General features: G+C 38.3%; 1 protein-coding gene across 2 annotated transcripts; it reads left to right on the top strand.

Moving 5' to 3' along the window:
* The first annotated feature begins 33,664 nt into the window (after nucleotides 1–33,664).
* On the top strand, nucleotides 33,665–100,609 carry si:dkey-229b18.3 (uncharacterized). 2 transcript variants are annotated; one of them, XM_028800686.2, is made up of 7 exons: nucleotides 33,665–35,074; nucleotides 54,040–54,110; nucleotides 55,261–55,489; nucleotides 65,140–67,376; nucleotides 92,419–92,640; nucleotides 95,866–95,981; nucleotides 99,903–100,609. In XM_028800686.2, the coding sequence occupies exons 1-6, from the start codon at nucleotides 34,747–34,749 to the stop codon at nucleotides 95,959–95,961; spliced, it is 3,183 nt and encodes a 1,060-aa protein (XP_028656519.1). In that variant the 5' UTR covers nucleotides 33,665–34,746; the 3' UTR covers nucleotides 95,962–95,981; nucleotides 99,903–100,609. The 2 variants fall into 2 exon arrangements, with proteins under 2 accessions (XP_028656519.1, XP_028656520.1); XM_028800687.2 differs by lacking the exon at nucleotides 55,261–55,489 and having other exon boundaries at nucleotides 34,926–35,074.
* The last annotated feature ends 43,570 nt before the right edge of the window (nucleotides 100,610–144,179 follow it).

Raw genomic sequence — 144,179 nt, 5'->3', positions numbered from 1 at the left:
TAAGGGAGTAAGTATGCTAAATACCATAAATTTTGCACAAATGTTACAAAGTCTTTCTTCACCAAAATAACCATAGTTATATTGAATCAGTTATCAGGTAACATAGTTTATAAGTCATGCTTATCTTATTAGAACTTGTCAGACTATCAAATTAAGTGGACCATATTTGCTCTCTTTCCCCATAATCCCTAATATCATTGTCTGTCTTTCACCCATTTGTTCCATTGGCAAACTGTTACTTATCTGGGTATCAATATCTACACCTTAAAATATGATAATCTCAAATTTTTAAAAGTGTAAAATTTGGTAGGTGCAGTGCTCCCTCTTTTCTTTACTATTAAGTATTGGTCTGAAGTCAGATCAGTTTAATCCTGATTTATCTGGAACAATAAAAGATCTTCCAGTACATCTCCACCCTGATTGTGAAGAAGTTGGATGTGGAAGTATCCCTACCCAACCTGGAAAAATACTCCTGGGCATTTATACTTAGGACAGCCTGGAGTTGGTTGAAATCCTCATGTCATCCTGCCATCCTGGTTCCTCACTTGACACCAACTTGGTGTGCCCCATATTTCTTTCATATTTTCATTTACCTTTGGGAAATAAAAGCTACACCCCAAACCCTGGATCTATTGATTTCATATACCAAATAGCACGGGGCCAAAAAAATGTGAGATGTTACGCAGAGTTGTACTCCCTAACACCTACTTTACATAATACTGGGCTCCATGTTGGAGGCAACTGTGTTTGCTTCCCTGCTTGGGCACACTCAGTGACATTTTTGATGATTTAAGGTTTTGGAAAGTTCCAATCACTGAAATCGTAAAATGTATTTCGTTATTTTTTCCACCCTCTTTATATTTTTACTGTTCCCTGTCAACAAGTTTGAATCTGGCATTATTATGAGAAGCCTCACACCTTCAACATGGAATGGGGATCTCACCTTCCCATCCTCAACCCCCACACCTTTTCTGGGTTAATGTATTTAAAAATACTTTCTTCAGTTCTAAAAATACTATTTATCTGCATACCTAATGTATTTAATTTGCCAAGCAGCTGACTGTCACATCTGTTCTCTTTATTCTTTGCGTACTTTTCTATGAATGTTCTGGGTTTGTCCCCAGGTTTCAGCCATTTGGCCTACCACGTCAGCTGTTCTGTCATCATGCCTCTCTATCGATGCCCAGCTGTCTCTCTTCTCATATTTTTTTTCTGCTTAACTTCTTTTCTCTTCCTGTTTCCTCCTTTCAAATGAGGCAATTCTCATTAGGTACAATTGCTGCAAAGTTAATTATGATTTTCTCATGGAAATCCCCAGATTTCTGTCTTTCTGAAATTCCTCTTTCTTTAACTTAGCCCTGCTGAAACTTTCAGTGATGTAGCTCAATGGATCCTCCCGCCCCTGGTGGTCTACAGTATGAATGTTTCAGAGACAGTTGGTGGGCACTGTGCACCAGGCCATCTAATTGTGTGATCTTTCTTTTTCTATTTGTGTTACTTTCCTTTTCTCTTCTCGGCTATCTGCTTGCCTCGCTCTCTTCTAGTGTCCTGTGATCTCCTCTCATAGTGCAGTGGCTGGGAATGCGGGTTGAGTGTCAGGGAATTTTTGTCTTATATATAAAAAAAATGTCTGAGATATCTCTTTTATTTGTTCTTGTTTGTTTTAATTACAATTTGATCACAAAACAATGTAGGTTAAGATTACATAACCAAAGAATGAAGCAAAAATTAGAAATATGTGGCATTCCAGGCACCATTGTACTAGATTTTAGAGAATTTTAAGAATATTCTGCCAATGTCAATATATTACTCTAATTATCTTAAAGGATGATACATGGCACTATAAACAGAAAAAGAAAAAAACATCCAAACCCCTGTCTTTTAGTTTGATCATTTTTCCCTGGATAATATTCTGAAATTACATTTACTCTTACCCATGCTCCAATAAACAATGCTTTCCAAAAGTGAGGTACAAACTGAGGACTCATATTAACATTTTTGGTGCGGTGATCTTCACAATTCAATCATTTTTGGTTCCCACTACTGTTTTCCCTTCTACAGCAGAGGCACAGACTGCAGACATAAAGTTTATGACCATGTTTATGGCCCCTAAGTCCTATTACCTTCCAGCTGTGTACAAATTAGACAGATGAAACTAAATCAATAAAACCAGTATGAAATATGTATTAAATAAACAACTGTTAACATAACTCAACTGAGAACATGAATACTACACTACAAAAATCCCATACGTGGCAATGGCACATTAAGTTCATGCTCTTTACAAACACATAAAATTCAAAATGCTCATTATTTATGTGAACATGGAAAACACAATACTCAAAGCCAGCCCGAGTGTCTTGTAAAAATGTGAAAGTGAAAAAGTGTCTGACTGTTTACAAAAAAAACTGGTTTGATGAGCATGAAGAAAACCTTAAACAAATGCGACAGACAATCCTCAGGATTGCGTGTCACAGACTTGTTTCACAGGTTGCCTGGTCAGCAATGTTCTACCATGATGAACAGGGCAGAGAAGACTTTTGAAAGAAGAAGGACCATTAGGTGGAAGAGGCAAAAAGTAAAGTCAAAAATTAGAGAATGGTTAAAATGATGGAAAGGCAACCTAAAGAGCTCCTAATTCTAAAGTTGAAGTCAGAAGTTTACATACACTTAAGGTGAATTCTTTAAAACTCAAATGGTTCTTCCAAATGGACAATGACCCCAAGCAAACTTCCACAGTTGCAGCAAAATGGCTTAAGGACAACTAGGTCAAGGCATTGGAGTGGCCATCACAAAGTCCTGACATCAATCAATGGACAGAACTGAAAAAGTGTGTATGAACAAGGAGGCCTACGGACATGTCCCAGTTACACCAGTTCTGTCTGGAGGAATGGGCCAAAAGTCAAGTAACTTATTGTAAAAAGCTTGTGGAAGGCCACCCAAAATATTTGGCTTGAGTTAAACAATTTAAGGGTGGCACGGTGGCGCAGTGGGTAGCGCTGCTGCCTCACAGTTGGGAGATCTTGGGACCTGGGTTCGCTTCCCGGGTCCTCCCTGCGTGGAGTTTGCTAAGTGTATGAGAACTTCTGACTTCAACTGTAAATATTAATCCAAAGTCAGAAGTCAAAAATAATGAAATAGAATTCACATAATCTGGAACGAGCTCAATACTAACCTTTATACTGTGCCAATAATGACATCCCATGTCACACACTTGCTTTAGCCACATGAGCGCAACTATGCTAGCATCCATAAACAAGAATTTCATGTACTGTAAAAACAAAATAGCATCCTGTAATATAGTAAATATAATGATATTTATAATGAACTAAAAAAAAATGAAAACTACAAAATAATAATAAATCTTTATGTTCAAATACCACAAAGATAAAAAAAAATCTGCAGTGTTCAAACACTTGCAAAAAATGAATAAAGATACTGCAATTCATAACAAGCAGCTGTTTTGACACAAATTGAAATTTTCAGGTAGCAGGGCAAAAGAGAAGGAGATGAAACCAAAGCAAAAACGGAGGTTTTAAGCAGAAAGACAAAACGATTGTGCATCAGAGCCTACCAGGTTACCCAAAAATTAACACCTCAAGAACTAGCGAGAAGTCTGAAAAAATGTTGTCTCTCAAGAATAACTTACTAGAATCTTTGTTAAGAGTATCCTTGACCTTGGACATGGATTACTTGCAATGGCAGCTTACTGTAAGTAGTGCTGTGCCAATATCACACGGTGTAAATTCCAAGGCTGTGAGGTGACGACGAGCAGCTGCATCACAGGAACATAAAACTGTCCAGGTTAGAGAAAAGTTTTAGAAAGTACAATAGTAATGAATTTATGTATCAATATTCAAACTCAAGTTTAAACACTATCGTTGGAGTCAGTTAGCTATCTGACCCATTATTTCTCTTAAGTCAGGATTGGTCTTTAATATGTCAATGTGTTTATGCCTTCTAAAATGGGATCAGGCAACATTTCTTTTTGGTTAATGGTTTAAATTTTTGACATTCCTAGCACCAGCTCTACCACTGAATGAACTAAGCAGTTGCTTAGCACGACAAAATTTCTGGTGGGGGGGGCAGCATTTTTTTAAACAATAGAGGCCTACAAACATTAGGACTCAACACGACTCTCCAGTTATATTGTGTTGTATTATTTTTGTATACTAGCAATGTTTGGTTTTAAAGTCTGACAATCCAACAAGAACAAAAATAATAATAATAATCCTCAAACTGCTGCATAGAAGACACAGACATGGCAAAATAAAATCAAACTATTAAAAAGTCAACAGAACTGCAGCTCTTGATTGTATTGCTAAAGTTTGATTTAATTCAAAATCTAATCATCTCCGAAATGGGCTTACATTAAAACTTTGACAAATATAATCTTCTGTTGTTTATCTTCATCTGTGAGTCTTGCTCTTAGTGTGCTAAAGCAGTTCTCCTGTAGTCCACTTGAAAAACTCTGCAAAGTCGTGCATTGATTAGATCGTGAGATTATTTGCGTACACAAGGATACAAAATGAGAGTCATGGGCAAAGATTCCTATTTAAAGAAAATCATTATACTTCATATTACTTGAAGTCTGGGATTACACTAAGTTTGTTAATTTATTTTATTAATTTAAATAACACATATACATTACAGAGGGGCGGCACAGTGGCGCAGTGGTAGCGCTGCTGCCTCGTAGTAAGGAGACCTGGGTTCACTTCCCGGGTCCTCCCAGCATGGAGTTTGCATGTTCTCCCTGTGTCTGCATGGGTTTCCTCTAGGTGCTCCGGTTTCGTCCCACAGTCCAAAGACATGCAGGTTAGGTGCATTGGTGATCCTATATTGTCCCTAGTGTGTGCTTGGGGTGTGGGTGTGTGTGCCCTGAAGTGGGCTGGCGCCCTGCCCGGGGTTTGTTCCTGCCTTGTGCCCTGTGCTGGCTGGGATTGGCTCCAGCAGACCCCCGTGACCCTGTGTTAGGATATAGCGGGTTGGACAATGACTGACTGACTGACTGACTGATGTTACATAGCTGCCCTAGTAAGATTTAAATTAGAACTACCATCTATTGTAATGGGAGATGTTCGAATGCTGCCAAATAAGATGGATGAACTTTCTGTGCTTATAGGCGACCATGAAACATACAAGTAAAGTGGCATTTTGTGTTTTACGGGGAGCTGGTTTAAACTCAATATTTACCTGCCACTGTTTTAATGCTGGGAGGCTTTCATTTTTTTTGAGCACAAAGAGACCTAGTGTGGTGTTTAATAAAGACAGAAAGGTGACTGGTCATCTACATGAATGAGGAATTTTGTAAAAGGGAGCTTATAACAGTTAGTTTGTAATTCAGACATTGAAATTCTGGCCGTCGGAATTTGTCCACATTATGTGCCCAGGGACATAAATGACATCATCCTTATTAATTTTCAAATTTCTTCCACTGCAAATGTGGACTCAACAATGGAAATATTTCATTCTGTCACCGACACTTTTATGATGTCTGACTCTGTTTCTGCAGTTATAATATGTGGTGACTTCGACCATGTGACTCTGGAACAAATGATGACAAATTTCTATCAATATGTGACTTGTTCCACTCAAGGAAATAACAAGCTGGACCTGCTCAAATGTTGAAGATGCCTTTAAGTGTAATCTGCTCTAAATCTGACCACAACCTGAACATCTTATTCCCAGTTGCAAACCTATTATTAGACGGCCACCAGTTACCTCCAGGATAGTGAGGAAGTGGAGCCTGGAGGGTGAAATGACGTTGAATGACGGCTTCTAAATGACAGATTGGGAAATGATGTGTCAGTCACATGGGGACAATATCAAGAAACTCTTTCACTGCATCACAGACTATATTAACTTTTGTGTCGACACAGTGCTACTCAAAAACAACAAGTCCTGGATTACTATGGAACTAAAAGGTCTCCTGAGTGAGAAAAAGAGGGCGTTCAAATCCGAAGACAAAGAAGCTCTGAAGGACATTTAGCGTGTGCTAAAGCTGAGTGAAGTAAAGGAAGTTTACAAATTGAAAATAGAAAGCAAACTCACTCAGAATAACATGAAGGGTATCTGGCATGGACTGGGCATAACTAGTGGACTCAGGCAATCCAGGGTTCAGGTGCTAGAAGGGGATATGGACAGAGCTAATTCCCTGAACTAATCTTTTTAATAGACTTTCCATTCTACTGCCACCTTCTTCCAATGTCTAGTCTCCCTACACCATCCATACCACATCAACAACTCCTACCACGTCAACTAGAATGGCGAGAGACAAGTACATCTCTGACCATCAGTGTGGACTGTCTATAGCTGAAGACCAAGAAAGGAGACAACTGAGGAAGGTACACACATGAAAAGCTGAAAGACTAGATGGAGTTAGTTCTCGAGTTCCTAAGGCGTGTGCTGACCAACTTAGTGGTGTTCTCTGTCACCTGCTAACTGTCTCTAAGGCTTTAGAAAGTGCCACTTCTGTGGAAAACATCCTGCATTATTCCATTTCCAAAGAAGACAGGTGCCACTTCACTTAATGACTGCAGACCGGTAGCACTTACAGTGTGTCTCATATCATGAAGACCTTTGAGAGACTGGTCTTGGACTATATGAGTCCTCTTGTGGCAGACCAAACGGACCCACTGCAGTTTGCCTTTTGGACAAAGATTCGAGTGGAGGATCCAATTATCTATCTCCACAAGGCATATTCTCACCTGGACAAAGCTGGCAGCACTGTGAGGATTATGTTTTTTGATTTCTCCTGTGCCTTCAATACCATCCAGCCATCCCTGTTAAGGAGTAAACTCTGAAATATGCTGGTTGATGAGCCTATGGTGTCCTGGATAATGGACTTATCTGTCAGGTGGACCACAGTTTGTGAGTCTTAAGGACTGCGTCTCTGATATGGATGTGAGTAACACTGGAGCACCACAAGGAATAGTCCTATTTCTATTTCACATCACTCTGTACATCTCACACTATAAATATAATGCCAGGCCATGTCACTTGCAGAAATTCTCAGAAGATTCTGCACTTGTGAGGTGTATTGATAAAGGAAATGAGACAGAATATTGGAGTCAGGTGTTGAACTTTGTTTCTTGGTACAGAGAATTGTCTGCATCTTAACATCAGCCAAACCAAGAAACTGATTATTGACTTTTGCTGCATCAAAGAAACTCTATGTCCACATAGAGAATTAGAGTGGAATTAGAGGTGGTCCACTCCTACAAGTACTTGGTCTCCACATCAATGACAGGTTGGACTGGCCTGCAAACTCAGAGGAACTATAAAAGACCGTGTTCCTTTAATGTGGGAAGTGACATCCTTCATATCCTCTATACCTCTGTGATGACCAGTGTAATTTTCTGTGTTGTGGTGTGCTGGGCTGGTAGCATCACTTCAAGAGAGGCCCACCAAATCAACAAACTATTAAAAGGGCAACTTTAGTTATGGGACACACTCTGGAAGTCCTGGAGTTTCCAGCGAAGGAGAGAACTAAAACAAAACTGAGTGCCATTATGAAGAATTCTGCACATCCTCTCTCTGACACACTAACATTATGGACTTTCGGCCAAAAAATTATTCAGTGTGTCAAGAAATGCTACTGGGGCTCCTTTATACCAACAGCAATACATCTGCACAATGCCTCACTGTGACTGTGACTACCAACTGTGAACTTTTCTAGGTTTTGAATACTCTTGCTTTATAGTAATTCCAGTGTGTGTTCAGACCAAAGTCAAGTCAAGTTGGGGACCATGCACTGGTACAGTGCGTTGCCGCATTCACCACACGACAAAACAACTTGGGATCCTGATTAGCAACCCCCCAGGTAGACACATGGTCCAGTCCCACCCTCTGGAAATGACCCTCTATCTGCCACAGCCAGGTGTTACGTGGTCAACCCCTTGTCCTGGTGCAGCCACTCGGGTCCTCAACAATGAGGATCCTATGAGCTGGCTCACCCTCGGGGAAACGCGCAACATGGCTGTAGTGCCGTAACTGACGCTCCCTCACAATGCAGGCAATGTGCCTCATTCGGGACTTCGTGAGAAACTGCTCATTCGACACAAAGTCAAACCAATGGTACCCAAGGATTTTCCAGAGAGACACAGTACTAAAGGAGTCCAGTCTTCGTCTCAGGTCACTGGATAGCATCCATGTCTCGCAACCATATAGCAAGACTGGAAGCATCAGGACTCTAAAGACTTGGACCTTCGTCCTTTTGCACAGATATCGGGAGCGCCACACATGCCTTTCCAGCGACCTCATGACCCCCAATGCTCTCCCAATCCGTCTACTGACTTCATAGGAAGAGTCACCAGAGACATGAATGTCACTGCCAAGGTAAGTAAACCTCTCGACAAGGTCAACACTCTCTCCGCAAGCAGACACACTGCTGAAGGCTGTGCCCAAGAGGTCATTAAAGTCCTGGATCTTCATTTTTATCCAGGACACGCGGAAGCCCAGACACTCAGACTCCTCGCACAGTCTCTCGAGCGCCCCAATCAGAGCCTCCACTGACTCCTTGAAGATCACAGCATCGTCAGCAAAGTCAAGATACTCTCTCATGTTTCCAGATTTCTACTGTATGTATAGATTTGTCAGTGATGGTTCCACTCAATGCAAATGAGGTGGCAGGGTGCCATTTACAGCTTTGCCTAGGGCAGCTAAAATGCTAGAGCCGGCCCTGGACGCCCTAACTAATTATATTTAATGGACATTTGGTATTTTTATATGCAGAAGTTAAATTTCCTGGTGGGGTATGTTTTGAACAGGGACATGCACAAAGAATTGTCTACAGTGGCAAGCAACATATCTTGCTAAAACTACTGTAGGTAGCATACTCTTCATTATTCCTTATGCAAATAAAGTATTATCTGTCATGATTATGGGTATTGATTCTATAGAAAATATATGATACATATTTAATTCTGGTCATATTGGTTTGTATGATATTATCACATGAAAGGCAGCTGTAATGTTTACTCACAAGCCACACACATTTATTTTGCTTATAATGGCAACTTTTCCAGTTGGTGTGATGCGTTTGCCATCCATTTTGAAAATATTTCTGCCTAGCACATTGCAACCAAGCAAAGCATTGTAAAACCATGGGCTTCTGTGAGAATGTCATCCATGTCTACTCGCTATGAAAAGTAAACAGAGAGGCCAGTTTTGGCAGTACCATTCAAGATCAGTTGGGTTGGGTCCACTGAGTGAGCTCAGGGTATTTAAATCTGCATATATTTGCCCAACCAATAGTGGCCAAGCAATGCTGGGTTTATTGAAAGAGTCTGATGCTACTTTATTGGATAAATTGCTGAAAATGATTGCTACATTGCCTGTATCAATATATTTTTACAAACGATAAAATACAAAATCAAAAATTTATTTTGAGAAGAATGACTCTCTGATCTTCTGCTTCTATTGAGAAAGATATCCATCAATCCATCCATCCATTTTCCAACCCGCTGAATCTGAACACAGGGTCACGGGGGTCTGCTGGAGCCAATCCCAGCCAACACAGGGCACAAGGCAGGAACCAATCCCGGGCAGGGTGCCAACCCACCGCAGTGAGAAAGATATCACTATTAAAAAAGTTGAAGTCATTCTAATCTGTCAAAACATGGAATCCAGATTGAACATTTAGCTGTAAAACTCAAAAGTTGACAACTGCTAGAAAGCAAAATGGTATTATCATTTTTGTTTTTGTTACTTAGCGGTCTTGTTACATACCATATACATAAAATAATCTTACAATGTACTGCAGAGTTTTAGATCACAATAAATTTCCTTTTTCCTTTTTGAAAGTCTAATGCACAATAAAATAATGATGATCTGTGGTAAAGAGGGTCACTTCTAAGGGCTTCCTGAATATTTGACCTACAGTAGGCACTTTATGGAGGAATCAATCTTCAATTGATGTGCTCTAGGTGAATTTATGCTTTTAAGGTCCATTTGGTAATTTGTGTAACTAGATGGGAATTATTTTATTTGGTCTTTTGTCTTATTAGTATTAGGAAAACAGTACATTTGACGAGTTGTAGTATCCTTCTTGATAATCAGCAATCATGGATAAGTATTTTTGCTATTTTTTGAATATTATAATGCTCCTTAGGTTATTTTCAAGTATCCTATGAAATTTAAAACACTGAAATAATAATGTGTGCTAATTTGAGTCCAGGTTTACAATATAACAAATCCTGTCCTGTATCATGTCCTTTCTCCACTTTGGAGCCACTGCCATCAAAATGTCTGTGCTGTGTGTGTCACTGTTTTGAGAATGTTGTCCCTTTGATACTATTAATATGTATGATGTCATTCTGCTCAGGTCTAGTGTTACATTTCTTGAGAAAGGGAAAAAAGAAACAACAAGAGCACAAATACGAGAAGGGAAAAGAAAACTAAACAAAATTAATTTAGTAGAGGCTCCTGACACCCTCCCGCCCCATGCCTTTCACCACACCAACTCATCCCATTTATTGTAAATGAAACAAAAATTATACAAATGATAGTCTTTCACTGTATTGTTTTGAATATACTGTGTAGTAATTAACAATGCTCGTCTATAGTGTGGCCACAGTTTTCGGAAACCATTCTTTCCTTTGCACGAGCTATTTGCAAAATAGCTGTAAGCTCTGGAGCATATGTACTTGTGCTTTCTTTCTTGCAGCAACTTATCAGAAAGTAAATTCCGTGTACATTTGTCCACCTGCCAATTGGTCTAAAGCCTTACTTTTAATGCTCCAGATTTGTAAGATTTAGAAAGTTCTTTTAAATTATTGAACAACAAACCATGTTTCTTCTTGAGATTAAACTCACTATCTAAATATATTTATTAATTTGTTTCATTCTGCTCTAAGGTTTGAAAAGTTAGTTGGGCTTTATCGTCATATCATCCATACATAAGTGTACATTGTCCCAGAAATTTGGTACAAAATAAAGAAGATGTTACATCTGTGAATACACACACGGGGTTAAACAAGACAGTAAACATTAAGGGATTGACTTCAGGCTACACGATGTGCAATTAAACATGGCAGTGCAACAACAATACTAATGCAAGGAGACATTTTAGTGCTGTCAGACACATGAGCACAGGGAGCCTTTGAAGGACTTAGGTTAATACGAGGAACTAATTGAGTGTGACACCACAACTAACTTTTGTTTCGTCTGTTTCCCTAGAGCAGAGGAAGGGAAACAGCCAGATGACTTCTGAGGTCACTTCCAGTGGCCACAAAAACTCTTGTCCTTCTGGTCAACATTGTATTTAGACAACATCTCCACTGGAAGTCGGCATTCATGATCAGACCATACCCCTGAAACTCATTTGCTTTGAACAACAGCATTACGCTGAACCATGTTAATCACATTTGTACTGGCTTTATTTTATCCTTCAGGAAAATTAAATCAGGCATCCTCTGGGACTCCAAAAATCCTTATTTTGTCATTTGATTACTTCCACAGTGCAAACTAAACAATTTAGTGTTGAATATTCCAGCAGAACTAGTATGGGTGCTTTTGTGCCTTCTACTAGGCAGAAGGTGGGTGAAGAGTTCATGACAGGGGTGGAAGAGGTTCCATTTAATGTTGGAAGCCCTATGGATGTAGTGTTTTTAGCAAGTTGTCCTGAATAAAGGAGTGAGAGAGGTTCACATGATTTTGATACATTATCCGACGCAGTCTTTTGGGCTGAGACATTGTAATACCCATACCAGACAGTAATAAATCTTGTCAGGATATTTTCTGTTATGCTTCTGTTGAACATAGTGATGTTGCTATGACTTTTTCCCTAAGAAAGTGGTGTTGAGAGCCCAAGTGAGGTCATCCTCCAGGTGGTCACCAAGGAATTTAGTGCCCCTGACCAATTCCAGCAGAGAACCCTTGATGTGCAGTGGGGAGTGGGCAGCATAGACCTTCGTAAAGACAACATTGCCTCTTTTATGTTTTTTGTATTTGGAGATAGATTGTTGCTGTTGCTCCAGTTTACTAGCTGCTCCACTTCCAGTGTACATGCAGTCTCATCATTATTTCTGATGACACCCACCACTGTTGTGTCATCAGCAAACTTGAGGATGACTTTTGAGCTGTTCCTTGCAGTACAGTGATTAGTCAAAAATGAGAAAACATATACTCTACAGTTTTTGCCAATTGTTTTTATAATGGGGGGTTCTATAATGAGATGGATAGTGGTATATTATGTTTTTAGCCTTTATAGCTGTTTTCATCACTTTATTATTATTGTTTCTCATATAGACGCTTATTGGGATCTAGTAATGTTATCTGGACAGAACATCTGTGTTTGGGGTTGTCATAGACTGGTTTTAATATAGTTCAGAGTGTGATGTTAGGACATTTATTGGTATAAATGACATTAAATGTCTTAAAATCATATAACATGGGTAATTTTATCAAGTAGCTTAATGAAGCAGGGAGTACAATATACAGTATTTACCTATTTGACTGGTGCCTTTATCCAAGGCAACTTACAACATTGATAGTACAATTGATTACATTTCTTTTGGTTTTCCAGTTCGAGCACAGGCAGGTCAAGTGTGGTCACACGGTGTCAGTAGTAAGATTTGAACCCACAACCTCAGGGTTTAAGGTCCGGATCCTTAACCATTATGCTACATTACCAGCACCCAAGCCCCCATTCTTATAGGCAGTTTAGTACTGAAAATACAATGAGGATATCAGTGATGAATTAATCTATATAGAATAGTGTCAATAAGGTGGTCACAGTATTTATTGTTTTTAAATGATGTTTGTCTACCTGGTCCTGAAGAAGGAAACCAAATTTGGAAATGTGTCAGCCAAAAAAAGACTTGATCGGATGTTAATGATTGGATAACTTTTTCAGATTCAGCTCCCTGTTAATATCTAGCTTCAAACATTTAAATTAATATATTTGAAACAATACTGTGTACTGTTATGACCGCAAAGTACAATGAGAAGCCAGAAGGCTCAATATTAGAAACTGTACAGCTAAAATGCATTGTTTATAGGTCTTGTGAAAAATGTGTTTCAGTTACTTTTTTTAAATATACCCTTCTGTTTTTGGTAATTGTAGTCAAAAGAGGGAACAAAGGGGGTCTCGGGGGTGCTGGTGCTCAGTGTGGTGGTGCTGGAGATGTTAGTCCTGATTTTGATCACCTGTAGTCTTTCAATCAGGAAGTCCAGCATCCTGCAGCAAGCAGAAGTTAATAATGCTCAGCTTCTCTATTAGCTTCTGAGGCGTGATATTGTTGAATTCTGAACCGAAATCAGTGAAACGCGTAAGTATCCTTTTTAATCAATGGTGGCACAGGGCTGGGCAAAAAGCATATGATATGGCATCGGCAGTAGATAGGCTGGAGTCAGAGAGGTAAGGATTGAAGTACAGTTTTAATGTTCTTCATACTTTGTCTCTATAAGCTCTTCATGATGAAAGGTTTTACTCCTACAAGATGACAGTCATTCAGGCCAGAGACACAAGAATTATGGTGGTAGCCTTAAGGAACTTGAGCACAACCATCTGGCTTAGAGAAAAGTTAAAGATGTCTGTAAAAATGTCTGTATTTTCCTTGAGCACATGACCAAATGTGTTGTCCAGTTCAGTGCTTTGCCTGGATTTACACTGGATAGAGTTATCCTTAAGTTGGCTGTGGACAGAGAGAATCTCATCACAGACCTCCAATACAATGCCAAAATATAGCTTTTCTAACAAAACCTGGGACATTTATAGTTAAAATGTCAATTTTTCAAAAACTGTATCACTATGTACTTTCTTTATTAAGTTTATAGCTTTAATAGAAAAGGAGGATATACAGTAACTGAGCCTGAGCAAAATGTCTGAGCATTGTTACATTTTCTCATTCTTCACTCATTGTTTTATCAGTACTGTATCTCTGGCTCAGCTAACAGGAACAAAGGTAAGAGTTGTTCTGCTTTTCTGGATTTGTTATAAGCTCTCTTCTTGCAATTTGTTGTGCAAATGCTTTTTCGTGTTTTGTTTTTTGCAGTTTTTCTGCAGTTTCTTGTTGCCAAATATTGTATAATCTTTTAATCTCATATTTATTTTATAAATCATTTGGCTCTTTTTGTTCTTTTTCTTTTATCTCATTTTTTTCAATGTTCTATTTTAATCTTCATCACCATAAATGTCCTATCTTTTCTAATGCCCTTAATTCTTATCACCATATTTTTTTAAACTGTGTAATAAAAAGGTCATAAGTTTTTTTTTTTACTTCCTTCACAAACAACATCTACTGAGTTCTCTATTCCTATTTACTCTACTTTATAATCATCTTTTTAGTTTTTCTCTTTGTTTCTGTCTCTGTCTTGTCTATTTTCTCCTGATCTTTTCTCTTCTGCTCTGTTTTGGTCTTTTCTTCTATATACAGTATGCTCTCTGTACTGCTATTAGTTCATTCTCATTGTTCTTTTGTCTTTTTACTTTAATAATATTTTTAACTATATCTAATTGGCAACAAAATACGAAATTGAGTATGTAAAAAAGTACATAACCTCTACTATATAATGAAAATACTATGGTCTGTGTGTGTGTCCATGCCTTGTGAGCAATCTGATTGGTCAGTTTGACTTTGGTGACTTGAAAAAGGAAGCATAAGTGCTAGACGATGAGTAAAGGCGTTAGGGGGCACACTGAGAAGACGGGAAGAATAAAAGCAGAAGGAAGGTAACCAAGGTGTCTTGAAATGACACAGTCTGAGAAGCAGGCTTTATGGGAACATGACAGAGAGGGGGTGCCAAACAACAGAGGTTCTGACATATAAGGATACCAAGGAAAGGCACTGAGGTTAAACACGGGGCAAGATATAGCAAAGATTTTAACATGTATTCTATTACCTGACAGGTAACATGGCTGCCATTTATATTTACTGCAAAACAAAATAATCCAAAAAGAAGTGTTTTCATAAAAAATGATACTATGCTTGAATGATGCTGAGAAAATGCCACAAGGTTGAAATGATTCCAAGGAAAAAGAGAGTTAAGCTGAAATGAAAGTTTGGACAGAAAGATGCTGGGTCCTATAATTGTGGGTAGGGTTGCTGGTAGGGTTTGACAAAATATCTAAACCGAACTCAAGCTGAGAATCAGATAAGCAAAAATCTGAAGACTTGCCACTTTAGTCACATTATTTTTATTAGGATTTCTGAGTAGACTTCTTATATTGTAACAATCTCTGTTAATGATTTTTTCAAAAACCGAACAATCCATTATTTTTTAGGAATGAGACATCGTAATGCTGAGACCCTTAGAGTTCAAAAGTTATTTAATCACAGTCAGAAAATGAATCTCAAATGAAAAAATCTTATAACAATAGTCAATCTTTTCAGGAGAGGGTTGCTGACAAAAATTACTCCAAGTGCGTAGTGTAAAATTATGCCAGAAATCACAAAGGATCCTAAAACCATCAATAGAACTTGACTCAGCAAATGTCAGTGTTCAAATTGGCATCATTGAAGAGCTACAAGGTAAAACCTTACTTAACAACATAAATGCTCATCTATTTTGTCAGGAAGCATCTGGATGACCACCTTTTGGGCAAAAGTGGATGACCATTCCGTAGTAATAACATCACACCAACAATCAAACAAGGTAGTGGAAGTGTGATGCCAAAGAACTTTTAAGCCTCAGGACACAGATAACTATCCAAAATTGAAAGCACCACAACATATGCACTCTGCCAGAATATTCTTAAGGGAAGCATCCAGTCATCTGTCTGGGAACTGAAGCTAAAGTGTGATTTGGTCATCCAACAAAACAATGTGTTAAAATAAAAAAAGTAAATCCACCTTAAAATGGCTGAAAAGAAGCAACATTAAAGTGTTTGACTGGCTTAGATAAATTCCGGACCTAAACCTAATAGAGATGGGTGTGGCAAGACCTGACACAAGAGTTCTACAATTAAGCAGTTGACTGTGTCATACACATTCGCTTGGGAATCAGTTTATGGGCCCAAAAACTCCAACAGATCAGGAGTTGGCGCTGTCCTCTAACTCTTTCCCCTCTTTCCCTGCAGACCAGCTGACAAACCCTCAGCCTAAAGCCACTTCTGGTCCTCAGAAGGCCGCCAATGTCACTTCCTCTTCCGGTCCCTAAGATCCTTTTAGTTCTGTTTGGAGCTCACGTCTATAAAGGCCTACCAAAAGTATGCGGGGTGAAACCTCAAACCTTTCACTTTGTCTTGTGCCTTTATTTACAACTGTCATTTTCCTATAGTAATATGAAATATTGATATTAAATTATGCGTTCAAGTTTTTTGACTGCAATAATTTTAACTAAAGATGACAGAACATGTTATTAAATGTAAGGAGTCAATTACTTTTTCACTTAATACCTACTGATGGTGGATAACACTGTTCATTCAGTAAATTGTGTAAGTAAAAAACAAAAAGTGCATTATATGGTCAGTAATATGCTTTTATCTAACATTAGAGTTTATTGCCACAACAATCTCTTCAGTTTCACAATGCCTGCTGTTGAGTTTTCCCAACAACATCAGAAATACAATGAGAGAAGGCAACTGAAAATGCAACGCAGAAAAGCATTTAGTACTGGTTGGGAATGTTAGGATCTTATTTAATACAGGGAATAAAATTATAAATGCATTTGCAACAAATATTCAAAAATCAAATTAAAAGTAAAAACTACCAGTGCCACCTTACGAGTATTTGATTGACACAACCTGCCTTTGGCTTGGTAGAGTGTGACCCTACAGCGTTGTGTTGATCAGGATGAAGTTCTATATGACGTAATCTGCGGCCTTGTTTCACATTCGATTTATATACATATTGAGATTCGCATTGGAATTTTCAAAGACATCGGTACAAGTAGGATGGATATAAAAAGAGTATTTATTAAGTTGTTTAAACATGTTATTTATTAAGTTATGCTTTGAACTTAATAATATTAATGCAATTCAAATTCTGATCATTTTTGACACAATTTCAGATAATAAGGTTTTCACAACATAGTATATTGAATTTTTGCTTGAATGTAAATAGGCAAATTCAGCATTGATATTACAGTATACCTATAAGGATTTTAGTATATAGATTACATTTTGATTTAAAATGTGAAATTATTCATTGTCAAATACTGGCAAAAATAGTGGAAATCAAGATGGGGCAAAGACTTTTTTGTATCATTATAAATTGCCAAACCTGCAGTTTAGTTTTAAATGCATTCTTAGTCAGCAGCTGATTCAACTTTAAAGATGTACAGTACTTTTCAAACAGTTACCCTGTTTCTGTTTTTTTGAATAATGAGAGCATTTTTAAAGAGTAATACTTTGCTTTATGTGATTGGCAGGGGATGATTGCTGGCAAATGTTTTGGCTTGTATGCAGCCATTCTTTTCTTTTTGAACATTTCTTGTCCATGCTATTGCTCAAGAATTCCCACTGATCTCAACTCATTGTAATTCAAGCTATTTTGGAGGCAGCTTCAAATCATATTTAAACCATTTCACCCCACTTCCTTCCTCTTTCAGGCAGCTTATCATTTTTATTTCAAAATTCAAATGGCTGTTTTCACAAGGAGTATGTCAGGTTGCAATCTTATGTGACATTTTGTTAATATTGGTGACAAGCAATGAAAAGAAACAGGAGCACATTATTTCTGTGTACAGATCTTAGCAGAATGGGCTTTTGAAGGACCACAAAAATGGTAGTGAGGTATGTATTTTCAGTGCCAATGAATGCAATAAAAAAACTCAGACAGGTACAAGAAGTCAATTGGGCAAAATGAATTTTAGCATTTGATTACCCTAACTTTGGCATTAATTAAGGGGGTAGTCTGAAGGAAAGAACTTCAAACCACTTGGCAGAATTAACACAAAAAGGTGAAACAACTAAAAATGAGAAGAGAACATTAAAATCAATTTTAAATCAATAGGGGTTTGGCTGTACCAGGAAAATCTGATAAATTTGAATGTAATCCTTTTTAAATTTATAGTAAAAGTAGCCATAAAAACTTAAAGGCAAAGTAGATGAATGTTGCTGGCCTCAATGAAGTAAACTCTGAAAAGGATTTAGGGGACTACATTGGCACATCACTGTTATCCTGAATTTAGTGCACTGAAACAATTTAAAGGGCAAGCAATATTAATTTGTAATGTAAATTGTAAATGTTCTAATTTAACTAATAAATGTTATGTTCAGACTAACTGTGTTACCTGGCTTTGTCCAGCAAATGTTATAAGACAATGGTCCTCTGTTATAGCGTCATCGGTTAATTGGGCGCGTCAAAAGTGCTTTTTTGTACATAATATTTGTAGTTTTTTTTTTCTTTTACCGAGGGCTAATATTATTGGCAGGCAGTGTGTTATAGGTGTTACGTTTTTGGGCCTTCAAATCCTGAAACTGACACTGTGTGACAATGAGCACTTCAGCTCACCTGCCGGTGCTCCAACTAGAAAAACAAAAGAAATGTAAGCAGTTGTATCTCAAGTGTTGTAAGACAACTTGGGTAAAAGCATCAGTTAAATAATGAGAAATAATAATAATATTATTAGGTCACTGGAGCAGCTTACAATTGTCCATGAGTAAAACATTCCTGAATTAGATCAATTTCTGCCTTTCTTTGTGACTTTGCTTTTGTTGATGGTCATTGTAAAACACAATTATACAGAAAAGTTCATTCTTTTGAAGTGAAACAAGTAATCACAAGGAGTTCCTCAGGGGATGGTCCTCGGCCCTCTGCTCTTCTGTATTTATATGCTTCTCCTTGGCCATATTATTCGTAGCTTTGGACTGAGTTATCATTTTTACGCAGATGATACTCAACTCTATTTCAATGTTAAAAGTGAAACTTCATCAGAACTTTCTCAGCTCACAACTTGCCTCAGTGAAATTAAATCCTGGATGGTGCATAACTTTTTAAAATTAAACTGCAACAAAACTGAACACCTGCAAATTGTCCCTAAAGTGCAACTTAAGGAAATTGGCTCCTTTTCAATCACTCTTGATGATAATCTTATTAGACCTTCTTCTAATGCAAGTACAGTAATTGTGATGTCATTTTTGATTCCTCCCTTTCTTATTCCATTCACATAAATCACATTAAGAAGCTTTCTTACTTCCACCTCAGTAACATATCCCGTGTTTGATCATTCTTCTCCTTTTCTAATGCTGAGAAACTTGTCCATGGTTTTATCACATCCCGCATCGGTTATTGTAACCCCCTACTGGCAGGTGCCCCTTCTAATCTTATATCACAGCTCCAGTTGATTCCAAACTCTGCTTCAAGATTCCTTACATGAACCAGCAACAGCAAGCACATAACACCCATCCTGCTTCACCTTCACTGACTCCCTGTGTCTTACAGGATTGAATTTAAAATTCTTTTAATAACTTACAAAACTTTTAATGGCCTCGCACCAGACTACATCAGTGACCTTCTATATCACTACACTCCTGTTCACCCAGTAAGGTCCTCTGATTCTGGCAGACTTGTTGTGCCTCACACTAACCTGCACTCTATGGGTGTATGGGTGACAGGGCCTATAGCTGTATAGCACTCACCCTTTGGAATGACCTCCTGAAATTAATTAAATCAGCCGACTCAGTTCATTCTTTTAAAAAACAACTTAAAAATTGTCTGTTCAGGAAGGCAATTAACTTGACCTGACATTCTGCTCCTTCTTTCAGTTTATCTCTCTGTCCAGATACTCAGGATAATTTGTGTGTGTGTGTTATATCACATATTATGTTATTTGTTCAGGCTTTCTTTTAGTATTGAATTTAGTATTTTACTCTGGTTTATTGTCTTTTATTTTGTTTAATGCTTTGTATATCCTGTATTAATCTATTTTAGTATTCTACATAGATATTATTTATATCCAATGTTATATACACCCTGCTGTTTTTTTGAGACTCTGTGAAGTGCCTGGAGCATGGGAAATTTGCTATACAAATAAAATGCATTATTATTTTATTATTATTATGTTCCCTCTAAGCTGTGCTATGTTCCCTTTTGAACTGCCTTGCAGCTTAATCACTTCCCTACCTGCAGCAGTTTGGAAGAGCTGTGCAGCTGTTAAAGCGCCTGTCACTCAAAGAGTGGCAAATAAAAAACATGTGGTGGATAAATGTCTTTTTTCTATAATATCATAAAATCTCAATCAAACCTGTCAGGCATTTTTTAAGATTTGGGGTATTTAGTGTGGGGGGCTAATGGGGTTACCCCAAAATATTGATAAATCGAAATGTCCTTTTTCAACAGATACCTAGTTACCTTGATGTACCATTCTGCCAAATTAAAGCTTTTAATTAATGGGACATAGTATTTTTGTTGATCAGTAAGTGAGTCAGTCAACTTTGCGTTATATATATGCTGTATGGTGTAAGTGCTATAGAGGAAGGACAGGCCTTAATGGAGGATAAATTCATGCCTGGATGGGAGGCCACAGTGGAAGGACAGGCAAGAATGATGGCTGGACAAGGAAACAGCTTCTTGTCCAGCCAGAGTCACATAAATGATGGACTAGCAGAAGCCGGACGCCAGGAGCAGTTTCATCTCCCATATACAGGTGGCAGGGGTCCTCTTGTGGTGTTCCAGTTTGGACACCTGCAAGGATACGTGGGAACTGGAACCTGGTAGTGTAACCCTGACGGTATACCTGGGTGCCGTTAGAGGATGCAATGTATGTTATCACGACAGAGAAGTCATCATGTTGTGTTCTTTCATCTCAGTTTACTTGAAAAATTTGCTATAAATGATGAGGATTTATGGTGCTCCAAGGCTGTCAGATAAGTGGTTTAAAATTATAGTCAAGTAGGGTTTAAATAGAGAATATAGCCAAAACATGTGATGAGGGAGTGAATAAAAACATTTCTCACTAGTAAGATCTAGCTTCGTGTGAATGTTTGAGTTTAAGTCTTGAGAAATGTATGTACTGTACAGTTTTAAGCTGAATTAAATAGTGTCTGAAAAAGACTGAGAAAAATATATTTTATCTATGGTTAACTTTAATTCATTGTTAGAAAACCTAACTGTAAGGTCCTCTTCATAGTGCTGATTTAGATTATCAAGAGTTGTATTATAGATTACAATAGGCTTTAGAAAGTTATTTTATCAGTGGACTACTATGTCGTAAAGCCGCCATAGGTGATGCAGGGGGCAGATGAGGAAACTCAGGAAAGTTCTTTTAAACGAAGTCAATAAAGTAAAACAAAAAACAATGTTTCAGTGCAAAATTATATTTGTAACAATGCTGTCAAAAGGAAACAATATCTTACTGATATTAAAGTTTCTAAAGGACCCAATGCAAAAAAGCTCTAATATATTGAATACAGTGAATTGTATAAAGAGAACAAAAGTATACTTAGTTTGTAAATGTACAATTGATAGTAACATTTCTGCATTCAGGCATTGCCTGCTCTGATAGCAAGATCCTCAGTGAGTGTTGAATCACTGAAATATAACTATGTTTTTAGATGCTGGCACAAAGAGTAGATTATACAAAGAAGATGCAGTACATGATCTTCTTTAGATAAGCATCCATGCAGGTGTGAGTTCTGGACTCCTTGCTTAAGTCTTAAACTGTAGACATCCACCTCATAGTAGTAAAACTGAAATGAGGTAGAGCTTTGGTTACCTTATGCTTTTTTTCTCTGAAGGAATACTTTTTAACTAGGAACTTTTCAATTCGTTATAAAGAAAGTTATTGGCTTAAATTAATACTTTTTTAATAAAGTTAAAACATTTTGAAAGATATTAATTATAATGATGTTAATTTTTCTGGCTAATGATAAATATGAGTCCAGCTAATAAGATTACTTTGGTCAGGCCAGGTACATTTTTGCTTGCTTCCTGCTACTGGTAACATTAACACAGTACAACCTGTCACATGATTGGAGAGGTAGCAACTAAATCAACTCCCCGAAGAAATCCACTGGTGAGGCAGGTAGCTAAATGCCATGGGGAATTAAAAACAAGAACCATCAAATGTTGGTGCTTATGTGGAACATCACTGACCATTCAGTGATAAGAGTTGGTGTCTCAAGAAAAAGACCCTTAGGAGGGCAACAGGAAACCCTAGTCAAGTCAAAGAAATGGAAACCTCAAATGCCCAGGAATAACATTAACAACACCAATACGGTGTATAATGCTGTGTCTGTCAGAAGAGGTAGTAAGGCCTTCCATGTTGTTATCATGCAAAACTCCTAAAATAAAAAAATAAGATCAGTACATGGGATGATAGAAGTTTATTACATACTAAAAATGTGGACAATATTTAAAAGAAAATAGAGAGAAATAGGATGAAAATCACATGAATGATCAAAGTTAGTTCATTTTCATTTTATGTGATGATTACAAAATTATCTACTTAGGATGACAGGAATCCCAGAAGGAAGTGACTTTGATACTAGACAAGACTGCTAAAAAGTGTGTCATAAAATGTGACAGAGAGACAATTCTTTGACTACAGGAACACTCAAAAGACATGGTGGTAATAGAAGTCTATGTGACAACAACAGACCACAACAAGGAAGAAGAGGAGACTAATTATGAACAAGTTGAGAAAGTAAAAGGAAAAGAAAAAGACTAAATGAATGTAATAATAAACTTTAAGGCAGTCTTTGCCAAAAAAGAGACTCTAGTGAAGTGGTACAGTTTTGTAAGAGAAATCAGCTCTGTCTCTAGAACACATACTTTTACCAAGAAAACAGGAAGGACACTCCTGGTGATGTCAGAAGATTTCAAATTGGTTACGTAATGGTGTGACAAAGGCATCGAAACTAAGTGAAGAAAGACAGCTCATTTTCTGGTGCAGTTGTCAATACACACCATAACCTAGTTTTAAATGACAGTAACATTGAAACTGAAGCTGAAGAAGATACATTGAAAGACTGAAAAATGCAGAGTGCAGAGAGTTTATTGAAGGAGTAAGAGAAGGGCTTCTAAGAAATAGATGACTTATAGACAATGTGAAATATAAATGGTTGAACTGGAAGCAATCAGAACTGGAAAATGTGCAAGAAAACAACAGAACAGAGGATAAAAAAGCAAAGAAACTCCGAGTCACAAAGTCAATGTTAGGAAAAATGGATGATTATAGAAAGTGAAAATTAAATGTGAGGACAGAGACGGGGTGAAGAGAAGACAATTGTAAAATACCTGAACAGTTAAATAGATCTGGAAGAATTGATGTTTTTCACCAAAAGGTCAGCAAAGGACAAACTAAACAAAGACTAGAAACGAAAACTCATAAAGGGGAATTACTGACAGAGATTGGAGATTGAGAGAAAGGATAAAAAAGCCCCCAAGAAATCAACTTGGAAAATAAAGAAGTGGTTGATAGAGATAAGTTAGAACCAGAATTGTTACAACAAGTTGTGACTGAAGGTATGAAACACCTGGAAGAAAGTAAGCTAGAAAGAGTGTGTGGAATTTCACCTGAAACGCTGGAAATGCTAGGAATAAATAGAGACGAAAAAGAAATGTAATATCTGAATTGAGAATCATCAATGAGTGTAATATTGGTCATGAGCAATGTGTCATTTTCTGTTTCGTTGGTTATGACAAAGTAAATTGGATCAAACTGATGAATGTATTTAGGACTAGACTGGAAAGATCGAAGACCGATATCAGCACTGTAAATGGACAGACCTCATTGGAGAGACATGGTGAAGAAACAACAGACCCTTGTGTCATTGTGAGAGGAGTCATATAAAGCAATCTTACAGTACCACAGCTTTTCAATGTTTCTTAGAAAGTAATTGTGAGAGAGAAGCACTAAAAATTATAAATTCAGGAATAAATGTTTGTAGACAAATTATGAAAAATATCAAATTCATAGATGACCAAGCAATAATGCTGTAGTAAGCACAAGAAAAGGGCTACAAACCATATTGGACTCTCAATGTCACAATGGAGAACTATGGTGTGAAAATCAGTGTAAAAAAGACAAAAGTTATGAGAACACTAGACAGAACAGATATTATGGACTGCAAGTCAGAGTTAACAGAAATAGAACATAAACACAGAGGGCGGCTATTCTGAAAAAGAAGTTAAATCAATAATTGCAAAGGCCAAAGACACATTCAACAAAAGAAAAGACCTGCTCACCAGTTGATTGGATAAATAACGGAATAAGCAAATAGCAAAATTCCTAATGTGAACTGTTTTACTTAATGGAGGACAGATTTTTATACTAAAGACATCAGATACTAAGACAGAAAGACTGAGTAATGAAGATGTGCTAGGAAGAATATGAGAGGAAAGGACAATGATAGAAACAACTTGACACAGATGATATGGCTAGGAAATGTCTTTAAGCCACAACTTCTTAAAAATACACAAAAAAGTTAGTGACTGCAATAAGAAATGAGACAAATTGGTGGCCCAAAAATGTAAACAAAATAATGATTAAAACTAATCACATCATCAAAATGCAAAAGAAAGAATCAAATGTCTGTATAATTTGAAATCTGCACCTTCTAAAACCTTAAAATCATGGTGGTACCAGAGTGAAAAGGAAGGCTTAAGACAGGAAGAATTGGAGTTGGTATTCCATGACAAGGATCAGCCTACAGGCAGAAAAGTATTGAATTGAGATTAGTCTTTCCATTAAGTATAGATTTTTAAGCCAATATGTCATTACAACCCTAGATATGTGAAGTATAGCAAAACAGTTAAAGGTAAATGTTCACAGTAGGACTTGTGTGCTGGAATATTAATTGGAAATAATAAACTGTGGCTCAGTCTGCTCAAACTAACACATAAATATTATAGTTTATAGTTTTATATATATATACAGTATATATATATATATATATATATATATATATATATATATATATATATATATATATATATATATATATATATACTGTATATACAGTTAGGTCCATAAATATTTGGACAGCGACAACTTTTTTCTAATTTTGGTTATGTACATTACCACAATGAATTTTAAATGAAACAACTCAGATGCAGTTGAAGTGCAGACTTTCAGCTTTAATTCAGTGGGGTGAACAAAACGATTGCATAAAAATGTGAGGAAACTAAAGCATTTTTTTAACACAATCCCTTCATTTCAGGGGCTCAAAAGTAATTGGACAATTGACTCAAAGGCTATTTCATGGGCAGGTATTGGCAAGCCCGTCGCTATGTCATTATCAATGAAGCAGATAAAAGGCCTGGAGTTGATTTGAGGTGTAGTGCTTGCATGTGGAAGATTTTGCTGTGTACAGACAACATGCGGTCAAAGGAGCTCTCCATGCAGGTGAAAGAAGCCATCCTTAGGCTGCGAAAACAGAAAAAACCCATTCGAGAAATTGCTACAATATTACGAGTGGCAAAATCTACAGTTTGATACATGCTGAGAAAGAAAGCAAGCACTGGTGAACTCAGCAATGCAGAAAGACCTGGACGTCCACAGAAGACAACAGTGGTGGATGATCGCAGAATCATTTCCATGGTGAAGAAAAACCCCTTCACAACAGCCAACCAAGTTAACAACATTCTTCAGGGGGTAGGCATATCGATATCCAAGTCTACCATAAAGAGAAGACTGCATGAAAGTAAATACAGAGGGTGCACTGCAAGGTGCAAGCCACTCATAAGCCTCAAGAATAGAAAGGCTAGATTGGACTTTGCTAAAGAACATCTAAAAAAGCCAGCACAGTTCTGGAAAAACATTCTTTGGACAGATGAAACCAAGATCAACCTCTACCAGAATGATAGCAAGAAAAAAGTATGGAGAAGGCGTGGAACAGCTCATTATCCAAAGCATACCACATCATCTGTAAAACACGGTGGAGGCAGTGTGATGGCTTGGGCGTGCTTGGCTGCCAGTGGCACTGGGACACTAGTATTTATTGATGATGTGACACAGGACAGAAGCAGCCGAATGAATTCTGAGGTGTTCAGAGACATACTGTCTGCTCAAATCCAGCTAAATGCAGTCAAATTGATTGGGCGGCATTTCATGATACAGATGGACAATGACCCAAAACATACAGCCAAAGCAACCCAGGAGTTTATTAAAGCAAAGAAGTGGAAAATTCTTGAATGGCCAAGTCAGTCACCTGATATTAACCCAATTGAGCATGCATTTCACTTGTTGAATACTAAACTTCAGACAGAAAGGCCCACAAACAAACAGCAACTGAAAGCCGCTGCAGTAAAGGCCTGGCAGAGCATTAAAAACGAGGAAACCCAGCATCTGGTGATGTCCATGAGTTCAAGACTTCAGACTGTCATTGCCAGCAAAGGGTTTTCAACCAAGTATTAGAAATGAACATTTTATTTCCAGTTATTTAATTTGTCCAATTACTTTTGAGCCCCTGAAATGAAGGGATTGTGTTAAAAAAATGCTTTAGTTGCCTCACATTTTTATGCAATCGTTTTGTTCACCCCACTGAATTAAAGCTGAAAGTCTGCACTTCAACGGCATCTGAGTTGTTTCAGTTAAAATTCATTGTGGTAATGTACAGAACCAAAATTAGAAAAAAGTTGTCTCTGTCCAAATATTTATGGACCTAACTGTATATAAACTGCTCAAAAAAATTAAAGGATCACTTTGAAAACATATCAGGTCTCAATGGGAAAAAAAATCCTGCTGGATATCTTTTTTTTTTTTTAATTGTAATAAATTGTAAAAGATTTATTATATATTAATTAATTCCATAGTACAACATGAATGATATACAATTTGACAACTATAAAGAAAACCATGTTTTACACTTGTCCGAGTGGACATTTGTGGTGTGACAAAAACTAAAAGTTTTTATTTATTTATTTATTAATTTTTATTGTAATCATTCCATACAAATAGATCAATTTATAACCAAACAAAATTGAAGACAAATCAAACCCCACCCCTGAGAAGGAGAGCTTAGCCAAAGGAGAATTGCTTAGGGCTTTTTAATAATGCAACAATAAACAAAAGAAAGTGAGAAATAAATATATAGGTAAATAAGAAATGGAGAAGGGAATTAAATGTGGTAATAGTTATTTCTCTTATTCTAAAATAATATTGATTAGATCCTGCCAGGTTTTGAAAATGTTCTGTACAGATCCTCTAACTGAGAATCTGATTTTTTCCAATTTCAAATAATATAAAATATCGGTTTCCCACTGACTTATCAGAGGAGAGTTAGGATTTTTCCAATTTAACAAAATAAGTCTGCGTGCCAAAAGTGTAGTGAATGCAATCACCGTTTGCTTGTCCTTCTCCAATTCAAGTCCATCTGGAAGAACACCGAACACAGCTGTTAATGGGTTAGGAGGAATTGTGATACCAAGGCTATCTGAAAGGCTCTTAAAAATTTTGGTCCAAAATGATGTTAGCTTGGTGCAGGCCCAGAACATGTGACCCAGTGAGGCAGGAGCTTGGTTGCAGCGTTCGCAGGTTGGATCTTGCCCTGGAAACATTTTGGTCAGTTTTAAGCAAGACAGATGAGCTTGATATATAATTTTTAGTTGAATAATTCTATGCTTTGCACATATGGAGCTCGAGTGAATTCTCTGCTTTGCTACCTTCCACTCCTTTTCTGATATATTGATTAAGAGATCTTCTTCCCAATGTCCTCTTGGATCTTTGAAAGGTAGGGACTCTAATAGGATTTTATATAATGTGGAAATGGTGTTTAATTCCTCGAAATCGAGCAGTATTTTTTCCAGCATTGTGGAGGGTGCGAGGTGGGGAAAATCAGGCAATTTCTGTTTAACAAAATTTCTAATTTGAAGATAGTGAAAGAAATGTGTAGCTGGGAGGTTGAATTTTGAACTTAATTGTTCAAAAGATGCAAATATGTAGTCTATATAAAGATCTCTGGGCATTTTAATCCCAAAACTTTTCCAGTTATTAAAAACTGGATATGTTTGCGAGGGTTGAAAGAGGTGGTTCTCTTGCAGAGGTGCCACAAATAAAAGATTTTCCATCTTAAAATGCTTTCTAAGTTGGTTCCATATTCTGAGTGAGTAAAGCACAATTGGGTTATTAGTATATTTGCGATAACTTGCATTTATTGGAGAGCAGAGGAAGGAGTATAAAGAAGTACTACAGGATTTTACTTCTATTGCGGACCAAGCCTGTGTATGTTCATATATTTGTGTTCAGGTTTTTATGGCTTGTATGTTTGCTGCCCAGTAATAAAACTGAAAATTAGGTAAAGCCATGCCACATTCTGCCTGAGGTCTTTGTAGGGTCGCTCTTTGGATTCGTGGGTGTTTTGAGTTCCAAATGAATGAGATTATTGTTGAATCTAACTGTTTAAAAAATGATTTATTGATATATATTGGAATGTTTTGAAATAAAAAAGAAGTTTAGGAAGCATATTCATCTTAACAACGTTAATTCTTCCGGCTAGAGTGAGATGAAGGGTTGACCATCTATACAAGTCTTGCTTAATTTTTTCCATACAGACGGCAAAATTTTGTTGATAAAGAGCTTTATGTTTACTTGTGATATTTACCCCTAGGTAAACTGATCTGCTTTGGTAAAAGGTAGGGTGTCCAATCTAATATTATATGCTTGTGAATTCACTGGAAAGAGTATACTTTTATTCAGATTAATTCTAAGACCAGATATCTTTTGAAATTCTGTTAGTGCTGTTAAAACTGCAGGGACAGTGTTTTCTGGGTCTGATATATCCATCCATCCATCCATTTTCCAACCCGCTGAATCCAAACACAGGGTCACGGGGGTCTGCCGGAGCCAATCCCAGCCAACACACGGCACAAGGCAGGGAACCAATCCTGGGCAGGGTGCCAACCCACCGCAGGGGTCTGATATATATAAAACCATATCATCTGCATATAGAGAAATTTTCTGTTCCAGTCCGTCTCTGACAATCCCCTTTATCTGAAAAGAATTTTGGCAGTGAACTGCCAGTGATTCAATGGCAATTGCAAACAGCAGTGGCGACAAGGGACATCCTTGTCTGGTACCACGTTCTAGCTTAAAGTAGTCTGAGCAAATGTTATTAATACAAACTGAAGCTTCTGGATTGGTATACAATAGTTTGATCCATGCACAAATATTCGGGGCAAACCCAAATTTCTCCAATGCAGTGAAAAGGTAGTTCCATTCAATCATATCAAATGCTTTTTCTGTGTCTAATGATAGTAATATCTCTAGGGTGTTTGATTTTGCTGGTGAATATATAACATTAAACAAGCGTCGGAGATTGGAAGATAGGTGTCGGCCTTTAATAAATCCAGTTTGATCCTGTGATATTACCAAGGGCAGCACTTTCTCCATCCTTCTAGCTAGAATTTTTGAGAGTATCTTAACATCATTATTCAGGAGTGAAATTGGTCTGTATGATGCACATTGTAACAAGTCCTTATTTTGTTTAGGAAAGATGGTGATTAATGCTTGACGAAATGTTTGAGGTAGTATTTGGTTGTCTCTAGCTTCTGTAAATGTTGCCAATCCTGCTGGATATCTATACTAATATGGACTGGGTAATGTGTTAAGAATGAAAGGAAGCCACATCGTTTGATGGAAATGAAAATTAACAACATACAGAAGGGAGAATTCAAAGACACCCTGAAAATCAAAGTGAAAAAATGATTCGGCAGTCTAGTTGTACTCAATAGTTTGTATGGCCCCCACATGCTTGTATGCATGCCTGACAATGTCAGGGCATGTTCCTAATGAGATGAGGGATAGTGTCCTGGGAATCTCCTCCCAGATCTGGACCAGGGCATCACTGAACTCCTGGACAGTCTGAGGTGCAACCGGGCGGTGTCGGTTGGACCGAAACATAATGTCCCAGAGATGTCCTATTGGATTTAGGTCAGGCGAGCATGGGGGCCAGTCAGTGGTATCAATTCCTTCATCCTCCAGGAACTGCCTGCATACTCTTGCCAAATGAGGCTGGACATTGTCGTACACCTGGAGGAACCAAGGACCCACTGCACCAGCATAGGGTCTGACAATGGGTCCAAGGATTTCATCCCGATACCTAATGGCAGTCAAGGTGCCGTTGTCTTATCTGTAGAGGTCTGTGCGTTCCCCCATGGATATGCCTGCCCAGACCATCACTGACCCATCACCAAACCAGTCATGCTGAACGATGCTACAGGCAGCATAATGTTTTCCATGGCTTCTCCAAACCCTTTCACATCTGTCACATGTGCTCAGGGTGAACCTGCTCTCATCTGTGAAAAGCACAGGGCGCCAGTGGTGGACCTGCCAATTCTGGTATTCTATTGCAAATGCCAATCAAGCTCCACAGTTCTGGGCAGTGAGCGCAGGGCCCACTAGAGGACATCAGGTCCTCAGGCCACCCTCATAAAGTCTGTTTCTGATTGTTTGGTCAGAGACATTCACACCAGTGGCCTACTGGAGGACATTTTGAAGGGCTCTGGCAGTGCTCATCCTGTTCCTCCTTGCCCAAAGGAGCAGATACCGGTCCTGCTAATGGGTTAAGGACCTTCTACAGCCCTGGCCAGCTCTCCTAGAATAACTGCCTGTCTCCTGGAATCTCCTCCATTGCCTTGAGACTGTGCTGGGAGACACAGCAAACCTTCTGGCAATGGCACGTATTGATGTGCCATCCTGGAGAATTTGCACTACCTGTGCAACCTCTGTAGGGTCCAGGTATTGCCTCATGCTACCAGTAGTGACACTGACCATAGCCAAATGCAAAACTAGTGAAAAAACAGTCAGAAAAGAGGAGGAGGGAAAAATGTCAATGGCCTCCACCTGTTAAACCATTCCTGTTTTGGGGGTCATCTCTTTGTTGCCCCTCTAGTGCACCTCTTGTTAATTTCATTAACACCAAAGCAACTGAAACTGATTAACAACCTCCTGTGCTACTTAACTGACCAGATCAATACCAAGAAGTTTCACTGACTTGATGCTATACTCTGATTAAAAAGTATTCCTTTAATTTTTTTGAGCAGTATATATTCTTTAACAATTTAAGAATAATATGACAATAGTTTTAAACATATGGTGTGTGAGTTTTGGATTTTGAAATTAATTATTAATGATCAAAAATCAAGAGTCTATGAAGGAAATTACATTTACAAATCAGATAAGTATGCATTTTTGTGAAGCAAAGTTCATGTAACCTAGCCTAACAGAAAAAAAAGACCCATATGGGGGGAATGGTCTCTTCTTGAAGATAACACAATCAAACGCCGAAGGAACCATTATTTCTAGAGGGTTATGCATGGTACATCACTTGAGCCTGATGTTCTTCTCCTACACTAAGGGAAAAAGTAATTGCTTAGCATCTTCCAGATGGATTATAGCAATTGACTTTGCAGTGATCTTAACAGATTACAATGAGCTCAAAATATTATTGTTCTAGTTCTAACAGATACTAAATGCATTGAACAAAGCAGCCCTCAACTGGCTCAATTATACTGGATGCATGAATAGTGTCAAGTTACCTTCTGAACTCTTGTGCCTATTTATTAAACTGTCAATACCAACACCTCAGATTATCCATCACCATTACTTGGTTAATGCTGACTTACAGGTCATCTTATATCTTCTGACGGTGGCATCTTACTATATCAAAAAAAACTTGTTATGCAGCTATTGCTGAAGACTCAATTAGCTCGGAAGCTGCTACTCTTTGGAACACTGAACTCATGTCTGTGTCATGTCTCATGCCAGATGTGATCAGATTTAAATCACTATTAAAAAGTCACCTTTTTTTTCTTGTATTGTGATCAGATACACCTGCACCTATAGTTTCTGTTTTTTTAAACTTCTAACCTAACTGTATTTATACTGATTCTACAGTTGTGTAAAATCATACCATCAATTTACTCTAATATGCTATCACGTTTACTACTCTAAGATTGCTTCCTTTTAAGATAGAATATATTGAACAAGTTTGTATATTACTATGCTACATGGAATTGTATTCTTTATGGAAGTGCATGGTTAAGGTGAACTCTATATACTAAACATGGATTCTAAGCTATTGGTTGTAAGCAAGTTTTCTCATAATTAGTACATCCTTGTCTTCCTTTTCTTTTTTTATGCTTTTCTATAGGCTAAGTTTATATTCAAAGAGGATCTTGTTATGTTTGCCAATTTTGCCTTTATTTGTGCTTCAGCGTAGTTTAGTTACTTCCTGTCATTTGACAACATTATTAAGTGTAAAACCAGTGGCTTTTTCTACAGCAAATGTAACATTAATGTTTCTGGCGTTTTTTTTTGCAGAAAACAGTGTATAAGCTTTTGAAATACTACAGACGAAGTCTGCTAAAAGGTTTCTCAAGTTGTCAGAATATTAAAAATGGATTGTATAAAAGACAGATAGGTAAATCTTGCAGGCAGATTTTAACCACAGGACAGTTTTTATCAATTTTATACTATCACACATATCAATAAAGAAAATGTTAATGAACATTTTAAAAATGCTTAAGAATTTAATTTATACTCCACTGCAGAAATACATTAAGCATATGCATGCTTTATAACTGACTTAAACATGCAGGAAACATAGAGGAGTAAGTAAATGAGGTCATTTAAGTTATCATGGGTGAAGGTAGAAAGCACTGTGTACTAAAGTTCGGTTAGTAGTGTTTTAAAGTTTATGTTTTTATTACCCTTAATTGTGCCTGATAGAGTGAAAAGACTTGGTAAGAATCTTGCATTTTCTTTCTTTTTTGTCTCTCTCCTGTGGACACTCAAATATTTCTATGTGCTCTAGCAAATTGTGTATTGTCTATGAACATTCTTTATCTGTACACTATCTAAGTAAGATTTCTCCCTTGGATATCCTTGGCCTTACATTAGCATTATATTTACTGAATAGAAAGTCAAAGGTTTACCACAGCATATTCATTCTCTAAAAATAATTGTACACTACTTCACAACATGAAAATACCTTGCAAGAGGGCACATATTATGTTCATAATATATTTTGATTTGAAGTGACAGTATTTTGTATACTTTAATTCATCTGTTTATAGTAATGATTTTCTCCATCATAGGGTCAATAAAAGCAAACACAAGGGAGAACGCCCATATGGATGTATAATGTGTTTAAACGCAAAACAGGCCATGTCCGTTATCATTTTGTCCAAAAAAGACTTTTCAAGCATGTAAATTGAAATGGCAAACTATAATTCACAATAGCATCTTCTTATACATAATAAGAATGTGACACATTAACTCACATACCGATGATGGATGTAAAATTAAAATAAAGTATAAAGAATGTATAAAAACATATTAATAAAAAAATCTTAATTTAATTAACCTGGTTTAGTTTACGTAAGCATAAGTCAAATAAAATGTATTTGCGGATTTGTTAGTTCATATTTCATACACTTGTTAAGTACCTTCGGGTTGGAGACTTTTATTGATTTATGTGCAATTATGAAATGCATTATTCTGCTTTAGCGTTGTATTTAGCAACCGCAACAACCAGATGTATAACTGCATAGCATATTGTAAGTCTGTTTACAGAACTTGAATATGACTTTGAAAAATCGAATAAAGAGGCTTCACATTTTTAGACTTTTGCAAGACAAAATCAAATTGTCATCCCGCGCAGCGAACACGACACACTAATCGTCAACCTATCTAGAAAAAAATACTGGAAGGCTGAGAAGTTATTGCGTGATCTGACGTGAACATCAACCAATCCCTTTGGAGTACAAAAGCGTTGGTTACTTCGGATCCAATCACATATATCAGAGGGTGGGGAAAACTGTTTTGTTCTGTACAATCGTGCTAGATTGTCACTTGGTAACCAGCCGAAGGTTACGAGTTAAAGAACTGGATTACGCGATCATCTGACCATTGGAGGGGAGTGAGTCGTAATGGCAAAGAAGCGGCGACTTGAAATAATTTTTATTACCATCTCGATTCTGCCACTTTCATGAATAGGGTCGGCATCAGCATTTAGTACCGGGGGCTAAATGAAAAGGAGAAGTTTAAAACAGCTGAGGAATAAAGCGCACGGCTAAGTGCATATCAATGCGCTGGTCCCGCGACTAGCGTGCCGCTCCCGGCTGATCAGATCATCTCTTGAGTGCTGGAAGTCCTGTAGTTTTGCTCCATCTTCATAGGCGCAGTTTATTTCTTGTGTGTGGACTGCGATGAGGCGCCGGCGTCGCTTTGGATGGAGTTAAAAACTTAACGAGTTCGCGCTCATTTTTTTTTTCTTCTGTGCAAATGTAAGATGACACTTTTTAATTTTAATTGAGTGCGCAGGCTTCCTTGGAAAGGCTAGCGTTTATGAAGCAACAAAACGCAAGTCTCAGAAACGGTGGTATATGTTTGCGCTTCGATTGTCCAAAACAAGCTGCTAAAAATAACACAAATAGAAAACTGAATCTTCACGTGTGATATGGGCGTCGATTCAAGTATTTATTTACAGGGAGAGGAATGTTTGTAATGCTAGCTGCAAAGGGATGGCCTTTTAAATTGTAATTGCATAAATAATTGACGGGAACTCCCCCCCCCCCCCCTCCCCTTACCTATGCTTCGGAGGGCAGGTTTTAAGCTTTTTTCTCTGGTATTTTTGCTTGCGCCTTGATGACAGCAAGCCGACAGCTGAAGAGAGAAAATAGAAGTTAAATTTGGTATACGGATCACTTTAAAATAAAAATAAATCAATGTATTTTTCTATAAAACAGAGAAGCAGAGGTAATTTTTGTGGTCACTGCCGAAAGTGACGAAATCATTGTTTAAGATATATTTCTTATCAGAAAGACCGGGATATAGCAAAAGGATACTTTTGGAAATTCTAAGGTGGGGGCTGAAAGGAGCAGCGGCGAGATACAGTAAACAAGGAAGCCGGTGAAAATGGCCGGCGACGGCGTCTACAACAAACAGTATGCGAACGATGAGACTTTTGGAAGCACGAATTTGCTGGACAGACGGCAAGAAAGCGGTGAAGCCGCTGTTATCAGCACTGCAGGGCAGGGGGGTCCGTCCTCGCCCTTCTTCGAGACCATAGGCGGGGTACTGTATCGCAAGAAGTTGGAAAAGGGATGCATTAATTACAGGGAAGTGCTGGCCGAGGACAGGCATTCGAGTGCCATCGCCACTTTCCACCAGAAGAGGAACGGCAAGCTCCACCACACCTTGGAGGACACCTACCGGTTCGTGGCTGAAAACTACTGGTGGGAAGGTGAGGCACATTTTACTCGAATTGCAACGTAGCGGGGTTATCAGGTAGCATTTGGTGACCACAAGAGTCAACTGTTCGGTGCAAGTGGGCGCCTCTAGTGGCGGCTTTTCCAGAAATTTTTTTTTGTCCGGAGATATACTGTATAATATATATATATTTTTTTTTTTGAAGATTTACGTGATTGTCTCCTGTAAGAAGCATTTGTGTTGAAAAATAATTGCCTGTTGTAAATACCTATTAATTCAACCAGGTGGTTCTGTTTTGTTGTTCTGCTCATTTTGATGTGCTTTGTCTCATAACTTGATAGGTTTAGCACACGTGCATGATACCTACATTTGGAGGACTTGCCGTGTTCTATGTGACATTTTGATACAAGAATGAAAGTTGAACTTTTCAGCTTTCACACGTTAGCTCGTACCTCATAGCAGAGTCCGCTGTTCGGGATGCACGTGGGAAGAGTTTGAGAGTATTTATAAGGACTGGCTGACGGTTGTAGTGAGTTCATAAACCTGTTTTGTTGTCATCCGAATGAGTTACTAAACAGATTGTCACACGTTGATCGCAAATGACGGTTGTTTACATTTTTCTTTTTGTATCGCATAAGCTTATTAAATGTCTTTCCCGAGGAGCAATTCAAAATCTTTTGGCAGTTTTTGTTCAGTTTTCAGTTAAGCAAGCCCGTTTCCTATTTTAATGTTTCTATTTCAAAGAGGTACTACTTTATGTTGTCTAGTGATCATATCGTTGTACAGATTCGGTAAGGGTATTTCTTGAGGCTGATGATGAAGCGTACGTGTATAGGAAATACTATTGAATGTATGTGCGTCTTGTTTTCAGTGAAATAGCTTACGAAATCAAAACTTTTCCTTCTATACCGGCAAAGACATTCATGCATGCTAGGTAAACCTGCAAGTCCAAACTGGCTCCGTATGAATTAGTATGTTAAGTCTTCAACCAGGGCTGTTTTCCTGCCTTTTCTGCAGGGTTGCAGGGATAGGCTCTGCCCCGCCCTTGCGACCTTGTATTTGGATTAAAGCAGGCTTGAGAATGTAATGTTGGTTAATAAGTTAATAAAAAAGAAGAAATTGCTTATCCACCAACACCATGGTTTTACTGAGTGCCACATTGTCTGCAAGACATAATTTAATAGAACGCCTTATTACAGAGTACACTAGTATACAATTTGGGATATTTGAGTTACGCTAGAAGGAAGTGCTATTCCACGGTGCTGTTTTAACTTTACGAGAAGCAAGGATAGGCGAACCTGCTCTTGGAGTGTCACAGCGGCTGCAGGTTTTCTTTTAAAGCAGATTTATGAGGTTAGTTTTTGCCTTTTTGCTTTTAATTGTACTGTGCGTCTTATTCTTCTAATGAATTTCTCCAGCATCCCACAGTATCAGATTTTTGTGAAATGTAGAAATTATTTCTTTTTTATAGTTTGGTCACAATTTTAATACTTTGTGAATAAAATGTATTACTGTATTACCAAAATATTACCTTGTTAATTTAAGATTTTTTTTTTCAAAATTCCTGCAAACCTGTCTATTATTTAGTTGTTTTCAAGCTGCTTCGTGTAACTGATCAGACTATATTACTTACTGCTGTTTACTAATACATTGTTTGCCAGGAAATTGAACACAAATGATTACTAATTTTGTAAGTTTATGGATTTGGTTTAGAACTAAAAAATACTCGGTTTGCTCAATGATGTGACCAACCATCTGTCGTTTGCATTTACGTTTGCTTCTGTACTATTTTAATACTGGCATGTTCATAGTTGTTACAGTAGCAAACGGTTTGATTGATTAAAAAAAATGCAGTGAATCACAGAAGTGTGGTATTTTCAGATTCAGTTTCAGTTATTAAGTATTTTGTTTCAGAATTCCTGCTAATTGTGCAACTCTGAGATTGTATGGTTAGAGATTTACTTCACAAGTATTTGGGAAATGTGAATGTTTTGAATTTTTATTTTAGAGCTGCACATTTTTTTCACTGTTGAATACAAACCTGTGAAAGAGTGCCAAAAGTGTTTGCCTTGTGCCTAGCACTGATGGAACAGGTACCTGCTCCCAATAGTCATAAAATGTGTGGATGGATGGATGGATGGCTGGTCACACAAGTGTAACCATGTTTAGTACAACCACAGGACAATTCTGAACCCTCTATTTGTTTGTCTGGGGTGTTATTGGTACTGTATTAAAAGGTGATTAAAATCACCATAATTTCAATTTCCTGATTCCAATGCACAAATGTAATTGACAGCTGATTGGAGACTTTACCTTGTCTTATCTTTATTTTAATAAAATTGCTATCAGTGTGTAAATGTATTAATAATTAATGCTGTTTTTTTGCCTTGAAAACACAATTTATTTTTTTTTGTTTTTGAGCTGTGACTGCAACAACTTCTCTAACTCTCTCCATCTAAGCTTGTGCTAGCTGCTCCTGCCTTTTTGTGTTCTCCTTCTTTACCATCTCTCTGGTACCATTGGTGATATGCATACCATAGATTGAGAACACCTGTGTGGAGGGGTTGGGCAGAAAGGATGAGGTTTAAGAGATCTTATTAATCCACTGTAGTCCATGTGACATGTTGATGATACTCAAAGAAAAGTTAAAGTAATATTTGATATTGAAACTAAATTAAGTCCTTTTATGTAAGTTGTAGCTAAGACGGTGGTTGGAATGTACTGTATATCTCCAGTCATGGGACAATTTTTGACCAAATGAGTCTAACTCTGACCTAGGCATACTTAACAGTAAAATTTTAAAATGGTTTGGGCTAGGAATGAAGTTACACAAATCTTATTGTTTACTAATTGATTAATAGCTGCGCTAGAAGTGATTGTCACACTTGAGATATTTGTTGTGGAAATTTGTGCTGTGAATGATGCTTTAGAGATGCTTCAAGTAGAGGAGAGCGAGGATGAATACAAGTATAAATTTGTACATATGATTGTGTGCCTTTCAAGATTTTCTTTTTTGATAGCTATGGGTTTACTGTAGTATATCCAGTATTTTAATGTGCATTAGAATTTAGTTGTGGTCTGTCTTGCTATATGCATTTCAGACAGTGAAGTGGAATTTTATTTATTCATTTTAATTAATGTTAATTGAAGATGAATGTTTTTATTTCCTTACTTGCTAACTGGGGCAGGAAAATTAGTTCCAAATTTTGAGTAGCATACTTGCTAAGCGTGCACACTAAAGCCAATACTCTTGTTATGAACAGCAATAGACGTCACCAGATGAACTCTTTTTCTAAAATCATCTGCAGTTATATATATTTATTAAACTAATAACTTTATATAGCACCTTTTCTCCTAAATTGTATCACAAAGTGCTTCACAATGAAAACAATAGAACCTATATAAATTCAATAAATAAATGTAACAACATTCTTAAAATAAAAAAAATTCAAGGAAACGTAAAACTATAACAGTTTTCAGGTTACATCTAAAAGTACTTGGTGTAGGAGAATTTCTTGGGTGTGTTGGCGAGGCACAGGTATCCCTTTTTATGCTGATGTTGTTTTAGATAATCTAATATATTGGGGGCTAAACCATGAAGGACCTCAAAACTAAAAGTATTACACCAGTTCTGAAGTTTGCAGTGAGCCAATGCAGTTTCTCAAGAACATGAGTGATGTGCACTCTTTGATTAATGTAAAAAATGTGCTTGGCTTAATGTTGACAAAGTTGTGATTCCCCAGCATCAAATTAATAAGATATATTTTGTCTAATTTACGTGCTAAAGGGGTAACAGAAAACAAGGGATGCCTCAAAACTAAACCTTGATGCACACTACAGATGGTCAGACTTCACCAATAGAAACCAAATACTGTACTGTCTTTTGAGAAAGTAAGACTTAAATCAACATAGTGCTGTGCCATGTATACCTATCTGGTGTTTGAGATGATTAATCAATATAAGATGTTGAAAACTGTCAAGAACTGAAATATTTGATGGACGAATAAAGTCTGATGTAAATGAGTACTGTTTTTTTTTTTTTCTTTTTTTCTTTAAATGTAATTGTTTTGCTCTTATCAGTGCTACATTCTTATTATGTTAGCCTTAAAACCTGCACTTTACAAACAACTGCTTTAAGTTCACAAATTTTTATCAGGTGTTCAGGCTCAACTTTTTGTAAAAAGTTTAGACACTGGATGAAAGTTGTTCAAGTAATTTTTCTAATTTGAATTGTATCATAGCAGTTTAAAATTAAGAAGGAACTAACTTAGTTATTGAGTGTTAAAGAGTCACTGATGCTATGTAACTGGCTGTTGTTAACAGTCTTATTGGCAGTATACAGCATCTAAATCTGGATGAAATGAAATGTAAAATAGGCACTGTATATCTATTCTGAGGAGATGTGCAAATAAAAAATTTTGTTGTACTATGTACACTTGTGTAATCAGGAAATGGTGTTGGGGGAAGCATGGATGAGGATTTTGGCAGAAAGAGTCAGGAAATGTTAGTGGTTTGGGAGCATTTTACTGTAGTGTAACACTGATATGGCGTAATTGTTGCTACACAATGGCAAAGCATTAGCATCTGTAAAATAATTCTATTGTTGCATTGTGGCTTTATATGTAGGTAGAAAACTGCTTTCCAGTGTGTAAACTGCACCAAGGCTAAAGTTTAATACTGATAGGTTAAAACCACACATACACAAAAGAAGATATTAAAGTGCAAGAACAGGCACAGTATTTTCTTGAAATTTAAAAAAAAAACAAAAATCACTGTTGCAAATTTAATATATACAATGAATTAAAAAAAAAAAATACCCAACTTAAACTTTGGCTTTTTCAGTCTGTTATATTGACTATGAATGTCCACTGGCTCTTACTGTAGGTATTTTTTTGCTATCTGTGTTTCATTCTCCCAGTTTAAATAAAATACATGTACTACATTTTACAACTACGAAATGTTTCTAGCTTTAATGAAGAGGAGAAAAATACAACCTTACATTACCTTTTAAATTTTCACTTATCTCAAAGAAAAAAGTCTTAATTTATTTGTTGTTTTCTGCTTTGGCCTTCAGTGCTAATCTGAGCCATGTCTGTTGCTAAGTGAAGCACTTTTTATTCATTTTTTATATTTTTAAAGATGCCTTGTCTGTTCTTGCACCTTTACAATAGAAGTTAAGGTAACCTGGGTTCAAGCATGAAATAAAAGGCTTAAAAGTATGTCCACTTTGAAGCAACAAAGGTTATGATTTGAGAAAATGTGCCTTCCAATTGTTTCTAATTTCTGATTATTTTATCACTGATTCTTGGAATTATTTCCCTTAAGGTAGAAACACATTTTGTTTTTGCTCACCTGCTCATGGCTGCTGTTGTGGATGGAGTTTAGCGGTAAATAAAGAAGTTGATCAGCACAAAACCAAACACATTTGTGGCTGCTTAGAGAAAAGTGGTTCAAAAATGCACATAGCCTGTATGTGAGCATGTATTGGGAAAACATGTTTACACTTTTTGACTTCCTTATTATAATCACTATACCTTAAAGTTATGACATTGTCTAGGTTGGATGTGAGCACTCAAATGGAAGACCTACTAAAAGCAGACAGGTGAGTCTGTAGCGCTCATTACTCTAAATACTTGCACCTGAATGGGGTGGATTCTGGTGGGGGTGATTGGGGGCCTGATCCTGATTTCCCATTATTAAAGCCAGCTGCAGTTTCAAACATATTTCATGTGAGTCATTTTATTGCAGCTACAACTGAAACAGGCTGAAATGTTGGGCCATCGAATAATGGTGGTAATGTCTTTCACAAGCAAACTGAATACTGTATAGATGAGTGGCTCTTCTGTAGAGTGGAAGGGTGGACAGTCATTACTGATGTTGCTTCACGAATCTAGTGTCGTGTTTGAATTATGTTACTGTGTAAATAATAATAATCTCCACATGGTCACTTTGATCTCTTGCACATTAATAGTTGGTAAGCATTTAAAAGAGCAGCAAATAAGATCAATAAGCAGATTTTGGTCCTTCAGGTTTTAATCCTTTCTTTAACTTTCATTTTGTAAAGTAGAAAAATGTTTCCTGAACTCTGTGGTTAATGATGGCTGAAAATGTTGTCTATCTGTTGCACATACTCACATACTATACTTGAAACAAAGTTGGCTTTTGAAAGTTTTCCAGTGGAGAAACAAGCACATCCCATTCCTTGCAAAAGAGACGCTCTTCCTGTGTGGCCATTACTTCACATGTTCCTCATGTGCATCACCAGTCCCCACTTGTCTGTTGCATTGCCATACCTTGCAGTTGCATATTTTGCTGTTTTTGACTCTCCAGTTCCACTCCCATGTCTATTATTTCCTCTTTGTTCTGTTGGGTTTCCTCATCAGTATATACTGTCTTTGTACGAATATGGTTCAGCAACAATGCTAAATGTACCTTGTGTTCATAGTCTAACATTTTGTCCAAAAATTGTAGCTTATTTGTCTAAATCTTGAAAGAAAAATGTACCAGAAAGTAGAAGATTCTCAAAATGAAAATGGTGTGTGTGCCATTCATAACATGAGCTGGAAGAAGTAATGCCCTAGAGAGAGTGAAAGGTTATCATGCAGGGAGAGAAATTTGCCAGGATGAGCTGGTTTTCTTTTAAAATGGTGGACATTCACTAGTAGTTTTTTTTTTTTTTTTTTTAAATTCCTGTTGAAAGTGAAATGGTTACTCTGTTTTACAATATTTAAGCAATCTCAAGACACAGATTAATATCTGGTAACATTGTAAAATGGATGTATTTGATAAGTTTAAGCTTTGTTTTCATGTTGGACTAAGGATGTCATAGTTTTTGTGTACGAATACCTGTGAAATTTTACGGTCCTGGATAAGTTTCAATACCATGGCAAAGAGAGAAATCCCATTGAATAGCTTTTTATTAAAGTACCTCCTGTGACGATGCGGGTTCGGCTCCATGCTCCCATCGGCTGTCTGGGAGCCCTTGAACCCTACACCGTCGATAATGTTACCGAGATGAGCTAGACAGTGAGGCAATAACAATGGAGCAAGGGGATGGTACAAATATGCTTTTATTTAAAAACAACAAAACAAAGTACACAAAGTGCAGTGCATTTTCAAAAGTCCATAAATAATCAATCCATTAAAAGATGATGAGGTTAAAATGCTGCTGGAAGCAGTCCTTTTAAAATACAATTATAAGCCCGGTGCTTCTTTTACACTAGCGTCTCACCTGCTTCTCCCGTTTGGGCTCTACAGCTGGCGAGACGCGCTCTCTCTCTCTCTCTCTCTCTCTCTCTGCAGCTGTCTGCCTTTCCTTTCCAAACAGGTCTGGAGGCTTCCCGATCCTGGCTTCGGTCACGCTCTCATCCCAGGCCTGAGATTTGTAATCCTTGATGACCAGGACGCTCACACCAAGGACTTCACCACCAAGCCTCCCGACTCCCGCTGCTGTCCCGGCCTTAAGCGACCAGTCGCTCTTCTTCATTGGTCACTCCCGCTACATGCTCACTCAGCGGGAGCGACCATTATTACGACTGCCGGGTGTCGGCCTAACACCCAGGCTTCCCATACAGCTGCCTGCGAACATTCACTCGCTCGCTCACTCACCCGCACCGGCTCTCTTTCTCTCTTCTCTCCTGCTCCTCGTTCTCCAGCAACCTCTGTCTTTCCTTTCTTGTTCTTTTCCATCTCCCTCTCTAGCTGACTCGCGCTTCTCTTTATAATGGACGTGGCAGCTGTGGCAATCAACAGTTCCCGGAAACAATTACGGAGTGGACCGTTTCTCACCTGTGCACTAGGTGAGAAACGTCCACAGCACGAATCCACCCGGGAACTGCTTCAGCCACGCCCCCTCGCTATGCTGCAAGCGTGGTGATTATTTATTTAATGGCTTTTGCCAAGAGAGCTGTAGACCCACAACACCACACCTCCATTTACTGAAGTGAACACTTTTGTGCCTTTTTCAGTAAAAGTACAAAATAATCTAAATATTAACAGTAACAGCTGCTTTAAAATACTGGTACAGTGATCCCTCGCTATATCGTGCTTCGCCTTTCGCGGCTTCACTCTATCGCGGATTTTATATGTAAGCATATTTAAATATATATCGCGGATTTTTTGCTGGTTCGCAGGTTTGTGAGGACAATGGGTCTTTTAATTTCTGGTACATGCTTCCTCAGTTGGTTTGCCCAGTTGATTTCATACAAGGGACGCTATTGGCAGATGGCTGAGAAGCTACCCAACTTACTTTTCTCTCTCTCTCTTGCGCTGACTTTCTCTGATCCTGACGTAGGGGTTGTGAGCAGGGGGGCTGTTCGCACACCAAGACGATACGGACACTCGTCTAAAAATGCTGAAAGATTATCTTCACGTTGCTACCTTCTGTGTGCAGCTGCTTCGTGAAGCGACATGCTGCACGGTGCTTCGCATACTTAAAAGCTCAAAGGGCACGTATTGATTTTTCACTGTTTGTTTTTCTCTGTCTCTCTCTCTCTCTCTCTCCCTGCTCCTGATGGAGGGGGTGTGAGCTGCCGCCTTCAACAGCTTTGTACCGGCGGTGCTTCGCATACTTAAAAGCCAAACAGCCCTATTGATTTGTTTGCTTTCCTCTCTGTTTCTGACAGTCTGTGCTCCTGACGCGCACTCCTTTGAAGAGGAAGATATGTTTGCATTCTTTTAATTGTGAGACAGAACTGTCATCTCTGTCTTGTCATGGAGCACAGCTTAAACTTTTGAAAAAGAGACAAATGTTTGTTTGCAGTGTTTGAATAACGTTTCTGTCTCTCTACAACCTCCTGTGTTTCTGCGCAAATCTGTGACCCAAGCATGACAATATAAAAATAACCATATACAGTAATCCCTCCTCCATCGTGGGGGTTGCGTTCCAGAGCCACCTGCGAAATAAGAAAATCTGCGAAGTAGAAACCATATGTTTATATGGTTATTTTTATATTGTCATGCTTGGGTCACAGATTTGCGCAGAAACACAGGAGGTTGTAGAGAGACAGGAACGTTATTCAAACACTGCAAACAAACATTTGTCTCTTTTTCAAAAGTTTAAACTGTGCTCCATGACAAGACAGAGATGACAGTTCCGTCTCACAATTAAAAGAATACAAACATATCTTCCTCTTCAAAGGAGTGCGTGTCAGGAGCAGTGACTGTCACAGAGATAGAAAGAAAAGCAAACAAATCAATAGGGCTGTTTGGCTTAAGTATGCGAAGCACCGCGGCACAAAGCTGTTGAAGGCGGCAGCTCACACCCCCTCCGTCAGGAGCAGACAGAGAGATAGAGAGAGACAGAGTTTGTTTTTCAAGCACAAATCAATAAGTGCCCTTCGAGCTTTTAAGTATGCAAAGCACCGTGCAGCATGTCGTTTCAGGAAGCAGCTGCACAAAAGATAGCAACGTGAAGATAATCTTTCAGCATTTTTAGACAAGCGTCCGTATCGTCTAGGTGTGCGAACAGCCCCCCCTGCTCAATCCCCCTATGTCAGGATCAGAGAAAGTCAGCGCAAGAGAAAGAGAAAAGTAAGCTGGGTAGCTTCTCCGCCATCTGCCAATAGCGTCCCTTGTATGAAATCAACTGGGCAAACCAACTGAGGAAGCATGTACCAGAAATTAAAAGACCCATTGTCCGCAGAAACCCGCGAAGCAGCGAAAAATCCGCGATATATATTTAAATATGCTTACATATAAAATCTGCGATGGAGTGAAGCCGCGAAAGGCGAAGCGCGATATAGTGAGGGATTACTTTAAACATATGGTTTCTATTTCGCGGGTGGCTCTGGAACGCAACCCCCGCGATGGAGGAGGGATTACTGTATATCCATCAAGGTTGCTGGATATCATGGCCAGCCTGCACACTGGTACTGTGAGTGTTGTGCAGAGTGGAGGCAGAACCTCTGTGTGTTTTCCCAGTTGATTCTGGGGTTTGTCAGGGTGTGTGTTCTTGCTCCTACTCAGTTCAGTGCTTCCATGGACTGGGTGTTGGGCAAGGTCGTGGGGTCCAGCAGCTGTGGGGCATCTGTTTGTGAAGAAAGATTCACCGATTTTGATTTTGCTGACGAAGCTGTGGTCTTCGCGGAGTCAATGGAGGATCTAGTCGGGGCTCTCAAGAGACTGAGCAAGGAGTCTGAGTGTCTGGGCTTGTGAGTGTCCAGGATTAAAAACCAAGATCCAGGCCTTTAATGACCTCTTGGGCACAGCCGTCAGCAGTGTGTCTGTCTGCGGAGAGAATGTTGACCTTGTTGAGAGGTTTTCTTACATTGGCAGTGACATTCATGTCTCTGGTGACTCTTCTTATGATGTCATTAGAGGGATTGGGAGAGGATGGGGGGGTCATGAGGTCACTGAAAGGGGGTGTGTGGCGCTCCCAATATCTCTGCAGAAGGACGAAGGTCCAAGTCTTTAGAGTCCTGTCTTCCTATATGGTTGCGAGACATGGATGCTATCTGGTGACCCGAGATGAAGACTGGACTCCTTTGGTACTGTCTCTCTTCGGAGAATGCTTAGGTACCACTGGTTTGACTTTGTGTCGAATGAGCAGTTGCTCATGGAGTCCCAAATGAGGCACATTACCTGCATTGTGAGGGAGCGTTAGTTACAGCACTACGGCCGTGTGATGTGATTCCCCAAGGGTGATCCAGCTCACAGGATCCTCATTGTTGAGGACCTGAGTTACTGGACCAGGCCAAGGTGTTGCCCACGTAACACCTAACATCAGCAGATAGAGGGTCATTTCCGGAGGGTGGGACTGGACTGCTTGTCTGCCTGGGGTGTTGACAACCAGGATCCCGAGGTGTTTCGTCATGTTGTGGGTGCAGCAACATGCTGTACCAGTGCATGCTACCCAACCTGACCTGACCAAATATCCATCAAGGCATTCATAAATATAAAAATCCAACACAAGGCTTAAGTTTTAATGTGTAGCAGAGATGGGGATGCCTTAGTGTAACATCAAATGTGTTTATAATCTTAGGGAGTTTCATCATAGAATGTATAAGGCATGCTATATCATGAACTACCTGATTTAATCTTGGCATGTGTACAGTTTTTAAATTGTATGGCTAGTGACTGAAAACTAATTCTTAAAATCCACACTAAATATAAAAATTCATACATTATTTGCACAATTCACTGGTTAAAACATATTACCAAATAGTAGAATTTAACAGACAAGTCAAATTAATTCAAACTTCAAATGTCAGAAACTCATGGTGCTTTAATTTTCCAAATCTGTCCTTCCTTTTTTACATTTGTCCCAACTTTAAAGCTTCTTGTGTGAAATCAAATTTGTTAGTTTTACACTATTCCATTACTTCAGGACTCTCGTTAAACAGCTTTTGTTTTACTGTTTTCAAGGTTTCTTGCATGAGTGGCTTTATTTAGTCTGCCTGTATACAAATTCAGATTTTGAAAATAAGGTTAGATTATGGACTGTTGTTACCTGTACTCAATAAATGTAAAACTGTGAGACAGCATTACATTCTTCAACTTAAAATTTAACTAAGTGAGGTGTGTTGTAGGTTTAGGTATTGTTTAGATTATATCAATTCCAAATCTGATTCATATTCTGCTCATAGATACCAGTTCTTCTTGATTCTTGGTTCTGATTCTAATATGGTTGTAAACAAAATGGTGAATATGTCAGGCTATAGCATGTTGGAAAATGACTGACTAACACAGGGTCACGGGAGTCGGCTGGGATTGGCTCCAGCAAACACTGGGTGCAAGGCAGGAACAAACCCCAGGCAGGACGCCAGCCCACCGCAGTGGTGAAAATATTTTAATAATAATAAAAAAAAAAAAAACTCTTTAGAGTTCAACTTAAAATTTTACAGCAAAGGTTGCTGTAAATAGTAAAATGAAATGGTATAAAATAATTATACTGTTATAATTCATATTATGAATGATGATGAAAAATGAATCCTTTGTGTGATTTGTACTGCAGGAAGCCTCAGTGGAGGTAGCAAAATGCAGAATAGCAAAAAATGAATAAAAGAAAAAGATTGACAAAATGATATTGTCAGGAGAAAGGTTGATTCACGCATCCTTCTGGTGACATGCAGTAGAAACCAGCCACTTTAAACAGGACAAGAAATTTGAAATGTTTCTGCGTTTTAAACACTGTGTGTTGTTGGGCACTATATGTTAAACTGCTGGCTCCAGGGGACACTTTTCTACTGCATGTTAAATGAATTAGCTCATAAATCATTCACTGATAAAATAAACTGCATAGTATTTTAGTGTTAAAACTGTGCTTATTTTGTAATATAGTTTTAATTAAAATGATTCACTTTTTAGTTATATAATATGTAAGCTATTTTTATTTTATTCCCTGTACTGGTTAATCTTTCAAAGGAAAACTTCATTGTACTTGCGAAACCATTTACTTAAATTGGTAGAAATCTAGCCAAATAGCAAGGACTGAATGTACAGGTGGTTCACTCCTACAAGTACTTGGGGGTCCACATTAATGAATGGTCTTGGAACACAGAGGAACTACATAAGAGGGCAGAGCATGCTCTTTTATATTAGGAGACTGTGTTCCTTTAATGTGGGAAGTGACCTTCCCATCTTCTAGAACTCTGTGATGGCCAGTGTGATTTTTCTGGGCTGTGGTGTGCTATTATTATTATATAATATATATATATATATTTTTTTCCTGTATTTATTTAAATAGCTTCTGTTTAAAGCCACATTTCACCCTAGGGATAAATACAGTTTTATCTAACTAACCAAAATAATTTTAACCTCCTTGAAAGTATGAATGGCTTTCCATGGTGAAATGGAAATTACTCGGGTATTGTCCATTCATGGTCTCCTGCTGTCAGTGACTAAAACTTCATAACCTCCCTGGATGTGAACTCCTGAAACATTCTGCCTTCATCCTGTTTTCCACAGCCTTTGAGTTATTTTTGACAGTACTCTTGAATTTTGAAAAATCATAACTCTGAATTTGTTGAAAGCATGCTTTTATGATACTTCTCCTTTGATGCAGAAATACTCTGTCATACTTTGTTCTTCCTGCGTGAAGCATCACAGTATTTTGAAAAAACACTGTGGGATTAATTGTAATAGGGAAGAAATTATAATGTCAGACATTGAATTGGATGCCAAAACTTTAATAAATTTAACACTTGAATCCCTGAAGTAGTGCTGGGCGGTATACTGGTTCATACCGAAAACTGTTTTTTATTTTTGTTGTGATATGGATTTTTCTTATACCGCAACACCGGTTTAAATTGCCTAAACGACATTCGGAACGTGGCGCAGCGGGAAACTGTTCAAGTGGGGACCTTTTTCACTGATACACCGCTAAACACAGATTTGTTGCACGGGGGCTCTTTTTCACTGCTACACCGCTAAATAGGTGTGGTAGTGTAGGTATTGCGCGGTGAAAATGGACAGAGAACATTCCGAAACTGAAGCTGTAGCTGACGATAAAGTTGAACATGATGACAAAGAAGAACTTCTGCCGAAAAAAAGGAGTCGCGTCCATTGTCTGGAGATACTTTGGATTTAAAAGGTCAGATGTGGACCATTATGTTCAAATGTGTGAATACTGTTTCTATACTACTAGATAATACTGCAAGCAAAGTTGTACTTGTTTTATTTGTTTTCAATACAGTGTAATGTACCTGGGTACTGTGTAATAGTGTGACGACATGTTGACTTTATTCTCGACATTTCTACTTTATTCTCGACATTTATGTCAAGATTAAAGTCGACATGTTGACTTTATTCTCGTACTTTGTCATTAAAGTAGAACATCGTAAACTAAACTTCATCGTAAAATGAATATTTAATTTGCTAGATTTTCTCAAACCCCATCATAAGTTATATAGCATATTAAATGCTTTGTGTTAAGTGTTCCCCGAGCTTCTTAAACTGACTTCCTCTTGCACTAAGAGGAGGCGCCGGCAGCAATCGCCGCACAGAACACATTCACTTCATGATATTCCTGTTCTCTGAACATTTAGAATGCTAAGATAAATACTTGATATAATTTTCATGGTGAAATGCATTAAAGCATGTATTAATCATGTGGGGGCACCGCAGCGTGGAGGTTGCACTGCTGCCTCGCAGCAATGGGGTCCCGGGTGTACCCTGCCTTGCATTTGCATGTTTTTCTGGTGGGTTTACTCGGCGTGCTTCAGTTTCCTTTCAAAGTCATGTAGGATGTGAGGTTTTGTTATGCTATATTGACCCTGCTAGTGTATGTACTGCTCGTATTCACCCTGCGATGTGCTGGCAACTCGTTCAGGGATGGGCGCCACCCTGAATGGATGGCATAATTAAACATGTATAACGAAGATATTTTTAAAGTTCTGAACACTCTGTGGGCTAAGTTTATAACTTGTTTTAATTTCACAAAGACGTTTATCGTGTGGTGATTGGTTATGTGGAGAAAGAAAAAGGAAGGTTAGGAATTGGGGTTTTGGTATGTCAGATAGAGACAGCACACGTGCAATAAAGAAAGCCTGCTCAGAAGAACATCCATTGAATTCTGTGTTCGTGTCTCCGACCACCAGATCACAAACCCAACATTTACACAATATTTAAGTTAAACCTGTGCGATACCCATTCATACATCCAGTTTTTTGGAGCCTCGTCACACCTGCCATAAAGTTCTCTACACTGAACATACACCTGGGGACCCCTTACTGCGAGGGAGCAGCACTACCGCCTCACTACCGTGCATGTTTAATACCTGCTTTAATGCATTTTATCCTGAAAATGATATCAAGTATTTATCTTAGCATTGAAAATTTTCAGAGAGCAGGAATATCATGAAGTGAATAGATTCTGTGCGGTGATCGCTGTCTCCTCTTAGTGCGGGAGAAGTCAGTTTAAGAAGCGTAGTGATTAACAACTGGGTCGGGGAACACTTAACACAAACTATTTAATGTGCTACATTAACTTATGAGGGGTTTGAGAAAATCTAGTAAATTAAACATTGATTTTAGGAAGAAGTTTAGTTTATGACATTCTACTTTAATTATAAAGTAAACTATGAGAATAAAGTGGAAATGTCGACTTTATTCTTGACATATAGTTTGTTTTTTTTTCTTCCCTGTGTCCGTATTTTTTTTCTTCACCATGGTCCTAATGCGATTCTGTAGGGCTATACCACAAATATCATGGGCTATACCACAATTAGCATTATAAATGAAAGTTTTAGTTTTATTATTTATGCATATAGCTTAGCTTGAAGCAAGGTCCATATTAATGCAGTTTGCCTAAATGATGGTTCAGTTGGTAAAGATGTCATCACCAAGATTGCACTTGTTTTATTTTATTTTAATTTGGTGAATACTGTGTAATGCACCTGGGCTTGAAGCCTTGAAGTAATAGTACAACTATCAGTAATGATACTATTATTTATTTTATTGTCATTATTTATTAGTTTAAATATTATGCAGTTTAATGATGGTAAAGTTGTTTAAAAAGTCACTTTAACGTGTCAGTGGACAGAGATTGTTAACATTAACAGAAAATGTAGTTGTTTTACAAAAAATATTTACTATTTATTCCTTTTCTAAGACATGTTCAGTGCAATACAACTTTTGACAAGCACGTCTGGATATTTTACTAAGTCTAATTGCGTCTTTGGATGGTTGAAAATATGTTGTCAAAATTATAGTTTAAGGTTTTGCAAAATTTGTTCAATAAAAAGGTTCTATATTTTGACTGCATCAGTCATGCAGTGTGATTCCTTCTCTTCATTAGTGCCACCCCCTTGAAAACTATCACTTTATGGGGCCATGCAAACCTGTATTAATACTTGTGTGCACATTAAAATGTTTTTTTTGTACAATGTACAATGCTCTTGACAGTGGAATAGATTATTCTTAGCCAGTCTACTGCAGTGGAAAATGTGATTAACATCCACTCATGCATGAGAAAAAATACCGTCAAATACCGTGAAACCAGGATAATTTAGAAAAATACCGTGATATAGAATTTTGGTCATACCGCCCACCCCTACCCTGAAGCCTTCGAAAAAGCCACCTTAAATTTCCTTGCATCTCGCAATCGGCATCTGTGTTTTGCAGATGTCAGTTAGCACTGGCAGCAGGCAGCCTGCTCACTCATCCCACACTGAGGCAGCTAAAGTCAAGTCAAACACATACTCAGAGCTGAAGTCTCTTTACCTGGGAGTGAGGTGTCTAGAATTGTATAGGGTAAATTAATATATCGTTATTTGGATTAAATACATTTTGTGTGTGTTCCGTGTCTACAACGATCTGTGTAAATGTAGAATAACAGGAAATGCGAGGCAAGAAATGTTGAACATGTAACTAAAACAAACTTTTTTTCTTGTTATAGTAATAATGACAAAATGCTGATGTGAAGTGTATAATGTGTGAAGACTGAAGTCCAAATATCAAGTAAACACATTCACAAAAGATGTAACAAAATGAGTGCGCTTTATTCAAGAATATAACCGAAGAAAAAGAAATTGTTCGATTTATGTGTTACTGGCAATGTGTAAAAACTGAAGCCCAAGTATCAATCAATACAAAGTAGACATGTCTGCTTGGCAAGAACTGCTGCCTCATCATCAAGAGGTTGTGGGTTCTATCCCGGGTCCTCCTCGCATTTACCATTTTGAGTAATGAATGAGCTGCTATTATTGTTACTGTTGTAAAATAAAAACATGCATTGTATTTGAGCCTGTAACAGCTGGTCTAAATTTATGGTACTTGGAAAGTTAGCTCTGAAGGGATAAATGCAGATATACATGCAGCTCAGTCATTTCTTCTTGGTGTCTTGTTGAGCAAACACACCGTAGTGTCTATGGTGGATGTTTCTTTTCTTTGCACATGAAAATTCACATCAACATGTCATTTTATTCAAGCATCCAATAATGAAACTGAATAAAGAAACGTTCAAATGACATGTTGATATGAATGTCTGTGTGCGAGGATAATTTAACATCTTTTACAAGTACCATAAATTTGCACAGGATGTTAAGACTCTCATCAAATGTATGTTTGTTTGTTTTTTTTTTATATGATAATAACAGCTCACTACACAAAGCGCTAAATACAGAGAAGACGTGGAATTTGAACCTATTACCTTGCCATTGCTAACCAGTAGCTTATCCACTGCACCATCTGCGCAGATCCGTGACAGAGTGGTGTTACCACTGTGACAACTGGTTGAAAGTGAAAGGCCTATACATACACGTAAAGTATATGAATGTATTTATTATGTACCAACTGATGGTTGGGTCCCAGCAACATGTAAATTGAGCAATTTGTTTTTCTTCGGTTTTATTCTTGAAGCATATTTTTTTTTTTCTTTTAACGCCTTGTGTGAGTATTTCTTGGATATTTGGGCTTCACACATCCTAAACTTCATGTCAAAATTATGTCGTTGTGTAGCGCTGCTGCCTCGCAGTTGGGAGACCTGGGGCCTGGGTTCGCTTCCCGGGTCCTCCCTGCGTGGAGTTTGCATGTTTTCCCCGTGTCTGCGTGGGTTTCCTCCCACAGTCCCAAGACATGCAGGTTAGGTGGATTGGCGATTCTAAATTGGCCCTAGTGTGTGCTTGGTGTGTGGGTGTGTTTGTGTGTGTCCTGCGGTGGGTTGGCACCCTGCCCGGGATTGGTTCCTGCCTTGTGCCCTGTGTTGGCTGGGATTGGCTCCAGCAGACCCCCGTGACCCTGTGTTCGGATTCAGCGGGTTGGAAAATGGATGGATGGATGGATGGATACTATAACATATGAAAACATTTTCTGTTTTAGCCATGTGTTCAGCATTTACCTCGCATTTCCTCTGTTTTTCTATATTTACATAGTTTGTTGTAGACACGGAACACACGTGAAATGTATGTATTTCAAATTGCAATATTACTTTACCTATGTAATTCCTTACAAACTCCTCACCAGATAATCACTTCCACAAAGACTTGCACTGTGAAAATTGCAGCAGGGTGATGCCCTCATCTGACTGAATGTTTAGCAGGCTGCACTCTTCTAAACCACACATTTGCAAAACAAAAAGCGGGCTATTAGCACAGTGATAAAGTGCTATGAGCTTCTTGGTATTTGTCAGGAAAATTTAAGTTGGGGACAACGAACAAAATCGTAAGCTTCAGAAATTCTAGTATTAATGCCCAAAGACATATTTTAAGCTCTCTCAGTCCAATTATTGGTTTAAATTTAATCAAGGATATGTTTTACAGAAAAATGCTGCAGTAAAGGCTTTACAAAACATCTCCAAAGACCATTCTAAGAGTTTGTTGATAACTGAGACTAACAACAGATGCAGTGAAAAAAACTTTTGTATAAAATCTAAAAAAAATATGACATGAAAATGTGATAACAGCTTCTTATTTAAAAAATAATCTTGAGTAAATTCCAGTTCAATTTACTCTTGTTTTTTCCCCCCCTTTTTTATGGGTGACTTGCCTTGAGACTGTGTATCCTACTACATATGATCATGTTTTTCAAGTAATATGGCTATTAGCTGCTGGTTAGAAGTGAATTACACATTCTGCCTTAGGCTTTGATAAATGAGTCTAAATGTCCCATCAGAAAAGACCACATGTACCAGTTTAGCTTTTTGTTGTTGCTTTTGTGTTCCATGTTTTAACATTTTAGTAAAGTGATTACTGATGGATCAAGTTAGGAATAATTCTATAGAAATAGATTGATCTGTTTTTCTGCTGTACATTATCCAGGTTACTTGTCTTCCCAGAAATGTTATTGCTTTAAAGCAAAAGATTTACTAGCTTTTTCACATTTCTCTCTACATGTGACACTAATGATCCAAATGACATGACTGTATAATGAGTGCAGTAAAAAAGTGCAACTTCTTAGATTTACATATTAATTAATATGCAGTAAAGTCTGTCATATTTTGTGTTCAGTTAAAAAAAATATCGGGATTTTATGAAACTGTTATTTTTGAATGCTCATTAAACTTTACAAGTCACAGAATATTTACGTTCCAATAAAATAATACTGTTCCTTTAATTTCTTTAAGGAATGTATACACAGATCCGAGATTATGTATTGGGATGCCAGATATGCAAAATGAAGAACCAGAAAGTAAATGTAAGTTTATTATGATCATTATCTAAACATTAGTTTAGAGAGGTTTAATTAAATTCGTGAAAGTTAAATGTTCATAATTTAAAATTTCAGTTTTTACTTGGTAATAGTTGTCTTTTAATAGTTTAAAACTCTGCCTTTTTCCCCTACTGGTATCACATGCTTCTTTTGAATTGGTTTTAATTGTTCTCATATACCATATACACAGAGAGCACCCTGGTTACTTGATATAGCCTCTCAGAAATCCATTAGCATGGCCGTAAAGTTTGTTTTACTGCCTCATAATTACCAAACAAGATACAAAATACATTGCATGAAGAAGGGGCCTGAGTTGCCTCGAAAGCTTTCATATTCTAATCTTTTTAGTTAGCCAATAAAAGGTGTCATTTTGCTTGACTTCTCACTACATTGATAATGGCTAACACAGTACAACACCCTAGTACTACATACATACAAGACACCTGAATGTTCATCAAAAGTTTTTTGAAAAGTTTGATCCATGTTAAAAGACATCTCAAATCTTTTTTTTTTTTTTCCTTGCTCCCCTTTCACCTCAAAATCTTCTGCAGATCTTTTAATCATTTAGGGCATTCTTGAGGGATTAAACCCGGGTGCCCTACCGGATCAGTACGCTGGGTAGTCTAGTTTCCAATACATTTTTTGAAAGTTGTTCATAGTGTTAACAGCTTTGTGAGAGTGTTCATTATTGTGTAACTAAAGAGCACCTCTCTGTTTTGTTCTAATTGCTGGCCTAGGTTTGTTCTTTACCATCTTTCAGCACTTTCTGATCATAAGATCTGCAGAAAGCTGCTTGGTTCTTTTTTTGGTGCAAATTTGTAAATGTGCTGCCTTGTTAATGATACAACAGAAGATGTAATACTGTTGGGAAGATCAACAGAAGCAGGAACTGAACAACTAGAATAACTTCTGCATAGTTGGTTAAAGCCTCAGTGAGCTCCCTCACAAAATAGTGTCCCTTTTTTTTTTTTTTTTTTTTTTATTTTTTATTATAACAATCAGAAAACCTTTGGAAGACTTCTTCTACATAGCCTTATACCTTTTAAAAAATACAGATTTAGTTTAAATATTTTTGTATTTGAAAGTCTGTATTGATCCTGTATGATTTACTGATTTGATTTTTTTTTGTTTGCAGGCATATGAAGAACCTATTTCAAAAACTTTGGCTAGTCATAGCAAAGAACTTCTTGATAGGCTAAACAGTCAGCGTGCTGATGGTCAGTTCTGTGATGTGACTCTTATTTTGGATGGAGGCGTTTACTCTGCTCATAAAGCTGTCCTTGCAGCTGTGAGTGAATACTTCCAGGAAGTATTTCTTGAAATGGACTCTACCTCTAATCAGAAGTCTGTTATAGATTTAAGTGGTAGGTGCTAATAATTCTTTTGTGTCTGTATTAGATGTTTTCTTCTTTTCAGACTCCAGAAGTGGGTTACTCTATACTCGGTAGCCCATAATGTCAAAGTAAAAACATGTTTTCAGAACAGTTTCCAAATGTATTAAAAATCAAAAGCTGAAATCTTATTATGTAAGTACAAGTTAAAATACCTGGTTTTTCTGGGTATATTTGTACAATTGGTTAAGGAAAGAAGGCTCAGTGTCTCTGCTCTTGTGTCAAGAATTTGTTCTTTTTGGGTCAGATTGGATTTCAGAATTGCGGTAACTCCTTGCTGAGTTGTAACCTTGAATGCTGTCCTGTGTGACTTGGCCTTGTAGTTCAAGGTGAACTGTTCTTAATGCTTAAACTATGAAGAAAAGCTGGCAAAGCAAGATTTAAACAACAACCCTTTGATTCTCCTTTGTGTTGCACTGCACTTTCACTCTCGATCAAGCCAACATCCCCTGGCAAATATGCATGATTACTGCTTTTTATATTATAGTAAATGGAAGCAGCACACAGTGTTGCCTGGGTAGGTAATGTTAAGATGTCATTTTGTCTACTAGTTTGATTTCAGTCTGTTCAGATGTTTCATTTGCTCTGAGCTAGCAGGTGACACTGGTGTGCACACTGTAGCACATGTTGGGGGATGGTTGGGGGGGGGGGGGGTAATTGGTGGAAAAATTTGGGGTTCCAAAGTAATCATTGTTATCCATATAGGCCTAGAGAGCAACTATGCAAAATTTGGTCAAGATCAGTCAAAAAGTTTAGGATGGTAGGGGGAACTCGGAGATGGACAGACATTCTATTTTTTTGTGTGTGTATTTTCATATGTACATACTTTTTATATTTTGCTCTGGCACTCCAAATTATGATCACGTGCATCCTGTTTGCTTTAGTTATCCTTGAGGTTTCTAGAACTTGATTGGAGTTCACCTGTGGCAAATTGAATTAATTGGACATAATTTATAAGGATATATAAAGTCCTACAGTTCACCCATCAAAAATCCATGAAGTCCAGGTAACACTTTGTAAAACTGTGCAATAAAATTGTGGTGAGGCATAGATTTGAGCAAGGTTATAAAACCATTTCTAAAATGTGTGTTTTTCCAGGAGCACAATGACTTCAGTAATTGTAAAATGGTAGAAGTTTGGTAGCACTAGGACTCTTCCTAGAGTTAGCCATAAGACCAAACTGAGAAACTGGCAAGTAGAGGCTTGGTCAAGGAGGTGACCTATAACTCCCTGGGTTCATGAAGTCCTGTGCTGAAATGGGGGAATCTATTGAAAGTACTATTGTCTCACCAGCACTCCATCAACTGGGTGTTTTTATGGTTGAGTGTCTAAACAGAAGGCACTCTTGAGTAAAAGACATATGACAGCCCACTTGATATTTGCCAGACAGCATTTAAAGAACTCTGGGAGCATGAGGAAAAAAATTATCTGGACAGACGTTGCAAAATTGATCGCCAAGCAATATATCTGGAGAAGACCATGCACAGTGCCATGCTTCACCTGCCTAATAAAATCCCTATGGTAAAACATGCCGCTGTTTCTCAGTTGCAGGGATAGGGAGACTGGTCAGAAATGAGGGAAGATGAATGCAACAAAATACAAGAGAGGTCCTTGAAAAAGACCTACTCCATAGTGCAAGCACCATCAGTGTTGGTTAAGCATGGAGCTGCTTCTCCACTTCATTGACAGGGAGACTGGTCAGAATTGAGGAAATGATCAATGCAGCCAAATACAAAGAGGTCCCTGAAGAAAACCTGCTTAGGAGTGCATGCAACCTCCGATGGAATGACCCAAAGTATACTGTCAACAGAGTGGCTTCCTGACAAGTCTCTTACTGTCTTTGGGTGGCCTGGCTAAGGCCCAGACTTTAACCCCATAGAAGACATGTTGAGGAGAGACCTGAAGGGTGGTTTTCAGATGCTTCACATCCAAGCTGAGTTTGAGAGGATCTACAAGGAAAATGGATAAACTGCTAAAATCAAGGTGTGTACAGATTTACCCAAGAAAACTTGAAGATGTAATTGATTGTAGAGTGGCTTCTACAAAGTACTGAAATAAGGACTTAAAACTTTTATGAAAGAGATTTCGGTTTGATTTTTATTATATTTTTGCAAACCTTTCTGAAAATGTTTTCAGTTTGTCATAGGTTATTGACTGTAAATTGATGGGTAAAATGGGAAATTTATCCATTTGAAATTAAGTCTACAGCACAAAGGGTGCATAATTTGAAGGGGTCTGAATATTTTAATCTAGTGTGTATATAAATATTTTACTCATTACATCTTATAATTAGTATTATTATTAGAATAAACATGTCCCTGTAGTTGGTGTTCTCTGCTTGATAAAGTAGTAATATTCAGGTCCTGAATTTCATTTGTTGGCGATCAGGTGGGGTAGGTACAACCCCCCAATTTAAGAACAAATGAGGGAAAGTTTATTGATTTAGGGGAGGGAAAAATAAAGTGTAGGGTTCATAAAGAATGGTATAGTCCACATGAGCTACCTGATATTACCATGTGCACTAACTGAAATTATTAACTAACATTTTCTGTTTAGCAACTGAAAAATAAATACTGGTTAAAACCATTTTCTTCTGCTTGTGTATTAATCCAGGATTAGCCATTGAACTGGACTGACCTTAACCTCAGAAATTACTCCTTACTACCTTCCATTCATTCCTGTTACATTAAAGTATTTGTCGTGTTTGCTTTTACTACGTTCACATTTTGTTATGCTATTGAACATTATTTTGGGTTCATAAACCCAATGAACAATATCATCACTAAAATCAATTGGTAAACACAAAATTGAAGTGTGCTGTTAGAAGTCTCATTAACTGTGCATCATTGATTTTTGCTTTTTTATTAAAACCATGTTTTGTAATTAGACATATTTTACTTGTGCTTCAAAGCATAATGAGCCTGACTCCCATGAATGTCTTGCCAACGGAGGATTTGAAGCAATATCTTAAATTATTTTGGAATAAAACTGTAGAGGAAGTAATTTTGTCACCTTTGTAGGCTCTACAGGTGTATAAAGGGACTTTTTTTTTTTTTTTTTATTTGGATTTTTTCACCGGTAATGAAAATCATACCCAAACCTGTGGCAGTTTGCAGCTGTTCTTTAATTCACCCTATGTCCAATTTCTGTTTCCAGACACTGTAAATCAGTTTCTTCCTACTTAATAATAAGCAAATTGCCAATCCACAGTAAGGTATAGACAGTTGTGTATAAATTGATTTTATTTGCAACAACCCAAGAGTTGTGTATTTGAGATCCCAGCCTAGCCACTGACAATATAGATTTAACAAGGTAAGTTGTCATGGGTTCACTGTGGGCTTTCTCCAACATCCTAGAGACGTACACGTTAGTTGATTTCTGATGCTCAACTGGACTGTGGTGTGTGTCCTGTAGACTGCTACCCCATTTAATGTTGCATTTTGTGTGGTGCCTATTGCTTCTGCATATGTGTGCTGACAGACATGGGTGGATATAAAGAAAACAGAATGAACTATAAAAAATAATACATGTTCCCATTTTCAAAGAGAACCCTTAATATACAAAGTAAAAATACAACTGTCCAGAAATGCATCTCTCAAAAATGAGCCACTCCCTATTTCATCCCAGTAAGTGTGCCATATTCATCTAGAGTTCAGTGTAACACTAGAGTCAAAATACATTTATTGCTTCATACCGTTACTACATTTTCTGTTAATTAAATTAGATTATTACTTCTTTTAAAGAGACTTCCCTGATCCTTAGTCAGGTGTTCTGTTGCCAAAATTTTTTGAGGATGTAGCAAAAGCAACATGTGCAAGATACCTTCATTCTAGAGTAGTTGCCAGTCCATTAAAGGACACGATCAACCACATACACACATCAGAACATTTCTAGAGTTGCCTGAAAATAACAATATGTCTGCTTTGCAATTGAGGGAATGGATTTACGTTTCTAGGTGAAAATACCCGAATACCAGAAATATACCATCAAGGTTATATATTTACTTTAGAGGAACTTAAATCACTTCTCATTTGAAAACATTTGGTTAAATCGTGCAAATAACTTTTGCACATTACTCATACCCTAAAAAGCTTTCACATATGACAAAGCTGAAGTGAGCGAGTCCATTCCAAATTGTTTGGAGTGCGTGGATATTGATATGTGACATTAACATTAAAAGCCAGTGTTTTTTTGTTTTTTCTGGTGGTGTGTTTTCTTTTTTCCTTCTAAATCCACACAGAGTGAATAGCAATTGCTACTATCAGAATTCATGTATTCAAAGATGAATGTAGTCACGACGAAGAAACATTCCTGTTGGAAATCTACTGTCACTGGTGCCAGGATTACTGATAAATGATCAATGCTGACTTATCATTGCAAAGCTCTTCACCTCTCAAGAAAATGCAAGACACCAGAGGCATAAAACTTTTGTAAATGAAATATTGGTATGTCGTCATCAGTTGATAGTGGCTTTTCAAGAAGGAAATTTCCCTTTACATTAACTTTCTGTGAAGGCTTTTTTAAAATTTTATTTATTTATTTATTTATTTTTATTTATTTTTGTCCTTCCCCCTTTTCATGCGGAGGACACAAAAATTTTTAGTACTCGTTTTGATGCACTGTTGCTGATTCATAACAATGCTATAATTTCACTGTTCTACTTTAAAGTAAAAACATGTCACCTTGCCCTGTCTCTAGGGCCCCATTTTACATCTCTTGTATCAACAGTTGAATGGTTGGTTCCTGATGTCTAACAACTTCATACTGATTGATGTTTTTGCATATGATGCCACACAGCTATTGTGATGTGCACTTACACCGTGCCCCCTGTCTTGTGCTTTCATCTTAGTTTCACTGTGAACCCTTAATAAAGCCAGTGAAAGCATAGTCTTAATTTATTTCCATACTTCATAATAGTTTCAAAATAGTTTACTTCATAATAATCTGGTTTCTTTCAAATGACAAGAAGAGGTGTTTTGTATTCACCAGTTCTTTGACATTACATAGAAAGAAAAAAAAATACTAAAGTAACACAGCCTGAGTCTTGACAACCTTTAAAGAGTGACTTTCACAGACGTTTGAGAATTTAATTACAGGTATGGTAGATCACTGAAGTACAATGTAGCACATTTTTCTTAAAGTGAATAAAGTTTAGAATTTCTACCCCTGTGGTTTTCATGTTGTTATCTCAGGCATAAACCTGAAGTAAAAAGTTCAGTACCTAGCAATATGTGGAGACCAGCAGAGGAAATAGCTACATATAATAAGGCAGGAGATTATTTAAATATTAAAATGTAAAATCATACCGTTGGTTGCTCAATGATGGTTCGTTGAATAAATGAAGAGGGTTTAATGAGTGGAGTAAAGAGGTTACTCAGAATAATAATACAAAATAACTAATATGCAAGGGCAAGCAGTATGTAAAGAATCAGTAACTATGTATGAGAAAGATATTGGGTATAAAGGTGGCTATGTATAACAAACAAAACGTTTAAATGAAAGCAGAATTACATATATTTATAATGAAAATGAAAGAAAATATTATAAAAATTTTAACCGGCATCTACACCAATGCAAAACTCTTATTTTGATACTCTGTTACTTGATACCGCTGTCATGTGTACTCTATCATTTACATCTTGCCTGAAGAAGGGGCCTGAGTTGCCTCGAAAGCTTGCATATTGTAATCTTTTTAGTTAGCCAATAAAAGGTGTCATTTTGCTTGGCTTTTCTCTACATTCATAATGGCTAACATGGTACAACACCCTAGTACTATCTCAACCTTTCAAATGCGTGACATTACAAGTTAAAAGAATGGCACATCACTGCTGATTGACCACATCATTGCATTCTTAAAACATTCAGAAATCATTGTGAACCAATTCCAAATGGCATTAAAGTGGAAAATTTTTTTGTCTCAAAAGAGAAGCAGGAATTTCCTGCTTTATTTCATTAAACCATACAAGATTTTGAAATTGTGGATGTTATTCCTGCAATCCTGTAGTAGTGATCAAGCCCTCATAACATGTTCAGTGAATAGTTGCAATCATATGAAATTATTTAAATTATACTGTAAATTGCATAACAGTTAAGACCTATTGAAGGGTGTTTGTGTATCTATGTGTGTGTTTATATAAAGTATAAGGAGTGAAATCAACTTATACAGTATCATGCGGTTTCAAAATTTGAGAAATTATATTTTTTGTTTTTACTTGTGTATAATAATTTCACACATACATGAAAGCCCAACTTCATTCTTTGTGAAGCTACAGACCTGTAGGATAGCCACCAAAAGAAAGATTCCTCCATAGGATTAGGTACCCATTGGCTAACCTACTAAAAATATGGCAGCTGGGTGAATTTTAAAACTTTTCTTTGATTTCCGGTGTTGGCCAATATTGTAAATAAGCAGATCAGAAAGCCACTTCCATATATAGCCAGGCAGTCCCAGGATCATGATGAAAACATATTACTTAATGTCACAAAATAACAATTAGCTACTGGTAAATTTCAAATAATTGCAGAATTAGATTTAAAATTTTAGAGCAGACACAAGGCTGATAGACCTCTCCTCAAAACACACACCTTTTGTAATTTGCACAGGTTCGGTTTAACTTAGACAGACAGTGTAATGTATAAATCTCTTTTTTTACCTCTGATCTTTAGCAGTACTTGAGGTATATATTGGTATTCTATATCATTCTATTGTATCAATGATTTTGGACTGTTACTGGCAGTGGAATAAATAGAAGTGAAAGCTAGAGAAGCAGGCACTTAGTTTAATATTGTTTAATACTCTATAATTTTATATGCCAAAGTGAAAGCAAATCAAGAGGTGACAGTCCACACTATACAATCTGGTATTGCTAGATGTTCAGTGTTCCACACAGCTCTGATGTACTGCTGTTCAGTGTCTTGTGAATATCCTCATTGACTCATCGACTGACTTCACAAAGCGAATCTCGGGTATTGTCCTGAAGTAATTTAGTCTCCTTTAGAGAGACATAAATCTTACCTGTTCCCAGGTGGCATTTTTTTTGGTCTTCTGTTAAGGGGCTCTCATAAATCTATCTTGTCCCTAATGTAGTTGACTTCACTTTTTTTAGGTCATAAAACTTGCGATTCTGATTTCAGAAGTTATACTATTATCATTTTAACATGTTTGTGTAGCTTCATACCCAAACCACTTGTTTTGCTTATCTCTTATCAGTAACAGTCTATATGGCATTACTAAATCAACAGGACTGAACTTATAGTGCCACAGATTCTTTGACACTCTTTACAAAAATGATTTACCATACTTAAAATTATTTTGGTTCTTCTCTAAATACAAAAGCATTAACAGACAAGCTACATTTTACATTTTGCTTATAACCTCTTCAGCACAGAAGAGGAATAATGTGTCTTTGTAAAAGTCCCTCAGAGCTAAAGTATTATTAAATATATAAAAAAGACAAATTCTGCTTCTTGAAAAGTACCTCGCCTTCCTCATCCACTCCTTTTCAATTAAATGTAATGGGCTACAAGGAGTTCTTAAATTTAATTGATGGCCCCTTTTGTGTTCATGCTCTTTTTATCAAAGTCCTCATTAGGTTTTGCTTAAATTAAGTGTGCCACACCAAACAGACACACAGTTGAGCTGTTGTGTGCAAAGCATAATGTGCTTTTTTCTTTTGGCATATACAGGTTGAGTCAAAATTATGTTAACATGAATTGCGGTAACAATTTATTCACAAAACATAAAGGTGATTTACAGGAATGTCTCAACCTGTCCGCCATCATATTCAACATATGTACCATATGTGGCACATAAATTGTATACAAGTATATACTGTACATATCAGTACCATTAGTGTTAACATCATTTTGACTCACCCTGTTTACAAGGGATGATCAAAAAGCAAATCTAAAAAGGATGTTCTACTGGTTTGATTTTGTAAGTGGCAAAATATGACCCTCCTGTGTTAAAATATAAATAAATAAGTACATGAGTTACAAGTCCATCTGTGATCTCCCTTGTGTCAGTGTCCCTGCTTGCATTGCATTTTTAGGCCCTTCTGTTAAACTGTGGATTTGAAGAGGTGCCACGCCTTATTCTCCAGACCTGGGCTTGTGTGACTACCATCTGTTCCTCAATCTGTAGGTCTGTTTCCATAGGATCACTGTGATGTTCTCTTTGATGAAAATGTCAACTTCAGGTACAGGACATTGGTTGCATAATCAAGATAAAGCTTTTTATGTGATTGGCATACAAAAGCTTTGTGACCAGTGGATTAGATTAGAATAGCTTTATCAGATAAACATTTATTAATCCCATGGGGAAAATCGGATGCATACAATAGAAGAAACACAAGACAAGGATGCAGAATCAGGACAGATAACGCAGCCAATCTGTGGATAAATAAATGAGTAAATAAAAATAAACTTGAGTACATCAGATGGAAGCATTGAATTGCCTTACATTACTGCATGTGTATTAGTGTTAACATAGATTATGTTGGAAAAGTGTTTTGGGTTTACTGGTATAATCATTCAGGCTTAAAACTTTATACAGTATATAATATATAACTTCCCTTGTGTACTTAATCTGTTCCCTTAATTAGCATGGTAAAGATTAAACATATAAACAGATTGTCTCTGGCTTGTTAGCAAGAAATACCAGAATGCATATACACTTCCACTAATGCTACCATTGAGGGAGATCTATTTCAGTTTTAAGTGGTAGCGGCTGCTGCATCAGAATTTTTGATTTGCACCCTAGCAATCGTGCAAAGGCTAAATAAATAAGCCTAAATGTGGTAATGTCAAAGCTGCCATATTTGCTAAATGTAAGTTATGTTCACTTGTCTAGTGTGGATGTCCATTTCTTTTTCTCTCAACAGTATGGCTCCTTGGGCAGTGTGGGCTCACAATTAAGACAAATGGTGGATATTCTTATTGTGACTTTCAGATCTTGCATACAAATCATCAGCAAATGTGCTACAGTTATTGAGATCAACAGTAGTAATTTTTATCACAGTTTTTATGCTGATCTTGAACAGGCTCAGCGAAACTAAAAGTAGGTAGATGATTTTAATGTAAACAATGATTATAGCACATACATTAAGCTATCAGGAGCATTTCTTTAAAGTTGTTACTGGGTGGCTTGGTTACAGCCTCCCTTATGTTGATTTTAAGTTAGTGTCGGTGTGGGAGATAAAGGGTTAATACAGTATTCCCCTCTAAAATGTTGAAAATGGTTTCAGCCCTGGTCAGGTGTAACAATTAACTTGAAATTGTTTAGAATGTTGTACTTGTTTCCCAACGCTCTTGATTTGAAGGTATAATTGTGTGAGTGCCAATGTCGGTTACATGCAGTGTGTATTTCTAAATATCAGATCAGTAATTTAAAATTCATTTGTGTTCCGTATAATGGCAAAATGTATAATTGTTTAGAATATTATATGACAAAGAATGGAGACAAATTTTAAAATCAGAAATTTATCATCTTGTGCCTATTAATTTATGCTTTGTGGATTTATTAATTGCACTGCTAATTTTAAGACAAATGAAAACAAAACCATTTCTTTTTAATGTTATCGAGTTCTTATTTATCTGATCATTTTTAATGTATTTTTCTGTAGGTTTCAAATGGGATAGCTTCTTGCCTTTGTTGGATTTTTCATATACGTCCACCCTATCTCTGAAATCTGAGAACCTAATGGAGATTTGTGCTATGGCCAGGCACTTAAGGATGTGGTCTGTAGTGGAGTTATGCAAAGGATTTCAGAAAGAACAAGGTTTAACAGATAAAAATATTTCACAGACAAATAAAACAAGTGAAAATCAGCCTTCATCCTTAATAAAACAACCTTGGACAATTAAAAGTCAAGGAAACCACACACCACTAAGAAATAATGAGGTGTATAGCCGTATAGAATATTTTGAGAGGCCAACAAGTTGTTTTACGTTGACATCAGAAACCAGTGATCCTGCAGAGAATAAATCCCAAATACCAGAGGGCTGCTTCACAAGCACATTGAACGTTTTAGATGATTTGAGTGTTGAATCGTCAAGCAGTTGTACTATTACTTCTATGTCTTTAAACAAAACATTACAGCAACCTCAGGGGATCTTCAGCAGTCCTTCAAGGCGACTGAAATTATTGGATTTTAAATCGCCATCTAGTAAATCGAAGTCTAGTCTCAAAAACCTGTCAACTGCCAAATCTTCTCAATCCTTAGACTATGAAAAAACGAATTTGCTAGTTTCACAAAACTTTGACAGAACAGATGTTTCTGGAGATCAAAGTAACAGTAGCTCTCTTGCTATTTCTAAATGTAAGCAGAAGTTATGGTTTTCACCCCGTAGAGAATGCAAAAGTGAGAGAGCTGTAACTTGTCAAGAATCCTTAAAGTCTCCCATTAAGACAGAGGCCATGGAAGAGGAAGTGCCATCACCCAACACAGCAGAAAAATACAAGCTACTTGGTGTTTTAGGACTGCAACGCAAGTCTTTAATTGTGTGTGGAGAAGAGCTGACTGGCTGGAGTCAAAAGAAAAGACTTAGAAAGCTTAAAGTTAACAGCTATTGCCTGACTACTCAAAGAAAAAAGAGTACAAACACATTGTGTACAGGAAATCAGGTTATTGATGAGAAGCAAAGTGCCTTGAGTCAGGTGAATACTGTTTCTGCTGCTGTTTTTCCCTCTGTTAATTACCCCACCAAGAAAGTAAATCTTAATATTTCCACAACTGTTAAAACAGAACCTCCCGATATCATTGATCAGGTGAGTTACAGAGTTGCACTAAAGCGAAGAGGTTATGGATGGACCAAAATTAAAGCTACAAAAGCCAAAGTTGCAGCAGGAAAAACTAAGCTTCCTGGAGAACGTAAAGCACTGCAAGACATCCATAATGCTGAGAAAAAAAACACTTTAGAATGTAAAACACTTAGAAGCTATAAAGCGGAAGGAAGACCTATTACAGGTGTACAACCTAAAAATTCTGTTCTTACGAAGGATCACATTAAAACAGAGAATGTAGCCCGAGAATGTTACTCAACAGATTCACTTGTACAAAATAAATATTTAAGTATAACACGTTCTCACAGTCGGTTAGTTAATTCTAGCAGAATTGGCAAACTAGACTCTAAAAAATATGTTTTAGAAGATTTCTCAACAGCGTCTGTTAGGATTTTAAGGAAAAATTCAGAAATGAAGAATGGAAAACTAAATGAAAAGTTTACTCATGGTATCGGAAATAAAGTAATATTTGGAGGAGGAAAATTTTCAGCCTGCCAGCCTTTCCAGAAAGTAAATGTTACATCAAGAGGTTCAATCACTTGTAAAACTGAACCTCTAGATGACACAAAAGAAAGTAAACCTTGGCTTTCTGAAAACAAACGACAGTATTTGAGATCAAGCACTTGCAAACTTGAGATGATTTCAGACCTAGGAAAAAGAGAGAGGAAACCTACTCAGAAGAGGTTAGAAGCAGGATTTCTGCTCAACTGGCACAGTTCTGATAATCGAAAGCAAGGAATTGTCAAGAGCTCTGATAGAGACAATAAGAAAAATGAACTCTGTTTTAGAGCATCCATATCTGGGATAAATAACAAAAAGAGAATGACTAGTGTATTATCATCCCGATCTGAAATAGCTAGAACGGTTCAAAAAGCCAATCCAGTCATCTTGCTTGGGAAAAATTTGCTAAAATTTAAAGGAAAGAGCATTCTGACTAAAAAATGTAACAACTACCACGTTGATCAGAAAGGAAGGAGGAAATGTTGCATGCAGCATTCTGTGCTTAGAAAAATGACAAAAATACAAACCCTGGCACATTCTGGATCAAAACAGGTCCATACAAAAGAATTACCAAAGGTATGTAATAGCACAATTTAATATTTTATTGAAATTCTTGTTATTGGGTTTGTGGTGAAGGTCTTGTTTGTTTGTTTGTTTTAATTTTTTTTACATTGTTTCCTCAACCTCTGTACATACTATAATTGTTTTTTTTAGTTTTCCACTGTATTGAGTGAAAAACCCATGTAAAGTCAACAATGTGTCTGTGGCTGGCTTTGTTGGAAGCAGAGTGATAATGGAAATTATTGACAGAGAGACTTTTAACTGTAAAGGCAGATTTTTTTTGGGGGGGGAGGGGGGTGGCTCTTGGGATGCTTTGATGTCATTGGTATGTCATTTTAAAATCTCCATTAGAAATGTATATAGAATTATTACCGCTTGATCACTGTTTTGTATAGTATCTTTCTCAAAGCTGCTTGCGGGTCTTTTTCTTTAGAAGTGGGGTGATGTGACCTGTCTTTATCCTCTCTAGAAATCTCTTGTTTGCCAACATTTTCAGCTTAATTTGTATTTCATTTATACCTTTATACTCCACAAAAATTGAGCAAATGACTGTTTATAAAAGTGCAGTCTCTGACATCCTGTCTATTAATATCTTTCTTTTATCCTATGTCTTTCTTCATTTATACCTCTTTCTGCTCTTCTTTTGTCTTCTATTATGTAATGGATGTTCTCCTTGGCACCTTGTCCTGATTGTTTTCCACAAATTTGTGGAAGTCATCTTCTGAAACACCTGGTCCTGTTTGAACACATTGTATTGCACAATAATGTGCCAACTAATATCAAGAACAGGCTGTCTGTGGTATGGGTATTTGGAAGCTGAGTGGCACTAGTTAGTGAGGAGGTAATCTGCTACTCTTTTTGGCTCTCCCGTTTAACATCTTAAGTAACACAATAACTAACTACTATATAACACTATCATGCATAGAATTTAATTTGGTAAAGCTCATACATATGAAACTTAAAATGGGTAAATAAAACACTGCATTTAGCAACACCACAATATAATTTGAGCATTGCCTAAGTAGTTACAGTACTTAAAGCATCTTTCACCTTTATATTTAAAGGTACATTTTACTAAACCTTATTGCTGACATCCCATTGAGAATAAGAACTGGCCTTTGAAATATCTCTATCCATTTGCTTGATCAGGAGTGGTTATAGTTAGAGTTAATGTTATCCCATAGTTATAAGATCATTATTCAGGTTGTGAAACGTCTTCTTCCATTCAGCTGGAACCATCCCGGGATGACATACTTGGAGAAAACATTTATGAAAGGCTATGCTTATGAGTTCCGCTGTAGGTGTGATGCAATTGTAGCCTCCTGCTCTTCCATAATATAACTTATGGATTGCAGCAAAGACCTTAGCCAGACTAAAGATGTGTTGACGTGGTGTGGTCATACATGGCAGCGGCTGAGGTACTGCTGGGGTCAACACATGGTGTGGCTGAAAATGGTATTTGGTATAGAGCTTCAGAAAAGTGGTGATGTCATCTCTTGTATATTTGAATAGAATGTAAAAAAGTTGTTCTTCTGTGATTACGCAATCCATGCATCTTTTTAAATGCCTTGTAAGCTTCCTTTAAGTTATTTGTCTCAAGACTTCCTTCATTTCATTGTCCAATGACTGGTAGTACTCTTCCCTGCTACATTTTGTTTTTGCCCAACAAATGCCATGTAGCCTCTTGTGTTCCCCTCTGTTATTATTCAGGCCGTCCTGTGCCTTTATGTTCAGAGTGTCCAGGGCATCATTGGATAGCAAAGGCTGCCGATGGGATCTTCCAAAGCCAACAGTATTCTTTGCCATGTTTAAAGATGGGGTTGCTTATTGTAGGTGACAAATGTTTCACATTATCAGATGAAATTTCTAATACTACAAACCTTTCGCAGTAGTAACCGTGTACTCACAGGAGTTAATAGGATCATCTTGCAGCTTCTGATTATTGAAAATTAGTAGTGTCTTGTGCTTATATTTAACCTTGTACATAAGAACACAGCCTGAACGCCTGAAGATTTGAAGTAAAACACTTAAGATTTGTGAAGCATTATCTTAAGGTTGATAATTGGCATCTTCCTTTTGTCTCTCAAAATGCTGTCCCTGCACGTTTTCACTTTTAGGATGCCATAACTATTGTCTGCTAGTGGGTCATCTGCCCTGTAAGATTCTGAAAAACAGATTTTTAGTCTGTTTTTCAGTTTATGTGGTCTTTCTTTTAAAGAGTAATTTCTGTTAATTTCACTTTTAGGGCACTACAAAGGACATCTTTCTCCCAGCAGATATGAATCTTACATTTGCTCACATTTCAACGCATATTTCCGCTGTAGTGGAACCCAAGATCCTGGCCACCTGTTGTCAGTTGGGCAGGGACTTATTCACTGGGCACAATCAGCAGAATATAAGAGGGCCTGCTCTTTAAGTGTTTTGTGCAGGTTTGAGAGAGGATATTTATTTCAGTGAGCCATACTTAATTTTTATTCCAAAAATAGGTGCTACTTTCTTGCTTTTTCAGTTATACTGCTGATGTTTATTTACTTTTTTTTATATAACTTTGCTGAATGTTTGCAGATGTTTGGTCAGTTATTCCGTAAATTTTTAATATAATGAGTGATTTGCTACACATTTGACTGCAGTAAATCTCCACCCTTTCCTAACTCCGTACACAAGAAAAAAAGGATGGCAAATGCATCTTAAAAATAAGCAAGACCTAGAGTGCAACAGGATATTGTGCTGTATTGCGGAGATGAGTGGCTTACCTTGCAGTAGGTTAAAGTTGTAGTCTCGGACCAACAGATGGTGAATCAGAAGCATCCCACAGTTTTGTTGAAAAAGTTCATTCGTTGCCCATCCTCTTGCTTCAGAATTACATTGGTATAAATGATTGAAAATAATTTTTTCCAAACTGGTCGCCTGCTATCACACAAGACCCTTAGGGCTATCCTTTAGTTGATTATAATTAGAAATGACTGCATCACAAAAACAGGTTAACCCACAGACTGGTGCTGAAACTGTGAGACTTGTTAATAGAATGATTAAGAGCATTGTAACCCTAACCCTAATTGCAGTGCTCCACTCTGAAAAGTCCTTATTTGAAATATTTACCAGTTTCTGAACTGATGTTTTGTGGCACAGTCATGAATTTCCTGTACTTTCCAGTGTCAGTTGATGTATTCCCTGTCATTAACCTGATGTGTATATGCAGTAGCTCTTACATTTAACAGTAGAATTACCAGAGTCTACGAAAAAACTCATAGATCCGGCCCACCTTAACACCGTTCTCACCTCTCCGCCAGCTTCTTTTGTCTTCTAAATGTGCCGATTAAGACGAGCAGCAAGCAGCCGGCTATTCCATCCCCCACCGTCGCAGAACGTTCACTAAGTTTTCCCAGCTCATGCCTTGTTTGATTATCTGGGAGTGACTGAACTGCTGGAGTTTTAGAGTGGAAATAATAGATCGTTATTTGGAACACACACATTTCATGTGTGTTCTGTTTCTACAGTAATCTGTGTAAGCACATTGTTAAAACAGAAACTTTTTCATATTTTAGTAATAAATGTTATAAATGCATAAACTAAAAAATCCGTGGCGTAACGTTAAGATTTGCTGACTCAGAGCGCAGCAACCCTACCGTGCCTCAGAGACCTGAGTTCGATTCCCAGCTGGGGAGAAAGTGTTTGTTTTTTTTTTTTTTGTTTTTTTTTTTAACCTCAAACGGACATAAAATTTATAAATTGGTATGCACTGTAAATCGTTAAGTTTAAAATGTCGATCGCGGTTATTTCTGTTGATTAATTCATGCTTTTTACTTAGAGTCAGAACAGGAGCTTATTCAGCTTCTGACCTAACTGTAACAGCGGCAGTATAAATTCACACCCGGTCTGACGCTGTTTGTTTAAAAAATATTGCATAATAGTGCGTCTTTATGTGAAAACAGCCGTGTCAGATGGGGAGGGGAAGGATTCTGGACGTGACTGAGAGAATGAAAGGTGAATTAAAAAAAAAAAAAAAAAAAAAAAAAAAAAAGACAACAGCTAACCTTTACAAGTATCATAAATTACACTGGCTGTTACAGACTGAAATCAAACGTATGTTTTTATTCTAAAATAGTAAGAATAAGAGCAGTGCACTTCTCAAAAGGGAGTTGTGCAGGATCGAACTCATGACCTTTTGATTCCCAGTCAGCAGCTGATACTATTGCACCATGGCAGCAGTCATAGTAAATATGTGTCAATGTCGCGTGCTAAGGCAGCTTTTTTTCCTGCAGTTATATTTTTGAATAAAAGCGTGCTTGTTCTGTTATATTTGTACCTTTTTGTGAAAGTGTTTCTTTGATATTTGGACTTCAGGCTTCATACATTATATAGTTTATGCCTACATTTTGTGATTTACTTCTAGAATATGAAAAATGTTTGTTTTAAAAATGTGTTTACACAGATTACTGTAGAAACGGAACACACATGAAATGCATGTGTTCCAAATAACGATCTATTATTTCCACTCTAAAACGCCACTTCAATCCCAGATAATCAATCAAGGCATGAGCTGGGAGAAGTTCGTGCACCTTCTAAGTCGGTGGGGGGATGGATCTATGAGTTTTTTCGTAAGCTCTGGTAATTCTAGTGTTAAACTCAAAATTCAGCGTTTTTCTTGTCCTTCATTGATGCATTTCATGAGCAATAAATTACATATCACTTCTTACTGGGAAATTTAGGTGTAGTCCATTGGGTGTTTGAATATTTTAGCATTTTACATTGAAAAAGGGTGTGGTGGGTTAGCACCCAGTTAATCCAGTTCAGAATTAAAGGGCCTAGAGGTTATCCCAGAAACATTGGTCCAAAATTTAAGAATCATCCCTGGGCTAGATGAAAAACGTTTGATAAACATGTTTATAAATGCACTCACACACTCTCACAAATGAGCATTTTAAAGTTGCCAGTCACCCAAAATGTGCACATCTTTGGGATGTGATAAAATGAACTTTAAAAGACATTGAAAAGCAGTACAGTAACCCGTTGAAAAATGTACTGCATGCTGCCCTAATGTGGAATTGTAACATCCTGCCATTTGTTTGTTTTAAGTATTTTAACCTTGCATCTACCTTAAATTAGGGAAATACAGTACACCCCCAAAATTCATGGGGGTTACGTTCCTAGAGCACCCACGAATTGTGAAAACCGCAAATTTTGGATGTGGTTAAAAAAAATGCCTATTTTCATAGTTTAAACTCTAAATATGCCCCAAAACACTTTAATTTAATTTCAAACTCGGCTTAATACATTACCTAAAAATAAAAAATTTAAAGTTAAACCTGGTATACTGTACTGCTATGTCTCCCGCAGTGCTAGAATGTAAAATACTGATGTTACCGCTATATGTACACTACTGTAATTCATGCAAGCGCGTTTTCATTGCCAGAAGCCTTAGATGGTGCAGCTTGTTTCGGCGGCATCTTGGGACTTTAACCCTTAAACTGCCGCATACTTGGGGGTTAATGCATCCCTGGACACCAAATAGTTTTTTGCTGCACTTTAAGTAAACGTCACAATTAACAAAGAAAAAGTGAAATTTTAATGGAACAAAGAGCATCACAATTACTGCAACACTGATCATTTTACATACTGCTAATGAACTGTAAAAACAATAAAAAAAAAAAAAAAAAACTACTGGAACAATATGTACAAAGTGCAACTGATGCCATGGATGAAACTCGGTAGATCACTGAGCCAACTGCACTTGAACTGGCTGTACGCAAGCACACAGGGGTAAGCGCTGACGCTGGCAGACTAGTCGAGTGCAGTGGCTGAATCCCAGAGACAGTGAGGCTGCAGTACTGCAGGGTGTCACGCTTGGGTCACACAAACACAGGAGATTGTAGAGACAGGAACTTTATTCAAACACTTCAAACAAACATGTCTCTTTCAGAAGTAAAACAAGCTCAGTATGAAGTTAGTTATCGATTTAAAGAATAGACAAACATCATAGGGGAGCACAACCCCCAAAAGGAGCAGAGAATGTCTGGGGGAGGAGAGGGAAACAAAGCAATCAGCCAAAAAGGACAGGTGCTGTGCAGGCATTTAAGTAAATGGAAATCGCAAGAACACTCAGCTGGAGATGTATCACAGTCACTCAGCAGCAAGGAGAACTGAATATGCCATAGTAGTCCGGTGCCGCTAAGATTCACATCGTCGAGAAGACGGTGATTTATTTATTTTTATGGTGGATATTCCAGGGGAGTATTTTTCGTACGTGGATTACTCGTTTAGCCGGATGTAATTGTTAATGATTTGGCATGATCCTGGATCTGTCGGTTTTTCGAAACTCTTGCTGGATGTGTTGTCATAGCAACACATCCTAATCCTCAAACCTGCTCAGAGCAGGTTTGTTCTATGTAAACAAGGATTAGCTCACACACTTAATCAGTGTCCGTGCGTGGAATTCATTCAGTCATGACTTCGCCGTTCATGAGTGAGCGACCAATTGATATCGGTACGCAAATTATAAGAAGAGAATTTCATATATGAGAGGGTTTTGCTCGATTGGCAAGATCCTTTATTGCTCCCGGAGGAAATTCTTTTCGAAAGATACCGCTTTTAGCCGAGGGGAAATATTGTACCTCAAAAATTTATTAGGACCTTATATTCGAAGTCAAACTCGGCGAAGTCGGGCTCTCACAACTACACAGACAGTATGCATTGCTTTGAGGTTTTTTGCAAGCGGCACTTTTTTTATATACTGTAGGAGATGTGGAAAATCTATCTAAAAGTACAGTTTGCCAGGCAATTCGTAAAGTCTGTTTGGCTCTGAAATATTTCTTTCAGGTTTTCATAGTGTTTCCTGGACACCTGCGTGTACAGACAAAAGAGGCATTTCATGCCATTGCAGGTAGGTAATACACAGGCAAAAACGCCCACAGTTCCATAAAGAATCTCACAATCAGCCTAACATTCTCATTACCCAGGGTTTCCAAATGTGATTGGGGCACATGGGACTGATCACAGTGGAGTTTGATCAAACATTATTTGGAAAATGTACCTCTCCTACTGATGAATAATCAGACACAGTGTCTTCATCAAATATTTGACGTTTGTCAATATCTCGTTGGTCAGACACAGGTTATAGGGATATGACATTCCCTGCAACTGACCCAACAAAAAAGAGGGCTATATGGAACCTACCTATGGCACACACTGAGGACAAATATATGCAATGACCATCCTTTACCTGAAATGAAGTGACCACTGCATCCTGCCACTGGTTCTGAGGAGGAGCTTCCCCCTGGAATGCCCTCAGAAACAGGGTGATGGGCATTTTGCTGGAGAGCCAACTCTTCTGCAGGGGTTAGGTCTGGACCGCATGGACCTCCACCTGTTTTTTGCTTGTCTGCCTTCTTGTTAGCTTTAAAATTAATGTTCTTTACATTATATATGGTTCTTTATGTCAACAGTTCTTTAAGTAGTTATACCAATATTTACCAGTTTGAAGTATATTCTTGTACTTCACTTTAACCTGTTCCTGTGTTCTCCTTGTGCTCACATTTGATCTGGAATTATGACATATTAAATAATAATTAATCTGACACATAGGAAATGCTGCTTTCAGTAAGTACAATGCACACGTGTTTAATTTGTCAGCCACTTTTTGCCAGCCGTCTTTTCTGGTTTGGGCTGCTTTTGCAGTGTTACCCCTTGTGCATATGAAATCTTGGAATTCTTTATGTCCTTTGAATAAAATGTCTTGCTCTGCTTGTGTGCTGGTGCGCCCGTTCTTTCGTCATTTTGTTACAGCCTTGCTGATCATGATCAAAGACTTGCTGATCATGTTTTCTAGACTCAATATATATAGGCTTTTTACTCGGCGCGGGCGTGCGCATTCATCTCGGATGATTAGATCCAGCTAGACTATTCTACTACACGGCTGCATTTGAAAAACCGACTTATCCCGGATGAGTTTCACTGGCATTAACTCATCCAAGATGAGGCATCTGATCTCGGATGATTTAAGCAACGTACGGAAAATGCGCCCCAGGAACGCACCCAGCCTTTACCCGACCCGTGCGCACTCACAGAGACAAAAACAAAGCAAACCGGTAAAAAAAAAAGGCAAATAAAGAATGTAATTAAAACAAATGAAATAAGAAAATGATACCACCCCTGTTCCCCTTATGGCGATTACACATTAAATACAACAAAGCACAAACAAAACACACACAGTAAATCATAAAAAAGTTAATGAAAAACGGCAATGGATGAAATGTAATGATGACAATAGGTAGTCCAGAGATCCGCACGTTGAATGGGAATGTAAAGATAGTCCTACTGGAAGTTCCTGAAATGGTGAAGACGGGTTCAGGAGCGCTCCTTTCTTTGCAGGATGGCCACGAATCCACTTTCAGTCCTCATGTACACAGGCAGATGGCAGACAATCCAGACGCACAAAACAATCCAGGACAAAATGGATACGTACAGGTGACCCAACAGAAGGCAGGCAGAGAGACAGGAATTTGAAACACAAATTACAAAAACTTTTTTTTTTTTGCTTTTGGTCACCGGCTCCCTTTTTAAAAGCCGCGCTGACATCCTTTGACCTCAACAGCCCCAGCACTCTCAGCAGAAGACCAATCAGATCCACTGCAGGGACTGCTGGTTGTTGCAGTTTCAAATTCTATTGGCTACTTTCACCATCCCAAGCCGCGTTTTCCCTACAGTTGCTTCCTGTTCTCTCTACAGTACAGTATTGCCATGATAAAAGCCATAAAAATTGAGGAGGATATTTGCGGTTCCGCTAATTATTAGTTAGGTTCTAAGGAAAAATCAGCGAATGACTGAGGCCGCGAACTCTGAACCACGACTTTGCGGGGGCCTACTGTACAGCAGATGTTGTTTATGTGGGAAAGTTCAATATACCTGAACTACTTTTAATACATTATTAGATATAGAAGAATATTATGCATATTGTGAACAGGTGACAGAACAAAGAACCCTTCCTGCTAACATTTCTTTAGTTTATGAATATAGTTGATGTAGAGATTAAAGTACCCTCAATGCAAATCCAGAATTATCTAGATTCGGTAAATTCATTTGATGGATTACAAGCCTATGCAGAAGCACGGCCAGACTTGTTGTCTATCAGGTGTCCGTATGCCACACAAACCAAAATAACAGTTTATGAACCTTAAGTTCAATTGGAATTTTGTTTCTACTCCCATAATAAAAAACGTTCACAGAGGACTGAAAGTGAGGAGAGTTATTAAAGAACTAAAAAAATTACAAACCTTGTTGACTATCATGTATTGCATAAGTTGATCATACAGTATATATGAGACAGAAGCTGTCCAAGTGAAGTCCTCTAGCCAAGCAGTTCAGTAGTTCCTCCTTACATTTTTGTCTTACTCAGTTTTGAGTACATGGCACTGAATGCAAGACTTAGGAGGAGAAAAACTTGTTTATTATTTAAAAATTGTATAGCATTTGTATACTGTTTATTTTATCATCACTACATCAGTACTGTCTGTCAGAGATTAATTGGAATTCAAACAGGGAATCGATCATTTGAAGGAAGTTAACCCAGAACTGGAGGTACATGTCACAGAACCTGTGTCCGTAAAACAAATGCATATACTGTAAATTGTGTCACCAGAAAATCGTAAATTTAGACTTCAGAAATTTATATCATTCCAAACACTGATGTCGTAATCTTGAGGGATTATATAGGATGAGATCTCAAATACTACCGCTATCTAGGATGTTACGAAATCCATTTTGGTTGTTTTTTGGGGTTTTTTTTTGCATTTTTTTCCTTTTGTTGTTTTTGTTTGGATTTTTCATGTGTATCCATTTTTAATATGAGATTATGTAAAATAAACCGTAACAGCAAATTGCAAAATAGTTTTGGAGTGTTCATCAACAAGTAAAACAGAAAAGAAAAATTAATCTAAAACAAAACTTGACCCTGATTCTATCTTAGACTTAATACATTTCAAACATTTAATTTTTCAGAGCTGTTCCTCTGGAGAAGGACAGGGATGCTACCTTCCATATGGATCTGGAAGTGAGAAGCACCCCAGCCAGAGAAAGGTTGTTTATATTAAAGAAACACGTGTAAAGACCAATCATCATGTGTACAAGACTTGTGTATTAAGGAAATTGATTTTTAGCTGTTTTTGGATCTTTCTGATTAATGTTTGTAAGATGGCATGTTTTCTTTGTAACAAAATCTGCCCTAGAAATCAAAAGTGAAGCTTTCTCCCCTGAATGTGTCACAATATTATTACCACATTTTATTGGCTAACTAAAAAGATTACAATATGCAAGCTTTCGAGGCAACTCAGGCCCCTTCTTCAGGCAAGATGTAATACAGAGACTGAAGTTCCCTGTGTTTATATACACACTCTAGGACAAGAAACAACATTGGTAAATCTTTAAATGAGAAATTTTAAATGTAAAAAATTAATAGATTCATTCATCCATCCATCCATCCATTGTCTCCCGCTTATCCGAGGTCGGGTCGCGGGGGCAGCAGCTTGAGCAGAGATCCCCAGACTTCCCTCTCCCCGGCCACTTCTTCTAGCTCTTCCGGGAGAATCCCAAGGCGTTCCCAGGCCAGTCGAGAGACATAGTCCCTCCAACGTGTCCTGGGTCTTCCCCGGGGCCTCCTCCCGGTTAGACGTGCCCGGAACACCTCACCAGGGAGGCGTCCAGGAGGCATCCTGATCAGATGCCCGAGCCACCTCATCTGACTCCTCTCGATGTGGAGGAGCAGCGGCTCTACTCTGAGCCCCTCCCGGATGACTGAGCTTCTCACCCTATCTTTAAGGGAAAGCCCAGACACCCTGCAGAGGAAACTCATTTCAGCCGCTTGTATTCGCGATCTTGTTCTTTCGGTCACTACCCATAGTTCATGACCATAGGTGGGGGTAGGAACATAGATCGACTGGTAAATTGAGAGCTTCGCCTTGCGGCTCAGCTCCTTTTTCACCACAACAGACCGATGCAGAGCCCGCATTACTGCGGATGCCGCACCGATCCGCCTGTCGATCTCACACTCCATTCTTCCCTCACTCGTGAACAAGACCCCGAGATACTTGAACTCCTCCACTTGGGGCAGGATCTCGCTACCAACCCTGAGAGGGCACTCCACCCTTTTCCGGCTGAGGACCATGGTCTCGGATTTGGAGGTGCTGATTCTCATCCCAGCCGCTTCACACTCGGCTGCGAACCGATCCAGAGAGAGCTGAAGATCACGGCCTGATGAAGCAAACACGACAACATCATCTGCAAAAAGCAGTGACCCAATCCTGAGCCCACCAAACCGGACCCCCTCAACGCCCTGGCTGCGCCTAGAAATTCTGTCCATAAAAGTTATGAACAGAATCGGTGACAAAGGGCAGCCCTGGCGGAGTCCAACTCTCACTGGAAACGGGTTCGACTTACTGCCGGCAATGCGGACCAGGCTCTGGCACCGATCGTACAGGGACCGAACAGCCCTTATCAGGGGGGCCGGTACCCCATACTCTCGGAGTACCCCCCACAGGATTCCCCGAGGGACACGGTCGAATGCCTTTTCCAAGTCCACAAAACACATGTAGACTGGTTGGGCAAACTCCCATGCACCCTCCAGGACCCTGCTAAGGGTATAGAGCTGGTCCACTGTTCCGCGACCAGGACGAAAACCACACTGTTCCTCCTGAATCCGAGGCTCGACTATCCGACGGACCCTCCTCTCCAGGACCCCTGAATAGACTTTTCCAGGGAGGCTGAGGAGTGTGATCCCTCTGTAGTTGGAACACACCCTCCTATCCCCCTTCTTAAAGAGGGGGACTACCACCCTGGTCTGCCAATCCAGAGGCACTGTCCCTGATGTCCATGCGATGTTGCAGAGGCGTGTCAACCAAGACAGTCCTACAACATCCAGAGCCTTGAGGAACTCCGGGCGTATCTCATCCACCCCCGGGGCCCTGCCACCAAGGAGTTTTTTGACCACCTCGGTGACCTCAGTCCCAGAGATGGGGGAGCCCACCTCTGAGTCCCCAGGCTCTGCTTCCTCATTGGAAGGCATGTTAATGGGATTGAGGAGGTCTTTGAAGTACTCCCCCCCACCGACCCACAACGTCCCAAGTCGAGGTCAGCACCGCACCATCCCCACCATACACAGTGTTGACACTGCACTGCTTCCCCTTCCTGAGACGCCGGATGGTGGACCAGAATCTCTTTGAAGCCGTCCAAAAGTCGTTCTCCATGGCCTCCCCAAACTCCTCCCACGCCCGAGTTTTTGCCTCAGCAACCACCAAAGCCGCATTACGCTTGGCCTGCCGGTACCTATCAGCTGCCTCCAGGGTCCCACAGGACAAAAGGGTCTTGTAGGACTCCTTCTTCAGCTTGACGGCATCCTTCACCACCGGTGTCCACCAACGGGTTCGGGGAATGCCGCCACGACAGGTATCGACCACCTTACGGCCACAGCTCCTGTCAGCTGCCTCAACAATAGAGGCACGGAACATGGCCCATTCGGACTCAATGTCCCCCACCTCCCTCGGTCTAGGGTTAATTTAACAAGAGAGAAAAGAAAAATGTATTGTCAAGATCTCTGGATAAGATAACTGTCCAACAAAGTCTTTTGAAGTTTGTAATGAGTTTTTTCAAAACAATGTGGATCTGTAGACAGGTTGTCTGTCATTCTGAGAGATGTAAACAATCCTCATATCTGGCCATAAAACTCTTGTCTTTATTCAATCCATGTTGTAATGTATTAAACTTTAGCATGAGTTTAACTTCCCATTCTTTTCTCTCTTGCTGTGTTTTGAAGTTGCCCATAAGCACTGTGACTTTAAAGTCCCTCTCACAGTGTCCATGGCTGTTGAAGTGGGCCGCTACAGGAACATCTGTGTTGCCATGTTTAATGTGGAACCTGTGTAAATTCATTCTCTGGCGGAGTGTTTGTCCAGTTTCTCCCACATAGAGTGCAGTGTCAGGACATTTCATGTGGAAAATTAGATAGACTACATTAGATGATCTGCAGGAAAATGATCCCTTGATGTGATGTTCAAGTCGGCAGTGTGGTATAACTATACGGTCTGTATCATAGATGTGGGCACATGTTTTGCATCTTTTCTGTAGGCATGGAGATGTGCCATTTTCTGTTGGTTCACTTAGGGAGCTTCAGACAATTAGTTGTTGAAGGTTTGATGGTTGTCTGTATGCCAGGAGGGGAGGTTCAGGAAATACATTTTTCAGTTTTTGGTCATTGTTTAGTATTGGCTGAAGTTCTTTTATAATTTTTCGAAGTGTTTCAAGATGTGGGTTGTAGGTGACAACAAGGGGGATGCGGTTCTTGTTGTCTTTGTTTTTTATATTCCAGAAGGTCGTCTCTGGGTATGGCAGTAGCTCTTCTTCTTTGAGTGTCTGTTGTTTTGAGGGTGTAACCTTGTCTGATGAAATCTTGTCTGAGCTCCTGCAGTTGTTGATCCCGGTCTGTCGGGTCTGAGCAAATACGATTGTACCATATTGCTTGGCTGAAAATAATGGAGCGCCTTGTATGCTTGGGGTGGAAGCTATCACTTTTCAGGTAGGTCCTTCTGTCTGTCGGTTTATGAAAAACAGAAGTTACAAGGGTATTGTCTTTGGTGTCAAGGAAGCTGACTTCTGTTTTTGAGTAATTCAGCTTCAGCTTTATGTTGGGGTGAAAACAATTATATTCATTATGAAAATGGAAGAGGTCCTTCTCACTGGCAGTCCAGATTATGAAGATGTCATCTATGTAACGGAGATACAACATTGGTTTTACGATGCACATTGACATGAAATCTTCCTCCAATTTTGCCTGAATAGGTTTGCATAGTGAGATGCAAACCGACAGCCCATTGCAGTCCCCATTTGCTGCAAGTAGCAATCTTGTCCAAAAGAGAATAGATTATGTGTCAGAGTGAATTTTATCATTTATATTACTGACTTTGTGGGTAAATCATGTTGTTTGAGGTACATTTCACATGCCAATATGCCATCATCATGGGGGATGTTTGTGTAAAGTGCCTCAACATCCATTGTGGCCTCAGGTAAGGGGCCTAAAACAGACAGTTTTTTTAAGAAGTCAGTGGTGTCCTGGATGTAGCTGGTTGTATTACAGGTGAGGGGTTTAAGGATGTGCTCCACCCAACCTGAAATATTTTCTGTAAGGGAGCCAATTCCTGAGATTATAGGCCTTCTTGGGTTCCCTTCTTTGTGGATTTTAGGAAGAATGTAGAAGTAACCCATTTTGGGGTTCTCAGGAATTAAACTGTTTACATGATCCCTGATGTCAAGAGGAAAACTACTTACTATTTTTTTAGTTCCTTTTTGTAGAGATCTGTTGGGTCTTCTTGCAGTTTGTAATAATGCATAGTATTGGACAATTGTCTTTGTGCCTCCTGTATATAATCTGATGTGTTCGTGATGACTAAAGCACCCCCTTTGTCTGCTGGTTTGATAATGATTTCTGTATTTTCCCTTAGTGAATGTATGGCTCTCCGCTCATCCCCAGTAATGTTTTCTATCCGATTTTGTTGCCTGTTTAAGATTCCTGATTTCACTCTCTGTCGGAAGCAGTCTATATAATTATCCAGGGTAGAGTTTCTGCCAGCTTCTGGTGTCCATGTGGATTTATTGGTGGGGTTGTTGTAACTGCTTGTTGTTGGTTCCTGTGTGTTACTGTTTTCTTTCTTGTGGAAAAATTCTTTTAGTCTTGAGTTTTCTGAAGAATTCTTCCATATCACTGCAGAGTCTGATGTTGTTAATGGGCTTTGCAGGACAATATTAGAGTCCCTTTGTAAGTACTGAAATCTCTGTTTCATTTGGTGTGTATGAGGAGAGATTAACAATGCAGGTCTGTTGCTCTTTGTTTTTTGCTATTAAGTGTCCAGCTTTCTCTCGTAGTCTGTGCAGCTTTTTCTTTTTGTTGACAATAAGGAGTTTCTGGAGTCTTTTGTAATAGCGATGGAGCTCCTTTACCATCTCCTGCCTGTCATTTCCAAGGAGCAGGATGAGGTCTTGGATCTCTCTTTGCGTGTTCTTCTTGATGTTGTAGAAAATTTGGATTAAGTGGTTTCTTATCCTTGCAGATGTCCTAAAACAAAGTTGCTCTGCAAACCGAGTATTATAAGTGTGAATGGTTGGATTCCTTATCATGATGCCTTTGCTGGAACTTTGAGTACCACTTGCAACATATTTAAAGAGAAAGATAATCTCTCATTTCAAACGAGCTGCAAACCATATGAGCAATAGAACTTATCACTGGTATCTGGAAAAATGTATAGTAATGCTCCAATCGATTGGCCATCAGTCTCAGTTGACTGATTTTTCAACCCATATGATTTAATGTGTCCTCTATAAATTAGCCAATCTCAAGACTATTTTTATTTTTCAGTTTTTGTTATGGTAATTTTAGATATAGTGCTCTTATATTCAAGGTGATATGGTACTGGGGGAGAGAACACTTGGTTTTGAAGCTAGTACAGTGATCCCTCGCTATATCGCGCTTCGCCTTTCGCGGCTTCACTGTATCGCGGATTTTATATTTAAGCATATTTAAATATATATCGCAGATTTTTTGCTGGTTCGCGGATTTCTGCGGACAATGGGTCTTTTCTGGTACATGCTTCCTCAGTTGGTTTGCCCAGTTGATTTCATACAAGGGACGCTATTGGCAGATGGCTGAGAAGCTACCCAGCTTACTTTTCTCTCTCTCTCTCTCTCTCTCTTGCGCTGACTTTTTCTGATCCTGACGTAGGGGGATTGAGCAGGGGGGCCGTTCGCACACCTAGACGATACCGACGCTCATCTAAAAATGCTGAAAGATTATCTTCACGTTGGCTACCTTCTGTGCAGCTGCTTCGTGAAGTGACATGCTGCACGATGCTTCGCATACTTAAAAGCTCGAAGGGCACGTATTGATTTTTTTATCTCTCTCTCTATCTCTCTCTCTCTCTCTCTCTCTCTCTCTCTCTGCTCCTGACGGAGGGGGTGTGAGCTGCCGCCTTCAACAGCTTTGTGCCGTGGTGCTTCGCAAACTTAAAAGCCAAACAGCCCTATTGATTTGTTTGCTCCTTTGAAGAGGAAGATATGTTTGCATTCTTTTAATTGTGAGACTGAACTGTCATCTCTGTCTTGTCATGGAGCACAGTTTAAACTTTTGAAAAAGAGACAAATGTTTGTTTGCAGTGTTTGAATAACGTTCCTGTCTCTCTACAACCTCCTGTGTTTCTGCGCAAATCTGTGACCCAAGCATGACAATATAAAAATAACCATATAAACACATGGTTTCTACTTCGCGGATTTTCTTATTTCGCGGGTGGCTGTGGAACGCAACCCCCGCGATGGAGGAGGGATTACTGTACTTCCTGTAAAAAGATTATCCAGGCAGACTTTATAAGAGGAAGTTTTGGCTCTTACAATAACGAAAGTAGAGTAATAGAATCTGAGAAAAAAGGAATCTTGTGAGTCATCCTGTGCATGAACAGGAGTAATAGAGATGTATGTTGTCCAGCTGAAGTTGGAGTGGTAGAGAGGCATGTTTTTGGCAGAAAATAAAACAAAAGCTGCTGTACTGAGCTCAGAATTTTCATTCTGTTTTTTATTAAAACAGACACACCTTTTCCAAGTGTGGATGGCATTTAAGCTTGTGTTTTTAGTACATTTTTTAAAGGAAACAAGAACAGATAAAGAATTTTTAAATAATAGGTTGTTGTCTTAAAAACCCTTTAACCGCCAACTCCCTAAATATTCCCCAAGCCAGGCGAAATCTGAACAATTTTTGTTTTTTTACTTTTTTACATTTTTTTTACATTTTTTACATTTATTCAAGCAGTATTGACCACTAAATGTTGTGCAAGTTGCCAGTGTATACACGAAATCTATAAATGTAACCTGAATTCTCAGCTAAGCAAAACATCTTGATACCAAACCGTGCCCTTTTCAATGGTAGATACTGTCGAAACTGTAAGCGGCCCTTCCACGACAATAAACTTTCATCAACTGCAACTGACGGTCCTGGCATGTAGGGCAACTGACATGCTTCAAATAAATGATCAATCAAAGGACGTAGCTTGAACAAGTGGTCGCGGTTTGGATCTTTCTTATCTGGCTCGTTTCTGTTGTCATTCAAATGAAAGAATTTCAGCAGCAAAGAGAATCGGTTACGTGTCATGACAGCTGCAAAAATAGGTGTTGCATACATAGGATCTGTAGACCAGTACATCTCAATATCTGGTTTTCTGATTATTCCCATCAACATCAAAATCCCAATGAATTTTTTCATTTCGTTTTCATCAGTGTCAAACCAAGCACGAACACGGGAATGTGGAGGTAAATTGGGATTTTTCTCAATAAACTGTGCTGCATACAGATTTGTCTGATGAACAAAATGTCTAATCAAATCAGGTGACACAAACAGCTCATAAAACTGCTCAGCAGTGTAATTGTTTACATCAACAATAAAGCCACACGTTCCCTCAAACGAATGCAGAAAAGGTAGTTCACCACGGGCAGCAGCCCAGCTGAGATGCTGGGGATACACCCACTCAGCGCCGTCATCCGATGCGTCTTCATTCACAATATCATGCAGCGCACGTTGCTGCTCATCACTGTCACTAAAATCTTCTTCAGAACTGCTACAATCATGATCAGAACTGTCCAAAATTGCCTGCAAAGCCTCACTTGAAGTCAGTTTACGTTTCGCCATATTCACAGCTGTTACATGCGAATCACGTCACATGACTGGCCAAAACAACCACAGACTTGTCGAAATACAACGTAGTAATAATACCCACGCCAAACCGTCAGTTATACTACTTGCCAGGCATTCATATAACCACAGGCAAATGTGCCGGATAATTCCGGCAGTATGGCGCTAGCATTAAAACAGCGGTGCCGGATATATCCGGCAGAGGGCGGTGAAGGGGTTAATAGAGAAACTTGTCTTTTTTTAATTTAATTGATTTTTATAAAAATCAACATTCTATACACATAACTCAAAAAAAAAAAAAAAAAAACTTATTATAAAAAGTTTCTAAACAAATCAACACCCACCCCTGAGAAAGAGAGCTAGGCCAGCAGTGTAAAACTTTATGCTAGTTAAGATAAGTGAATAGGTAAGTTAATAAATGAATAAAGATAAATGGAGTAAACGTGGGGAGAGAACCTGCTTCCTCAATTTAAATGCTTATTCTAAAATGTTATTGATTAGATCCTGCCAGGTTTTGAACAGGTTTTGTACAGATCCTCTAAGTGCGAACTTGCTCAAGTTTATATGCAAAATAGGCATGTTAACCTGTGTCATCTTGATAAGGGTTTAAGGGGATTTTATGTATTTCGTTTTTTTGTTTTGTTTTGTTTTTTATGATCACTGAACAACAAGTCTATTGAAATTCATTTCATTAATCTAAAATGAACGGGTACAATCTGCAGTCTACAGTCTTAACTCTAAAAATACAAGGGTATAATACTTTAATGTAGAACATATGGTTTCTATACCTTCTTTTTTTAGTGTTTTTTTTTTTTTTTTTTTTGAATTTGGATAAAGGAAAAAAGTCCATCGGAATCGGGAAATTCCTGTAATATAAAATCAGTAATCGGTTTCGGCTCTTAAAAAATACAACTGATCGGAGAATCCCTAAAAAATTAACAACAAATATGCAGGATCACCCAGTGCTGAACCCTACAAAAATGATTAACAGGAAGACAATTGTGTCGTTCTTATTATGAATAGGGAGGGAAGGCAAATAAAATGCTAACCCAGGAAATTCAGAATGCTATTTGCAGAAATTGCTAAGGCAAGAAATTAACACATTAACCATATTAAGGAAGACTCCGTTCATGTAAACAAGCTGATTTCTGACTTTTTCAGTTTATAATGTGAAACCATACAGGGCTGTTCCTTGTCACCAGTTTTATTTGGTATCACTATTGAACACCACTCTATCTGTAACCAGAGATTAAGGGAATTGAAGGAATTGAAACAATCTGTATACAAATGGCATTGTGCTTTACATTATTGATCCCTTCTTCACAGTTTCATGTGTACTTAATGCAAAATAGAATTTTTAAGAAATCTCAAGCATTCATAATTAACTTGAATAATAGCATATCAGCATTTTATAGTTGGCATATTCCTGCATATCAGATTCAATTTGATCATAAATTGCTTGTTTTGGTGACATTTTAAGTATAAACAAGTTGTAAATTCAATTTAGACAGCAAACTAACTAAAGCAGTGGCATTTATATGAAAATGTTAGTGTACAGTATATTTAAAGTTTATTTTATGATCTAAAGAAATGGCTTGGAAACATTTTTGTCACTAGCTATGTGGTTTAGAATTCTTGTTTTGGAAAATTTCCCCATTCTTCGATGTAGATCACTACCAGCTGTGGGGTACTTTCCAGCTGTTTTGCATACACGGCACATTTAATGTTAACCCACGGATTTTCATTGATGTTTAAATCTGGGGAGTGCAAGGGCCATTCTAAATCCTTCACTTTGTGTTTCTTGAGGTACTTCATGGTGAATTTCAAAGTGAGTTTTAGATTGTTGTCTTTTTGCAGATGCCATTCTTCTTTCGCTTCAGTTTCCTGACTGTCTATGATTCTCCTTTGGGATTTGTTGATATTTAGCGGTATCCATTCTTCCCTGTACTTGCTGAATGGGTCCTGTGCCTGCTTGCCGCCACACAGTCCCAAAGCATAATAGATGCACCCCCATGCTTAACAGTTAGCAAGGTGCTCATTCCTTCAAATGCTAGTCTTTTATCAGATGTTGTTTTGCATACTTTAAGACATTGTTTTTGTGGTGAGATTGCAGGTGAGATTGCACACAAGATTTCCTTTTGGTGGCTTTTCCAACAACAGCCTTTTATATGGATATAATATTAGCAAAAAGAATCTTGTAAATTAACCCTTGTGATAGAGCCACTGTGTGCACAATTCTTCAAGGATAAGATAATGTGCAGAAGAAACTCTGTATTGGCCCCAGTAATGTAATTTCAGGAAATATCACATTTCCACCCTTTTATCTGCTATTTATTATACATCTGAATTGTGTTTTTAAAATATTGAAGTAACTGTTCAAGAGATCATCATGTGCAACACTATCCGAACTAGAATCCTTAGCCGGAACTGTGTAAGTAAAAGTGTCATATAGGTCAGAAAATGCTGTGAAATATTGTTGTCTTTATATGATACAGCCACAGAGATCACACTATTTGTATCAAAATAAAAAAATGGTCCACCACTTTGAGAAATGACTTGGATGCCCCATTCAGCTAATGCAAGGTTCAGCTTAGCTGGTAAGAAAGGCAAGTTTACTTTCCTGCAGAACTTTCTTCAATGTTACATCTTTCACAATAATTCCTTTCTGTCCTTTAAGGTGATTTTCTGCAGCTAGCACTACTAGTGCCTTTCACAAATGTAGGGTATTTTAGGAATTTACTGCATAACTTCAAGTTGAGTGCATGTGTGAACAAAGTCAGGAGAAGATTGCTATATAAGGCAATGCAGCAATTTCCCAGGTCAAGACCTAGGATAATTACCAGGAATCTTCCAGGTTGGTGTATGTGTGAAGAGGTACACACAATTGCCATGAAAATTATGTAAGCTATTGCAGTATTCTCATTTATGACAATATTCATGTGAGTAGTCCAATCTTTAAGAAACGCTAGTAATGAAAAATAAAACAAGTTTCTTCATTGTTTAGAATTTGTGTTCTTAGGTTTTCATTTTTTAAAACGATGTGGAAATTGATCAGATTTTGGAATAGATTAATTTATTTCCATCCAAGCCAAAGAGAAAACTGTTCAGCCAGCTTATCACCAAACACAGTTGTGCACCATTATCACAGATGTTACTTGTTAGAGGCAAGGTTTGGTGGCTTTGAAGCTAGGTGAAGGACAATCTGCGGTGGTCTGTTTAAGTCTTATGGTAGCTGAGGTTCATGACACTCACTAGGACTGTAAATATGAAGTAATCTAAATGTTTTAGGCATTTGACTGATTTTTCTGATATCTTATAGTGTTTGTCAAAAATTCTCATTTATGTTACAAGTATGTTTTACAACATTGAATAATACATTTAATGAAACTGGCACTGTATTTAGATGAGGGAGATAACAATGAAAAGCCTGCAGTTGGAGGTGGTGTTCTGTTGGATGCCTTTTACGGTCTCTACCCTCTTGCTCGGGATCATAAGTGCATACAACATGTACAATATGTGTGAATGAGCAAATCTCAATAAATTCCGGGTTGGTCTACTCAGAAATTTCCTGGGTCACATATGTGAAAAAGACTTTAAAACAAAAGGATGGAAGCATACACATATTAGACCATGGTAAGAAGGTACAATAATATGGTACACAAAAGTATACAGATACAGTACATGCTTTTTTTCCAAGTGTGCAACTAATGCAAGTTTCATGATAAGATGAAATAAATTTAACAGGCAATTAAACACGCTTTCAATAAGTACTTTGCATTTGTTTATTCTGAGTTGTGTTTGTGCATCCTATGTACATATACAGTAGTTGAATACTATATATTGTTTATCTCACTTAATAAAACCATGGGGCATGAGGTGCTATTTTTTGAAGTTTCTTTTACATGACAGTAATGCTAAATGAAACAAACACTTCAATCTGCAAAGTAAAATTAATCTGTTGACATTGACTGAGTAAGTTTGTGTCATTGAATGTCATTATAGCTGGTTTGCTGTAGGCAAGTCTATGTTGTCGACTTGATAATAACCCCTCAAATTTAAGCTTCTGAACCATTGTTTTCTGTAATAAAACTTCATTTTTTGCATATGGTTTTATCCATTTATGTATTCATTTAAAATTAATTAGCTCAGAACCTTCGAGGCATTTCTGTGAAATTTCTGCATTTAGTAATTATTGCCCCGAATTGAGCTATTTTCCCCTACATTATCCCCACATCTTCTATGGAATCGCAGTTCCTTATTTTAAAAAAGTGCAGGAAGTTTTGCATGCAAAATAATTTATTGCATTATTATTCGATCTCTTCTGAGTTGAATAATCACATATGGAGTGAGTACCTAGAGCTTTTTTAGCTAAGCTCAGAACTTAGAATTTCTAAGTCTTTTTCAAAATTTGAAAGTCTAAATCACAGTGGGGGGAAAAAACCCACAGAGCGCCATTAGGCCATCTTTTTAGACCTCTCTTAAGTATATATTTTAAGTTTAACATTGAAACTGAGTAAATCAGCCCTTACAATAGGTGTTTTTTAAAAATTTATTTAAAACAACGATTTCTTTTCTATTGCATAACACATAGTTAAGACTGTTTGCATACTGTTGTTTTAAATATGAATTAAGGCTCCAGTTTGAATTTAAACCACATGGCTCCCACTTTGACCTAGTAACATGTGCTTTGGCCTCTAAATGATTGTGATCTCATTGATCTCAGACTATGTAGGTGTCCCTTTTGGAGTTAAGTTGCTTATACATCAATGTATCCCACTTCCATAGATTCTATCGTGTAAAATGAAACATGGAGAAATAGTGTCTGCATATTTTGTGGATTTTCTGGATAATGGAGGTTGTCATGTACAGTATCTGCTTTAACTCTGTAATTAAAATACATCTGGTTATTATCAACTCAGTATATACTGTAGTTATACATGGGCCTCAGTTATAATTTTAGCTTTCAAAACTTCATTATATCTTCATTTTTCTACATTAGTTACTTCTAATGGACATAGGTGCAAATTACAAGGAATCCATGAGATGTCTTGTGCTCTTGTTTTTGTTTTTCAGTAAGAATCCACAGGGAATAAGAACTTGAATAAAAAAAAATGCCATTAATATACATATATATACATATATATATATATATACTCAGTATGTATATATATATATATATATATATATATATATATATATATATATATATATATATATATATATATATATATTATATAATGTACCTAAAATGATAAGCTGGTGACTTGTATTTTTTTTTTTTGGTAATCAGGAGCAGTTTGGCAAAGAGTTATTTCATAGAATCACTAAGTGATCTAGTCAATTTGTGAAGTGGTTCAAAAATTCTATATTTTAATGCAGTTATTTCACAAAGTACCTAATTGTTTTAATGATCAATTGTTCAGTGTGTATAATGTTTATGGAAAAACTGTTTAGTTACAGTTTATTTCATAAACTGAAATAACCTGCCAGTTTATAAAGTAATCTGCTTATATAATGCTGTTAATTCACTGCGTAAATTACTGTCAACACAGACTACATACTGGAATTATAAATTCTTTTCTCTGAATTCCTAAACCATTGAATAGTTTGTTTGGTGATTTGAGTTGTAATTTTTACAAATGGAATTTACTATATACTGTATACTAAAACTGAATACAAATTGCTTTTCCAACTTACTTTGCTTGAAAGTATCAGCAATGGGAAAATATTGCCAATGGCTAACCAAATAAGCTTGGTGGATTGAATGAACAATCTCCTCTTGTTTGCTAGAGCTTCAGATCCTTAAGAAGGAACCTGTTTCGGAATAAGGACCGAGACCATTGCAAGATGCACATTTGCTGTCATATGACCAGTTTATTCACAGCAATCTAGTAAATAAGTCATTACTATGTGGTGCGAAGTGCACATTTAATATACCACTTTTACATCTCCATCACTCTCTGCACACTGAGAATCCTGCTTTTGTAAAGAGCTGTATTTTCAAGTACCACATTTGTTTTGAGTTTTCATGTGTGTCATTTAAGCACCAGTGCTTGATTCATAAGCGCTTATTACTTTAAAAATACACCAGTAATCCCTCCTCCATCGCGGGGGTTGCGTTCCCCCTCCGTCAGGAGCAGAGAAGGAGAGAGAGACAGAGAAAAACAAACAATTGAAAATCAATACGTGCCCTTCGTGCTTTTAAGTATGCGAAGCACTGTGCAGCATGTCGCTTCAGGAAGCAGCTGCACAGAAGGTAGCAACGTGAAGATAATCTTTCAGCATTTTTAGACGAGCGTCCGTATCGTCTAGGTGTGCGAACAGCCCCCCTGCTCAATCCCCCTAAGTCAGGATCAGAGAAAGTCAGCGCAAGAGAGAGAGAGAGAGAAAAGTAAGTTGGGTAGCTTCTCAGCCATCTGCCAATAGCGTCCCTTGTATGAAATCAACTGGGCAAACCAACTGAGGAAGCATGTACAAGCAATTAAAAGACCCATTGTCCGCGGAAATCCGCGAACCAGCAAAAAATCCGCGATATATATTTAAATATGCTTACATATAAAATCCGCGATAGAGTGAAGCCGCGAAAGGCGAAGCGCAATACAGCGAGGGATTACTGTAAACTCAACTGTATTATATTTTTGCTGTAAGTGTAAAGATTGAAAGAATGGAACCGGATTTGAGTTTATTTCTGACTGACTTTCATTGATCACTCTGCTTCAGCACAGAACACACAACTGGCGCCCCTTGGTGACAAGTACCAAGTCAAAACTGGTCCTGCACACCTAATCTGGTGTTTCTCCTTGATCATGTCCATTCCTTTTTTTTTTTTTTTTTTTTTTTGAAGGGTTGTACTTTCAAGTTGTCGTTTCCACTTGCTTATTTTAAACAACTGTGCTAAATTTGCAAATATGTCATGAGTTGTTGATAGTCTGCAAGCAATTAAGTAAAACATAACAGTAAGAAATACTTAAAAAGCATATAAGCTGCAAATGTATGTGCAGCACATTTTAATATACAGTATTTGAATATGTACTTACTATTAATATGAATAGTCAAACTTTAATTTTAGGCTAATTTGACATTCCTTTTAAAATGTGTTAATTTGTTTGTTATAACTACATTAAAAAATAATTTGACTCGGTGAACTTTTCCTCTTTAAAATTACAGTCCCTTACTAGGCCACCTTAGTTATCAAAAATCCTACTATCCTTGCACACGCACATGTTTATACAAATTTTTCTTTGTGTATAGTGTATTGATATTAAAAATTACAGTTACGTTAAACCAAGTATTGTTTTTTGACAAAGCTCAAGCTTTAATATATTGTTTGTCTTTGTTGCTTGTTTTCAGAAATTACAGAAAATGGTAAAATTGAACTCAAGACAGGGGAGTTTTATAGAACCTGTCAAAAAGAAGCAAACTAAAGAAATAAAGGTTAGAAGATCTAGAATTGGCAGTGGTGCCCCTCTGCCTTCTCATACCTGCCCTCATTGTCGTGTGACATTCAAGAGCTGTGACTCCCTTATTATGCACAAAATAAGACACATAGAAGGAAAACATTGGCCTTGTCCTGTAAGTATGCTTTTTTTTTTTATTTCTCTTTTACAGTGTTGTTTTAAACATTTTGTATGCCTGAATTCTATTCTGAATTTGTTTGAAGCAAATATTTGGTATAATGGCTAATTTACATGTGAAATAGTGCCTAAGATGGCATAATTTATCAATTTGGATTAAAATATGGCATATTGTGTATGTATTTGCATATATATTTGATACATAACTCATATACTAGCTAAAGTCCATGCCGTTGCTTGGGTTTATTTTTGTAGAATAGGTTAAGGAAATAAAGCAAAGGTTTGTTTTTTTTTTATTAAATAGTGCTATTGCTAGCTGTGCTATCCGTTATCCACAATGCCTATCAGCGTCTCTGCTGTCTTGTGTTGAGAATTTGTTCTTTTTGGGTCATATAGGATTCCAGAATTACGTACCTCCTTGATGGGTTGTAACCATGAACACTGTCATGTGTGACTCATAGTCTTAGTTCAAGGTGCATAGTTCTTAGTGCTTAAATTATGGAGAGAAAAAAGGCAGACAAAGCAAGAGTTAAACAACAACCCTTTTGATTTCGTTTGTGTTGATCAAGCCTCATCCAACACCGCCCTGCAAAAGCACACAATACTCTTTTTTTTTTTTTTTTTTTTTTTTTTTTTTTTAATGTTACAGTAGATAGAAGCATTTTGCAGAGTTGCTATTCAGATCTTTCACTTTCCCTGAGCGATCTGGTGGCACTGATGTGCAAACTGTGGTACACGGGTGGGTGAACTTTTAGATCCACAGAGACCAAATTTTGGGGTCCAAAGTAGTCTGTCTTGTTTGAAAGGTCCTAGAAATGTGCAAAATTTAGTCTAGATCGGTCAAAGGGTGTAGGATTGTATTGGGAACATACAGGCAGTGAGACATTCTGTTTCTATATGTACACTGTGTGTGTGTGTCTGTATATATAAACTTGCATCATTTTTCAATGTGCACACCATTAACAGCATTACCATTATTAAAGATTAAATAATGGTTACATTTATTAGGCAAGCTTTATGTTTTCACTATGTAGCAGGACAGCTTCATTTAATCAAAATTAAGTTTTGTCTGCATGTCTCATTGTTTTTCTATGGCACTTTTTCTATTATTGATTCATTTCCCTGTTACAGTTAATTCCAAATTGGGACAGGTGCTACAGTGCATCCAGAAAGTATTCACAGCGCATCACTTTTTCCACATTTTGTTATGTTACAGCCTTATTCCAAAATGGATTCATTTTTTTCCTCAGAATTCTACACACAACACCCCATAATGACAACGTGAAAAAGTTTACTTGAGATTTTTTGCAGATTTATTAAAAATAAAAAAATTGAGAAAGCACATGGCAAAGGCTGTGAATACTTATGTACATGAACCTCAAAACAGAGCTCAGGTGCATCCTGTTTCCCCTGATCATCCTTGAGATGTTTCTGCAGCTTCACTGGAGTCCACCTGTGGTAAATTCAGTAGATTGGACATGATTTGGAAAGGCACACACCTGTCTATATAAGGTCCCACAGTTGACAGTTCATGTCAGAGCAGAAACCAAGCATGAAGTCAAAGGAATTGTCTGTAGACCTCCGAGACAGGATTGTCTCAAGGCACAAATCTGTGGAAGGTTACAGAAAAATGTCTGCTGCTTTGAAGGTCCCAATGAGCACAGTGGCCTCCATCATCCGTAAGTGGAAGAAGTCCAAAACCACCAGGACTCTTCCTAGAGCTGGCCGGCCATCTAAACTGAGCGATCCGGGGAGAAGGGCCTTACTCAGGGAGGTGACCAAGAACCCGATGGTCACTCTGTCAGAGCTCCAGAGGTCCTCTGTGGAGAGAGGAGAACCTTCCAGAAGGACAACCATCTCTGCAGCAATCCACCAATCAGGCCTGTATGGTAGAGTGGCCAGACAGAAGCCACTCCTTAGTAAAAGGCACATGGCAGCCCACCTGGAGTTTGCCAAAAGGCACCTGAAGGACTCTCAGACCATGAGAAAGAAAATTCTCTGGCCTGATGAGACAAAGATTGAACTCTTTGGTGTGAATGCCAGGCATCACGTTTGGAGGAAACCAGGCACTGCTCATCACCAGGCCAATACCCATCCCTACAGTGAAGCATGGTGGTGGCAGCATCATGCTGTGGGGATGTTTTTCAGTGGCAGGGACTGGGAGACTAGTCAGGATAAAGGGAAAGATGACTGCAGCAATGTACAGAGACATCCTGGATGAAAACCTGCTCCAGAGCGCTCTTGACCTCAGACTGGGGCGACGGTTCATCTTTCAGCAGGACAACGACTCTAAGCACACAGCCAGGATATCAAAGGACTGGCTCCAGGACAACTCTGTGAATGTCCTTGAGTGGCCCAGCCAGAGCCCAGACTTGAATCCGATTGAACATCTCTGGAGAGATCTTAAAATGGCTGTGCACCGACACTTCCCATCCAACCTGGTGGAGCTTGAGAGGTGCTGCAAAGAGGAATGGGCGAAACTGGCCAAGGATAGGTGTGCCAAGCTTGTGGCATCATATTCAAAAAGACTTGAGGCTGTAATTGCTGCCAAAGGTGCATCAACAAAGTATTGAGCAAAGGCTGTGAATACTTATGTACATGTGACTTCTCAGTTTTTTTATTTTTAATAAATTTGCAAAAACCTCAAACTTTTTTCACATTGTCATTATGGGGTGTTGTGTGTAGAATTCTGAGGAAAAAAATGAATTCATTTTGGAATAAGGCTGTAACGTAACAAAATGTGGAAAAGTGATGCGCTGTGAATAGATAGATAGATAGATAGATAGATAGATACTTTATTAATCCCGATGGGAAATTCACATACTTTCTGGATGCACTGTATGTGTATGTATTTTGTGTTTTTTTTGTTTTTTGGTGTGTATTTGTATACACACGCATTTATATGTGCACAACAGTCTGTATGATGCATACAGGATATGCATTTTATAGGACTAACCAACGTATTAAGGCAATTTGATTTCCTCATGGTTTAGGTTAGTATGTAGTTTAGTTTCTCCCAAGATGCTCCCAGCAGTTGTAGTTAGCATTGATTACCAGTTAGTTTGCAGCTGTAGTGCACACATCTGTTGGAGGGTTCATCTCTTATGTATGAATAGGTAGAGTGCATAAAATTCATGAATTAGTCTTCTAGAAAGTACATGGCTAGCTACACATGTAACTTTATTAGGTTAGATAACATTTTATTTGATTTGCTCTTTTTCAGCTGTGCAAAAAGTCATTCTTTAGAATGAGAAATGTGCAGAATCATATTCGTACTCATGATCAGTTAATTTATAAATGTAGAAATTGCTTGAAATGAGAGGAAGTCTGCTAAGATATGTAAGTATACCATTTTCTATATTTGAAACATGAATGTATATTCTAATTGAAAATATATTGTGCTCAGTCTAATGTATGAGTTTTTATTTTATTATATACTATACTTTAAGGTTGTATTATAGTTTAACATGCATCTGTAAACAGGTACATTGACTAAAAAGCTGTTTAATTTTGCACATCATATGGGGTGTTGTGAACCACAGCTGCAAAATGTGTTGTGCACTACTATTCTAATATGTAGTGTGATAATCAAATGTTCAGCGACAAGGTTCAGAACAGGAGATGCACAGCTGTATAGGAATACCATATACCTATGGTATACCTAAAAAGCTGTTAGTTACTAATAATAATAATAATAATACATTTTATTTATATAGCGCCTTTCCCATGCTCAAGTCTACACAGAGCCCAAAGATGGGCACATATTATTCTATTGCTGTCTAATGTTGTGGAGCCAGTTGTGATTCTCAAATGAGAAATACATGTCTGGAATCACCCCGTTTAAAAGTGTGTGGTCAATAGCGGTGAAATGGTGTGCTGCAGGGTTTCAGAGAGAGAGCAAAATATACTGAACAAAAGATTTGATGCGGAGACAAAACAAAAAGCTAAAATTGTTATCACTTCAGGAGCTCAGTAGCACAAGTTAACTAAAGCTTAGTAATTTGCACGTAATGAGTGTTGCAACATTGATGACAGATAGACACACACACAGACCACCATAGCTACTGGGATCCACAAGTTTGAGAAGTGTCTGTCTGCTGTGATATATTTCTGTCATCACTATATGATATAACAACAGCAAATGTAGTTAGAAAAGCAGTGTGGTCTATGGATATACATCATGTTAAAACACTGCAGGTATATTCTGGCACGGCATTGTTTGCATTTCTATTTAGACAGTAATGTTAAATCTATTTAGTTATTTGTTTAGATGTGCAATCAGAAGGAGGAGGTTGTGCAGCCTCATCTGTGCATCTGTGGTAGTGTTGGATGGATTTGTTGATTTGGGTGTTTTGAGTACTGAAATCTGCATCTCCTGTGGCTCTTTGTTATAAGCTATCTTAATGGCAGCCCTTTGAAGAGGTGTGACACACCATTTACTTCAAATGCATATTTTGCAGTTCATAGATTCATAAATATAGCTTCCAATTCTTTCAAACTTACATAGACTCCTACACTGCCATTGTAATGCTGAACAATAGAGAGCGCACACAGCACCTGACAACGTATCATTCACATTCACCATTCGTCCATTGATGCCATCAAATGCCAGTGTTTAATCGAATGCTACAACAAAGGTTTTCCCTTGCATCATGTAATGTTTATTTTGTATATATGACACACATTTATACGTCCATTAGGATTTTTGAGGAGACCTTTCAACTGTAGATGGTTCTGTGTAAACAGAATCTTGCTCTCTGTTAGACAAGGTTAAAGAGAGCACCTCTGAGCTTTGCAGTACAAAATCACCACCGCTACTTAGAGCGCCACCTTGGTTTGGAAATGTGACACTCCGTGAGCCATCTCATTGTTCCCACCGAGTTTTAAGCACAATTCACTCATGGTTGTGTCTAGATGTATAGTGGAATGCAAAGGTTCGGGCACCCTTGCTTAAAATGTCCGTTAGTGTGAATAATGAAGTGAGCAGATGAACTGACCACCAAAAGGCATAAAGTTAAAGATGACACATTTCTTTAATATTTAAGCAAGATAACATTTTATCTTTCCATCATTCACAGGTACAAAATACCAAAAAAAATGAAAATTGCCTAAAGCAATTTTTTGGGTGTTTGACTTGGTCAGTACTTAATAACACGCCCTTTGGCAAGTATAGCTTGTTAACACATTTTGTAGCCAGCTAAGAGTCTTTCACTTCTTACTTGGTGTATTTTCACCCATTCGTATTTGCAGAAGGTTTCTAATTCTGCAAGATTCTTGGGCTGTCTTGCATGCACTGCTCTTTTGACATCTATCCACAGATTTTCAATGATGTTTAGGTTGGGGGATTGCAAGGGCCATGGCAATACCACCTGCTTGCGCCTCTTGAGTTATTCCATTGTAGATTTTAAGGTGTGTTTTGGATCATCGCCTTGTTGTAGGATCCATCCTCTTTTTAACATTTCTTTACAGATGGTGTGACATTTGCTTCCAGAATTTGCAGGTATTTATTTGAATCCATTCTTCTCTCTACCAATGATGCATTTCCTGTGCCACTGGCTGCAACACAAGCCCAAAGCCTGATCGATCCACCCCCAGGCTTAATATTTGGGGAGGTTTTCTTTCCAGGAATTCAGCACCCTTTTTTTCCCCCCAAACATCCCTTTTGCCCATCGTGACTAAGAAGTTCTATTTTGACTTTATCAGTCCACAGGACTTGTTTCCAAAGTGCATCAGGCTTGTTTACATTTGCAAACGCCAGGTGCTGAACTGTGTGGCTAGGACACAGGAAACGTTTTCTTCTGCTGACTCTACTAAGAAGGTTGTATTTGTTCAGGTGTCACTACAAGTAGAACAGTGCACCACCACTCCAGAGTCTGCTAAATCTTCCTGAAGGTGTTTTGTAGTCAGATGGCGGTTTTTATTTTCCTTTCTAACAATCCAGTGAGCAGTTCTTTCAGAAAGTTTTCTTGGTCTTCCAGACCTCAACTTGACCTCCACCATTCCTGTTAATCCTTTCTTAATAACATTATAAAGTGAGGATACAGCTACCTGAAAATGCTTTACTATCTTCTTGTAGCCTTCTCCTGCTTTGTGAGCATCAATTATTTTATTTTTCAGAGTACCGCAGCTGCTTAGAAGGATCCCATGGCTACTGATTGTTGGGACAAAGTTTGAGGAGTGAGACAATTTATACAGCTTTGCAGTTTGCATCACCTGGGGTTTCCTAACGATGACTATGAACAAGCCATAAACCCTAACAATCTTGTTACGGTCTGAGTTATTGGGAAAATTTATGAGGCCTCCGTCATCTTGGGGTGCCCAAACCTTTGATGGTTCTCCTTTCCTTTTTTTCAATGTGCAATTGTACAAAATGAAAACAATACACTAATCTTGCATAAAATGCTGAAATGAAGTGTGTCATCTTTTTAACTTTATGCCATTTGGTGGTCAGTTCATCTTCTTCTCACTTAACATTTCACAGTAAAAGACATTTTAAGCAAGGGTGCCCAAACTTTTGCATGCCATTTTATGCGCCTAACTTTAGCAGAACTAATTAACACCAGAATGTGCAAAAATTATTCTGACTCATTTTTCTTAGAATTTGCCTCAAGCAGGGCACACTGTCGTAGGACTAGGTGAAATGAATTACAGTGTGCACCATAAAAAGACAGCTTAGCTGCTGGATAGCTCCAAATTTTAGCACAATAATTCTCAGACAACTTTCCCAGATGTCATCCATTATTTCAACTCTGCAAAATGAAATATGAAAGATTGTGCCCTTTTTTGCTCATTTTTACCAAGGGAGTGGGTAATTGTGGGGGAACACTGTTGCATAATATTAGCCACTACATTACAAACACTGCCTTTCAGGACCACTAACTTGGCGTGCAACACCTTGTAGAGTAATTTACATGTCGCATGTTAAGAGAGTGGTGGGCTGTTGGTCCTTTTGAGTTCTACTCCATTGTCTCAGGTTTGCTTGAACCTTGGTTATTAATTCTGTTCATTGCCAGTAATCCTGTAGCTTTTAACTTGCGCTTCCTTTGTTGTAAATTGCTAGTTGCTGTTATAATGGATTAATATTATTTTTTTAGTCTATAAAGTGCTGTTACAATTTTGGAGTCCATTTTAAATGTTTTTCTACTATAAATGGTTGACATTTATATAGACAGCAGCATTTTTAAATGACCTTTTGCTTCTTCCTAGGAGGGACACTTATTTTGAGAACATCTCGGATAATTTGTGTATGTTTTATTCCAGGTGAAAGTAAATGTGGAGATTTTCAGCACTGACGGTCTTAATTGTGCGCATGGAGAATGGGACATCCCATCAAGTGTTCAGGAGTGGAATGGACTTTGAAAATATAAGTTTTCTTGTACATATTTCCATCCCTGTGTACTTTATCCCCATAACTATAACTTAAATGTTCTACTTATATATAATTTAAAACGTAATTAGTTTAAGTTATTTCAGAATTTTTATGATTAGAATGTTTTATTAAGTTCCTAAATGATCTTAGTTTTTATTGTACACCAGACATGTCTACATTTTAATAAAAATGAAGTGCGAGTTAGCTGGATTTACTTGAAGGAACAGATGTTTTTATTGCTCTGGTTCCTGTGTTTGTATTCAGATACAACCACCGTGCTGTAAGACTGCATTTTAATGCTAAGATGCTAGTATGGGAATAAAGCATATTGTTATTTATAAAAGAGGTTTGCTCAGTCAAAGGTTATTTTAAAAATATATTTGTTATAATTATGGTAAGAGTGCTAAATTCTGAAGTTTTAAAATAAGAGGATAATGTCATTTATATTTACTGGAAGTAACTTTTAAATATTTAATATTAGCTTTGTTTATAAACTATTGCATTTTTAACTTTGTATTTTCCAAGTACAAATGTGAAAGTCTAGATGTTTCTGGGCTGTAAGAAAAATAAAACTTTAATAAATTTTGGGATTTCTAAATGCTGTGTTCTCTTATGTATAACATGATGTTGATAATCGAAGAGAAGCACGTTTACCGCTTTCACTTCACTTTCATTCCTCTTGCCCTACTGGTGGCAACGTGTCAAGCTAGACAGGCCAGGCCATGTGTTCTCCAGCAGTTTTATCTGCTCCTGGACCATCGGTCTGTGTCCTGTGCTAAGTTCACAGCCCATTTGACATTGGATATTAGAAAAAAAGACTATTTAATGTCAAAATGGAAAAAAATAGAATATGTATGTGTGTGTGGGTGTTTGTAAGTTAATTACAAATCTAAAACACAAAATACTTCATGACATTAGTTTTCAGTACACAGCCGAGTTCAATTATGATATTATAGCAGTAACTGAAACCTGGCTAAATATCAAAGATGAGGATGAATATAACATGGATATGTACACATTTTAGGATGGATAGAAAGAACAGAAAAGGAGGTTGAAATTTATGTAAAACAGAATTTAAATGCAAATCTTTGGTTGGGTGAAGACCCACATTGTAGTGAGGACATCTGGATTTGTATGAAAAGCATTAGGGATAGAGGCCTGATTTTAGGAGTGTTCTAGAGACCCTGCTGCGCAAATAGTAATTTCAGTGCCCTTCTTTTTAATAATGTTAATAACACATTTTTACATGGGGATATTATATTATTATCATTATATATTGACGGGGGATAGTCATGGGGGACTTTTAACTATTTGAATATTACTAGGGCTTACTTTGCAGCATCTTGCAATACAAATAGGTGTGTTTAGATGTAATTAGTAACTGTTTTTATCATAGTTTGTTAAAGCACCAGTGTGAGGAAAGCCTGTCTGGATTTAGTATTTTGTAATAATCAGGATAGGGTGGAGGGGGTAGAGGTGCTTGATCTACAAGTGACCACAATATAAAACAATTCTCAGTGTTTTCAGAAAGCACAAATGCAAAAACTGAAATTGTTCAGTTTAAATTAGGTAGGGTAAATTTTGATAAGATGGGGCAAAACTGGTATAAGCTTTTTAAATATGAAAACAGTTGAGGAGCAGTGGAACCATTTTAAAAATGTTTTACATATAATTCAGGACAGGTACGCCCCAAAATTTCAAATTAGTAGGAAATTAAAAAAAATAAATCTGCAGTGGGTAAAATAAAAATTTGAAAGAAGAATGACAATAAAACATCTCTAAGATTGATAACTCCAATGTGAATTGCAGGGCATATGAGAACATAAAGGCAGCCATTAAGGAGGATATTAGGGAGGCTAAAAGGCAGTTAGAGAGAAATATAGCAGATAAGGTGAAAGAGATACCCAAAGAGATTCTTTCAGTATTTTAGTAGCAAAAGAACAGTCAAGGAGGTGAAGTGCATCAGGAATAGTAAAGGAGAATTAAAAGATACAGACAGTGAAATAGCAGATGCTCTAAATGTGCAGTTTTCTGAGGTCTTCACAGGTGAGGAAGTAGATAACCTCCTAGCCGTAAAAGGGACTTCTAAGGAGGTACTGATTGATTTGGAAATTGCAGAGGGAGAAGTTCTGCTCTGGTTAAATAGATAGATAGATAGATAGATAGATAGATAGATAGATAGATAGATAGATAGATAGATAGGCTGAAATCAAACAAATCACCAGGACCAGATCATACAAGGGCAAATCAGAAAGTAAAGGCAATTTGAAAATTACCTGGTATCTGCAATGGATAGAAGCTGACACAATACAGCTCCAGTCCCGGAGCACTACTGCGGCGGCCGGATTTCATTCCATCACTGCAAACTTGACAACAAAAGGCCATCCACCAAAACTCGCAGACTGGGCAAGGAGGGCATTAATCAGAGATACAATAACGATGCCAAGGGTAACGCTGAAGGAGCTGCAAAAATCTATAGTGGAGATGGGGAGTATCTGTCCATAGGACCACTTTAAGCCATACATGGCACTGAGCGGGGCTTTATGGAAGATAGGCCTGAAAAAATGTCAATGTCAATTTATTTATATAGCACATTTAAAACAACATAGGAATGCTGTGGCCAAAGTGCTTTACAATAAAAGAAGAAAAAAACACAACATAAATAGAAGTAAAATAAATGAACATAAATAAAATAATAAATAGAAGTAAGATTACATAATCACAATGAGGAAACTCTCAGTATTCCTGAAGGTCATGGAATGCAAGTGAATAGAAATGAGTCTTTAATCTTGTTTTGAACAGTTCAATTGTAGACGACTCCTTTATGTGATGAGGTAGAGAGTTCCACAGGCGAGGAGCAGCAGCTGCAAAAGCCCTGTCCCCCTTGGTTGTACACTTGGTACGAGGGACAAGAGACAACTGACCAGAGGATCTAAGCACTCTGGATGGCTGGTGTAAAACACACAGTTCAGATAAATAAGCAGGAGCAAGCCCATGTAAAGATATAAAAACTAGCAACAAGATTTTAAAATCAATTCGAAAACTGATGGGCAGCCAGTGTAAAGAAGCTAATATTGGAGAAACAGAGTCATACTTTCTTGCCCCAACCAGAAAGCGAGCGGCAACATTTTGGACCAACTGTAACCTGCGTATCAGGGATTTGTTAATCCCAGAATACAGCGAGCTGCAGTAATCAAGGCAAGAAAAGATAAAAGCATGAGTAGCTTTCTCAAGATCCCTAGAAGATAAAATAGGCTTTATCTTACCTAAAAGACGAAGTTGGAAAAAGCAACTCTTGTCAACAGAATTGATCCGTTTCTCAACAGAGAGGTTACTGTCAAAGATAACACCAAGATCGCGGACTTGAAGTTTGCGAAAGACAGAGAAAGAGCCGAGAAGTCCAAGACCAATTTGGGCTTTAGCCGATGGACCCACTATAAGCACCTCTGTTTTATTTTGATTCAGGTCAAGAAAATTATTAGCCATCCAGGATCTTAGTTCAGACAGACAGTTGTGCAGTTGATTCATTGCAGAGTTGCAGACAGGAATATAAACCTGTGTATCATCAGAAAAGCAGTGAAAAGAAATGTAAAATTTCCTAAAAATAGCTCCAATAGGGTGAAAGTATATAGAGAATAAAATAGGACCCAAAATGGATCCCTGAGGAACACCACATTTAAGAAGAGCAGTAGACGAAAAAGAGGAATTTAAAGTCACTGAAAAGTGTCTACCAATTAGATATGACCTGAACCAGTTAAGAGCAGCCCCTTTAAGCCCAACAAGATGTTCAAGCCGAAACAGCAATATTTCATGGTCAATGGTGTCAAAGGCAGCAGTCGGGTCCAGGAGGACAAGGACTGCAGCGCCACCCGAGTCAGTAATAATAGAGATGTCATTGAATACTTCTAGGAGGGCTGTCTCAACACCATGATAACACCTAAAGCCAGATTGGTAGATCTCAAATAAATTATTGGAGTTAAGGTGATCAACCAATTGATTATAAATAATTCTTTATAATATTTTAGCCAAAAATGACAACTGGGAAATCGGGTGAAAATTGGCTAAAACTCCAGGATCTAATTCTGCCTTTTTTAGACAGGGACATATTACAGCATGTTTAAAAACTGAGGGCACAACCCCCTCATTAATAGAACCATTGATAATGGCTATTAAAGATGAGCCCAAAACAACAAAGGCTTCCGCTAAGAGGCGTGGTGGTACTATATCAAGAGGACTGAGAGCTGGCTTAAGGGTGTCAATAGTACTTTTTAACTGTGAAAGTGAGACAAGATCAAAAGATTCCAAGACAATACCATGATTAACAGTAGGAAGTTCATAGCCAGTTGGAACAATACCACAGCGGATTGTATCAATTTTACTGATAAAGAATGAAAGGAACTGCTCACATGAAAGAACAGTACTATTTAAACCCGTCACAGAATGAGGGTGAATGGCCACATTAATTGAATTAAATAAGACCCTAGAATTCTTAGAAGGATGGGATACTAAATCAGCGAAGAAATTATGTTTAGCTTTCTTTACTGCAACCTGGGAAGTGAATAGAGAAGCCCTAAAAATCTGTTTAGAAACAATCAGTCCATCTTTTTTACAACACCGTTCCGCAGTTAGACAGGCGCGGCGCAGCGGTCGCGTAGTTTCATTTAGCCAGGGAGCAGGTCTTCTCTTATTACAGAATATCTTGAGCGGAGCAATTGAGTCTAAACCCGTTTTACAAGAAGAATTAAATTCTAAGACAGAATCATCGACACCATCATATTGGACATGTACATCAAGACTAGAGAATATGGTTTTAAAATCGGATGTAATAGAAGAATTTAAAAAGCGAGAACAGCGTGGAGCACATCTAGTAGTTGAAACATCAACAGTAATATTCAAATATTCAAAAAAGCCATTGCTTAAAGATAAATAGTATGAAAACCCATTGTGAGTTCGCCCAGCAACATGTGGTGGACTCCCCAAATGCGTAGAAGAGCGTTTTCTGGTCAGTTGAGACTAACATTGAACTCTTTTGCTATCATTGACACCGGGGGCCTCATGTATAAATGGTGCTCTCAAAAATGTTACATATACCCGTTTCCACGCTCACATTGCGATCTATAAAAGCTAAACTTGGGGTAATGCCACACACATTCTCACAGCAGACCCCCCCCCCCCCCCTTTGTGTACGCACGTTTCTGCTTGGTTTTGCAAACTGGCGGCACCCAGTGTCAAATCAGTGTTACTGTTTGTGTTGTCTCCCTTTTTTACTTTCTCGTGTACAAAGTACAGTATAGGAAAAGTATTGGAATCCTCCAAAAATTCCATTTCAAGATTTTGATTAAATCTACGTTTTAGACCTCCCTGAGTCTGAAAATACCATTTTTGAAATTATGTCTATGTGTCTGTCTGTGTGTGTGCATATGTAAACACGATAACTTGAGTACGCTTTCACTTAGGTCAACCAAATTTTGCATACAAGTATTAGGTACCAAAAGTAGATTTCTTTCAACTTTTGGGCTATTTCTGTTAACCGGAAGTGGTACTTTACCTTTTATTCATGCAGCTGTAGAGTTCAATTTATTTAATTTTACTTTTATAATAATTGATCAATAAATTATTAATTTGATTTGATTTGTTGTTGATGGTTTCATAATATAATCCTCGTCTCGCGGTTTTCTCCTCAAATATCCATCCCCATATCAGAGTATACAAGAAAATGTAGGGGAGACCACTCCCGATTTTTCACATTTGCATCAGTGAGGTGGGATTTATCAAATATATCAAAATTAACTGCATATCGTTTACATCAACGTTTAATTCACTTGATTGTAATCATTCTGTAACAATATAATGGTGCACAGAATGAACAAACAATTCCAAATACCATAGCTGCTTTAGAGTTGTTACTCTCCGTGCACCACCTAGAGTATTTTAACCGATTCTATGTGTGTGTGGAATCATAGCTGCACAGCAGTTGATCTGAAAGTTTCATGGTGGGTTGTGTCGAGAGCACATAGGATTATTGGGATACAGCTTCCAGCCCTGGAGGACATTTATAGCACATGCTGCCTAAAGAAAGCCACCAGCATCTGCATGGATTCCACTCAGCCATGCTGCAGTCTATTTTAACTTGTTCCTGCCTCACACTTGGTGTTTGCTGGGAATGGTGCAACCCTGGATGGATGGAATAATTAAACATGTATAGTTAAGATTTTTCAATGTTCTATAAATATTTGGAGGAATTGGTATTGTAAGCTTACAGCTAGCTTTACATTTATTACCGAGCTCATTGTGTGGCACTTGGTTACATAGAGAAAGAAACAGAAGGACAGGAATTGGGGGTTGGTACGTTTGACAGAGACGGAACTACTGAATTTAATTATTCCATTCAGGGTCGCATGTGTCCCAGCAAGCATCTTGTGGAGGCAGGAACAATCCCTGAATGGGGTGCCAGCTCATCACTACCACTGCGCCACCCTGCCCCAACGTGTTTAATGCTTTAATTCATTTCATCATGAAAGTGATACCAAGTGTACATCTTACTATCTGAAATGTTCAGAGAGCTGTGATGTCATGAATGTGTGGAGATCAATGGCTGTACACCCCTGTCTACTAAAGAGAAAGCCCGTTTAAGAAGCACATAGTGATTAATGACTGGGTCAGGGAATAAATGCTGCTTTAGTTGCGATGGGATTTGAGAAACTAGTAAATTAAACATTGATTTTAAGATGAATTAACAACGTTCTACTTTAATGACAAAATAAACTACAGGATTAAAGTCAACATTTCAACCTTTTTTTTATTCATTGTGTGCCTAATTTTTTTTTCTTTTCTCTGTGCCCTAATACGCTTCCATATGGCACTCTTGACAGTGGACTACAGCTTGCCTTTTCACCTCGACTTTGACATCTGACCACTTGTTTTTTATTTCAAGCACTGTATGACTTTTTGACTTGAACTTTCGAGTGTCTCCGCTACACTGTATTCCATCACTTTCCTTTTGTTGTTTATACCACTGCTTAAGCCAACAAATAGTACATTTTTCCTTGCCTTCAATTTGCATACACAGAAGTTTTTTTTTTTTTTTTCTCCATGCTTTAGCCATTGTCTTTTCACATAATGCTGAATGTAACAAGGGTTATTTATGTTGATTTGCATATTCAAAGGGACATAATTCTGGGAGGAGTCAGGGTGGGGCAGCAGGTGTGTGCACGTGCATTACATTTCATGCTAACTGGGATTTATGGAGCTTGTGGCTTATGCACGGTTTTGTGCATCTGAATTTTTTTTTGTGCATACACACATTTCCACTTTTGTCCATACGCCATGTTTTAATGTGAATTCTACGCATGGCATCATACATGAAGCCCCAGGTGTGGCGCAAACCCAACACTTACTGTCACTCCTGGAACAGCATTTCCACAGTGAAGCATGGTGGTGGAAGCATCAAGCTCTGGGGATGAGGAAACTGGTCCAAACTGAAGGAAAGATGGATGGCAGTAAATACAGGGCAATTCTTGAGGAGAACCTTTTTCAGTCTGCCAGAGATTTGAGACTGAGATGAAGGTTCACCTTTCATCAGAAAAATGACTATAAACATACTGCTAAAGCTACACAGGATGGTTTTATTGGGAAACATTTCAATGTCTTGGAATAGCAGAATCAAAGCCCAGAGCTCAGTCCAATAGAGAATCTGTGGCATGACTTGAAGATTGCTGGACACCAATACAATCTGTAAACTTGAAGGAGCCAAAGCAGTTTGGCCATGAGGAATGGGTGAAAATCCCAGTGGCTTGATGGGCTAAGCTAATAGAAACAGTCCCCAGGAGACTTGCAGCTCGAATGGCAGCATTAGGGGGTTCTACAAAGTACTGACTTTGGGGGGTGAATAACTGCACTCTCTTGATTTCTCTTTTTTTTGTCTTAAAGTTTTTGTCACAATGAAAGATAGATACTTTATTGATCCTGAGGGAAACATAAGTACCAGTAGCCACGGATTATACCAAGTTAGATACAAACATTTAAGTACACACATTTTACAAATAACTTTAAGTAAGTACATTGGAGTTGAGGCAGTGCCAGTGCAATGGGAATTGTGCAAATAACATTACTACCAAAGTGACAGGTGGCACATAATAATAAAGTGACAGATACTAAAGTGACATTATATTAAAGTTAAAGGTAACATAAAGTGGCACGGCTTATACTGATAGGATGACATGTTTATGGTCACACACTATTTAAAAAGGTTTTACAGTAGTGACCAAGTAGTGAGATATCAGATGTAGTGCATAGCTAATACTGCTTATGAACAGAGAAGGAGCATCGTGGACACGATCCCACAAAGTCATCCACCATACCCTTGTACTCCTCCTCCTGATACACCCCACAAGGGCAGTGTCATCTGAGAATGTCTGCATGTGACATGTCCCTGAATTGTAGCTAAAGTCCAATGTGTACAGGGTGAAGAGGAAAGGAGAATGAACAATCCCCGGTGGAGCTCCTGTGCTACTGATTACAGTCTGTGAGGTGAAGTTCTCCAGTCTGACAAACTTAGGTCTACCAATGAGGTAATCTGTAATCCTGTTCACCAGTTATGAGTCCTGGACAGCTTGTCTCTCACTAGGGGGGGCTGAATGGTGTTGAAAGAGCTGGAAAAGAACATTATATTTTGAACCTTCAAAGTGGTAGGCATGCTGTGTAAATCAAATAGAAAAAAAAATCTAAAAATCCATTTTAATTTGAGGTTGTAATTGTAATTCCAGATAGGACGAACACCAGGTTGTAATTGTAATTCCAGATAGGACGAACACCATAGGGGGATGAATACTTTCGCAAGGCACTGTACATTCTCATCAGTTTGGAAGACTTGGTCTTGAGTCATAGGGATGTAAAATGACCTTTGAAAAACGTGAAACAGCATTTAATTTATGCTAAGGTGTAGTTTTAGAGTCCTCTGAGGGGAAAAAAAATCTGAAAAACTGAAAAGTCAAAAATCCCCCAAAATCCAACACTTTCCTGTCATTTTATAAATATTTTGCATCTGTAGAATTAGTATGGTGGCCACAGATGTGTCCATGCTGGTGTTGCTTTCTTGCATTGGCCTCCTGATTTAGTAATGTGTTTGCTATGGGATATTATGGAAGTGGCAACATGGCCTCTTTTTGAAACTTAGTGGGTAAATGACATGTTAATGGTACATCTGATTGATTAAAAAAAAATCTTTATTCATTCTAAAACATATATTTAGATACAAAAATTTCTGTGAAGTGAAGACCCATTTTAATAGCCAGTTATACACTCGCTGCTGCCACTTTAGCCAGATACAGACTAGCACCAGCCATCCAGTGACGTGAGTGTCCCAAGGTTATTATAGTTTTGCCTTTTTATATTAGTTTTATTTCTATATTTTTTCTAACCTTACTTGGAAATTCAGTTTAGTTTTAGTTTTCCTTCATCGTGTATTTGTAGTTTAAATTTAGTTTTTATTTCACAAAGACATTTCTATTTTATTTTTATATGTATTAGTTTCAGTTTTAGTTTTAGTAAGTATGGCATGGAGCGCCTACAGAGTTTAGTTTTGTGTCACAATCAGACAGAACTGTACACAGATTTGGATATGAGTTTAATGTTAGTGGAAGCTTACTACACTGCCTGGTTTACTATCTGGTTTTGTTTTTGTCTGATAAAAACCAAGCATAATCAAAACTAGACACTGAATATGAACAATTTTACACAATTTTATAATTTTTTAAATATTTTCTCATGAAAATCACAGGGGCTTAGGAAGAACACAGCTCTTAGACTTGAATCAGTGTGCAGACCCCACCTAGCTGTATTGAGGGAAACAAAGAAAAACAAGCAAATAGTGTCAAGGTTTGGGGCAGTGAGACTTGAATAGACCACCATAAAGGACAGTAAACCCATAATGAGCAGAGCAAGAACCAGGTAATAGGAGTACGGACAGGCATAAAACAACACAGACAGCATCTGAGATTAGGAACAATATATACATTATCTAAACCTATTTATCCAAAGCAGGATAGCAGGAAACCTGGAGCCTACCACAGCAAGTTTGGATGTAAGGCAGGAAAACTCCCTGATATGTAATATGTATGATAAGGCTGATGTTAAGAACAAAATGAATATGATATTTCAACTATATATTTTGAAAGAGAGAGAAAAACATTGAAAAAAGGGAGACAAATATTTTAAAATATAATTCTGCTAATGGATTACTTTCACAATATCAGGTATTTTGAGTTGTGAATATGAACTAAAAAAGATAAATTAATAAATATGGAATAAATACAAAAACCCATTAGTATGTTTAGTTTTTCATCACTTGGCAGACTCTCTACCTTTGTTTGTATCACTTCGTTTTTAAACGATGTTTTTAAAGCAAAAGTGATTGGTCAGCAACAATATGCTGATGTTGTATGATGACCTAGTTATCGATCACTTATTTCTTTACGCACCTGCACTCAGCTTGCTCTGTCACCGCAAATGCTGTGTGAACAGCCGCCCTCCATCACCAGCCGCCGTTCACTGGATATATATGCAGGCGGCTCATGGTGGATGACTTTCTGTTTTAGAGAAAACTTACAATGGTTAAAGACTAACGGTAAGAATATTCATTCAAAAAACGAAAACTACAAATATTTTAGTAAATTATTATTTTATTTCAGTTAGTCTTTCCAGCTACTTTAATAGTTTCATTTAGTTTTAGTTTTTCATTTCGGTTTTGTTAATTATCTATTTCAGTTTACGAAAACATTATTTAATTATAGTTTCAGTTTTGATTTTAGTTTTCGTTAACTATAATAACCTTGTAGTGTCCTTCCATGTGGTTCAGTTACAGTATACAAAATTTGTCATTTTTTTTTATGACTCAGGCACCGCCGAGAGTGGCAGCCTTTTCAGCAGCTCCGTGTACGACTTTATTTTTCTACTTTTATTTTTCTCTTTTTTATTGATCACTCCTATCACTTTATTTTATGTGGATTCGTTCCCTGGACACACTTACTTTTACAACGTGGGCATGGATTTTTACACGCCGAGACTCGTCTATTCAAGTACTCAACTTAGAGCGCTGACAACAAATGCCAGTGCCAGTGTAGTTCCCTATTTACCCAACGAGGTAAGAAGGCGGTATCGTGGCAGCAGAGCTGGCACTAAGCAAAAAATGAAGTGGCTTGCGAGAAAGTGGCATTTTAAGCCCTCGGTGCCTTCTGTGATTCTGGGAAATGTGAACTCAATCTCAAATAAGATCAACGAACTGGCTGTGCTGGTGAAAAATGTCCTACAGACACCTACAGAGAATGCAGTTTGTTGTGCTTTTGCGAAATGTGGCTAACTACCACCATCCCAGATCCTAACGTGGAGCTACCCGGGTTTAGCACAGTTAGAGCTGACAGAGATGCGAGAGCAAACCAAATGAACAACTTCTTTAACAGGTTTGACCACCCTAACCCACTCTTACTCTCACCTCGGAGTACTGCACCCTCCACACATCCTTCTGCTGATACCAGCATAGGAGAGACATCCCCACCCACAATTACAACAGCGCAGGTGAGCAGAGAGCTGAGGAGACTTCATGCCAGCAAAGCAGCGGGTCCAGATGGAGTATCGCCACGACTGCTGAAGGCCTGTGCATTGGAGCTGGGGGGTCCTCTACAGCGCATCTTCAACCTGAGCCTGGGACAGGGGAGAGTCCCGAGGCTTTGGAAAACATCTTGCATCACCCCAGTCCCAAAGGTATCACATCCTAGTCAGCTGAATGACTTCCGGCCTGTTGCTCTGACATCACATGTAATGAAGACCATGGAGAGGCTGCTGCTTCACCACCTGAGACCACAGGTTCAACATGCCCTCGACCCTCTGCAGTTTGCATATCAGGAGAAGGTGGGAGTGGAGGATGCCATCATCTATATGCTACACCGATCCCTCTCCCACTTGGACAGAGGCAGTGGTGCTGTACGAATTATGTTTCTAGACTTCTCTAGTGCCTTCAGCACAATCCAACCTCTGCTCCTTAGGGACAAGCTGACAGAGATGGGAGTAGATTCATACCTGGTGGCGTGGATCGTGGACTATCTTAAAGACAGACCTCAGTATGTGCGTCTTGGGAACTGCACGTCTGACATTGTGGTCAGCAACACAGGAGCACCACAGGGGACTGTACTTTCTCCGATCCTGTTCAGCCTATATACATCGGACTTCCAATACAACACGGAGTCCTGCCACGTGCAAAAGTTCGCTGACGACACTGCTATCGTGGGCTGCATCAGGAGTGGGCAGGAGGAGGAGTACAGGAACCTAATCAAGGACTTTGTTAAATGGTGCAACTCAAACCACCTACACCTGAACACCAGCAAAACCAAGGAGCTGGTGGTGGATTTTAGGAGGCTCAGACCCCTCATGGACCCCGTGATCATCACAGGAGACTGTGTGCAGATGGTGCAGACCTATAAATACCTGGGAGTGCAGCTGGATGATAAATTAGACTGGACTGCCAATACTGATGCTCTGTGTAAGAAAGGACAGAGTCGGCTATACTTCCTTAGAAGGCTGGCATCCTTCAACATCTGCAATAAGATGCTGCAGATGTTCTATCAGGCGGTTCTATTGTAGGCACGGAGCTGGACAGTTTGACATCTGTGGCAGAGCGATGGGCGCTAAGCAGGCTCCTGTCAATCATGAAGAATCCACTGCACCCACTAAACAGTGTCATCTCCAGACAGAAGAGCAGCTTCAGCGACAGACTGCTGTCACTGTCCTGCTCCACTGATAGATTGAGAAGATCGTTCCTCCCCCAAACTATGCGACTCTTCAATTCCACCCGGGGGGGGGGGGGGGGGGATTGGGGTAAGGGGGTAAACGTTAACATTATACAAAGTTATTGTCTGTTTTTACCTGCATTATTATCAATCTTTAATTTAATATTGTTTTTTGTATCAGTATGCTGTTGCTGGAGAATGTGAATTTCCGCTTGGGATTAATAAAGTATCTATCTATCTATCTATCTATCTATCTATCTATCTATCTATCTATCTATCTATCTATCTATCTATCTATCTATCTATCTATCTATCTATCTATCTATCTATCTATCTATCTTGTATATAGTGCCTTTTCTATCTATCTATCTATCTATCTATCTATCTATCTATCTATCTATCTATCTATCTATCTATCTATCTATCTATCTTTAACTTATCTTTATTATCTCCTGATTACTTAGCCTACTTACTGTGTACCTCTTAGATAAGCCCCAAGTATAAACAGGCAGTCCACCTACAAATTAGGCACTTGAAACTCAAAAGGAAGAACATCATTACAGTGGAACCTCGGTTCACGACCATAATTCGTTCCAAACCTCTGGTTGTAAACCGATTTGGTTGTGAACTGAAGCACTTCCCCCCCATAGGATTGTATGTAAATACAATTAATCCGTTCCAGACCTACGAACTGTATGTAAATATATTTTTTTAAAGATTTTTAAGCACAAATATAGTTAATTACACCATAGAATGTACAGTGTAATAGTAAACTAATGTAAAAACATTGAATAACACTGACACAAACACCCAGGCTCCCTGCTCAGCTGCAGGCGCAGGCTCGCTCGCTCTCAGCTGCACGAGCTCTCTCTCTCTCTCATCAGTACGTGAGCCCTCTCTCTCTCTCTCTCTCTCTCTCTCTCTCTCTCTCTCTCTCTCTCTCTCTCTCTCATCAGCACGCGAGCCCTCTCTCTCTCTCTCTCTCTCTCTCTCTCTCTCTCTCTCTCTCTCTATCTCTCTTTCTCTCTCTCTCTCTCTCTCATCAGCACGCGAGCCCTCTCTCTCTCTCTCTCTCTCTCTCTATCTCTCTTTCTCTCTCTCTCTCTCTCTCTCTCATCAGCACGCGAGCCCTCTCTCTCTCTCTCTCTCTCTCTCTCTCTCTCTCTCTCTCTCTCTCTCTCTCTCTCTCTCTCTCTCATCAGCACGCGAGCCCTCTCTCTCTCTCTCTCTCTCTCTCTCTCTCTATCTCTCTTTCTCTCTCTCTCTCTCTCTCATCAGCACGCGAGCCCCCTCTTTCTCTCTGTAACATTGCAGCAGTTTGTGCTATAGCCTTACAATCCGATCGCTGTATAAACACTTTTTTTTTAATGAGTTTTAAACACAGGGGGGAAAAAAGGAACATTTGAACAAATCCGAACTTTATTTAAAAGCCAGCCAAGGCAGTAACATTGCAGAGTTCATGCTAATAGCATTACAACCCGATCACTGTAAACACTCTTTTTAAATGAGTTTTAAGCACAGGGAAAAAAAATGAACATTTGAAAAAAGAGAAAAGTAACATTGCAACACTTTCTACTCATCACTCTTCACTTGCTTAGAAGCCATGGTTAACTGCAAAAGCACACGAAATACTGTAGAGCAAAAAGAGTTCACAGGTAAAGCACGCATGTCTGACTGAGAACAATGAACAGGGAGAGGCTGAACACGTGCTTAAACACAGTAATCAGCGCGTACGAACCGGAAGGGAAACTGGCTTGTTCGTATACCGAGTGTGTGGTCGTGAACCGTGGCAAAAGTTTGGCGATCTTTTTGGTCGTAAATCGAGTTGTACGTGTACCGAAACGTTCGTGAACCGAGGTACTTGACAGTTTGGGTTTTTAACAGGTCTGGTCCATCCCATGCCCATCTAGTGAAGAATATACAAAAGGAGAAGCACTGGTGGCCCTGCATACCTAAAGAAAGCAATAAGAAAACAATTTATTTTATTGTTACCTACATTCATTTGGGGGGTGCTATTCAGGGTCTTTGCCTCATTTGGGCCAGTCTCTTGTAGTCTTGTTTCTTAAAGGTAATGTCACATTACACAACTTTTCCAGCAATTTTCAGTTGCAGACTTCATTCTCATAAGCTTAAGAGGACATGAACATGTCAATTGCACTGTGGTGTAGACCAGGGCATCTGGACCAGGACTCTGTAGAAACTCATCTGTCTGATCTTTACTTTTTCTTTTCCCACTTCTGTGTTTGATCAGCCTTCTCCAAACAGCATGTTCCTGTACCTCCTCGCCAGTCAAGCCCTTTTCCTTCAGATCTTCTTTTACTTTATCCATCCACATCTGAGAAGTCAATAGGCCGTCATCTAATTTGACATACATTGTGATTTCTAGTCGCACCCAGGAAATGAGATGAGCAACTGCATTCATCTCATCAAGTTCGACGATGGTTGACCTTTGATTAGAAATCAGGTAACGTGACATCGGTTTAATGTGTGAGCAGAAATGTTGCAGACCTATGGCTGATAACAACAGATTGGTAGATGTATTACATAAAGGAAATAGACACAATCAGAATGCATATATATTAATTAGGGCTGTTACCAAATTTACCACATGTTAAGAGTTTAAAGAAACCAATTATTTTGATTATATTAATAACTAGCTATCCCCTGTGGCTCCGCCTGTGTAGTAGTGAAACAGGACAAACTTTAAAAATCAATAAAAAAAGTTTAATAAAATTTAATAATTTGTATTGAGAAGAATTTATTTTGATACCTTTCGTAATCCGAGGGCCTCTTGATATATAGTATTTTTGATTTTGCTATCAGGGGCAAGAATGTAACTGTGATCTCTTTGCCAAAAATGTAAAAGGTTGGCAAAGTATCTCTGGCCAAGCGGAAGGTAGATACGCTCCAACGTCAAATGTTACCACTGTATCTGATCGTGTTCAGCTCTGATGGGAGAGTGTCCTCCACATGGGGAGAAGAACACGTGGCCATGATATCTCTGCCAATGAGCAGGTACCCTCTAAAACACACATAACTGTAATCTCTCTCTCCAAAATGTCAAATGTTAGTTACTCTTTAACAATCTCTAGATGATCATGCCTGCTGAAGAAACAGGTATCGCTAGCTAAGCGGAGGCAAGGTAATTTGAATGGAGGCTGGCACATGAGTGAGGAGGACCCTGCCCGACTCCCTACTCCTGAGGTCCCACCTCCACCTCCCCTCAGCCCGCAGCCAGTCTCTCGGATTCACGTGAATAAATATGTAGCGCGATGAGAGAAGTCGCAAAATCAACTGGAATGTTCAAGCAAATTATAGAAAAAAAACCCCAATCTGAATCTGTTAAGTTGTTCTCTCGTGAAAAGCAGACAGACAGACAGACAGACAGACAGACAGACAGACAGACATTGGTTTTTATATTTACAGAGAAGTTGTGTTGAGAAGTGTAATTGCGCGGCTGCAATGCAAAACTTAATGTCCTGGTGTTCTTTTTAATAGACACTCAAGGGCAATAATTAAACTATACATTAAATTATTTTACTTAGCCGGAAAAGATGCCTACAGTTAATAAAAAAAAGTGAAGCAAGAGCTATCCACTCACCGGCCACTTTATTACGTACAACTGTACAACTGGTGTACAACTGGTTGTTAATGCAAATATCTAAGCAGCAAATCACATAGCAGCAACTCAATACATTTAGGCATGTAGACATTGTCAAGATGATCTGCTGAAGTTCAAACTGAGCATCAGTATGGGGAAGAAAGGTGATGAAAGTGAACGTGGCATGGTTATTGGTGCCAGATGGGCTTAGTCTGAGCATTTCAGAGACTGCAGATCCACTAGGATTTTCATGCACAACCATCTCTAGGGTTTAGAGAAAATGGTCCAAAAAAGGGAAACTATCCAGAAAGTAGCAGTTCTCTGGGTGAAAATGCCCTATTGATGCCAGAAGTCAGATAAGAATGGCCAGACTGGTTCAATCTGATAGAAAAGCAACAGTAACTCAAATAACCACCCTTTACAACTGAGGTATGCAGAAGAGTATTTCTGAACTCACAACTTGTTGAACCTTGAAGCAGATGGGCTACAGCAGCAGGAGGCCACACCAGGTGTTACTCCTATCAGCTAAGAACAGGCGACTGAGGCTACAATTCACACAGCCTCACTAAAATTCGACAACAGAAGGTTGGAAAAGTCTTGATTTCTGCTGCAAGATTTGAATGGTAGGGTCAGAATTTGGTGTCAACAACTTGAAAGCACAGATGCATCCTGCCTTATATCAATGGTTCAGGCTGGTAGTGGTGTAATATTGTCAGGGATATTTTCTTAGAACACTTTGGGCCCTTAAGTACCAATTAAGCTTTGTTTAAATGCCACAGCCTCCCTAGGTAATGTGGCTAACCATGTACCATCCATTTATGACCCGAGTGTACCCATCTTTGGCTACTTCCAGCAGAATAATGAACCATGTCACAAAGCTCAAATAATTTGAAACTGATTTCTTGACCATGAAAATGAGTTCACTGTAGTCAAATGGCCTCCACAGTCACCAGATTCTCAATCCAGTAGAGCACCATTGGGATGTGGTGGAACAAGAGATTTGCATCACAGAGGTGCAACCGACAAATCTGTATGATGCTGTCGTGTCAATATGGACCAAAATCCCTGAGGAATGTTTCTAGCACCTTGTTCCATCTATACCACGAAGAATTACAGCAGTAATAAAGGCTAAAGCGGGCCCAACCCAGTATTAGCAAGGCATAGCTAATTAAGTGGCCGGTGAGCATTTTAAGTGAAAGGGTGAATAAGTCTGCTGCTGCTAACTGTGCTGAAATATAAAAACAGCATATGCACATTGCATTAAAGCCAAGCACACTGCTTGTGTGGTCAGACTGCAACAATCTGCCATATTGGCAGCACTAGCAAAAAAAAAAATTGACTGATGCTCAGGGGAATGTACAGTAGAACAGGACATGTTACCAGTCAGTGTGTCTGAGGACAAAGGCTTGCAGCAACTGATCAGTTATGTTGAGCCAGGGTACCATGTTCCATCCAGAAGCACTGTCCCCAGCTCTATAAAAAACATTCTACTAGGAAGATACCAGAAGTAAAAGCTGGGTTTATCGTTCATAGCTATGGAATGCACTAATAATTAACACCAAGTGTCTAGATGAAAACCGATTGATGAATTTGGTGGTCCCAGAGATACAGAATGGTCCAATGGGACATAGACCTGACAGTTTTGTTAAAAACCTACAGTATATGATGCCGTTTAGACTTGGGATTTGCACGCAAAGTAATGCAATGGGCATTAAATCTCCCACTGCTTGTGTTCCCTGGACACTGTAAGCCCCAGTCAATGAGGGTTTTAATAATAGGCTTGAATGTTAGAGCCATCAGAGTAGTTGACAAAACATCTAATAAGCCGTGCATGCGACTATCTCCCTAGCACGTGGCTATGATACTAATCAAAAACAAAACAAGTATAAAACGTTTTTGGGTATGTAAAGGGACAGTGGTGCTGTGAGCTTGAGTTTGTCCTGCAGCAGGGTGGTCTTCCCTTGTGGTGGAGTGGTCTGCAGCACCTCACAAACTTATACTGGGAAAGGCTACTTCAGAAAATGGATGGACTAATGAAATTGGCTCCATTAGTTTCCCACTTGCTTTCAAATTTAAACACAAGTAGCACACTTAATAAAAAATTCACGTTGACTTAATTTTATTCTTTCCTTATATTGTAAAGAGAGTTAAACAAATGTTTAAACCCTATTTTAGTCTATCAACATAACTGGATTTTAATTGCATGGCGTTTTCTTTCCAATATAAGCCTTTCATCTTATAGCCGACGTAACCTAATGTGGAAGCTTTGCAGCTAATTTCAGAATATTGAACTAATTCACTGAAAATTTGCAAATAAGCTTTTGAACATGGGTTTTGTGTCTTCTAATGAAAAAAATACAATAACCATTCATTGTGGGATTAACGCAAAGGAAAAAAAAACATTCCTGCAAATTGGTACAGGAGAGAGTGAGAAACTATGTAAGACAGTATTATGACATGGGCACTATAAAGTACAATAATTAAGATTCTCAAAGAAGCGTATGAAAGCAGCCTCAGTGGTTTACATGTACATACAGTATGTGTGTATATATATATATACACATACATACATACATACAGTATGTATATATATGCATATATATATATATATATATATATATATATATATATATATATATATATATATATATATATATATACAGTGGTGTGAAAAACTATTTGCCCCCTTCCTGATTTCTTATTCTTTTGCATGTTTGTCACACAAAATGTTTCTGATCATCAAACACATTTAACCATTAGTCAAATATAACACAAGTAAACACAAAATGCAGTTTTTAAATGGTGGTTTTTATTATTTAGGGAGAAAAAAAATCCAAACCTACATGGCCCTGTGTGAAAAAGTAATTGCCCCCTTGTTAAAAAATAACCTAACTGTGGTGTATCACACCTGAGTTCAATTTCCGTAGCCACCCCCAGGCCTGATTACTGCCACACCTGTTTCAATCAAGAAATCACTTAAAAAGGAGCTGCCTGACACAGAGAAGTAGACCAAAAGCACCTCAAAAGCTAGACATCATGCCAAGATCCAAAGAAATTCAGGAACAAATGAGAACAGAAGTAATTGAGATCTATCAGTCTGGTAAAGGTTATAAAGCCATTTCTAAAGCTTTGGGACTCCAGCGAACCACAGTGAGAGCCATTATCCACAAATGGCAAAAACATGGAACAGTGGTGAACCTTCCCAGGAGTGGCCGGCCGACCAAAATTACCCCAAGAGCACAGAGACGACTCATCCGAGAGGTCACAAAAGACCCCAGGACAACGTCTAAAGAACTGCAGGCCTCACTTGCCTCAATTAAGGTCAGTGTTCACGACTCCACCATAAGAAAGAGACTGGGCAAAAACGGCCTGCATGGCAGATTTCCAAGACGCAAACCACTGTTAAGCAAAATGAACATTAGGGCTCGTCTCAATTTTGCTAAGAAACATCTCAATGATTGCCAAGACTTTTGGGAAAATACCTTGTGGACTGATGAGTCAAAAGTTGAACTTTTTGGAAGGCAAATGTCCCGTTACATCTGGCGTAAAAGGAACACAGCATTTCAGAAAAAGAACATCATACCAACAGTAAAATATGGTGGTGGTAGTGTGATGGTCTGGGGTTGTTTTGCTGCTTCAGGACCTGGAAGGCTTGCTGTGATAGATGGAACCATGAATTCTACTGTCTACCAAAAAATCCTGAAGGAGAATGTCCGGCCATCTGTTCGTCAACTCAAGCTGAAGCGATCTTGGGTGCTGCAACAGGACAATGACCCAAAACACACCAGCAAATCCACCTCTGAATGGCTGAAGAAAAACAAAATGAAGAGTTTGGAGTGGCCTAGTCAAAGTCCTGACCTGAATCCAATTGAGATGCTATGGCATGACCTTAAAAAGGCGGTTCATGCTAGAAAACCCTCAAATAAAGCTGAATTACAACAATTTTGCAAAGATGAGTGGGCCAAAATTCCTCCAGAGCGCTGTAAAAGACTCATTGCAAGTTATCGCAAACGCTTGATTGCAGTTATTGCTGCTAAGGGTGGCCCAACCAGTTATTAGGTTCAGGGGGCAATTACTTTTTCACACAGGGCCATGTAGGTTTGGATTTTTTTTCTCCCTAAATAATAAAAACCACCATTTACAAACTGCATTTTGTGTTTACTTGTGTTATATTTGACTAATGGTTAAATGTGTTTGATGATCAGAAACATTTTGTGTGACAAACATGCAAAGAATAAGAAATCAGGAAGGGGGCAAATAGTTTTTCACACCACTGTATATATATATATATATATATATATATATATATATATATATATATATGCATACATACATACAAAGGCCGTTCAAAAAGCATCCAGCCATGTAATATGGAAAATAGATACATTTATTGAAGGAGATACAAGAAACATTGTACAAAGGAAAATTAGACCTCAGTCCCCTTCAAAGTAAGCACCTTGGGACCTCACACGGCTCTCCCAGCATCTCTTCCACTGTTCAAAGCACTCTGCAAAATCCTTTGTTGTATTTTCCTGAATCTCATCAACATTCTGAAATCTATTTCCTTTCAAAGGTGGTTTTAAGTTTTGAGAAAAACCAGAAGTCTCAGGGTGCCAAATCTGGGCTGTAGGGCTCCCGAGTCACCTGGGTGATTTGATGTTTCAGCACATTGCACTGTCCCTGAAAGCCTTCTGAATCATCTGATTAGTTTCCATGGACGAATGGTCAAGTGTGATGGGTGGCCATGGCCATTACCCAGCCAGGATGCCAATGGAATGGAAGGACCAGGGGAGAGAGCATCCCCTGGGTCACTAGAGGGCAGCCCTCCAGGGCGGCTGTGACACCATGGATTCCTGAAGGGCACGCTGGGAACTGGAGTTTGGTACAGCCCTGTTGGGTTCCATGGGGGCCACCAGGGGGAACTGCAGAACCCTATAGTGGACTTCCACCATACCTGGGAGTGATGCCAGGTAACACTGATGAGCTACCTGGAGCACTCCCAGGAGCTGAATAAAAAGAGCCACCTCACTCCATTCGAGAGGAGGTAGACGAAGCTTGCCAGAGAGGGAGTGGAGGCGGAAAGAATGAACGAGAGAAGAAGAAGAGAAGTAAAGGATTGAGATTTATATTGTGGTGCCTTATACTGTGCTGTGCACTGTAAAATAAAGTTTGTTGTGTGTTGCACTTGTGTCTCTTCCTGTCTATGTTGGGTTAGGGTGGCTGTATGTGCCCCCAGTGGTCCACACAAGCTTAATGCAAAATGTGATGCAGATTCGTTGCTCTACTTGCTCAGTCATTTTGATTGTGATGGCCCCACAGTACACATGCTCACTCAACAGTGACTAGCGCCCCCAATGACTAGACCAGTGAAGTTGTCATTATTTGCGCACATTCCAGTCCACTCTCCTTGGCTGCCAGGTTACATCAATACCATGCAAACCACTCTAGTTATTTTAACAATGCTGGAGTTTTTCCTGGCAGACTTCGTAAATATATATATACATATATATATATATATATATATATATATATATATATATATATATATATATATATATATCTATATATATATATATATATATATATATATATATATAAATATATATATATATATATATATATATATATATATATATATATATATATATATATATATATACACATACACACACATACAGTATACAAACATTGTGCTTTATGTACATATACATGGGTACAGCACAATAGTTAAATACATTTTTACTGTATGTACTGTTTGTTGTGTGATACTGTATACAGTATATTCATTGCAGGTATTGTTATGCATTTATATATGTTCACGTATACTATAAAAAACCTTACGTATGAAATGCATGTACTGTATACTGGAACTGTATGTTTGCATGTATTGTATGTACTTTTGTATGTATGTACTGTATGTATTGCATGTATACCTGTAGATATTGCTGTATTAATTTACTGTGTGTACTGTGCTGTATGTACTGTATCTATGTATACTGATGGAAAAGCCCATTTCCAGGGTCTGATTACAGCTAGACACTGGGGATGGCATTGAGGAAACTGTTCCCATTTACCACACTGGCTCTCATCTCTCCTTGGGTGCTTGATAAATTAACACAAAAATATACAAGGATGCACTAAAATATAAAAAAATGAAGTTACATTAATTATGGAATTCCATTTTTGGAAAAAAATAAATTAATAAAATGGCAATTATGAAATAATTAGAATAGAAGTACAGTGATATACATATGAGTCATTAGATTGTGAAAAATGTATAATAAATTAAAGTAATTAAATATTATTATATAATGTCATTATTTTATTTTTGTTCAACAATGTAGTAACCCAGCATTTAATTATTGCAGATTTAATTTCAAAAAAGTGTTGGTTTTTTTTTTTAGTAATGTAGCTTTTCCAAATGGCACATTTCCGAATGGCAGCAGTATTTCCTTCAGGATGCCTCTTTTCATTGATGATTTCGTCACTTGTCAATCAAGACCAACAGGCTGAATCTCTTCCTATTGGCTAATTCTTCCTGTTCATTATGTTTATGTCATTGTAGACAGCAGGCTACCAAAGATTTTAGTGCTGCTTACATTCAAACTGGCAAAACATTGAGGCAGTAAGAATTGGGATAGTTTTCCAGAGGAAATCAGTATATAGAGGTAATATATCGTAATGTACCAAGCAATGGGCACATTTATTAAATGGTAATAAACTGTACTTTAAAAGACTAACAACCTAGTTACACGTTTCTGGATTAAGGCTGATCTATCTTCTGCATCAAACCTACACTAGCATCAAAAGCAGTTTATAGATGGTGGTGATTGTAGCACTAAAGAGAAGTGGATGATTTATTAAAATGCAGGCAGTTTTTGCCCTCCAGGATCACCGCTCCTTTTGCTACACATTTTTTTCTGTAGGCGAACATACAGTATTTGTTCCTAATACTTTCCCACGTTTCCATCCAATCGCTCACTTTTAAACCGGTTAGCCGATGTTTCATGCCACGAATGGACTGCTTTGTGATTGTTTTTGTAGTGTTGTGATGAGGTATCACATAAATGTGCATATTTTCTAACTTCTTCAACAAGTCTTTTCTCAGTCTGCTCCATGTTTACCTCAGAATTGTGGAAGACAAGCTGAAATGCATTCCAGGAAACCAAATGCGCTCCATTACCAAACTGGCCAATCAGAGTTGTAGGAGTCTGTGTGGGGTCTGTGTAGGGTCAACGTCAACAATACGAGTAGTCACATTTTTGAGGAGGTGCACACCAGGCTACACCATATGCTATGAATGCTACATGGTAGACTCGACACAGAAGTATAAACCAGCCTTAACAATCCATGAGAAATGACTCATAAATATACTACTAAAGGACTTTGTTAAATGGTGCGACTCAAACCTCCTACACTTGAACACCAACAAAACCAAGGAGCTGGTGGTGGATTTTAGGAGGACCAGGCCCCTCCTGGATCCCGTGATCATCAGAGGTGACTGTGTGCAGAGGGTGCAGACCTATAAATACCTGGAAATACAGCTGGATGATAAATTGGACTGGACTGCCAATATTGATGCTCTGTGTAAGAAAGGACAGATCCGACTATACTTCCTTAGAAGGCTGGCGTCCTTCAACATCTGCAATAAGATTCTGCAGATGTTCTATTAGATGGTTGTGGCGAGCACCCTCTTCAACGCGGTGGTGTGCTGGGAAGGCAGCATAAAGAAGAGGGATGCCTCACGCCTGGACAAACTGGTGAGGAAGGCAGGCTCTATTGTAGGCACGGAGCTGGACAGTTTGACATCCATGGCAGAGCAACGGGTGCTGAGCAGGCGCCTGTCAATCATGGAGAATCCACTGCATCCACTAAATAGTGTTATCTCCAGACAGAGGAGCAGCTTCAGCGACAGACTGCTGTCACTGTCCTGCTCCACTGACAGACTGAGGAGGTCGTTCCTCCCCCACATTATGCAACTCTTCAGTTCCACCCGGGGGGGGTAAACATTAACTTTATTCAAAATTATTGTCTGTCTGTATAACTGCATTGTTATCACTCTTTAATTTAATATTTTCTTTTTCAGTATGCTGCTGCTGGAGTATGTGAATTTCCCCTTGGGATTAATAAAGAATCTATCTATCTATCTATCTATCTATCTATCTATCTATCTATCTATCTATCTATCTATCTATCTATCTATCTATCTATCTATCTATCTATCTATCTATCTATCTATCTATCTAAATGAATAAACACACACTGAGGACAAGACATTGCTAGTCTAGTGCTGTTCCTGTTCCTTAAGACAATACAGCTAATATCTTTGATCGTCTATTCTCACTATTGCTTCCCCACTCACTTTCACTGTTCAATATCCACATCTTCTGAATGGGGCTGCTATTTATCCTCTCAATGAAAGTCTCTACCTATTTTCATGAATGTTCTAAAGGCCCATAGAATACAGGGGATCCTTGTCCCTTTCTAACGGGTTACTGTCACTCAAGCATTTAAACCATCAATTTGAAAAGCAGTCTGTTGCTATTTTAAGATGAACTGACAATATGTTGGGAATGTTCATATGAACTTCAAAATATTCACATTGATGAAGATGTCCTAGAGAGTCTCAGGTCTATTGGGCACCATGTCCACACAGCATGTCACCTGGAATTTCTAGCTGCGGATGGTCTATGTGATGTCTTCATGGGCGCCGTTTGTACTCAATCAGTCTTAAACTACTAACGACTTCTTTATCAATATTTTGAAGAGCACTCATCTGTTTGAAGCATTTGCAATATATCGTCAATATGTCTCAAAACTGGATCATGTGTTAAAAGAACTCTTTCTGTTTCATCTGTAAAACTAACTAGTAGCGCTAAAAATCAATTAACCATAAGGCTAGCTTTAGGCGTTTAGTCTTTGTCTTGATTAATAAGTGACAAAATCGTCATGAAAGGAATCATTCTGAAATAAGTAGCAGTGGCCGTAAAGAAGCCATGCAGGTATGTGCTGTACATTAACAAGTCACATTGTTAAATAAAAACAGTTTTTACAAATAAGGCAATTTTGAAATAAAACCTGCAGTAATTAAATGTAAGGTAAGTACATTATTGAACTCAAATAAAATTATGACATTGCATTTAATAATTAAGTGAGTACATGTCAAGTACATTAGCGGACTGAAGGGCATGTCCTACTCCCATTGGTCTTGAGCAGAGAGGGCCCAATATAGAAACTAAATAATTTTATTCATTTATTTTCTATCTCCGCTTATTCCAAATACAGGCTCCATCGCTGTCATCATTATATGCAGGTCATCTGTAATAAATCTATAAACCTATTCAGAAGGCAAATCAACAGCTCCTTCTTCTGGGTTCCAACAAACCTAATTTCCATTCTGGAGAACCCAAGGGTGCCTATTGGAATGGACAATGACCCTGATACCAGCATTTCCTAGAAACACCTCTGTGCAAGGCCCCCTGATCCTTATACTGCATGCATGCCCCTCAACCAAAACCTCCCTGAAATCAGTTCTGCAAGGGTGGGATGTCTGCATTGGTGAAGATAAAAAACAGCAATAATAAATAAGTTACTTCAATATGTTAAAGAGCCAAGAATAAAACCTGCAGACATCTGGGTTCCTTCTTTATCTCTCCTGCCAGCTCAGCACATCTTTCCTCCCTAATCTCCCCAGCTCATCCTTCTCAGGTCTTTTCAGCCAAATGCAGTCCCTCCCTCCAGCTCTCATCCCAGCCCCCTCTCAGTCAGTACCAGTACCTGGTTGAGTTCGGACTTCCATTGTCCTGCCGCCTGATGTCAGTTCAACAGGACTCCAGGAGGATTGAATCGCTGCTCCTGCTCCTCTGGAATGTTCAGGGAATAAACCCACCCCTGGAGTGCCTTGCAGGCCCACTGACCGCTCGGCCTCCTCATCACTGCACTAGCTCACACTCATGATTCTTTCTCATGCTTTGGTTTTTTCGCAGTCCCCCCCTCTAACCTACTTAGACTCCTTTTATTCTATTCTGGGTGTAGGTGCCTTGATTATATCCTGCTTAGTATCATTGAGGTTATTGGCCCAACCAATCGTGCCTTCATGTGCAAACGTGATTAGCTATCCTCCTCATCAGCCACTCTGAAGCAGCATAACTTTATTGCTGCATGCACCTACAGTGGTTCTCAGGGAGCCTGAGCGCACTCATTTTATTTAAAATGTCATGCACTGCCACAGACCCCTAGATGTGCAGTCAGTGTCTAAGTTGGAATGAGCAGTTTGGGAAAAGGAGATTCTGATTGGAAGGGATGGACATGAGGGAAAGGAATGAGGTTTTAAGAGACGTAGAGGTATGGGGTATCAGGATTAAGAGTGAGGAGACTGAAGGTCACAGACAGTGGTGACAAGTGAAGATGAACAGTCAAAGTAATCCATAGTGGCTGACCTAGGCAAGTCAGCTAGGCAGTAATATGTGTCTGCTTTTGTGTTCGAGGTGTGCTCTTGTATCCCAAGAAGCAGTGCTAATCACAGGGCTCTATTTAAACAGAATCTAAAATAGCACTAAAATCACAAGGGGGCATCAGCTGTGAGTCCTCCTGTTTATTATTTACCAGCAAAATACCCGCGCTTCGCAGCAGCAAAGTACTGCCTTAAAATTTTTATTAAGAAGAAAAGTAAACCTTTTTAAACTGAGGGAAAATATACCAATAATTATTTGTTAAGGATCTCTTTGTATATCACGTTGTCAGTTCGGCCCTCTGATTGTAATATGACCAAGCTGTGCGCTGAGCTTACTCTTGAGCATGCAATGTACAGTTGGCCTTGTGAAAAGCAATCTTACCTCAAATCAATGCCAACCTTTTGTAGGGTCTGTCCCTGAGACTTATTAATTGTCATTGCGAAGCAGAGCCTTACTGGAAATTGGAGACGTTTGAATTGAAATGGGAGAACAAAGGGTATAACGGGGATGCGAGGAATAAAAACTCTCTCCCCTGAGCCACTGCCAGTAAAAATAGTTGCCTCAATTAGGTTCTTTTGCAGACACGTGACCTGAAGTCTCGTGCCGTTACAAAGTTTCGGTGGCTGTAAGTTTCTCAGTAACATTATTGGTGCCCCAACCTTCAAAATTAGATTATGTTCCGGAGTGCCTGGAGGATTCAGAGTGTGGAGAAACTCTACCGGATAGTGCACCGCGTCTTCCACTTCTACAACTGAATCCGCAGACTGATATGTTTTTGGTTGTGAAGGTAGTTCTTGAAGTACAATGTGGTTTATAGTCGTAGTCATGTCATTTCTTGGTGTCAGGATAGCTCTCTCCCTAAACCATGACACGTCATTTTCGTGGAAATTTCATAGATTGGGGTAAACATTTTGAAGAAGGCTTTGTAAGAGGCATTGGCGGTTGTCCAAAGGTGTAAAATATTTGGCCATTTCGGTACACTTGAAAGCGACAACTGAACAATTCAGCGGCAGCCATCAACTCACATACAGAACCATAGGTGAAGGGATTAAGCATTTCACTGTTATAGTGCTCCTGTGTAGTATAATTATCTCCTGTACTGTCATCAGTCCACACCTTGAACCTGTCCCAGTCATTCAATACATAAGACACAATGTTCCTCTGGATATCAAGAGTGAGCCTGATATGGCCGTGCAATATGTAACACAGAGAATGGAAAAGACAGGCGCCATCTCCGGGCATGGAAACCACTTGGTAAGTGACAGTTCTTTGATTGATGGTGATCACCTCGATAGACATGTTAATGGGGGTACGGTTGGAATGATAAAGGAAATGGATACCTGAACAATGTAAACTAAGTCTAAAATACCTACACCATAACTATAATCATAATAAACGAACAATAAAACAGCGGAGAAGCTGTGGATTAAATAAAAAGGCTGCAGTTATCAGCAGGGAGACGTGAATACCGTGGCGAAGCAAGGAAGGGAATGAAGAGACCGGCGCGACGGACGGCCTTATATAGGCAGGCAGCCAACTACGTGGGAGGCGTGGGGATGGGGGACCCAGCTACAGGCTATAGACATATATATGTACGTAAGTAGGATTCAGTTAGCGTTGGGAACCCGCATACCAAATTTCTTGAAGATGAGCCCATAAGTAACAAAGACCGTTGGAAAGTTCAATATGGTGTCCGACAGTGGCATCATACCACCGAAATAAGTACGTACATCAGTTTCGGTTAGCGCAGGGAAGCCGCCTATCAAATTTCGTGAAGATGGGGCCATAAATAAGAAAGTTTAACATGGCGGACTTTGTCGACCATTATGACCGTTACGCGTAGAATTTCAAAATGAAACCTGCTTAACTTTTGTAAGTAAGCTGTAAGGAATGAGCCTGCCAATAAACTCCCAATAAATTAAAGAGGTACTGCAGGACACCGAAAGATGCAAGTTTACGCTTATTTTCTAGTCAAGCAGCATTTTCATAATTTACCTTGTAACTGTACGAGTTGATATTGTTCATTTTGAAAAAAACAAAACAAAACAGCACCATGTTGATGTCTGTCTGTCTGTCTGTATGTCTGTCTGTCAGTCACTTCTTCACGAACCTCCCCATACTTGCTTGTCTATTTTCCCCTGTAATGTCAGTGTTGTGTGAAATATTACTTGTAAATGGCTGAATTGTTTTTAACAACTCATTATCAATTATCTTCAATGCTACTTATAATAAATGTATGTCCTTTGATGTTAATTACTTTTTAAAATTATTTGTCATAGCATTCAATGCTATATAAGTTCAAACCCCTTTAATTCAGTTAAAGGTCATGGCGTGGGGGAGAAGGCACAAGACAGGGGCCAGCTTCGGATGGGATGCCAGCCCATTGTAGAGATTGCTCATTTTAGATTAACCTAAGACACACATGTTTGAAGCTGCCTAAATCACCTTTATGGTCATAGGAGCAGAAGCCATTCTAGAAGCATCTGACACAAAGCAGGAACTTTTTAGGACAGCAATACATACCATAGCACACTGGTGCACATGGCATACTCACTCTGCAGTCATCAAATAAGCTAATATGCCTCCCCTTGCCAGTCGGTATACTGTGCATATGTGCACTGTGCATTATAAGCAATTTAATCTGAAATACATTTTACATATTTAATACATTAATATATACTCTCTGTCGTATCACTATGGAATGTTTTATATCATGGTCACTAGATCCTTCCATCCCGATTATTACAGAATACTAAATCTCCATAGGCTGTTGATTTAACACACTGTGCCATTGATTACCTCCAGACCCTCCGGCACTTGTGCTCCACTGTTTGTAGAGTTTTCACAGTTGATATTTGGGCATTTAAAGATTTAGGTAATTATACTCCCCAGTACTACTGTTTAATATCTAAACTTACTTTCTGACATTATTACAAAAATGCATAATGATATATAATGACACTATTACTTTTCAAGAATTGTATGGAAAACAGATTTTTGAGGTAAGCTTATTATACCCACTAAGCAAGGTGTCAGGGAGTGACGACAGATTGCATGTTGGTTGGCACATGCAAGTAAGAATATCACTGTACCCTGTACATGTCACATTAATGGCCGTTTGAACCTTTAAACCTATTAGCGTACAGATTAAAACCTACCCAGCCTTGAGAAGAATGTGCAACCCCCATACAGAGAGTAATTTGGGATTAATAAAGTATCTATCTATCTATCTATCTATCTATCTATCTATCTATCTATCTATCTATCTATCTATCTATCTATCTATCTATCTATCTATCTATCTATCTATCTATCTATCTATCTATCTATCTATCTATCTATCTATCTATCTAATTGGGATCAGATTCAAACCAAGAACTCTGCAGTTGTGGGACAAACAGGACTAACTGGTGTGTCACTACGCCACCTGTATTTTTTAAAAGTGCCATACAAAATAAGGCAATATAAATAAGAGGTTAGTGTATGTCTGTTGATGATAAGGAGCCAACTTACCAAAAGTGACTTTATAATGAGCTTTTTGCTTGCATGAATGAGATCATCAGATGACTGTTCCTAATGTAGCATACACTCAGTTTTATTGCAGGAAGTAAGGAAATGAATCTCCATTTATGTCACTTTGATCTGATCCATGCTCTGCTCCTCAAGCTCTTTTAAAACTCATTCACTCTGGATAGAAAAAAATGAAAATCCTTTAATTAGAATAGTTGCTAGACCACTAGGCCATCAAACTGTCAGCTGATACTTAACATAATGTCACATAATGATACTTAATAGTTTAATGTCTCAGTATGTATAATGGTTGGGGTTGGGCAAGTCACATACTGACCTGGAGGGTGGCCATACTGCAGTAGGTGGACAAGTCCTCCACTATATGAGACTTTCTTAAAAAACTGAATGGGGGCAATGCTGGAGCCTTTCAGTCATTAGAATTACTGTAATTGTATAGTATAGTGCCTTTTTTAAATATCCACTAGTGTAATCTATTATTGTACTATACTGTATATTTTACCCTACATGCTTATTATATAGTACCTCATATATCTGTCCTCACAGGTGGCGCAGTGGTAGTGCTGCTGCTTTGCAGTAAGGAGACTGTGGAAGATTGTGGGTTTGCTTCCCGGTTCCTCCCTGTGTGGATAGCGCTTTGAGTACTGAGAAAAGCGCTATATAAATGTAATGAATTATTATTATTTATTTATTTATCTATCTATTAAATACCACCTTTCATTAGAACAATCTGGATGAGAACAGACCATTCAGCCCAACAAAGCTCACCAGTTCTATTTACTTAATTCTTACAAAACAGCATCAAGTCGTGTTTTGAAGGTCCCTAAAGTCATACTGTCTGCTACAGCCATGTTGAATAATTAATTTAAAATAATTTCTTTGCTGGAAAGGAGAAATAAAATATTAAGTATGATATATGTGGGACTACTTGTTAAGATTCTGTCAATTTTTATAGTTAGAAATCAGACAAATTGTATTTTATACAGTACCTTTCTTTTGCAAGGACCATCCAAAGACACTCTACAAGTACAGATCTGTAGCAAAACTGTTTATAGGAGTTTTTTTTTACTGCTAAGAGTCACAGAGTGAGTTGGACATGGAAATGAAACCTGCTACCTTGTGGTTTAGAGGCCTGATCCTTAACCACCACAACACTATAAGCCTGTGAAGATGAAAATGGGACAAGGGCAGAGTATTATTGTGTTAAAGACAAACAGGTTATGCATCTGCCATCAGCCAAGCAGAATCAAAACTGAATGCATCGAAAGATCTGTCTTCTTCAATGGGCAGACAAAGGTGCAGAGATTTCAAGGAAGGGAGCCACATTGCAGTTGAAAGGTTGATAATGCAGCGCTAGAAATATCAAGAAGAGAGATATCAGACTAGGGAGTGTAAAACAAAGATGGTGTGTAACACAGAGTGCCTCCAGGCACTTTGACACATTCTGTTATGTGCAGAAATTGTTTAAATTCAGTTAACTCCCCAGAATGACACATTGAAAACAGTATTTTAGGAAGTTATTAAAAATAAAAAATCCTAAAAAATCATACTGACACAAGTATCCAGACTCTTTACTATGACACTTGAATTATGGCTCAGTTGCATCCCATTCTTTTGATCATCATTGTGATGTTTCTGCACATTGTCTGGAGTCTGCCTATGGATTAATTTCAATTGTTTGCACGTGAATAGGAATGGCACACACCAGTCTATTGAAGGCCCTACAGCTGAGCAAAAACCAACCCATGAGGTTGAAGGAAGTGTCCGCAGAGCTCAAAGACAGCACTGTGTCAAGGCACAAATCTGGGGAAGGCTGCAAAAAAATCTGCAGCATTGAAACTTCTGAAGAGCACAGGAGCTCCCATAATTCTTAACCAAAATAAATTTAGAACAACCACTACTTTTTATTTATTTACATATTTGGCCGATGCCTTTATCCAAAGCGACATACAACATTTGAGGTACTATTGGTTACAGTTCTTTTCTTTTTCCAACTGGGGCACAGGTGAGTGAAGTGACTTGCTCAGAGTCACACAGAGTCAGTGGGGGGAACTGAACCTACAGCCTCAGGGTTTGAGGTGCAAAGCCTTAACCAATGCATTACACTGCCTGCCACTTCCTAGTCAAGGCTGAGCAATTAGGATGTAAAAAAATTGACCAAAAACCCAGTGGTCACACAGGCTGAGATCCAGAGAACCTTTGTAGACAGGAGAGGGGTGTCTAGAATCAGAAGGACAATCACCACTGAAAACACTCCATTAATCTGAGCTTTATGGCAGATTGGCCAAACGACACTTGAAAGCCTGCTTTGAGCTTGCAAAAAGGGCCCTAAAGGACCGTCAGACAATGAGGAAACAATGTTGTCTCGTCTGATGAAACTAACATTGAACTGTTTAGCCTCAGTTCTAAACATCATGTCTGGAGGACCCCAGGCACCACTAATCACCTGCTTAAAAACCATTTCAGTGGTGAAGCGTCGTGGTGGCAGCACCATGTTGTTGGGTGGCAGGGGCTGGGAGAATCGTGAGGGTTGAGGGAAAGGTGAACAGAGCAAAGTACAGAGATATCCTTAATGAAAACCTGCTCCAGAGCGTTCAGGACCTCATACTGGACTTCCAACTGGACATTGAACCGAAGCAAAAGCAAAGAAAACACAAAGGAGTGGCTTAGGGACAACTCTAGGAAAGTTTGTGCTTGGCCCAGCCGGAACTCAGACTGGAACACAACTCTGGGGAGACCTGAAAATAGCTGTCCACTGACAGTCTCCATCCACTCTGACAGAGTTTGAGAGCATCTTCAGAGTAGAACAGAAGGAACTCCCTAAATCCAGATATGTCAAGCTTGGTGCGTCAAACCCAAGAATCCAAAGCTGTAATTGCTGCCAAAGTAACTTGAAACAAGTACCAAGAAAAGTTTCTGATCATGTGTGTCAATGGGATATTTCAGTTTTTTTATTTCTAATAAATTTGCAAAAACATTTCAGTTATAATTAGCAATGGAATTCATCTGTGATGAAATTCAAGTGTCATGGCAAACGGTATTTTAGTTTATAATGTTCAATAAATTCCTAAAATTGTATTTTCACTTCGTCATGCTGGGGTATTGAGTGTTGTTTATTGTGAGAAAAATTAATTTAAACAATTTTAACATAATACTGCAACATATCAAAATGTGTAAAATGTAAAGGGGTCTTCGTTCTTTCTGAAGGCTCCGTATGTGAAGAGATGACCAAGATGATGAATAGGAAGGAACACACGAACAGCACGAATCAGTGGAACGAGCAGAGGAAAAAGGAGATAATGTATTATTATCAAGTCAAGAAGAAGCAAATAGTTTTGGAAGACAAGAAACAAAGATGAATGGAACCGAGGTGAAACAAGATATGAAAGAAAAAGAGAACAGAGAAGAGGAAAGAGAAAACAGAAGAAATAGATTGATTGATTATGATTATTTAATCAGTGACAAGTAGAGGAAGATAATGTAGGGTAAAAAGCTGGCATATGATGGAGTAAGAAATAAAAGTGATTTAGCAAGGGGATAATGCTGAGAGTGGTGTAAATGTAGAAAACCAGTGAAAGGAAAAGAAAGAAACTAACAAAATCATAAATGTTCTAAAAGAATGGCACAGTTACGAAATGGCTGGCACTGCTGCCTTCTGGATTCACGGTCCTTGGTTTAAACCCCATGCCCGGTCAATGACTGTGTGGAATTTAAAAATGATCCTTTGCAGTATCTGTGCAAAACAAGACAAATTATAAAAATGAGAAAGAAGATACGAAATTGAGAGTATTCCTAAGGTGACTGAAAATAATAGCAAATTAATACGTAAGGAAGTAAGAATCTGAAATTAATCAATACTGTCCAATAACAGAAAACAAATCAGACAAGATGTCAATTGGAAATATCGAAAGTTGGCAAGTTGAGTGGTGGGGAGGTGTGGTGTAGCGGGTCCACAGCTCATGTCAAAAAGGGCACTTTTTAAATAAATAATCGCCGCCTTCGTGGCTTAGAAAGGGGGCGTGGTAGTGTGGCAGATTACTTCCCGGGGAATTCGTGATCCGGGTGATCCTCACTTAAGTGCACAGGTGAGGAGTTGTCTGCATCCGTAATTGTTCCCGGGAGCTGCTAATTGCCACATCTGATCCACGTCCCCATGAGAAATAGAAGCGCGAGGCGGCTAGGGGGAAGGAAAAAAAGAGAAGAAAAGAAAGAAACGGAGGTTGCAGGAGAAGAAGGCGGCAGAAAGCAGAAAGAGGAAAGCCGGTGCAAGAGAGAGAGAAGAACGAGTGAGCGCAGGCACGCGGGCAGCTGAGCAGTGAGCCTGAGTGTTTGGCCTGGCACCCGAGGAGCTGTCAATTGTGGTTGCTCCCGCTGTGCATTTTGTGAAGAGCGAGAGTGACCGGAAAGAGGATGGCTCGCTGTGTAAGGCCAAGAAGGTAGCGGGAGTCGGGACTTGGGATGTGAAAGTCCCAGTGTGAGCACCCTGGTCGCTGGGGAGTCCAAGTCACGGACTGGTTACGCCTACTGGAGCCAGGGATCGGCGAGGCGAACAGACCTGCAGGAGAAGGAAGAGAGAAGGTCAGCTGCAGGTAAGGTGGCTCCCCTGGTGCATGGCCTGGATTGGAGAAGCATGGGGAGTCACCAGTAGGAATGCACCGGGCTGATTTTTAAAGAGACAACTTCCACCCATTTTTTTAACCTCGTTTTTTTGTCCAAGATTTTTTCTAATGGATTTTAACCTCCATGGATTCACCTCTGTTTTATTGGATTATTTATTTAAAGATTTCATGCACTGCACTTTAATTTGGACACTTTGCTTTTGTTTGTTGATTTTAAATAAAAACACTTTTTGCATCATCTCCTTGCTATGTTGTGCCTCACTGCCTAGCTCATCGGTGACATTACCGATGGTGTCGGGTTCAAGGGCTCCCAGAAGGAAGATGGGAGCATGGAGCGAACCCGCATCATCACAGGAGGCCATACATACAGAAAGTAATGGGGAGCTATGAAGATGGGAAGGTAAAGAAATAAAGAGTTCAATTCAGTGTATTCTTTTAAAGTGTACTTCCACTTACAAGCCCAGCACAGTACACACTTATAAATAGAGACTGAAAAAAGAGATACTACATGAAGAAAAAGAAATAACGTTGAAATGAAAACATTGAAAAGTCATTCAATTTGTTTACAAAAATGATACTTCGATACAGGGTGGCTTGAAGTTCAAATTCCAGCAGTCTTGGGTGATCTGAGTTTTGAAAAGAACTATTCTGTAGACAAATGACGACAATTACATTTGAAGAGGAGTCGCCTGAAAGCAAGTCATTCACATGTGACTTCAGCTTGGATTTCAATGCTGAGCTTGATGGAGCTTCTCTGATATTGGGCAAGCAGATCACTCCACAGTTTGAGTGCCCTGAAGCCAAAGCCAAAGCCTCTGCATCTCACACAACTTAAACTCATTCTCTGAAAAGTTAAGGATGCCTGCCTCTTGAGACCACAATGTACACCCTGGAGTACAAGCAATAATAAAGTGTGTAAGGAAGGAGAGCTAAACAACTTTGTATGTAAGACAGAGGATTTTCTGATGCAGCTGTTGTCAAGTGATAAATTAGGAGGAATTATACAGTCACAATTCTTATTTCAAGTTATGATTGTTTCTGCTATGTTTTGAATTAACTGTAAAGATGTATGTGAATGATTTGAATAGCCTGACTGTAAAGTTTTACAGCAGTCAACTGCTTCACAGAGTTACCACTCAATAAAATAACACAAATAATCACAGATCCTCTATTTTACATCAATAAAGCAGTTAATTAGTGATTTAATTGTAAAATTATTCATTCAGGGGCAACAGACAACTCGGCGAACAGGCAACTCAGAGAAAGACAATTCAGCGAAAAGTCAACTCGGCAACATCCTTTACCAGTTAGGTAATAGTTAGGTTCAAAGAGATTTTTTAATGATATTTAAATGACAACGTAGGGCACCAGAAAATCCACAGAATCACCTGCTTTATGAGAGTCCCAATACATTGAGAGTAAAGATATTCCTTAAGCCATACTCGCAGGTCAGCTTTTGTATTCTAAATAATGTTATCATACGATTACAATCAATACAATTTATATAAAGGATTAACAGTTTTGGTTGCAGAAAATAATGTAAGATAGAATTTGTTCCATCTGCAGAATAAAGTTCGTTCGTCAATTATATACATTTTTTTCAACATTTTAAATCACGTTGTCATTTAAATATAATTAAAAAAGCTCTTTGAACCTAACTATTACCTAACTGGTAAAGGATGTCGCCGAATTGTATTTCGCCAAGTTGTTTCTTTGCCGAATTGTCTTCCGCCGAGTTGTCTTTCGCCGACTTGTCTTTTCGCCGAGTTGACTGTTGCCCAGTTGCCACCAAACCAAAATTATTATTTGGTTTAAATGATAACTACAGATGAGTGTGATCAACATATACAGTACATGAAAGTTAATATTGCATGCCAAATTAAATCTAAGAGGAACATTTATAGAGAAAAGAGCACTGGTCTCAGTAACATATATTGAGGGACACCATGTTTAACTGTGAGCAATCTTTACATGTATACAAATGCTAAGAATGATTTTAAAATCATGAAATAAACCAACAAAGTATAGTTCCTGATAGGCAAACTAAATTTTTAAACCTAGAATGGTATGAAAAGCAGTGTCAAAAACAGTACTAACTCTTTAAAAAAACGTATAATGATGGCAGATCCACATTAGTGGAGATTGAAATAACATCAACAATGCGAGTTACAGCAATTTATGTGCAGTGACCAGGATAAAAGTTCTAATATAAACACTTTATGGCGGCACAGTGGCGCAGTGGTAGCACTGCTGCCTCGCAGTAAGGAGACCTGGGTTCGTTTCCCGGGTCCTCCCTGCGTGGAGTTTGCATGTTCTCCCCGTGTCTGCGTGGGTTTCCTCAGGCGCTTCGGTTTCCTCCCACAGTCCAAAGACATGCAGGTTAGGTGGATTGGCGATCCTAAATTGTCCCTAGTGTGTGCTTGGTGGGTGTGGGTGTCCTGCAGTGGGCTGGCACCCTGCCCGGGGTTTGTTTCCTGCCTTATGCCCTGTGTTGGCTGGGATTGGCTCCAGCAGACACCCCTTGACCCTGTAGTTAGGATATAGCGGGTTGGATAATGGATGGATGGATAAATGCTTTAATTTTTAGATTAATATTCAAGTTGTATGTTTACAATTCACTGTACAACATGTTATAAATTAGTGTATAATTAATTAATAGTATTTGGATCTGAACTGAATTCCATTTGGTGAATTTACTAATTATGTTCAGTGTTGGTCATCCAACTCCCACAAATGCACTTTTCAATAAGCTGCAAGGGGAGACATGATATGACACCATGATTCTATATTTGGAAGATGGCTGCTCTATCTATCCATGCTGGTTAGGTGGACTGGCAATTCTAAATTGGCCCTAGTGTGTGCTTGGTGTGTTTGTGTGTGTCCTGTGGTGAGTTGGCACCCTGCCCAGGATTGGTTCCTGCCTTGTGCCCTGTGTTGGCTGGGATTGGCTCCAGCAGACCCCCGTGACCCTGTGTTCGGATTCAGTGGGTTGGAAAATGGATGGATGGATGTTTTACTATTGATTGATAATGTCAAAACATCTTAAAATACCAATATTATTTAAATGTCTCATAGTTTTGCTTCTACTTTTCTTACATGTATGTCCAACCAACATGCAACATGTACTCTCTGGCATCATGATAAACATTCTTAATATAAGAATGTATTAAAATACAGAACTGCAGTTTCTATAATAAAAAACGCAAATCAGCTTACATGTCATACTTCTTTCTCCTCTGAATTATGGAAGAAACATATTAAAGGTAATTAAATAAACATTTGAAATGGTTTGGCTAAAAGAAGAGATAATCACATTATAGTGACAACATGAGGGGTCAAAGTTTAGGAGAAAGTCTGACTATGAGTGGGAAGTTACGCAGTTTAGTCAAGCCCCACAAAATCTGTCATGGAGAGAAAACTTTTACTGTGGATGTGGCTTTTATTACTGTATGAATATTAAATTCACCCAATAAAATTACTTTAACTCAATTAATACCTAAGTTGATTAAAAATAGCTGAAGTCACTTAAGAATGAGGCACAAGGAGCAGGAGGTCTGCAAATTAGAAATACAAATACATTTAATAAATTTTGAATGTCTCGCATTAGAACAACAAAGGCTGTGATAGTGTAGATCTTTTGGTGATATTCGAAGTACAACAGGAAAAGTTTATCCAAGTCTGCCTCCTCGGCCTCAAATTTGTGACTTCTGGAGATAGTTAAACCCATCAGGAAAGGCCTCAACTAAAGGAGTATTATCTGTATTTGTAAGCAACCTTTTGTGCTCTAAATATTGTCAGTAACTATAGCTGCATTATCCCCTATCAAAAGTATATTTAATATAAAACATTTTTAAATGCTTTGATATGATGAAGACATTTCTCAGCTGAGTCTTTAAAATGCAACAAACTATTTACACATTCACTCCTACTGGAAGTTTCACAGAAATGCAAGGAAATGAAGAAAGAAGCGACAAAGAAATAGAGGAATAAGTAAAACAAGTAAAAAAAAGAAAAGAATGATAGAATGTGGAATAGAATAAAACATCCCAAGACAAATCTTTTTTTATTGTGTTGCTTTTGTCTCCATGAGCTACTCATTTTAATTTAATTTGTTTACAGTTTTATCACTTTTTTGATGATGTCATTGCATCTTCAATTTATGTACGTCATTTCAAGTGTTTGGTTGTTATGATGCTCAGTGACTGTTAGGCTTGTGATGTCTATACAATAAGCACAAGATATCCTGGCAGACATGTTATACTGCTGGAAATAGCTGTTTGCTTTAATCAGTCTTTGAACTCTGTGATCCCAGGAGAGATTAAAGGGTAAAAAAGAAAGAAAAAAATTATTTAAAAAAATCCTTACTTTGACTTTTAGAGTAGGATCCTTTTCCTTCAATTGTGGGTTGCTGTTTCTGGGTCAACTCTAGTAATGGTAATGGATAATGGATGTTCTGCAAATGAGGTTGTGGTGGGTCACCACAGGTTGATCAAGCATTTAACATTGCTTCGATGATCATTCTTGATTAACCCCCTACGATGATTGTCCGCGCCTCTCTAAGGTGGGGCTCTGAAGATCATTCTTGACCCCGACCCCTTTCACTGATGATCGTCTTGACATTGAACAAGGAATGCGTCTCGAAGTCACTAAAAAGGGACAGATTGGGTTGTGACAAACTCAACCCTGGCTTAGAGTGTGATATTGACTTTGCATTTTTATTTTTGATAATTGGTATAACAGCCTCTCATGTAAAAGATCCCTTGTCTAGTTGAAAAATGCACAGCTGCGAACTCGGAATACAAAAAACTTGGAGACAGACTTGCAGCCCTGGAGGATGGGTGCAGAAGAAATAATATAAGAATTGAGGGTATACCTGAGAAACGAGAAAGCTCAAGCCCAGTGAAATTTGCAGTAGAATTACTGTCTAAAATAATTGGAGATGACTTTAAACTCGACAATGAGATAGCCACGGCTTATCGCACAAAGATACCAAGCGCCTTTAAATCTAGGTCTTTTATTGTCCGCTTCGAACGACTAAGATGTAAGCTTGATGTGATGGCACTTCTCAGACACAAGCAAGAGATTATATTCGAAAATAATCTTATTCGTATTTTTCCTGACTTCTCACCATCAACAGCTGCAAAACGCAGATCCTACAACGACATTAAAAGGATGCTACGGGAAGCCGATATCAAATACAGCCTCTTGTATCCTGCCAAACTGAAAGTGGAAGTTCAAGATGGACATTATATTTTCTTCAGCAAAGAAGAAGCTGAAAAAGAATTAAAGAAGCTGTTTCCGACACTTTTTTTGAAAGTTAATTAAAATTAAAGAGCCGTATTCTATCAAGGCACGGGAAAGACCTATGATCTGATCGCTGGATCCATGTTTAAAGAGACTGGTATTATAATTATACATCTCTTATTCTCTTTTTTTTAATTTTTTTTTTTATCTGGACTTTATATGTTATATGTTTATGTTTTAATCAGAGTTATAGAGTTATAGACGTGAGTGTGAAAATGTGGAAGTGATTAAAGTAGGATTCGTTTTATTTATTTATTTTTTTATTTCTTTCTTTTTTTTTTTTTTTTAAATTAATTAATTTATTTATTTATTTTATTTTACTATACCTTAAAGTAGACTGTTTAACTTCATACCCTTGGTTTAATGCTTGTTCTACTATTTATACAATTACCATTATACTATTACAGCATGAATTACCAGGTTTATCCTAGACTAGTTTTTAAAATCACTCCCAGGGCTTTTTTTTTTTTTTTTTTTAATCTTAATATCTTAACTTAAAAGCGCTGAAGATTATTTCAAGATTAAATATTGTTAATGAGAACATTTTCGGCAGATAGTATTAACGATTTAACTGTAAAAGATATCTCTGTTTTAATTCTGTAACGCCGCTGCAGGGTGGGGTTTGTTTTGTTTTGGACGTGCTCTGTCTCTTCGTATGTCAGAGGACTGGAACATCGCGAAGTGGGGTCTAGCCTCATGTGGGGAGGCAAAATGGGGGGGTGGGGAGATAAAGGGGGGAGAGAAGGAGAGCAGGTTATATCTAATCTATTCTTATAATCCTTATAATTATAAATATCAATGCAGCAACAGGCTAACATGCAACAACTCCTGGGGAATCTTGAAACTAAGATTAAAACTGCCATATTACCAATTAAAACTATAAAATGACATTAAAAACTCAGAATCAATGTCTCCATGATGGGACAGTTAACTTTGTGAGCTGGAATGTTAAAGGCCTGAATCACGAATTAAAGAGAAAGAAAGTATGCTCTCACCTAACAGGCTTAAACGCTAAAATAGTATTTTTACAGGAGACCCACTTACTAACCAAGGATCAGTTCAGATTACAAAAAGACTGGACTGGCCAAATGTTCCATTCTAGCTTTATAAAGAAAACTAGAGGGGTGGGAATTCTCATACATAGAACAGTTCCATTTGTAGCATCAGAGGTAGTGTCGGACCCTGAAGGGAGATATGTGATGGTCATGGGCAACTTATATAACAGTAAAATGATTTTGATAAATGTTTATGCACCCAATGTTGATGATAAGGAATTCATGCAAAATCTATTTGCATCCATTCCCAGTGTGAACACTCATAAAATTATAATGGCTGGGGACTTTAATTGTGTTTTAAATCCACTCTTAGATAGGACTCCTGTGACAGGGGGGACGACATCTAATACTGCAAAGATAATTACACAGTTTTTAAATGATCACAACTTATCAGACCCCTGGAGGTTTCTTAACCCAAACTCAAGAACATATTCGTTCTACTCACCAGTGCATTATAGCTACTCAAGAATTGATTATTTTTTTATAGATAATAATTTCCTGCCTACAATTAAATCATGCAAATATGACACAATTGTTATCTCTGACCATGCCCCTCTAGTCTTGGAGCTAAAATCAATAAGCCCCTCGTACTCACCTCGCAGATGGCGTCTTAACCCTCTTTTATTGGCAGACGAGAACTGCACAGAATTTATATCCAAACAAATCAGCTTCTTCCTAGAGACAAACACGTCTACAGAGGTTTCTGCAGGAACACTCTGGGAAACTCTAAAGGCCTTCCTAAGAGGCCAGATTATTTCATATCTTTCCCATAGAAATAAATTAGAAACCAAGAAAGTGTCAGAGCTAAGAAATGAAATTACTAGAATAGATGAAGAACAAGCCAGGCGTCCAAGTGAAGCTCTTCACAGGAAAAGGCAGGCCCTGCATACAGAACTTAACATCTTAACAAGTAAAGAAACTGAACAACTTATTTATAAGTCTAGACAGCATTACTATGAACACGGAGAAAAAGCTAATAAGCTTTTAGCTCAACAAATTCATAAACAAGAAGTTCACAATGCAATACCAGTAATCACCAACAAGAATGGAGAAGAAATCATCGACCATAATAAAATAATGCACACATTTAGAGATTACTATAAGTCTTTATATTCCACTGAGCCCAAAGAAGACAACACGCAATCTAATGCATTTCTGGATAATTCACAAATACCACAAATAGATGCTTTAAGTGCTGAGGAACTAGATAAACCTCTAACGCTAACAGAATTACTAGACGCTATAAAGTCACTACAAAGCGGGAAATCATCAGGCCCTGATGGTTACCCCGTAGAGTTTTATAAGAAATTCTCCACTCAGCTAGCTCCACTCTTATTGGTAACATTTACAGAAGCTAAAGACCACCAAATACTACCTCAAACATTTCGACAAGCATTAATCACCGTCTTTCCTAAACAAAATAAGGACTTGTTACAATGTGCATCATATAGACCAATTTCACTCCTGAATAATGATGTTAAGATACTCTCAAAAATCCTAGCTAGAAGGATGGAGAAAGTGCTGCCCTCGGTAATATCACAAGATCAAACTGGATTTATTAAAGGCCGACATCTATCTTCAAATCTCCGACGCTTGTTTAATGTTATATATTCACCAGCAAAATCAAACACCCCAGAGATATTACTATCATTAGACGCAGAAAAGGCATTTGACATGATCGAATGGAATTACCTTTTCACTGCATTGGAGAAATTTGGGTTTGGCCCGAATATTTGTGCTTGGATTAAACTACTGTATACCAGTCCAGAAGCTTCAGTTTGTATTAATAAAATTTGCTCAGACTACTTTAAACTAGAACGTGGTACCAGACAAGGATGTCCCTTGTCGCCACTGTTGTTTGCAATCGCTATTGAACCACTGGCGGTTCACTGCCGAAATTCTCATCAGATAAAGGGGATTGTCAGAGAAGGACTGGAACAGAAAATTTCTCTATATGCAGATGATATGGTCTTATATATATCGGACCCAGAAAACACTGTCCCTGCTGTTTTAACAGCACTAACAGAATTTCAAAAGATATCTGGTCTTAGAATTAATCTGAATAAAAGTATACTCTTTCCAGTGAACTCACAAGCATATAATATTAAATTAGACACCCTACCTTTTACCATAGCAGATCAGTTTAAATACCTAGGGGTAAATATCACAAGTAAACATAAAGCTCTTTATCAACAAAATTTTGGCGTCTGTATGGAAAAAATTAAGCAAGACTTGCATAGATGGTCAACCCTTCATCTCACTCTAGCCGGAAGAATTAACATTGTTAAGATGAATATCCTTCCTAAACTTCTCTTTTTATTTCAAAACATTTCAATATATATCAATAAATCGTTTTTTAAACAGTTAGATTCAATAATAACCTCATTCATTTGGAACTCAAAACACCCACGTATCCGAAGAGCGACCCTACAAAGACCTCAGGCAGAAGGTGGCATGGCTTTACCTAATTTTCAGTTTTATTACTGGGCAGCAAACATACAAGCCATAAAAACCTGGACACAAATAAATGCACATACACAGGCTTGGTCTGCAATAGAAGTAAAATCCTGTAGTACTTCTTTATATTCCCTGCTCTGCTCTCCAATAAATGAAAGTTATCGCAAATATACTAATAACCCAATTGTGCTTTACTCACTCAGAATATGGAACCAAACTAGGAGGCATTTTAAGATGGAAAATCTTTTATCAGTGGCACCTTTGCAAGGGAACCACCTCTTTCAACCTTCGCAAGTATATCCAGTTTTTAATACCTGGAAAAGTTTTGGGATTAAAATGCTCAGAGATCTTTATATAGACAACATATTTAC

This window comes from Erpetoichthys calabaricus, chromosome 4, assembly GCF_900747795.2.
Source record: "Erpetoichthys calabaricus chromosome 4, fErpCal1.3, whole genome shotgun sequence".
Classification (NCBI taxonomy): domain Eukaryota; kingdom Metazoa; phylum Chordata; class Cladistia; order Polypteriformes; family Polypteridae; genus Erpetoichthys; species Erpetoichthys calabaricus.
Note: the sequence above shows the minus strand (reverse complement) of the source record. Positions and strands in the feature narration are given on the sequence as shown.

Excerpts from the sequence above, each read along its gene's own strand:
- si:dkey-229b18.3 (XM_028800686.2), top strand. The coding sequence starts at position 34,747 with ATGGCCGGCGACGGCGTCTACAACAAACAGTATGCGAACGATGAGACT. Across the intron at positions 54,111-55,260 it reads TGAAGAACCAGAAAGTAAAT|GCATATGAAGAACCTATTTC; the intron begins GTAAGTTTATTA and ends TTTTGTTTGCAG. Across the intron at positions 67,377-92,418 it reads ATACAAAAGAATTACCAAAG|AAATTACAGAAAATGGTAAA; the intron begins GTATGTAATAGC and ends GCTTGTTTTCAG.